This window comes from Malus sylvestris, chromosome 3, assembly GCF_916048215.2.
Source record: "Malus sylvestris chromosome 3, drMalSylv7.2, whole genome shotgun sequence".
Taxonomy (NCBI): Eukaryota; Viridiplantae; Streptophyta; class Magnoliopsida; order Rosales; family Rosaceae; genus Malus; species Malus sylvestris.
The window spans coordinates 5211779-5333674 of NC_062262.1; the positions used below are offsets into that span (position 1 = coordinate 5211779).

The window sequence follows — 121896 nt, forward strand, 5'->3', positions numbered from 1 at the left end:
TAAACCAAGATCATCTCACCATTATCGGAGCAGTAACCAATGAGTGAAACCAAATGGCGGTGGCGGAGTTGGGAAAGCAGCTCGATTTCCATCTTGAACTCACAGGCCCCCTGTGATGATTCTGGTCTCAGCCGTTTGATAGCGACATGAGTGACACCACCATCAATGCGCCCTTTGTACACATTGCCAAACCCGCCAACACCAATAATGAAAGTATCGTTTAAGTTTTGGGTGGCGGCTTTAATCTCAGCTAGTGGAAAGTAACGACACAGATAAGGCGGTAAAGGTGATCGCAGGGTCTCTGTTGACTTTGTCTTCCCATGGTTGGAGTCGAAGGACTTGACTTTTCCTCGTGGCCGGAAAATCTCTAGGAAGGGAGAGAAAACAAGTATGCTAAAAACTACACCAAAGACTAGATACACAGTTCCTTGCAGTGGCGATTCTGGGGAAGCACTGGATACGGTGACAGCTAGCTTCATGCCTGCCTGGCAGTGATTGCTAAAATTGCAGATGTAGTAGTGGTCGCCTGCGGAGGTGAGTGTGATGTTTGTTGGGCCAGTTGTGAGGGATGAGCCAATTCGTTCTTCTTCGTTGCATGAGTGGAATGATGCCTTCGTTACTTGGACAACGTTGTGTACACCGGTGATGAAGTTGAAAACTAGCATGGAGAGTTATTTGAATTTTGTGAGTACAAAAAATATAAGGTTATTTAGTTATAAACCCAACATCCTATCATCAGGATATTAGACTACATGCGTCTACAAGAAATATAATGCGTAAATAGAGCACAAATACTTTTATTTAATAATTGGTATCACTGCACAAAAGAGTTAATGACAAAAAATCACAATATGATATATATCATGTTCATGAATTTTAAATTATAATACGAGTGAACGACCTGTTTATAACATGAGTGGAAAATCTTACCGAGTGTATCACCAACCGTGAAGTTGTTTGTAGCAGCCCAATTTACATATTCTTGTGCCCCAGATACTGGAATAGTCCAACCCATGTTATCTCCCACCACATGCACTTTCTGTGTTGCCACACTTTGCACAAACATTACCACAAAAACCCCAAAAATAACAACCATATTGCTCTTCATTTCTCTCTGTAGATGATCAGTCTGTCTTATGATGCATGACTTTATCTCCCAATTTACCAAATCGTATTGTTTATACGTCAATATATGGCAAGGATGCATGAATTGGAACGAGGCTTTCCTCAAAAGTCAAGAGTGGAAAAGAGTGATGAAAGACTTGATGGGAGTCTTGAACACGGTAGCCTTAGAGAAATTTTTAGTTGTGATGGGAACACAAGTGGTACATCACATATTTTAATAAAAGCGGTAGGAAATTTTATTTTTTAAGTTAGTAACTTTTTAGCACACATATCCTACCATTTGCATAGTGACAAGTGGTGTATCATCCCATGTACCATGTACCAGTCACACTGAAAAATATCTTGTAGCCTTGACCTGCATCTAGGACTGTTTGCTTATATATTGGGCGATTGGTTATCTTAACTTTGTTGAAGAAAATTTTCAATGTTCTCGGAATACCGGGTAGTATATCACATGTCATTATACAAGTGAAAGAACACGTATAAAATCACACGTGGTATACTATCTCGTATTTCGGGCATATTGAATAATTTCTCAACTTTGTGTGCTTGCAATTTACATTCCCATGCCAATGGACGAGAGCCAGAGTGGAAAGTTTTGAACCTTCTTAAGTTAATTCTGAATCTCGTTTTTAATAAGATTATTTAACGCAAAAATCTGAAGCACTTGATGATATATTTTTAATGTAGATGAGTCCTACTAATATATGTGGTATTCACCTATATATTAGAAGTATAAGAGCAAATATGTTAATTTTTTATGTCTAAATAACATCGCTTTTATGTTAGATATGAAAATAAAAATTCTTTAAGAACTTTATAATACTGAATTAGTTTTTGGAAATATGTTAGTCACTTTTCATGTTTTAGTCAAACGTATATTGATTAAATTTGAAAATTCCACGATTTTGACACCTTTGAAAATTCTAAGATTTTAAAGCTCTCAGTCTACCCTTATGGGTATTTTACAGATATATATAATATTAGTAGAGTTATATCGTTATTGGGTTTGGCAATTAGTTGTAAGGGAAAACGAAAGCTGATGAGAATCGATCCACAAAAAAATACACATGTATGATTGTTTTTCATCATTTTGGTAAAATGACAACTGCAAAATAATTAAATTCCCACAATTAATTAGCAATTCTTTTGGTTGCACAAAAAAAAAAAAAAAAAAAAAGCATGACAACATTCTTCAAAGATCCAACAAGAACAAAAAGTGTTCGGTTTAATCTTCTTCGTGTATTGTTGAGATTATGATACGTATTAGATCATCTCCAGTAAAAACTTTAAATAAGGACAACCACTATAATAAATAGGTACAAAGCGATACAAGGACAAAACGAATATCTAATAGATTGAAAAGTAAATCTCTAAAAAATAGAGACTTATCGGATCCAGAATATATGTACCCATGTATAAATAAAGACTTATCGGACAACAATGGGTGGAAAATATGGCTCATCACCTTGAATGCTGCTGGAAGGCTACTTGCCTGACACGACTACTGCTGGACTGGCCACACAATCCCAACAAAATGACATTTTTTTTTTCTTTTCTCCGCGGATTCTAGGACGATGGGGTGATGGTATTTTATTATTTATATCTTACTTTTAACGGATTCTAGACTAGGATGATGGTAGATTTTTTGTTTTTTATTTTCTTTCAAAAGATTCTATGAATATGATAATGATGATGGTCTTTAATTATATATTTTGGGATATGCTATTTACATATCTTATTTTACTTTTCACACATTCTTTGATAATTTCTGTCCATTGATCTTCTTTAATCCATCCAATCCAACAGTCACAAATTAAAAAGATGTGTAAAAAGTAAAATATGGTGTATGGATATCACAGCCTTATATTTTTTTATCCTTTTCAACAAATTCAAGGAAGATGGTGATGATCTTTTAATATATTTCTTGTGAAGAAAAAAATTGGTATCAAAATTTGACGGCCTTCAATAGTATATAGTCATTTTAGTTACATTTGTGAAAATTGGTATCCAAATTTGAATTTTTTTTTTTTTTTGCTGAAATGTTCACAAAAATATTTACACTTAATCAAATTCTCACATAAAATCAAAGTACGTGACAGATGAACAAACAAATATCAAATGAATATAAGTTTATTAACCGAAAATAAAGAATGACGGCTAAATCACATAAGACTAAATTGTGATTGACTTATTATTCTATAAAGCTACAAAGTATCATATATACCAATATTTTCCAACAATATACACATATACATAAATCCTACCATTTTCAGAATATTGCTCGCGTTTTGTAAAATGTTGCTCATCATCTTCCATTTGTTTGGTTGATCTCAGAGAAGATTGTCACAGATATATATTGTTTGGATTCATTCGTAGCACAACTTTGCTCGGTACTACTGGTTTGTCACCGTTGTCGTTGATAAAGGCAACCTCATTGTCACCCTTACTTCCAATGCTTTTATGATGAAGCTGCAGTGCAAACTCAAGCTCCCTCACAACATCATTCATCAACAGTCGTTCGATTCCTTTATCATGTAAGCAACTTATAGCAATCTCAACGAACTTGTTCAAGCACTTGACTTCAATCTTGCCCTTCACATTTGGGTCAAAGATTTGGTCAAGTGTCATGTCTCCATGATAACTCTTGGCCCACTCAGCGAGGCTGATTTGCCTAGTCTCAACCGTCTGCAGCAGAGCTGGCCTCGCACACAATACCTCCCACAAAACCACTCCAAATATCACACTTCTCAGTCAGCTGTTGACGTCGGAAGTATTCTGGGTGTAGATACTCGAAACTACCTTTCATCACCGTGCTAATGTGCATTTTGGACGTGTTGGTTGTACCCATTTTTGACAACTCGAAATCCGAAACCTTGGCCACCATTTTCTCATCCAATAAAATGTTTAAGCTCTTAACATCACGGTGAATAATGGAGCCCTTGGCACCACTGTGAAGGTAGTGTAACCCTTGCGTTGCGCCAATACAAATTTGGAGTCGTTGTTCCCAAGGAAGATGTTTAAGGTTACTAGTGTGATACATATGGTCATCGAGAGTGCCATATGACATGTAATCATAAACCAAGATCACACGTCATTATACAAGTTGAGGGACACGTATATAATCACATGTGATATACTATCTCTTATTCCAGACACACCAAATAATTTCTCAACTTTGTGTGCTTGCAATTTACATTCCCATGCCAATGGACGGGAGCTTGAGTGGAAAGTTTTGAACCTTCTAAAGTTAATTTTGAATCTCGTTTTTAGTAACATTATTTAACAAAAAAATCTGACATACTTGATGATATATTTTTAATGTAGATGAGTCCTATTAATATATGTGATATTCACCTGTATATTAGAAGTATAAGAACAAATATGTTAATTTTCTATGTCTAAATAACATCACTCTTATGTTAGATATGAAAATAAAAATTCTTTAAGAACTTTATAATACTGAATTAGTTTTTGGAAATATGCTAGTCACTTGTCATGTTTTAGTCCAACGTATATTGATCAAATTTGAAAATTCCACGATTTTGACACCTTTGAAAATTCTACGATTTTGAAGCTCTCAGTCTACTCTTATGGGTATTTTACAGATATATATATATATATATATATATATATATATATATATATATATATATATAGAGCTATATCGTTATTGGTTGGACAATTAGTTGTTAGGAAAATCAAAAGCCGGTGAGAATCGAATCCACAAAAGGATACATATGCATTGATTGTTTTTTATCCCTATGGTAAAAGGTTGCAAAAAAAGAAAAAAGAAAAAAAAACAGGGAAAACGCATGACAATATTCTTTAAAGATCAATCAAGACCAAAAAGTGTTCGGTTTAATCTTCTTTGTGTATTGTTGAGATTATAATATGTAGTAGAGCATCTTTAGTGAAGTCTGTAAATAAGATCACTCACCACAATAAATAGATATAAAATAAATATAGGGATCAAAGGAATCTCTAATGAATCGAAAAATGAGTTCCTAAAGTATAAGAATTTATCGAATATGTATGTACTCATATATACATATTGCATAGGGACACAATGAGTGAAAAATGTCGCCCATCACCTTGAATGCTGCTGTGTTGCTGGAAGGTTACTTGCTTGAGAGCAACTTCACCTCTAAAAAAATGTGACAGCGTCCAGCCCATTTAATCCACTCAGTTAATAGTGATAAACCCCAATAAACAGTAATAGGCAAAATGCATATCCACCCCTACAAAATGCGCTAGTACCTAACCCATTTAAAATATTATTAAATTTTTTATAAAATAATAAATAAAAAAATTGTTTTAATTTAAGATATGATTTTTAACCAATTTCGTCACGCCATATGTCATTATTATAATAAAATTACATAAACTTATCAAATAAGCTTAAAAAACACACTAAATAAAATTACATAAACTCATCAAATAAACTTAAAAAAACACACTAAATAAACTAAGAACTTTATTGTTCCACCACAAGATCCTTTTAATTATCTTGACCTTGTTGCAATCCCATTAGTGCTCAATCAAGTCACTTTGACAGGAACAATGCCAATATGGCTCTTGCAATGAAGTGTACCGCTCGGCGATCAATTGATTGTAACGTCCATCATGTTCCAATGACTCGTGTTACACGGGATCTTCGGTGCCGTCATGAGCACAATAGATACGTGTGTAGACATCGAAATTTCGTAAATAAATGTTGACCGGTAAATCAAAGTGTCAACGCTCATGTATTACATAAATTTTACACGTAGCGTGTGACTCAACGAAAATTGAAATGAGTTGGAAAAGTCATCAAATAGGACACGTGTCAACACCTGGCAGAAACGACTTATTTCATCTGGGATATTATATTCAAAATTAGGCCTTGGAAAATTCTATAAATACAAGCCTATTTCATTCATTTTAAGGGAACCAAAATCATTAAGCAAGCTCTGAAGCTCTGAAACTCCGAAGCTCTCAAGCATCCAGGTTCCCGAAGAATCAAGAAAGCTCTCTTAGTTCTTCGTTCATCCTAAGATCAAGCCCCAACGGCCCTTTGGATCAACAATCATCCACCAATTCAAGATCAAGCCCCGACGGCCCCTTGAAGAAAGTGTTCTTCGTTCTTCGTTCATCGTTCTTCCAAGATCAAGCCCCGACGGCCCTTGGATCAACAATCATCCACCTTCAAGCCCAAGCCTCGACGGCCCCTTGAAGAAAGCGTTCATCGTTCATCAACTGTTCATCCTCAAGGATCAAGCCCCAACGGCCCCTTTGGATCGACAACATCATCGAATCCGCTCATCCGCTGTTCATCAAGCCCAAGCCTCGACGGCCCTTGAAGAAAACACCATCGTTCATCATCTGTTCATCCAAGATCAAGCCCCAACGGCCCCTTGGATCAACAACGTCGACAAATCCATACATCCAACCGTTCTTCAAGATTAAGCCCAAAAGCACTTGAAGATCTGTTCATCACCGTTTCTTCAAGATCAAGCCCAAAAGCCCTTGAAGATCCGCTCAAATCCACCTTCAAAGATCAAGCCCACGGCCCTTTGAAGAAACTTCCAACTGTTCATCCAAGATTAAGCCTCGACGGCCCTTGGATCAACGAAACACTCACCAATCAACACCTTACGGAGATCGAATCAGAGGATCAAATTAGAGAGAGATTGTAACCCAAAATCATCAAAACACAAATATTTTGTTTGTGCACGTTGTTCTTGTCTCTTTCGTTTCGGGAATTTTCCGTGTTCACAAATTGGCACGCCCAGTGGGACCATCTCTGCCTCTCATCTCTTTCTCCGTTCAAGAAATTCAAGCGCACTTCCAAAATTAATGGCATCAAGGAAGGCTCAAACTGTTCCCGCAACCGACGTAAAGAACAAAAGCGTCCTCGTCGCAACTGGTGTCACTTTAGGCATCACGACTCGAAGCATGGCAAGAGCTACTTCTGCCGCCTCTTTCACCTCTGCATCAACTATGCCAAGGGAACAAAAGCACCCAAGGCACGAGCCTTTGATCACCTTAGCCTCGCTAAGGGCACCAAGGGGGGAAAGCCCAAGGAAATACTCCGAATCCATGCTCTCCGATGCCGATTCAAGCGACGGTTCAGCCATGCAAGTCATGACCATTGGAGCAACTTCAATCGATGAGCAGCTGGCTCAAATGAATGAAGCAATCGCAAGGCTAACCCGAACTGTGGAAGAAAAAGACTTGCAAATCGCTGCACTCGTCAGCCGACTGGAGCCACAGGACGACGAGAACCCTAACCCAGAAGATGAGCCTCAGGTGGAGAAAAACGATGCGAAGCCCGAGCCAGATCAAGCAGCGGCACTAATGGGATCTCTTTCTATCCAGCAGCTGCAAGAGATGATCACCAACACCATCAAGGCACAGTACGAAGGGAGCTTAAATACCTCCGAGTTGTACTCAAAGCCGTATTCAAAGAAGATCGACGCCTTAAGGATGCCGAGGGGCTATCAACCGCCGAAGTTTATGCAATTTGACGGAAAGGGAAACCCGAAGCAACATGTCGCACATTTCGTGGAAACCTGCAACAATGCAGGGACGGAGGGAGATTACCTCGCCAAGCAGTTTGTGCGCTCGTTAAAAGGAAACGCCTTTGAGTGGTACACGGACCTGGAGCCCGAGTCCATCAACAGCTGGGAGCAGTTAGAGCGAGAATTCCTCAACCGCTTCTATAGCACCCGCCGCACTGTGAGCATGCTAGAGCTAACGAGCACAAAGCAGTGGAAGGACGAGCCAGTCATTGACTACATCAACAGATGGCGCACTCTAAGCCTCGACTGCAAAGATAGGCTCTCGGAGACCTCTTCAATTGAGATGTGCATCCAGGGCATGCAATGGGGTTTGCAATACATTCTTCAAGGCATCAAACCACGGACCTTCGAAGAGCTAGCCACTCGCGCCCATGACATGGAGCTAAGCATCGCCCATCATGGGAAGAAGGAACCGATCGCCAACTACAAGAACGACAAAGTTCTTGAGACAAAGGTGGAGAAGGCTACGTGGAAATCCACAAAGGAAGCAATGACAGTCAACAAAGCTCCCGTCAAAATCCCTACACGAGGCAAGGCGATTCAAACCAAAGATTTTCGTGATCAAGAGATGCGTAGACGTACTTTGAAGGAGCTTGAGGAGAAGATTTATCCATTCCCCGACTCTGATGTAGTTGCCATGCTGGATGACTTGTTGGACAAGAAGGTGATCAGTTTGCCTGAGTGCAGACGGCCGGAAGAGATGAATCATACCGACAACCCAAGATACTGTAAATTCCACCGCTTCATCAGTCATCCAACGGAAAAGTGCTTCGTACTGAAAGATCTCATCTTGAAGCTAGCACAGCAAGGGGAAATCGAGCTTGACCTCGAAGACACGGTTGCGGCACACACTACTACTATCGTGTTTGAATCACTCGATCCTGTGCATATCCGAAGCATGCATGACCATTCCTGTCAATGTTCAAGTCACATGACACCTCCTACACAACCATCACCAGGGGCAAGCAACCAAGATGCATCTACTGGTGATAAGAAAGGGTGGACATCGGTGACCTACAAAATGAGGAAGCCAAGACCACAAGTCACAAGGCCAAAAGAGGAGCCTAAACCCACCCCTCGAACTTCAGTCTTCGAAAGGCTGAATTATTCAAAACCTAGAATTGCAGCACTTGATCGCATCAGTGGTCGAGACCAAACTTTCGTCTTCAAAAGGCTTGAGACGCCAACACCGCAAAGATCAGTCTTTGAAAGGTTATCAAAACCCAAGAAACAAAGAGGCACAGCTAGATCTCTTCCGCAACGGTCGGCTTTGGACAGATTTGAAGAAACTAAGAAGCCTTCTAGAAACAGGAAGACAACGCCAAAGGGAGAGAAGCTCGACAGTCTAGCAGGAAAAGACGATGTTCAAAGCTTGATTCCTTCAAGGATGAAACGTCAAGCAACTTTAGAAGTCGACACAAAAGGACCACTGAAGGTAAGGAGGCGCACCATCATCTACACCGGCCAATCTTCACGGCAACAAACCCAAGAGGACCACACTGAAGAGAAGGCTCAAGAAGACAAAGAAGAAGAAATCCTGGAAAAAGACGTCACTTCCGGCTCTGTCAACTCAAAATTTTCACCTCAATTGCTGGGGGCATGCTCCAAAAACATGCCAGTCAAGCCGAGTGAAGTTGAAGGATGGACTTATGTCACGCCGAAGAAATTGCACAAGAAGCATATGTCTTCTCCACAAGCTCACCAATGGGAAAGGGGGCAAAACAGCTCATGTTCACCTCTAGAACAATGTGAAAGTGTTGGAGATAATGAAACTTTGACACGAAGATCATCCATCCCCATCACGATGCGTGACATCTTCCCAGAAGACTTCTTCAACTACTCAGTCAAGGCTCCTTGCTACGAAGATTGCGAGGAACAACTCTCTCAGATCGCTTGACGAACCAAAGCTCCTTGTCCGCACGAGCCTAAACTGTAGGACACGAAGCTCCTCGCCTGCACGAGCCTAAACTGCATGGCACAACGCTCCTGGTCTGCACGAGCTGAAACTGCAAACAAAAAAAAAAAATGTATTTGAACTACGTCATGACTTGATCCCTCCTCAATCGAGGGTACGTAGGCAACTTGAAACTTCAAAACTTCAAGTACAGTCACATCATCAATAAAAACACAAACACTTTGAAGAATAAAGAGCAAATCCAAAATACGGATACTTTATTTCTTTAAAGGAATGAGATGGCAGGCGGCATGGTCGGTGTGCACGGCGACGGCACCTCCGAGGAAAGTTGCAACAAAAGGCACTACACAGCATAAACTCGCTGCAGTCTTTTGCATAACCCCACACGGTAAAAGTGACGTACTGGAACGAGCTCCAAGCAGCAACAACAGTGCATTCTGGCCACCATGCTTCAAACGACGAAGAAACTTCAATGACCGCCGTCAAACGACTAGCCGGTCATGAAGCTCGACGTTTTACATTCTGCCTCAAGCTCCAAGCGGCAAGGGCAAGTAGCAAGGCCGTCAACACCAGCTTCGTCACTCTGGCCACCATGCTTCAAATGACGAAGAAACTTCAATAACCGCCGTCAAACGACTAGCCAGTCATGAAGCTCGACGCTTTACATTCTGCCTCAAGCTCCAAGGGGCAAGGGCAAGTAGCAAGGCCGTCAACACCAGCTTCGTCACTCTGGCCACCATGCTTCAAATGACGAAGAAACTTCAATAACCGCCGTCAAACGACTAGCCGGTCATGAAGCTCGACGCTTTACATTCTGCCTCAAGCTCCAAGCGGCAAGGGCAAGTAGCAAGGCCGTCAACACCAGCTTCGTCACTCTGGCCACCATGCTTCAAATGACGAAGAAACTTCAATAACCGCCGTCAAACGACTAGCCGATCATGAAGCTTGCCACCTTACATTCTGCCTCGAGCGCTACATAGCAAATCCCTGCTGAAGTCTCTTGCACAACCCCACACGGTAAAAGTGACGCGCTGAAAGGCATATATATATATATATGTATATATGTGTGTGTTATGTTAGATAAGTAAATACATATGTTAGAATGTGTTATGTTAAATAAGTAAATACATATGTCATAATGTGTACTATTTAAAAAAAAATGAATGAAACAGTTTCTTCAACAAAAAAAAATAAAAAAATATATAATAAATAAATAAATATATATATATATATAAGTTCCATTCTCAGCCCACAGCGCGTGGATCCAAGCCCGTGCAGCCCAGGCCCTTATCGAAGCCCAAAGAGATCCTGCACCATACCTCTGCTGCCCCAATCCACCACAACAATGTTTTTTTGGGCCAACAATGGTTTAGATATCGCCGTCAGGCTCTTGAAGCCCATCAAGCACGGGTCTCTTCCTCCCTTCCGCCTGCAACAGCAAGGACCATGCCCAAATCTCCATGGTTTCTCCCAGAGAGAGCACGACATCCCCACGCTTCATCTGAAAAAAACTCTCCTCTCTCTCTTGCGATTGGTATTATTTCAAACATGGAGGACCACACCTCAAAGAACAAGAAGCGGGTCCGAGACAACTCGGACGACTCGGCCGAGGTGAAGCGGCTCAGGGAAGACCTTCTGGGTTTTTCTCGACGACTCGGACGCCGATCCCACGACTCAGGACCTCGACTCCGTCATGAGAGCTTCGAGGAAGAGATAGCTGCCGCAACAAATTCTTGTCAGTCGTCGCCACGTCCGGCATCGGATACGGAGCAAGAGTCGGAGACCGATCCAGCTTCGGTGCTGGTGGTTGACCTGACGTCAGAGTCCGGCGAGTCAAATCCTGACCTTGGATACCTGCTAGAAGCTTCGGACGACGAGCTGGGCCTGCCTCCGTCGGAGAACTTCAGCGACGAGGCGGCGAAGCGCAGGAATCCCTTGCAGCAGCTTTTGTGCACGGAGCAAACCAAACAAACTCCTCACCCGACGCCTCAATCTCGACATCTCTGCTCTCCGCGAGCTCGACCGACTCGTCCGCACACCCACACCCCACACGCGAACCGGGTCCAATGGAATGAGTCTGTTTCGATCTGCACCTGGCCTGGAGTCATCTGCAATGGCGAACACGACTGCAATAATCTCTCCGCGAAGTCTGTTGTCTCACCAACCCACTTCCTACTTGGTGCCATCATTCCTTCTTGAGTTATCACAATCCCACAAAAAAAAAAAAAAAAAACAAAAAAACAAAAAAAATGGGAGCAGCAACGAGGGTTTGGATGAGCACTGTGGTGATGGTGATGGCGGTGCTGTCGTTTGGACTTGGGGACTGCCCGGCGCCGGTTCCTGCGGTGGACTGCTCGAGCCTGATCTTGAACATGGCGGACTGCTTGTCATTTGTGTCGAATGGGAACACGGACACGAAGCTGGCAGAGACTTGCTGCAGTGGCCTCAAGACTGTGCTCAAAGCCGACGCTTCCTGCCTCTGTGAGACCTTCAAAAGCAGTGCTCAACTCGGCGTCGTCTTGAACATCACCAAGGGCACCGCCCTCCCCGCCGCTAAAGTCAACCATTAGTGAACATGCTACGGTAGTGCAGTGAAGATCACCGAAATTTATACAAAAAAAAAAAAAAAAAAGGAGAATGGAATCTTACGGTGCTGGCACCACGTTTAAAAAGGAGAATGGCATGAGCACCATTCTGAAAAGAGAAAAAAGTGGTGGATCAGCTACACGTGAAAAAAAAGAAGAAAGAAGGAATTAAAAATAAAAAATAAAAAAAAGGGGTTTCATGGTGCGTCTGGCACCATGTGCAGAAAAAGAAAGAAAAAAAAAAATATATATATATATATATATATTTATTTAAAAAAAAAAATTAAAAAAAAAATTTTTAAAAAAAATAAAAAAAAAAAAAGAGAAAAGAAAAGAAAAGAAAATGAAGTTATGATAATGCGGTGTGTATGTACATAATATATGTATGTATATAGCAACAAAAAAAAAAATGCATCGAGAGAAATAAAGTCCATTTTATTATTATTTTTTTTTTTTCTGGAAATTTTACACAAATTTGCATTATGCATACCTTAAAAAAAAAAATAAATAAATAAAAATAAAAATCAAATCAAATTTAAAAGAGGGGATATTCAAGGACGATCAGGTGGCACCTCACAACTCGGCAGAGCTCCAAGAAGAGAAGGCGTCGGAGGTTGGCTGTTTGAAGCCTCAGCAGTCGGTACAGCCCCAGAAGACGAAGGTAAATGCTGCTGGAACAAACCCACAAACCTCCGATGATCAAGTAAAATCTGACCATCAGATTCCTGCATCTGGTCAATTTTCCTCTTCATGTTTGTGGCATAGTTGTGTGCAAGCTTGTGCAACTGTTTATTCTCCTGCTTGAGCCCTCTAATCTCCTGTTTGAGACTCATCACTTCAGCCGCCAATGATTCAACTTGACGGGTTCGAGCAAATAGGCGTTGGGCCATATTAGACACAGAACCTGCACACTGCACACTGAGAGCCAGAGAATCCTTAACAGCCAACTCATCAGACCGTTTGGAAAGTAGTCTGTTATCTCTGGGAGTGACAAGGTTCCGGGCCACCACCGCAGCGGTCATATCATTTTTCATCACCGAATCCCCAACGGTAAGAGGACCAGTAGGGGATATGAAGGATGGGCGCCATATGTTGTCTGGAGAAGGCGGGACTGACTCTTCATCAAGATTCAAGTCAAAACGACGGTCGGAGGGTCCAGACATTTTCAAAGTGTTGAAGGAAGAAGAGATCGGACAAATCAAGATCTTAGAAGTACAAGAGGGGAGTTTTCACAAGCGAAGTGTGCTTTGAAACGAACTGCGTGCCTCTATAAAATCAACACTCGACGGCATTTCAGAGATCGAAGAGGTGAGCTCAGAGTTCGAAAATGCCGATTCAAAAATCGAAGAGGCAAGCTCAGAAATCGGAGAAGCATCTTGCTTTTCCAGACGCGTTAGCACCCGTCACATGCAAACTCAGATTTGCGGAAATCACGGGCAATTTGTTAAAGCGCCAATCCCAGATATCGAAGAGGCGCTAGTCTTTTTCAGCCTCGTCAGCACCCGTCACGCGCAAACTCAGCTTTGCGGAAATCACGGGTAATTTGTCGAAGCGCCGATCCCAGATATCGAAGAGGCGCCAGTCTTTTTCAGCCGCGTCATCACCTGTCATATGCACATTCAACTTTGCGCAAATCACGGGCAATTTGTCAAAGATTTTCAGTGAAGGAGAAAGCACGTGAAGTTTACTGTTCAATCACGCGTTAGTTGCCGACACGAGTGAAAGAATAATACCTCTACAGGTATTAAGGGACCTCCTATAACTGTCCACCTTCACCTTCCATAGCAAGGCAGACATACAGAGCCTTTCTTCATCTCCAAAAATGCTTTCCCAACGAAACCTCTCGAGTCATTCAGTGTTCCTTATTCCTTGGGGTACCTCTGCAAGCCAATGACTCCAAAGCAAAAGTATCTCATATCACCAGGGTAGAAAGCAAGAGTATCTCATATCATGCGTTCTCCCTGTCCTTTCCTTTGTCATTGTTCTTACCTACAAAGACAAGGATAAAGAAAACAATATGTCGGAACTTCCACTCAAACTCGGGTAAGGAACCGACTGCTTGGAACCCTTCCCTGATTGCCTACCTAGCACTGCTCTCGAGTACTCGTTTCCCACTGCTGCTGTACTTCCAAAGAAGTTGCCCCATCTGCCTGGAGAACAGATAATGCAAGTGAAAATGATACCTTGCAGCATGTGGAGACAAGGTGCAGAAGGAACAAGCAGAGAAGAATGCAGTCTGCACAGTCAACTCAGGAGAAGGAGTCCGAGCTGAAGAACTCGAGAAGCTGCCATATCTGCCTGAAGAAACAAGCAGAGAAGAATGCAGCATGCTCAGTCAACTCGGCGGAAAGAGTCTGAGATGAAGAACTCGAGAAGATGCCACATCTGCCTGAGGAACAGATAAAGGAAATGAAGATGATACCTTGAAGCATGTGGAGACAAGTGCAACCAAGCACGTGCCGATTCATCCGCTACTTCTTCAAAAGCAAGAGTATCTCATATCATCAAAGTTGCAATCACTCTGACGGTGAATTCGTTTTGACCCTCAAATTCTTGGGTCGACTTACTAGGCGTTGTAGGCTGCACGTGCCGATTCACCACCCTTGAATCAAATCCTTAAAGATCAAGTCACCAACTGGAAGAAAAGCCCATCAATCTTGAAGATCATACCGTTGACCAAACTGCTCAGGTGTGAATTAGAAAGATTGAACAGAGCAACAAGTCGTCACCTTCACCTAGTGCCTGCTTGTCATGTGTTCAAGTCAACCTTCAAGGATCAAGCCCTAACGGCCCTTGAAGAAGTTTCCAACCAAATTCAAGATCAAGCCTCGACGGCCCTTGAGGAAATCACAAGTCCGATTCAAGATTAAGTGTCTACCACCCTTGAATCAAAACCTAGTTCAAGAATAAGCTGTGGAAAATCAACAATTGGAGGAATCCAGAAAATCTTCCAACCCAGTTCAAGATCAAAGCTGTGGAAAGTCAACAAGCGCAACAAAATACGTACCGATTCATCCATTACCAGAGCCAAAGATCATCTACCACATGAAGCTCCTTGTGGCCCAATTTCAACCTTCAAGATCAAGCCTCGACGGCCCTTGAAGAAATTTCAAACAAAAGTTCAAGAACAAGCCTCAACGGCCCTTGAAGAAATCTCAAGCCCAATTCAAGATCAAGCCTCAACGGCCCTTGAAACAATCTCCAGCCCAATTCAAGATCAAGCCTCGATGGCCCTTGGATCGACATCTACAGTAAGGGACTTCAAAAACGCATCTCCTACACGTGACAAGCACATGTATACGACGTGCCTTGAAGTGGGGGCATTTGTAGACATCGAAATTTCGTAAATAAATGTTGACCGGTAAATCAAAGTGTCAACGCTCATGTATTACATAAATTTTACACGTAGCGTGTGACTCAACGAAAATTGAAATGAGTTGGAAAAGTCATCAAATAGGACACGTGTCAACACCTGGCAGAAACGACTTATTTCATCTGGGATATTATATTCAAAATTAGGCCTTGGAAAATTCTATAAATACAAGCCTATTTCATTCATTTTAAGGGAACCAAAATCATTAAGCAAGCTCTGAAGCTCTGAAACTCCGAAGCTCTCAAGCATCCAGGTTCCCGAAGAATCAAGAAAGCTCTCTTAGTTCTTCGTTCATCCTAAGATCAAGCCCCAACGGCCCTTTGGATCAACAATCATCCACCAATTCAAGATCAAGCCCCGACGGCCCCTTGAAGAAAGTGTTCTTCGTTCTTCGTTCATCGTTCTTCCAAGATCAAGCCCCGACGGCCCTTGGATCAACAATCATCCACCTTCAAGCCCAAGCCTCGACGGCCCCTTGAAGAAAGCGTTCATCGTTCATCAACTGTTCATCCTCAAGGATCAAGCCCCAACGGCCCCTTTGGATCGACAACATCATCGAATCCGCTCATCCGCTGTTCATCAAGCCCAAGCCTCGACGGCCCTTGAAGAAAACACCATCGTTCATCATCTGTTCATCCAAGATCAAGCCCCAACGGCCCCTTGGATCAACAACGTCGACAAATCCATACATCCAACCGTTCTTCAAGATTAAGCCCAAAAGCACTTGAAGATCTGTTCATCACCGTTTCTTCAAGATCAAGCCCAAAAGCCCTTGAAGATCCGCTCAAATCCACCTTCAAAGATCAAGCCCACGGCCCTTTGAAGAAACTTCCAACTGTTCATCCAAGATTAAGCCTCGACGGCCCTTGGATCAACGAAACACTCACCAATCAACACCTTACGGAGATCGAATCAGAGGATCAAATTAGAGAGAGATTGTAACCCAAAATCATCAAAACACAAATATTTTGTTTGTGCACGTTGTTCTTGTCTCTTTCGTTTCGGGAATTTTCCGTGTTCACAACGTGTTATTGAGTTATTCATTGTGTCCGGCTCGTATTCGTCGACGGCATCATAATCATACTCATCTTCCACAATCATGTTATGGAGAATGATACACGTCATCATGATGGATCGAAGTGCCTCGACATCAAACATTCTAGCAGTTGACTTGATAATCGCCCAACGAGCTTGCAGGATACCAAAACAACGTTCCATATCCTTCCTACACCCCTCTTGACATTTTGCAAAGTGTTTTTCTTTTTTACTTTGTGGATGTGGGACTCTTTTGACAAACATTGTCCACCTTAGGTAAATGTCGTCTGCAAGGTAGTACAGTTGTTTACGTATGGCCATTGACTGAATATGTGACTTTGGATGCTTTTCCTTGCAGCAATTCGTCGAACACTAGAGATTGGGCAAAGACATTTATGTTATTCTAAGCTCCTAGAACACCAAAAAATGCATGCTAATTCGAGAGGAAGATGTACTGAAGACTGCCTTTCGCACTAGGTATGGACACTTTGAATTCCGTGTCATGCCTTTTGGATTGACGAATGCACTTGCAGCGTTCATGGATTTGGTGAACAAAGTCTTTAGATCGTATCTAGATCGGTTTGTGATTGTGTTCATCGATGATATTATGATCTATTCTAAGAGTTTTGACAAACACAAGAAACATTTAAGGTTGGTGTTAGAAAGGCTAAGAAGTCAGCAGCTGTATGCTAAGTTCAGCAAGTGTCAATTCTGGCTAAACCAGATCAGCTTTCTCGGACATGTAGTATCTGCTGAGGGAATTAGTGTGGATCCTCATAAGGTGTAAGCAATAACTACATGGGAGCAACCGAAGAATGTTACAGAGGTGAGGAGTTTTCTAGGTTTGGCTGGCTACATAGTGACATATAATGTACCACCCTGTATTCCTATCACACTGAAAAATTTCTCGTTGTTTTGATCGGATTTCAATGGTTTACCCGCAACGCAAGTTATAGTTTCCCACTATACCTCTCCAAGTCTCCCCATATATTTTTTTCTTTTGGCCCTTTTGGTATAAGATTTGGCTTACTAAGTCTATGCTTCTTCGCTTAGGCATCATTTCATACAAGTAATTAGATTAGAATGAATAAGATATTATTTTTAAGGTATTTTGACAGCATAAATGAAAATTTGTGAACAACTTAGATAGTGATTACTCAAAAAAATGATTTAGGCCAGCAAACTATGAAAGATTTAGGACATATATGATAAAGTTGCTTAGTACTTACCCTTAAACGGTCCAGCCGGATTACTGGTACATGAGAAATATAAACTCAGTTTTTGCCTCATTTTTACACAAACTTAGTTTAGCTCGGACCGTTTTTAAAATTAGGATGCGTTTGTTGCACCGGACTATCTCGGACTGGATAAGCTTCAGGGACTAAGCTGGATTAGCTTAGAATAGACTAAGCTGGACTGATTTAGTGAGGTGTTTGGTGCAGTGTTGGACTAAGAAGTAGGACTGCAATATTATATTATTTTATATTAATTTAATATATATTAATTAAATTTTTATTATATATTAATTTTTATTTTTCTTTTTCTAGAACCTTCATTTTTTTACGACACCTCTCCATCCCCACTTTCCTTTTTCCCCATTTTTGTCCCTCCGCCTCTCCCTCATGTTTCCCTTTTCTCCCCATTTTTGACCCACCTATTTTTTATGTACCAATGTCTCCCTCTCCTCCCTTTTCTCTCTCTCTCTCTCTCCCCTCTTATTACTATCTATGTGGTTTATAGTTAGTGTGTAGTGCAGGGGATTTAAGATATATAGATTAGTGGGTTGCCGCCATTCTTGGCCTCTACTTTGCTTCCATCCTTCCAACATTCGCACACCATACTTGCTACTAGACAAGAAAACTCTCTCTCTCTCTCTCTCTCTCTCTCTCTCTCTCTCTCTCTCATCCCCTCTCTGTATTTTCTGGGAAAATCAAAGTTGGTCAAGAAAAATCCCTCAGTCACTGCACCCATGCTAAAGTTTTCAATCTTGCTGTCGGCGGAAGAATCTGGGTCACCATGAGACTCGTTTTTGCCGTTGTTCGGGTCGACCCAGATGGCAAAAAAACCCCATATCACCGACACAGAAGCCAAAATGGCGCTAGGTTTATAGGACGATGGATATTGGCGACAACCTTTTCTGGTTTGGTCAGCGAAGAAGGGAGGGTTAATGCTGCTCATGCGGGTTCGCGCGATGCTGCTTGCAGAAGAGGGAGACGAGACTAGCAATCCCGTTGTTGTTGGGGGGTCTCACTAAGACCTCTTAGTGAAGCCTTTAGTGTATGCGAGTCCGAGCTAGTCTCATTAAGACTAGTCCTGCGTGATAACAAACACCGGATTGGACTAATAGTTAGTCCAGTCCAGTCTAGTGATAGCTAGTGAGGGTAAACAAACGTCCCCTTAAAGTAAGAATCATATGGTTTACATCAAGTTGGGTAGTACAGTCCGAATGTGATTTTAAAATAACTGAGAACACTTTTGGATGTGATTTTAAAATACTTGAGAACACTTTTGATGAAAATGTTGTTGGAATAAATTCTTAGTAAAAATGCAAGTAAATCTTAGAAACGCACTTAAAGTGCTTTCTGAAAGAAGCACATAACTGGTGCTTCTTGCAAAAAACACTTAAAGTGAACCCAAAAATATTTTCTCTAAAAACACTTTTAGACATTTTAAAAGTGCATCCAAACAAACCTTTATTGTATGTAATATCGTTTGTTTGAAAAGAAAAAAAAATTAAGATTTTAAAATAGATTAGTATAGATCAGTGTATGCGAATGTGATTTTAAAATAACTGAGAACACTTTTGGATGTGATTTTAAAATACTTGAGAACACTTTTGATGAAAATGTTGTTGGAATAAATTCTTAGTAAAAATGCAAGTAAATCTTAGAAACGCACTTAAAGTGCTTTCTGAAAGAAGCACATAACTGGTGCTTCTTGCAAAAAACACTTAAAGTGAACCCAAAAATATTTTCTCTAAAAACACTTTTAGACATTTTAAAAGTGCATCCAAACAAACCTTTATTGTATGTAATATCGTTTGTTTGAAAAGAAAAAAAAATTAAGATTTTAAAATAGATTAGTATAGATCAGTGTAATAAGAAACAAAAGAATTCCGTTGCCGGGACTTGAACCCGGGTCTTTCGGGTGAGAGCCGAATATCCTGACCAACTAGACTACAACGGAGTTGTTGGCTTTGCCCTACACAATTGTTTATAGAGAGAAATGATAGATTTCATTCTCCTATAACATTACAATTATGGGATCCCATCCCCATTTCTGTCTGGGGTCCACATGGCTACAATTCAATAAATTCTATTACCTTTCAATTCAATATGATCCAATCTCAATCATTGATAGAATTGTTAATTAACCTAACCAAACTCACAATCATTGATTTTAGTCAAATGGTTGAAACTCATGCTCTTTTAACTGCACAAACCTTTATACAACTACACTTGGGAAAGCAACAACCAAGGTTTGGAGTATGAGCATCCAATACCGCAGGTGTATGTGTCCATTGCGTCTATCTTGGGTACTTTAGGTTCAGCCTGTCGTGACCCAAAAACCACCGGTTTTTCTTGGTGGAGTGATCGGGAACACTTGACCTATCAATTTATCCAGTAAAGTTTCTATTTAAAGTGTTCACTTTTTTAATCTTCTATGTAAATTTTTGTATTCAAGTATGACATGATACATAGAGTAGAGAGAGGCATCAGAACCAAGCAATACATTTGGAAAACCATATTTACAGATGTATAAATTGTCCGAGGAACCCTTCCCTCAGTTGTTACCAAAGACAACATTTCACCAATCAAAATGCAGTGTACAAAATTGTACCAAATGGGTTCGGGTTCTATGACAATATACATATATGTATTGGTATATATAAGTCCTTCCAAATTTATACAAAACCGGTATAATATGATGAACATAATATGCTTAGTCAAACAGTTCCCAATCCTGAGTTATTTTGGTAGAAGATGGCAATGGGGTTGGGGCATGCAGGCTTCCAACCCCCAACTCAAACCTCTCCCATTTTGTAGTGACCGAGACCGCGTTGATACTCTTCTTGCTGAATGGATTAGGGTTTCTCGCCTTCAGATTGTCGAGTGTGTCAACAAAGCTCTGCACACGACGAACCTGTATGCAAGAACATAACTATTGTCACTCTCCATTGACACAAAATATTCATGCAGGCACTTCTATGGAACATATGGGCGAGCAACTGTTTAACGAAAGTGATGTAAAAAGCATCATTTGGAACAGAAGATGTTGCACAGCTATGAGTTGAAATTTCTCTATGTTGGGGTCCTAGGATTCCTTGCTATGACACAATCCAAAATATGCACACGTGAAATTCGTTGGCGGTCCTTCCAAGAGCAAAAGAATCCCCAACCCATCTTTTTGTTCAAATGGAAAAATCTGAACCCCACATTTAGGATCCAAGAAATGTCTTCGACTCGCGCACTCTCAGTGACAAGCATCATTTGTCGTAAGTAATGACTCAAGTAGCAACGCTATTGATCAGGATAATGTGGCTTAGGTTCCCTATAAGCATGGAAAACCTTATGAACCATGACACTAGTTATAAAGTTTCGAAAAGAAGCATCACCAACCTCGACCCGCCTCTGCACTTTTGCTTCTCCATCGGCTACAATCGAATCCAATTTAAATAACTCCACCATGAGTAACTCCGTTAAGGCCACAATCTCCTTATCTGAAACGGTGGTGCCACTTAGCAGAGTTGTCTCCAAATCAACAACCTAACAAATGATTAACAGCGCAATTAGCTTATAGAACGCTGCACGAAAAAGGACTTAATCAAACAGAATATACACAAACCTTTTGAGAGAGCTTGTCAACCTGTGCTCTAACTTTGGCAACCTGCTCGTAGGCTTTCAATATGCCTTGATTTTTCTTCATCTCCTCAAGCTTCTTCTCTTTGCTAGCTGGGTCCTCTAGTAATACAATCTTCGACATATCTTTCACGCCAGCAATGTGCAGACATTCATTATCTTCCTTCTCTTTCCCTCTGAACAACAATCTTTGCTCCTTTGGCTCCAAGCCAGTGTCATGGGCAAGAACTCTTTTCAGATCACCTTGCATTTAACCGCGATTACGAATAAGTTCCAAAACAGTTACAGAATGTAGAATGATGAACAAAAAGATTCACATTCTATCCCTCCACATAAATTCCAAATGCCAAGTCCAACACACCAAAAGGATGAAGCAAAAAGACTACTCTTGAACAGTAAGAAATTTTTGTCAGAATATATGTTACTGAAGAAAGAAGCAAAAGTGAATCAAGACAAACAAAACCCAAGAATCAAACTTTAAGAATCCACTGCATATATTGAAGCATTAAAACAAATACAATTTCACAAATTATTACCTAAATCATTTATCAACTCTAAATTCACCCTTGCATTGTCCATTTTAAATTTAAAAAAAAAATTTTTTTTACAGATTTTAATAATAAAATAAACAAAATTTTCTTGGATGGCATTGGCAATCACCAATTTTTCCAAAAAATATATAATGAAGAACCCAAATTGTAAATTGGCAATGCTACCCAAAATTCTCATCAGAAAAATTATGAGGAAAACAAGAAGAACCCAGAAAGTAAATTAAATCAGATTAATGAGAAGATTTACCAAAAGTGGATTGAGCATGGACAATGAGATCATGGTAATAAGAACCATGAGAAACCTTGATCTTGATCATAATCCCAGAATTGGCATCCCCAGTGTCTCTCTTTTGAACAAGCATTCCACCAGGCCTCAGCTCCCAATCTATCTTCCTATTTAACCCATCATTCCCCACACCAACTCTTGATCTTTTTTTCATTCTATTTGTCTGAGAGGATCATAAAATTATGGAAAAAATGGAGAAGGTGGAATGGTTGAGAGAGAGAGAGAGAGAGGTGAGTGTGTGATGTCTTGGAGGGTTGAGTAAGCAAAGAAAATGCACTTGAAGACAGGGACCTCTCCAACTAAAAAGTTGGTATGCAGATTGCAGAAGGAGAGTACCACTTTACACTTGCACTCGTGCGACTCTGTTTAGCTTTCCTGGACATTAAGTGGGCTTAGTATGGGCTTTTTGTTAAAATTTGGACTTGGGCTTGAAGTTCATGGATTTTAGAAGTGTTTGTCACCAACGCACTTTGATTGGTGTCCACTTTGTTCAATGTGTAGACATGGATTTTTGTGTCTTCTTAAGTAGGCATGGGCTCCCTACCCAAACAACTAACTTGGGTTCTTATCATTTTGTTTAGCTTATTCGAAACCATCAGCCACTAATGAGTCCAACACAATAAAAAGTCTTAGGTGAGGCTGCTCTATCCGACAACTCATAGAAGGTGGGATCGAGTGCGGCCCAACTGTATGGCTTCCTTTTGCGTTTTTTAGAGAATTGTCGGATAGGGTAGCCTCACCCAAGATACGCTTCTTAATAGTGGTTTATGATTATAAATAAAGCGTGTCAAATTTATTCTAATTACTATATTTTTATCTTTGAATTGAATAAATTAAAATCACTACTATTAATTTAATATGTAAGACAAAAAAAGGAAATTTTGGACACATTTCGGTGAGTTTTTTATTTTTATTATTGTTTCTTTCTTGTCAAATTGTTATTATTATTATTGCTGGTGGAAATGTCATAGAAAAAAAAGCATCTTTGTCACCGATGGGCCACCCGGTCAGGACAAGTAGGAAATTGGCCCAAATTGAGATAGCAGCTCGCGGACAGTGGTGGAACAATCATTTCAAAAGAATGTACAGTTGGCCCATCAAAGGACCCACACCACAATCCTATGACTCAACTTTGATTGCTGAACTCAAGTGATCAAACTTTGAATATTACTGGGAATTCGGATATTCCTTTTTTCTTTTCGTTTTTTTTTTAATGGAATTAGCTGGTGATTTCGATACGGCAGTTCACCATTTAGGGTCTGAGAAGATTCACAGAGACATTTCAGCCTCCTGGCCACCTTTGTTGATTCACCAATGCCAAAAATTGAACACATGACAGACCGTATAGAATACGAACCTATATATTTTCTTTCATTTAAGGAGAACTTTAGTGCACGTGAGAAACTTTTTTTTAGTGACATATACGTCAACAAAATGCTACATTCGCAAGAAAAATTTGTTGAAATTTCGATAATTGGGTTGTGAGAAAATTTAGAATTAATAACTTGTACATATAATGGATGAAAATTTCAAATTAGAGGCTTCTATTTGTATTGAATGGGATGAAAAAAATAATCCGCAATTTGATGAAGCAATTGACAAAATTGAGAGAGATCCTTGCCGGATCTTCTTTGTCAGGGGGAATCTCCAATCACATCCGTTCATCGTACATCGTGCAGTCAATTTTTGTCAGGTACTGTTTATATTCAATTTTAAATAAAAAAAATTTACAATGATTTCTAACCGCACGATATACGATGAGCAGATATAATTGGAGGATCTCCAAGATCCTCACAAATAAGATCTGGCAAGGATCCTCTTGGGACAAAACTAATGGTTGATGGGACAATTACATAAATTGAAAGGTTATCGGGCTCAAAATCAAATTGAAAATTTATAAAGAAGAGTGGAACAAGGCCTAACTTAAGAGGCATTGCTAAATATTTTTATTTTGTTGCCACTTAAAACTACAGTATAATGATATTCCTCTTCACTTGTAAGTGAGAGGTCTAAAGTTGAATTCTCGCTAAAAACGAATTTAAACCACATTATTGCTAGCCCATTATAAAGTTTAACTAGATCTTCAATTTTCCCCATTTTCAAGTTATAACCTAATTAGCCTTGTATCTGAGGTATCGTTTGATATGCAGACGGGACAGGACGGGACGAGATAAGATGGGATGAGACGGGACGGGACAAGATGGGATGGAACAGAGAGGAAGCAAAGATGCCCTCGGATGGAAACAAGGAGGAAGAAGAAGGAGACGGAGAGATTATAATTTTGTGTTCCAGGAGGGTGAGGTGGAACGAAAATTCACCCAAAATTCGTCCCGTGGAACATCACGTTCCACCCGTTTTAGGCGCACCAAACGTGAGACGAAACGCCTCGTCCCGTTCCGTTCCGTCCCGTCCCACGTACCAAACGGTACCTGAGGGAACCATAACAAGTTCTATTCTGTTATTGAACTTGAATCCTTAAGGTTTGTCCAGCTGCTGTGTTTTCGTTTTGAGGCATGACAATATCTTTCCTCTACGTAAATAAAAAACTAATTGATACATTATTCGACGGAATTGCAAGTGTATGTTGTTCTTGTCAAAATTTTGACAGCTTTATAATTCTCTATACGGATACAAGAATCCGACTCCAATTCCGAATTATACTGCAATGCGACATCTGCACTTGAGCTTAGCAATCAATTTGTGCTCACTAGAAGAAATATCATCTCTATTATCTATATGCTAGCTTGCTCTTTATGTTGTCTCCCCTTATAGTTAATTTCAAGGTTCTTTAAGCTGAGGAATAAGGACCACAAAACCACAAACCAAATGCATCAAGGGATGGATATCACATAACTCTCAGTGCTCTTGTACTATGAACACCCACAGTGACACATTATTTTATATGACTAAAAAGAGATCATATATTTACCACTAAAGGTTTGTTTGGTGAATTAGACAAAATAGATAATTTTCATATAATCAGCCAAAAAGAGGGCAAAAACAAAGGTTTTTTAGCCAAAATAACCTCTAAGATTAGCATAACTTCTTACTTTGGTTTTTGAGATTTAAAAACGATAAAAGTGGCTCTTGAGATTATCCACCGTTAATTATTTTGGTTCGTCCGTGAAAATTTTCCTTAAATTGAGGGGGGTTTTTTTCAGATCAATCCCTCCACTTGAATTGGTGGTTTTTTCAATTTAACAAAAATTTGTCACATAAGGACCAAAAGGATTGACGGTGGATAATCTTAGAGACCACTTCTATCGATTTTAAATCTCAAAGACTAAAATGAAAAGTTATGACAATCTCAAGGAACATTTTAGCTGTAAACTCAAAAAAAAAAAAAAAATAGTCTTCATTGTGATTTTTTTTACGAAAAGTTTTTAATTAGCATTAGTAATATTGTCACGTGATGTCATAAGTTTGCTCATAATATAATTAGATGAGAAGACAAGTTCATATCAAAATATAATATTTTTTGGATTATTATATTATGAATGAATCGGATGACACTACGAGTTGGTGTAACGTTATTACAGTCACACATCAAGAGTCTCTTTCGTTTTGTGTGGTCATCAAAGGTAGGGATTGCGTACTAACTTGATGTTGTAATTACGTAGGTCGTCATGTTGCCTAATGAGTCATGTACCAATCCTATTAACACATCAAGCTTCACCATCCTATTTTTTTTCTGCCAAAAACATCGATCCCACCTAAGAATTCTCATTCTGTATGTGCACCAACTGTGGACACGTCCAATGAACATGCAAACAATTGGCCATCGGTTATCTGTCACACTATTATGTATCCACGTTTCAATATCTTGATTAGAGTTAGGAACTTGGCCCTCGAGCAACGAATTGTATAATTATGGCATCTAGGGTTTTGGATGTGGAGATATGGATAATGATAAGTAAGGGGGCTATCAACCCTTTTAGAACATACTAAGAAGTAAATGCTACAACATCCTTAATCTTTAAAGGAAGATATAGATTATAATGTTGTTCTCAACATTTTTTTTCCCAAACACTCCTCGTATGGAATAAGTTCTACATGTATATGCTATAATATATTAGGGACAATTTAGTTGCGTTCACTGACAGTTTTAGAGAATTGAACTTTAAAAAAAGTTGGGTTCAAAAGTATTTTTCTTGATAAATAATATTAGTCTGATCCAAAGAGTTTTAGAGAATCACATTTCTTTTAGCTAGCACGAGAATGATTTAAGTTGATGTACAACTAACGTATCAATTAAATAGATCATAAGACACTAGTACAAAAACATACTTGCGTAACGGCAACTTGCGCAACGGAGCAAATTGCGTCTCGCAAAGTATGTTTACACAACGGTGACAACAAAACGTCACACAAAACCCTTTTGTGCAACGTAACTTTGCGCGACGAAGACAGACGTCGCATAAAACAGCTTCGCCCGACGAATGCACACCTTCATCGCGCAATGTTGGGGAAGGCGCAGGTTCGTGAGACGGGTGCCTCCTCTTCTAGATCGGCCACAAGACAGGTCAACGCCCTGACAGAGGAAATTGAAACCCTAAAAGGTCAGTTTGCGACCCAGGGTGAGCAGATGAGTATGATTGTACGAGCCTTATAGATGTCCGGCCTCCAAATCGCGATGCCAGCCCCTGATCTTGCTCCACCTTCGACCTCCTAGCCATTTCGCCCAGCCGATACCCAGTAGCCTGATGTATCAAACCTATAAGACTACTTGTTGTAGTTTTTTCTTTTATGTTCGTGTCACAGCCCGTCCCGGGAATTATATATCGGGAGCGTGAAATGACTATTTTACCCTCGACGTTACTTAGGTATGTGTGTATTACGTTTTGGAAAGTGTATGGTCCCTAAGCTTTTGGAAAATTGTTTAAGCTAGAAATATATTGAAAATTGATTTTGTTATGTGTGGTTAGGGATTTAGGAAAGGTTTTGGATGGTGTGGATTAGTTTGGACCACACAGGATCTCTCTCCTTCCCCCGCGTCTTCTCTGTCTCTCTCCCTCACGATCTCTCACACTCCCTCACACCCAAATACGTACGGCACACCCAAACCCTCAAAAAACTCGACGGATCGAGGCAACCAAGGTATGCATCTTCATCCTTTTGACGTTCTAAGTTCATTGGTACTAGTTTTAGGAAGCGAAACCCTCGAAATCACGTAGAACCCGAACCTCCATTTTTTAGTTACTGTTCATGCACACGTAAAATGTCATGTTTCAGGGAATTCTAAGCTTGTAGTGAGCTTAGTGAAGTCCTAAGGAGGCTCGGAGTACTTCGTTTGAAGGATTTGGACGTCAGGATCACGTGGTTCCATTTTGGCTGAAATTCTTGGGAATTTTCCGGTGAGATTTCTTGATTTTTTTAGAGCCTTAAACTAGTCTATCGTGATTCTACATGTTTGGGGCTTCAAATTGATATAAAATACGAAGAAAATGGGTGAAAAACGAAGGAGAACGAAGAGTTTTAAAACTCGCCGGAAAACGGCCGCCGGAAAAATCAGTCCGGCGACCCAAGGAAGAAGGAGGTGCGCGTGGGGGGCGCGTGGGGGCGCGTGAGACCTCCTAAAATTTTTCTAAAAATTTCTCGACGCTCGTGACGTCGAGTAGGTCGATGTGGTATATTCATATACCCAAATTGAGCATCGTATGAGAAGTTATTTCGAAATATTGGTGATGTGTTTAAAATTAACGTTTTTATAGTTGTTTCGCATATAGGTGAGACGTATCCCGAGGACGAGCGCATCCAGGGACGCCACGGGGGTTACGACCCGTCGACTTATCAGTGAGTGGGCAGTTTTGATTTCGTATTTACCTATATACATTTATTTTCCCAGAAAATACGTTTTTATGAAAGTTATGAAATTAATTGCCATGCATGAAATTATTGAGATATCTAGCTTGAGTATTGATGCTTATATATGTGAAATGACGCGGTGGACGCTCAGGTGAGTTTATTTATTTTTCAGCCGAGTTATTTATATTGAATTGCTTTGAAAGCTCATGACCTGCACCTAGGTGTTAGTGCTTATATTGTTATTCACCACACCGCACGCTCGCCTTGGATCCAAGTAGGTGGATGTCGTACAGACCATGTGAGGGTTCCGACATGCCAGTCGTACAGACCATTAGAGGGGTTCCGACTGGTGGGTGACCTTAGATATGCGCGCTGATGATTGATGTGAGAAGCACTAGAGCGTATTTATACACCTGTCATCGTACAGACTACCTTATGTAGTTCCGAGTGACGTGCAGAGTTAGACCGTACAGGTCATCGAGGTGACTCCGGTTGGATGGGATGTTGAGCTTTAGAATCAGCCGTACAGGACCATTGTAGGGTCTCCGGTTGACTTATTATTCACCTGATTGATATTGATACATTCTGATTATATTTTGGGCATGGCATATCATTTCTGAGATATTATGATGATGAATATGTATTGAGTTATGAGGTTGCGTATATATAAATGTTTATATACTATTTTCTGGGAAAGTATACAGGTTTTTACGGCGAGGGGATAAAATTGTTTTAATGAACTGTTTTGGAAGACTATTTGAGTTTACTGACCCACTCATTTTGTTTTGCGCCCCTCCAGGTTCTAGTTTAGCGGTTGGTGGCTCTCGAGGTCTTATTCCGGCTTTCTGACAGACTTTCGACATGTAGGACTCACCTGAGGGTGATGTATTTTTGTTTAGTCCTACTTGACTGCAGTTAACCTATGCTCTGAACTTATGTGTTTACTTTATAACTCGTCTGGTTATGTTCGTAGGTTGATATGTTTGAGTTTGGTTTGAATTTCTGCTGATTTATGTTGTTGTTCTGCTTCCGTGTCGCGCCTATGGTTACGTCACACCCACGTGACGGCCAGCACACCTGGATCCTCCGGATCGGGGTGTGTCAGTTCGGACATTTTGTATATACATTTTCATATATTTTATAATTAAATACCTTTTCTTGGTTTATTAATTATTATTTATAATTTAATTACAATATTTATAAAAAAAAATTAAATAAAAAATATTTTTTCCAAAAAATAAAATGATAAAACAAAGGTTTATGCGACAACGCAAGTTATTTCCATCGTGCAAAGACACTTTGCACGATGTAGGTTCTGTCGTCGCGCAAAAGCTTTTTGCATGACGAAAGCACCTTCATCATGCAAACCCTGCTTTCACTGCATTTGCGCGATGGTTGGCGCGCAATGCAGGTTTCGTTGGGTTAATTTTCAGGCAACGTTTTTTTACTTTGCATGACGAAGGTACCTACATCGCGCAAACTGTTTTGTGTACTAGTGAGAGAATCACATTTGAGAATTGAACTTTAAAAAAAGTTGGGTTCAAAAGTATTTTCTTGAAAATTAATATTAATCTGATCCAAACAGTTTTAGAGAATCACATTTCTTTTAGCACGAGAATGATTTAAGCTGATGTACAATTAATGTATCAATTAAATATATCATAGAAGAATCACAATTTTTTTTTCCAATACATGGGGTGAATCTTCAACACTTTACTAGAGAAGATTAGTCTTGTGGATCTAATTTGATATGAATATCAATAGAAAAGTAAGTTTCGCTCGCAATTTTATTTTGCTACACTCTTCTATTTAATTCTAATATTTGAATTGAATAAATGTAAGTAAAAACAAGAGACAACAGAATTAGAGCCGTGTATAATCATTTCTATCTATACTTTTGTAGAAAATCTTAGTATGAGATATAAAGTGTCGGGCAATATTAGGAGACCAACTATTTAGATCAAATTGTGTAAACCTTATGACGTGGTTATTGATGATTGGATTACTACTTAAATGTTAATTAACGTGCTTATTTCTTATTAGTAACACAATACATGATTTACAATTTGGTTTAAAAATTGGACTACCTAACATTACTCTAAAGTGTCAATTAGCAAACTACTGAAATAATTGATCTCCATGCCTATCTCATTTACAACATGATCCATACTGAAGAAGAATCAAGGAACCCACGCTCCCCAATCACAAATTCCCCTCCCTACACACTGTGAAGTTTGGAGAAGACCCATTATCTTTCCCCAGACCCCCACAAGAAAAAGTGGATCCTTCCCTACTCATTGGGCATATTAGAGCACTTCCACCGTGTGCTCCAGCCCGAGGGACAGGCGTAGGAACAGGGTCAAAGAGCCCGAGTGATGAAGCTCAGTGTGCGCTGGCGAGCGAGCCCAAGCAAGCCCGAGGGAGAGGCCTGGCACGAGTCGTCAGCCGAGAGCCCAAAGGGAATGTGACGTGGACATCGTTAGGACAACGACAACCACGTTTTATATATTTTTTGCGTCAAACGCCCGTGGGCGCGCGTCATCCGACATAATTTTAGGCTTGGGGCCCGCGGCGTACTCGGAAATGTTACTGTTAGGGAGGCCACGTGGCTTCCCCATGTTCGTTGGATTTCAACGGTTACAATTTCTGGACCGTTGGATTTCCAACGGTAAACAAAATTAAAAAAACCTTATTTAATATCAGCTGTTAGATCTGAGATCAACGGTCCACGTTATTTGCCTTTATAAATTAAATAAAAATAAACAGTTTAAAAATCAGAAATATTACCGTTGTGTCACGTGGCATAATCTAGAGTGTTGGAATTCAAATTTTTTTTAAATCCAATGGTAGAGATTAATTAGGTGAATAAAAAATTAAATAAAATCTGAAAAAAAAAATTGATTTTACTTTTCTATAAATACCTTCTCATTATCTTCTACCTTACACCACACTTTCATATTTTCTCAACTACTGTCAACCACATTCCTATCTTTCTCTCAAAGTTTCAATCCAATTTTTTTTCCAACAAAATGACTACTGATGCAGGTACGAATTGGATGCTTATTGAAGATGTTGCGTTGTGCACAAAGTAAGAATCTTGGTTGCAAACAACAATCATGATTTTGTTAAACAAATGTCGTTCTTTTCTAAAACGACGTCTAAAGTACGTATTAGAGAATGCACTATTACAGACAAAATAATCATCCAAGAGTTCCATACCTCGTTGTTGTCTGCTGCTCTCACGGTTTCCAAAATGGTTGGGCCTGCAGATCTAACCCACAGCTTGGATGACTCGACGGGAATGTGAGTATTTGCCTATTCTTGCTTCGTCATCTCTCCTTCTACGCTCCTCATCCTCTTCCCTCTCATTTTGGGCCACCTGAAGATTGAATATTCCTTCTAATTGGGCCACCTGAAGATTGAATATTTCTTCTGATTGGTTAAACAATTATTCCTCTTGCTGATCGATTTCCCAAATCATCCTTGAAGAAGAAGACATTGTAAGAAGGAAGCAGAAACTATGAATAATGATAGAGATCTTCAGAAAATTGGTGTGAGATTTCTGAGGATGGATGGTGGATTATATGGAGGATTCAGAAAGGATTAGGTTGTAAATAATGCCACGTGGCATGCCGTCATTCGTTAAAAATTTGATCGAAATCTATTATCAAAGATTGTAAACAGATTGTGACACGTGGCGCGACGTGATTGGTTAAAAATCTTATTGGAAATCTATCATCAACGATTCTGAAAAGGTAACGATACGTGGCACGACGGTATTGGATAAAAATCTTATCAAAATCCATCACCAATAATTGTCTTTTCGGATAATGACACGTGGCACAACAAGAACGATTAAAAATCTTATCCGAAATTACAAATTAAATTATTTTGTATTATTTTATAAATTAAAAAAATACTAATATTTTATTGCCTATTGTCAGAACTATTCAGTGTAGGGATGGAGATGCAAAAGACAGTTATTATTCATTAAGAGCAGTTACTATTCACTGGATAGATTAAATAGTGAATAGCCTGGGGGGCTTTCCAATGATGGAAGTGCTCTTAGGAATGCTTTTAGCTAGCTGCAAAGCATCCAATTATATTGAGAAAAAAAAAGCATATGTAGAGGGACAACATAATGCATGGAAAGAAAAAACACAAAGCACAGAGAGATTTGCAGACTTCAATTGGAAGATGCACTTTGTTGTGGAGTGTTGAATCATTAGAGAAGGGACCCTCAGTTTTCATGTAAAACATGTAATGGCAAGATCACAACCCCTTTGGTGGTAGTGGGTTGGGGCAAAGAGTGATTTTCTGGTGGGGTGGGAAAGCATAGCCCTTACACACACGTGTACACATTGCTGTTGGTGAACGTGTCTTTTCTAGTTAAATTAATGGAAGGTTTAATGATTAAGGAAGAAAGGTTAATTAGTAAGTTGGGATGGAACTAAGTACATGATTAAAGGGCCACAAAATAATGGAAAAAAGAAGCAGGAAAGAGCACAATAGCAATGGTTAGGGCATATTGTGCCATTTTTTATTTTGTTTTTTGTGTGAATGTAAGTGCTTGGTGCAATATTATGAAGTGATTGTGCTATTTTCTATTAGGGTTTCTGTTCTACATATTTTTAATGATTACTTTGTCATTATATTAGGGTTTCTGTTGATGAGATTGTAAAAAGGATTCTGCTTAATGGCCTCATACACATCCCAATTTGTTGCAAATCTCACAAGGCACACCATCTTCAGCGTGCAATTAAGAGAGAAGTATAATACATATACTTTTTTTTAGACAATCATCTATGTCGTGAGATAATTGAATTTGATCCACAGTTCTTAATTGTGCTTTTCTTAATCAGTTTCCACCGCATTCTTAATTTCCTAGCTTTCTTTCATCAAAGAAATTTAGTTTCATCTCTCATTTTGTCTTGTAATCTCTTTAATTTCCACTCACTTAAGGCGCATTAGGCAAGTATTATCATTAATATTTGCTTCATTAGCAGAGAGCTCAGCATGACTTAAGTGGGGTTTCACTTCACTTCCGAATCTAAGTGTTTTAAAAATGGAGGTTGTCAGCCACACAACGCCACAAGCACACATACAACAAAAACCATAGTTAAAATAGTCCAAAAATGAGAAAAAGTTAGTGTGGTTGGAAGGGGATTGCATTTCCTCCTTTCCAAACTGATAATTAATTAAAATAATCCTTGAACAACTTAAATTAATCATCTGATGATATACCATGCAAACCAACAATTTTATACAAGCGTACACGTAGCCCCGCCGACACAAATTCAATTAATTAATTAGGTGATATTTCATCTTCAATTATTTAATTATATAATCCACATTATCTATAGTATATCCATAAATATTGGCCCCTGCCGACTGTACGGTGCATCGATGAGGTTGGTGACATAGTGGTGTAACTATTACCTGTATGATATTAGGCAAGAGTGGTACTCAATTTTATACCCAATAAGCCAATACTTTGGCAAATTCAATAGGTTAATCTGTCGGGGACGGCCAACGACATAATACTCTTATTTCTTAGGCGTGCAAAAGTGGGTGAGCCTGAGGTTATCAGAACGTTGATAGGTTTAATTAGTAAGTATAAAGATGTTTAATTCGGAACCTTATCAGATTGTGTTAAATATATATTAGAAGTGGGACATATCAATATCTTTTACGTAAAAATTTCCCTCCAAATACGATAATTCTAGAGAAATCAAGTTTTGCTTACCAACTTATGTGATAATTTTTTATAATTCGTTAACAGAATAACTTTCAAAGTAGCACATGCGTGCAACCATATATCACTTTCTCATTGATTGGTATTTTCTTTTGAAAGAGGAAAATTGGAACTTGAAACTTGTTCCGTTATTTTAATTCAAAGCTAAAGACAAAAAAACACAATCTATTTGTTTGTTTAACACCCTTTTGTCTGGTATATAATATTATTCTTGTATCCGGCCTAGGTTGATGTTGAGGATAGAGAACATTTCCAAGTGCCCCCAGCTCCATATAAATACCTCCATGATTATCATTACGGAAAATTATTCAGGCCAAACAAGATTGATAAAATAGCCTGCATTTTTTGTGCCTGAAGGTACATATATCTGGCTTTGGCCACTCTTTAGTATAGAATTATAAACCTACAAACCTCCCCTTTGTTTCGCTTCCAAGATTACTGATCATCGTACATATCTTGGACGACAAGGTTAAATTCCGGCATGGGATTTCAGGAGGCTATAATTCGAAGCTATGACGGGCTGGCGGATAGAGGAAGAGTGGAAGATCTCGAACGAAGATGTGAAGTAGGGCCATCCGAACGTGTGTTTCTCTTCACCGATACGATGGGTGACCCCATATGTAGGATCAGAAGCAGTCCGATGCACAAGATGCTGGTACGTTACAACAATACTATTCATTCTTTATTTTTCGATAATATTCTTCTTTAGTTTCCAATCAATTATACATCTTATCGATTGATCTGTTTCATATAGGTGGCTGAGTTGGACAACCAGTTGGTTGGGGTCATCCAGGGCTCTATAAAGGTGGTCACAGTTCATCACAACAAGCCACCACCTAATGATCAGGCCAAAGTTGGCTACATCTTAGGCCTCAGGGTTTCACCGCTGTATAGAAGAAAAGGAATTGGGTCAAACCTTGTGAGCAAATTAGAAGAATGGTTCATAGACAATGATGCTGATTATGCATACATGGCTACGGAGAAAGATAACCTTGCGTCAGTCAGACTTTTCATGACAAAGTTTGGCTACATCAGGTTCCGGACGCCGGCGATTCTGGTGAACCCGGTTCGTTACAGGCCCCGCCACGTGTCTTCCAACGTTGAGATTGCAAAGTTGAAGGTTGAAGAAGCTGAATATCTCTACAGAAAGTGTATGGAAAATACTGAGTTTTTTCCTCATGATATAGAAAAAGTGCTTGGGAATAAGCTGAGTTTGGGGACTTGGGTGGCTTACCCTAGAGGAGAGTTGAGAGATTTTGGGGTAAATGGTCATTTACCTGAAAGTTGGGCTATGCTTAGTGTTTGGAATAGTGGGGAGCTTTTTAACCTGAGGCTAGGGAATGCACCCTTATCTTGCTTAATGTATGCAAAAAGTTGGAAATGGATGGCTAGGGTTTTTCCTTGCTTTAAATTACTGCCTTCCATGCCTGATTTTTTTATCCCTTTTGGATTTTACTTCATGTATGGGTTGCACCATGAAGGACCATTGTCAGGGAAATTGGTGAGGGCTCTCTGCCAGTTTGTGCACAACATGGCTGCTACCACTTCCGAGAATTGCAAGGTTATAGTGACAGAAGTTGGAGGCTGTGATCCAGTGAGACATCACATCCCACATTGGAAATTGCTCTCATGTTTTGAAGATTTGTGGTGCATAAAGGCCTTGAAAAGTGAAGATAGAAGAACTAATAGTGTCCATGAATTCACAAGAACCCACCCAACAAAATCTCTCTTTGTAGATCCAAGAGAGGTATGAGACAACGGAACTTCTGCCATGCATGCAAAATTTGAGCTTTGTCTGAACTGCTAATTATGTTGATCTAACGGTTCAAACAGTGTTCGTATGGCAGACGTTCTCCATTCACGCAAAATCTCCTGAGTCATGATGAACTGAACTTCTTTGGCCCTTTTGCAGCATAGGCTGCTTTGTTGCAGAAAAAAAAAATTGAAAAATGTTGAGAGAAGCCAAACTTAACCCCACCTCATAATGTTTTCTTTGATATAAGTCTTACCCTTCATTCCATGTCCACTGTGTTTGGAGCTTTTCTCTTGTTCCTTTCACGTCGTGACACAAAATCTCGATAGATTTCCCCTCCCTTTACTTAATTAGGTGCCACCATCGGTGTCCTTTGTGTGTTCGTGATTTTGATTTTGCGTTTTCATGATTCAAACTTATCAATTAGGCCAAGGTGGTCCAAATTTTTGTACCCATCTCCTTCTGAGGTAAAGATTTTAGCTGGACCCTCCAATGTTTCTGTACTGTCACATTCTTGGGTAGACAGCATAACGTGCCATTGTATAACCCCATTTAAATTGAAAGCTATACATATAACATGCTTTGTAGTACTAATACACGTGATATGATGACCAATATACATTAAACAAAGTACAATAATACAAGACCTGAGTTAGGATAGTCATCGAAGTAGTGGAGGACTCCCAACCGTAGATGCATATATATAATTGAGATTCATAACACAACGCCGATTAAAAGTCGATCACTCGTGGACGATTATCTCGAGCATTATTTATTAACTATAATGCAATGCAACGTCTGAAATGTAGATCCACATAAATACTTGAAATTTAGGCTCGTTTTCCATATTGTTTGGGTATTATATAGGTCACTAGCTAGCCAAATGTGAGGAGCTACAAAATTCACATCCCTCTCATATCGTACGTGGAAAAGACCAAAGTAGGGTTAAGGTTATAAGTCATTAGTCATGGTCAGGACAAGGATTAGATAAAACATGAGTTAGTTAAGCGTCTTATGCGTACTTCTATCTCCTGCCAAACAAGGAATTAATTGAAGCCTCTTTGTCTTTTTTGCGTGGTGGTGGTCATTAGTAGCTGCAATTAAATAAATTAGGGTTTCAACTAATAAGGAGGCATGCATGTGCACTAGCACTAATGATGGTGGTTACTTAAGATATGAGGATAATGTATGGTGACAGTAGGGTTTAACTGTGATCGAGAGGCTCATTGTCCCCGTTCATGAATTTCTCATGGACTAGAAAGAAAATGAGAGAGTATAAAAGCTGTCCGGTTGGCATGGAAAAGTAAACCAGGGAGAGCCAGCTCAACTATAATGTTTAGTGGAATTCAATTTTCTCACTGTTTGCAATTGAAACTGTTGAATGAACAAAAATTTTAGACTGTTGGATGGTTTTAAGATAACATTCAGTTATCGTTAACAAATAATATTGTGATTTTGAATCACGATAATTATTTATTGAGTATATTGAAATTTTCTTGATATTTTTTTGTGCAAGATAAATGGGATGCAAATCATATCCCTTATATGGTATCAAAACAATGCATGCGTTGATCCAATTAAAAGTCGTGAGCTGCAAGAAGTTCAAATATGCATGTACTTGTGCATTATCTAAACCCAATATTAAATAAACAACATGTAGCACTCTTAGCTTTAGATTCTTCACTCAATGATGAGATAAAAATGGGTTAGTAATTAGCACGTAGAAGAAAGGTTGAAATTGTGTTGACGGTTTTAGCTATGAAACCCAAGAAAGCTCAAATATAGGCTTGTCTTATCTTTGAAAATTCCTTAGGTGAATGGCCGAAGGATATTGCACGCAAAGTGATCGGTCACACCAAGTCATTTTAGCAGAGTTTGAGTCTACAGGATGATGTTCCATAAAGTTAGAATTGCAATTGGACTCTTGGACTTTGTCAGATTCCAGGCCGCGCCAAGCAAATATATTCTCTACGCGAAACCCTATCAAACTTTGAGAAAAGTACTAATTGCTTCACCTATCCTTCTGTTAGCACATATATATTCATTTTGGTTAAACATCACTAAGTTGACAAACCGGCGCCATATTCAGTTTGGTTAAATATCATTGTTGTTGTAGAAACGGTCAGTCTAGGAGTACCTTCAGTTTGGTTAAACAAAACTTCTTCTAGTTCGGTTGGTTATCTATCCAAATCTAAATCAGCGAAGAGTCTTCGATTCATTCATCGAAGGAGGTCACTTCATCAGCTTTCCCAGTGAAATGAGGTGTTCTATGATTAGTTTATTCACAAGTGCATTTCTGAATTTGGCATTCAAATGACCAAACCACTTTCACCATAAAGACACTCATTTCTTTTCAGTATTTTTATCCCTACAGACTGATGCCGATTTGGTGCACCTACATTTTCACAAATATAGTTGAAGTTGCCGAATCTGGTGCAAAAATTGAACATCGTAACAAAAGGCATAACCTTGTCTGTAAGTCCGATGCAATTTAGAACTCAATGCCGAGAGTGTTCCTTCTGAGGTCAAAATCACTACTTAACGGAACCATCTGGTTAAAAATTCCCAAGTTCCTAAGGCCATCTCTAACTGAAGGGTCCAAAGGACCAGAGGGCTGAAAATAGCCCTAAAATCGTCTCCAACCGAGGGCTAGGCCAGAGGGCTCGGGAATCTGGGAGGGCCCCACGGAATTTCAAAGGGCCAAAGGGCCAAAGGGCTGGCTGCTTTCGGCCAGCCAGCCAGCCCCGGACTGTCTATTTTTTTTTTATAGTTTTCCCATTGCTGTCGGTTATAACCGACAGCATTAAAGAAGGATTTTTAATACTGTCGGTTATAACCGACAGTAATAGTTATTCAAAGGTAAATTTTTTTTAATTACTATTAGTGTCGGTTATAACCGACACCAATAGTTTGAAATTTTTTGAATATAACGGCTAGTAGCCGTTGTATTAACATTTTTTTTATATGAATTTAAACTTCTTTTTTTCCCTTTTTTTCCTTTTCATATGAATCAAATTTTGTTTCATATTTTTTTTCACTTGTATTTTACAAAATTTGTTTCATATTTTTTTAATTCCATTTTTTCCTATAACTTCTATTTCACAAAATTTGTTTTATATTTTTTTTCAATTCTATTTTTTTCCTATAACTTCCTAGGCCATTTATACAACATTAAATTAAATTAAGTAACATGAAACAACATTAAACAATATGAAACAACATTAAATAACATTAACCAACATACAAATTATACAACATAAAAAAATATTTAACAACATGAAACTTAAACAATATTTAACAACATGAAACTTAAACAACATTTAACAACATGAAACTTATACAACATACAAAATCATGTTGACGTCACTTAGCCGTTGGATTTGAATTTAAATTGTAGTTTTTAAATAATAAATTATGTTTGGCCCTATGGCCCTCGGTTGGAGACGGTTTTTTGTGACAGGGCTAAAACGAGCCATCTGGCCCTTTGGCCCTCGGTTGGAGACGAAGGCAAATATGGCCATGTACTGTTCATTAAAATATTAATATCTTGGGAAATCTTGGAGGGCCAGAGGGCTAAAACGAGCCATCTGGCCAGCCCTCGATTAGAGATGGCCTAATATGTCAAGAGAGACTTTTTTTACAATATGCAGAGAAATCCCAATATTCTCTATCTCCAGTTTTCAACCTTTTTCTTCTGAATCTAGCTCTGTAGTCAATGAGAACAAAAGGATTGAGCAAACGTTTTATTCACTGTAGTTGAGAAAAACAGCCTCTTGGACCACGTTGAATCGTGACTCATGAATTTGAACATAAAGCCAATTTATGATCTGAATTGCTTAAGATAAGTACAAAACTTTGTTCATACGAGCAATGCATCTACTGTTCTTTGAAAGGCTTGCCACTGCCTTGGAAGGAAATTTCTGAGGACTATATGATCGATGACCAAAACACGTTTAATTGGACCGAAGATTAATCATTCCGCCGCCCTGAAGTCAGCTGTACTGCGGTCGATGTTAATGAATGAGGATCCTCTTTGTGAGGATCTTGGGGATCCTTAAATCGTGTCCGTTTATCGTACATCGTGCAATCAGAAATCATTTTAAATACTTTTATTTTAAATTAAATATAAATAGTACCTGACGAAAACTGACCGCATAATATACGATGAACGACCACGATTTGAGGATCCTCGTGGGATGTTAATAGGTGTTGAGTTTATGGTGTAACTGAGCTGCCATGTCGCTACCATGTAAATCATTTCTTGCAAGATTCACATAGAAGACAAAGGTTTTAACATCTAGACTTTGAAAGTTTGGTCACCATGTACGTTTGGAAGAAGTAACTTTCATTTCGTAGACTGTTAAATGAGATAAACATAAGGATTTCACTAATTAAACCAATGTTCCAAAAATTGCTTAGATGGCGGGGAGGGGTCTGGGCGAGGGGTCTGGCGATTTTTTTATTTTAATTAAATTTATAATGTAACATATAAAGAAGTACATATTTATACTTACAAATCACAATAAAATAACAATTGATGCAAATCCATTAAGTAACATTGATAAAAATAAAAATAAAAAAATTAGAGGATAAAAGTCCACTATTAACAGCTAACAACTTTCATTTTCAAATTTAGGGCTTGTTTAAGGTTGCTTAAAATTTTTAAAAACCAGCTTTTAGAAAAAGTTGAATAATTAATTTCGTTTGGTAAATGAAAGAAAAGTGTTTTTTTTTTAAATAAAATCATGGGTAAAAAACCTCATAAAAGTAAAAGCAAGTGAGACCAAGCTTCTCAAAAGTGCATTTTTTTTTAGAGAGTAGGATTCTCTTCGTTGCTATTTTCATTCCCTTCTCTCATATTTTGTTTTTTGTCTTTTTGTCTCTATAAAAAAAATTATATATGTTTATGCCATACTTAGGGCCTCCGTATTTAGATCTCGTATAAATACTCGGGGGACTCAAATGTAATTATATAAAAAATGAAGCGGCAAATATATAATAAGTGATGAGCCCTTATTCTATATAAGGACCCCTCACTCTCCTCATTAAGGGAGGCCAATCCTTAAGCCTCCTCATCCCCTCAAACCTCTCAGAGTGAGAAGAGCTCTCTCACCCTCAGAAGCTCTCTCTCTCCCTCTTCAACATCTCAGAGAAATACAATATCAGTGTGGACGTAGCTCAAACGTTGGGGTGAACCACGATACATCTTGTGTTATTTACATTTCTTGCAGATTCACAGTCGGATTTACGTTGTTCCAAGACCTCCGGTTTTGTGCATCAACAATATAAGATGTTAATGTGGCTTAATCGTAACAGTTCAAGTAGGAGAGGAGGGAATGAGAGGGAGATTAGAAGGGGAGAAGTACCCATTAATGAAATTTTCTAAATTTGTGGAAATTTAGGGTTGATGTGAGTTTATGAATACTCGTTGACAGGTTGTGTTTAGGGTTTATATTGTTGACTGGGTTGAGTTGAAGTTATATTTTTCACTTGGTTGAGTTGTGTTGATGAAAACTTGTTGAAATTTCTAAATGAACTAAATTTTTCTAAATTCATGAAGCTTTGTTTAGGATTTGTGTAGGTTTATGAATACTTATTGACATAATGTGTTCAGTGTTTATATTTTTAAATTGAGTTTGAGTTGGAGTAATATTATTGACTTGGGTTTATCAGTTGCGTTGATGAAAACTTGCTGAAATTTATGAATGCTTATACTGTTATGTGTTAACTTTTGGTTTTAACTCATCTTCTGTATTTGGTAGCACAAATTCAGCTTTGTCTTCACCAATTTCATCTTGTGCATCTACATCCTCTGTTTATTCTATATTTTTGTCTAATCCCCCATTGAAATCCAAATCAATAACTTGTTACTTCAAAGTTACACAAATATAACTCAAGTTCGCATGTGGTCTAATATCTTAGTGGATAAAGTGTTGAGTTCCTATCCATGTATCCTGGATTCGAAACTCCCCACTTTCCAAATTATTGTAATAGTTTCAAATTTCACAACTCAAAACTTTGAACTCAATCTCAAAAGGGGAAAAGAAAGAGTAAAGGTTGCAGCTAAAACACGAAGCACTGTAGCACCATGAACCATCGGCTCCGCAACTGGACATCGGTCACGACAACTAAAACGACAAGAGTTTCGACTTTTAAAATTTCTAAAATCAAACCGGATTACTCGTGCATTATACGGGTCTTTAGAACTCGATTCTGCCAATAACCTCGGCATCTTTGTCAACTAAGATAGTTCGTTCGCATATTTCGTCCACATGAGAGAAATACTAACTGACCCAGCATTGGAAAGGCCAGGATTTGATCCAAATTTTTACCAGACCAGTCTCAAAGGTCTTTGACAGAGAACCTGCTACATAGTCCAGACAACTGAGTTGTTGGGCCTTTGAGAGGGAAATCCTCCTCAGCTGGAATTGCTGGGCATTTGACTACTACTTGCTGGACTCCTGCAATGTACCCTCTTGTTTCTTCAAGCCTAAAACACAACGAAAATTTTCAAACAATTCTCTTTCACAAATAATAATATTATATCTTTCAATTTCGTCAAGTCAAATGCAAGAAAAAGTGCACTCAAGCTCAAGTAGCATAGGATGATGGTTTTTTCCATCATATTTTGAAGTATTGGATACTCCAGCTTTTATAATTGTTAGATATTTGGTCAAAAATACAAAATCAAGAACATCTAAAAAGTTAAGAGTAGGCCTATACTTCGGAGAGCCATAGAATTTTTATATGATGAATAAATTGATATAAGATAAATACAATAACTTAAAGTTTAAAAGTACATAGGTCCCTCTTTTTTCCATATGACAACACGCCCCTTTACTTGTGCCGAATTTACAAGCCTAGAACATGTACAAAACAAACCGTGTGACATGAAGCACATGTGGTCATTCGGCTCCACACATAGAACAACCTGTCATGATACCATAAAAAAAGTTTGAGTTTCCACCACAAAACTAATTGACAATATGAGAAGTAACCCAATTACTTATAAGAACGTACAAAATCCCTTATTTCTTTGGTAAGAGATTCATGCTCTCCACAAAAATACACTTAAAAAGGTTCAATGACCCATTACCTACCTCAACTATTGAGCCTAGATAGTTAAAATTATAAACCGTATGATTGAACTTAGTGGTAGACACTTACAAATCCGTAACACAATAAAAAAAATAGATCTTTACTTTAAATCGTCCACTATTTGAACAAAGAAATTAAAGTGATTTAGGAAGTGCGATGGTTTATCAATTTTCATAGCTGAGGTATCATCAGCTGACTGGCTTGCATTTCTGAAAGCAATATTAGAACCCCACCACTTTAAATTGTTGTATTATTTTTGGTTGGGAAGGTGTCTTCAGTCAACAAATTAATGGAATTCATATAGGGCCATCTTGTTTAAAATGATGCATCTCTTTCGGGAAGAAAAAGGTTTCCAAATTAAAATTTTGAACTGAAAATAAAAGTTACTAATTTAGATGTATTCGCTGTGAAATTTGTGTTAGTTACATTGGGTTAGATAGACGTTAATGACGTAATACCATCATGAGCAAGTTATTCACATGTAAACATAAGCAGTGACAGATTTAGGGGTCTTATCCTATGGGTTCCAGGACCTAAAGAAGTTGGGAATTTAATTGGTATAAGGTCGCCAGAGGATTCTATATCCATTCAGTATGAGACTTTAGAATGCTCACAAATTGTTCAATAAAATGCCTCTTACACAGAATTCAGCAGGCCTTGACAAGTGATGCACAACAGACCTTGGGACAACACTCAGCCACACTCCTTGGGACAAGGTTTGGCAGCAAGAGTAGGATTCTCTCCTCTCTCTTTTTCCCTCTCCTTCCCTCCCCTTCTATTTGAACGGTCACGGTTAAGCCACGTCAACATCTTATATTAATTTATTATAGAAAGAGAAAGACAAAATAGAGAATATGAGAGGATGGAATGGAAGGGGATGAAAAAAGGAAGAAAAAGAATCCTAATCCTTGGCATCACGCCTTGGCAAGTGATGCTCGACATCACGCCTTGAAAGCTATCGATAGAACTAGAAAGATAACGATATGCTCACTAAGTGCTCGACTAAATGCATCAAAGGAAATATTAAAAACAAATTAGGCAATGAAATTAAAAATCTTGAATATGTCACTTACACAAGGCACGGATGGCCGTGTTAAGAATACTGTACTAGTTTCATCACAGAACCACAATTTTTGAAACAACGTGCCCTAAATTCGATACGAAAATCTTGCACAAAGTGCTTAGAAGATCTTAGACCTCTCCAACAACTGCCAATTTGTTTGCGTTGATTTACCTTCTAACAGTCTAAAAGCAACCGTATAGTTCATAACTTAATGTACAGATTTTCGAAGCAAAGTTAACATTTTACTCCCATTGCAATTCACCATCGATCGATCCATACAAGAACAAAAGTAGCCAACTTTTTCTTCTTCTTCATTGTTCAGAAAAAAACTTTTTCTTCTTTTTTTCTCTTTAGTATACAAAAGCAATTAACTTCCTTCCTTAAAAAAATTTGGAAGTGGAAACACACACATATCACACTTTGACGGAATTGGATTCACTCTGAACCTTAGTGTTCGGAGTTTAAGAAGCAACAAATCCGGATCATCCAAATTAAATCCAACGGTGTTCCACTAACTCATTCGGCTAGCCACTTCATAGAATTCAACAACTCCAATTTCGTTTCGAGATAAATCGAAAGGTCCAAATTTTTTTGATCCAAAGCTCCGGACGGATCCCGATTCCACACTTGACAACAATGGAAAATCACGGATATCCACCGCAGCATGCCACCATCCTCCTTGTCAAATGACTACGAGACCGTACAGTCGCTGGGCAGCACAACCCGGACCCACACAATTCAATCCCACAAGCATCTCTCTCCCCTTCTCTCTCCCCTTCGCTCTCTCTCTCTCTCCATCTTCCCAGCAAGACAAAAAGTCCACAAACTATATCGGCCTCAGAGTCAGTTGAACTTTTGGGTTTTTGGGGTGGAGGAGGGCAGAGTAAAAAACTGCACCGCACAGTCAGTTCAATTTTGCGAATCGGATTATATCGGAAAATGGCGTCTTGCGTATCGGACACGGCTCGGTCCCTCTCCTGCCGAGACGGACGCGCCGCCGCGCACCTCAAGCTAATCTCAATCGCCGTCATCTTCGTCACCAGCGTCGTCGGCATATCGTCCCCCGTCCTCCTCTCCCGCTACTTCCAAGGCAAGCCCGCGTACGACAAAGCCACGCTCGTCATCAAGTGCTTCGCCGCTGGCGTCATCCTCTCCACGTCCCTCGTCCACGTCCTCCCCGACGCCTTCCTCGCCCTCTCCGACTGCCGTGTGTCATCCCACCACCCCTGGAAGGACTACCCCTTCTCGGGGCTCGTCACCATGATCGGCGCTTTAATCGCCCTCCTCGTCGACCTCACCGCCACCTCCCACATGGAGTCCCACTCCGCCGTCGGTGGCCACGGTCACGGCGGATACGAGGTGGTGCCTGTGGGGGCGCGGGAGGAATTGGTGGGGAAGAATAGCAATCTGAAGGGTAAGAATAGCAAACTGGCGATGGATGTGGAGGTGGCGGTGGCGGTGGGTGTGGAGAGTAATAGTGGTGGGGGTAGTGAGGAAATGTTGATCCGGATGAAGCAGCGGCTGGTTTCGCAGGTGTTGGAAATCGGGATTATTTTCCACTCGGTGATAATTGGGGTGACGATGGGGATGTCGCAGAACCAGTGCACCATCCGGCCGTTGGTCGCTGCGCTGTCGTTTCATCAGATTTTCGAAGGGATGGGACTCGGAGGATGCATTGCTCAGGTAAATTTAATTAATTTAAATATCTTAATAATTTGATTTTTTACTTATTTAGTTGATGCAATTGACCCTATCCTTTCTAATCAGAAAAATAAAATGAATTTAGGAGATAAATATTGACGACTTAGATTTTGTTGTTTATTACATTTTTCTTGTTTGCGGGCCCAATGATTTACATCCTTTGACTTATTCACCGATGACTGACTTCTACTACTCTGGGCTGTTATTGTCTAAAAATTCTAGCATACTTCGGTACGATTAAATTTAGTTTAGAAGTGCTTTTAAAATAATTAAAAATATTTTTTTGTAAAATTTATTTGAATTTTAGAAGTATATTAAGTAGTTTTTAAAAGAAGCATTAGATATATGATTCTTACATAAAGCAATTAAAGTAATTTTTCAGGATCTATTTAGATTTTTATTACGAAATTGATTTTTAAAACATTTTCACAAAAAGCTTAGTCATCTCAAAAATACTTCTAAACGAGCATAAAATTGAAATTGTTTTAAAAGTGATTTAAATACTGAAACAAGAATAAAGACATAGATCATAACGTATATGTATTTTTATTTTATTGACACAGGACACAACCATGAAGGTATATATGTACCGTAAAAGTCTTTCTCGTAAAGTAAAGATCGTAGAGTAGTTTAAAATAGAATACTATTATCTATATGTTGTGACAAATAATGAAAGTGCTTTTGCGTGCACCTAGCTTCTAACATACATGAGTTGGGAAAATTGCAGGCAGGATTTAAGTTTGGGACAACAGCCTACATGTGCTTCATGTTTGCAGTGACAACTCCAATGGGGATAGTATTGGGGATGATCTTATTCTCTGTGACAGGTTATGACGATAGTAACCCTAATGCCCTAATCTTGGAGGGTTTGTTAGGCTCCTTCTCCTCGGGCATACTTATCTACATGGCTCTGGTCGATCTCATTGCTCTCGATTTCTTCCACAACAAGATGATGAGCTCTAACTCATGGCTGCGGAAAACGTCGTTCATCGCTCTTGTTCTTGGCTCTACCTCTATGTCCATCCTTGCCCTTTGGGCATAGAATTTGCCCTAGTAGCACACTGTTGTAATCACATCTCCATTTGGATCTTTGTAAGAAGAAGTAGAGGAACGAAATCGAAAATGTTAACATCAATTGGGCGATTGGGTTCTACCTCTATGAGTTATATAAGATGGGTTCCAAAAATTAACAATATATGTTGTTCTCGCATCAAATTGAAAAGAAAAAAAAAAGGTAACTTTTATTTATCAACGAAAATGAGTATTTGAATTTGGATTTATTAGCTTCAAATACATTTTGTTTTTCTTCTAATTAAACGGAAAACGTTTTTGAACAAAATGAAGATTGGATAGCAGTATCACTACCAAAAATAGATTAGACTAACATGATGCGAAAGAAGTTACTTAATTATTTAGTTTACAATGAGACTTGTAGCTCAGTGAATTAAATCATTTATCTTTACGTTGAGCTTGATTTTTCGCTTCTACTTTCGCTTGGACAAAAGAAATAAGAAATAGCCAACAAACGTTGGCCCACGTTCTTTATCTTTACTTTACCATATATCTAGTTTCTGCCTTCTATGTCATATCTAACTACTCATACTAAATGAAAAGTACGTGGAATGCAACTAAATGAAAAGTACATGGAATGCAACTAAATGAAAAGTACATGGCCTCTTCGACATTATAGATAAAGGAATTTTGAAAAACACATGACAATTGGTCCCGTAGCTCAGTTGGTTAGAGCGTTGGTCTTATGAGCCGAAGGTCGCGGGTTCGAGCCCCGCCGGGACCAATCTTGCTTAATTATTTTGGTTTATTTTTTTAACTTTTTGGACCCTCCACATTTCTGAATTAAACTGAGCTCAAAAAGTGCACTTCTGAAGTTCTAACTAACATTGAACTTGGCCCAACTACCAAATTAAATACATTTATGTTAGAAGGCTTTTTATTTTCCTACAAACTCCAAATCCTCAACCGTGAGGCCAGGATGTTGGGGGAGGGGGCGAGATTTAAAAGATAAATGTGAAATTCTGTTCGAATTTTAATATTCAAATTTTCATATTTCGTATTTTCGAGAAATTATTATTATTTTCGATAATCTTATAATTTTAGTTGACTAGTTACAAAGTTCGATTGTTCGTCAGTAGTCATTAAAATTCGTAGACCTTTCGTGGTCACTCTTAATATTTTCCGATGGAGCTTGATCCCACAAACTCGTAAGCGAAAACCATTCGCGAAATAGAGTTATAATGAAGGAGATAAGGTCATCTCCAACCGAAGGGCTTAGAGGGCCGAAAATAGCCCGAAACCGTCTCCAACCGAGGGCTAGGCCAGAGGGCTCTGGAATCTGGGAGGGCCCCACGGGATCGGAGAGGGCTAGAGGGCTAGAGGGCTGAAGGGCTGGCTGCAAGCAGCCAACCAGCCCGGGGTTGGCCAGAAACCACATAATCTTGTCGGTTAAATATAATAAATGTATTCTTGTTGGTTCTAACCGACACGATTTCTTATTCAAAATTTTGAATCCAACGTCTAGCTGGCGCCAGTTACCGTTGGTTTCAATTTTATTTTTTTTAGGTTTTTGGGGCCTTTTTTTTTAATTCTCAAAAATTCTATTTTTTTTTCCTATAAATACCTAAACCATTCATTCACCATTCCTCACAAAATTTTCACCATTCCTACACCATTTCAATTCTCATATTTTCCTTCCTCTTTCAAAAATATATCCTTCAATTTTTTCAATAATTTTCAAATGGCCTCGTCTGCAATGAAAGGTAGGGCTTGGACCCGAAAAGAAGATGAAGCTCTTTGCAAGGCTTATAGATGGGTGTCAAAAGATAGTGTGAGGGAGAATTGTCAAACAAATCACGGTGTTTGGACTCGTGTGTCCAAAAAATACTTAGAGTTCTATGAAGGCACCACTCTAGTGAATATTCGAAATCACAAGAGTTGTTCTTCAAGATGGAAGAAACATCTTCAACCAAGTTTGAACAAATGGCATCAATCATTGTTAGCAGCCGCAAGTAGACATGAAAGCAGCGCTAATTACTATAACGAAGTAAGTGTTTTCACAATTTATTTTAAATATTTAATTATATTGCATTTAATTTCATAAATTAATTTCCTTTAATTTTTTTCTAGGTACGCCAAGCGGAGGAATTGTATATGGAGAGCAGCTCGAAACCCTTTCGGTTTCACAGTTGTTGGGAAATTTGTAAAGGGTGGGTGTTATTTGAAGATCCACCACAAAGAACTCCTACGCCAGTGTTCGGAACTACATCCTCAACTGTAGATATGAATGAAGATGGATCTCCAACCATTCAACAAACAAGCGTAGAAAATTTGTCTTCGGGTGAAGGTTCCATACCTAGGGCTATTGGACAAAACAAGGCGCGAAGGTTGAAGGGAAAGGGCAAGGCAAATAATGATTACGCTGCTCAACATGAAGTGGCGGCCTCATTGCGATTATTGGCGGATCAAAATGCCCTTGAGGCGGAAGAAAGAAAATGTAGGCATGAAGAACGGGCCAAACAAATACAAGAAGAGATGGATGATAAGAATATGGAAATGAACACATCGAATTACACTCCAATGAGTAATGCCTATTTTGATAGAAAAAAAAGAAATTATGAGCCGACAACAGTTGTTGACCTCTGACTATACTCCTACGATGGTGGATGATGAAGAAGATGATGTTGATTATAGATATTAAATTTAAGTTACTGTAGTTTTTAAATTTAAGTTAATGTTGTTTTCAAATTTAATTTGTAGTTTTTAAATTTAATTTGTCATTTTTAAATTGTAGTTGTAGTTTTTAAATATAAGTTGTTGTTTTTAAATTTAAGTTGTTGTAGTTTTTAAATTTAAATAATAAATTATGTTTGGCCCTATGACCCTCGGTTGGAGACGGTTTTTTGTGACAGGACTAAAACGAGCCCTCGGTTGGAGACGGAGGCAAATATGGCCATGTACTGTTCATTAAAATATTAATATCTGGGAGAATCTTGGAGGGCCAGAGGGCTCAAACGAGCTCTCTGACCAGCCATCGGTTGGAGATGGCCTAAGCGAGCAAAGACAAGAGCAAATTGGTCTTTTGGACCTTCTGTATATAGTATCTCCAGCAAAGCTAGAGGAGCCTTAACATTCCTGGAAAGTCCAACCTGCGAGGCCGACCCGACGACCCGGTTCCCTGCGTCTCGACTAGGTTTTCTGCAAATTTTTCATGTGCATTTTTCGGCGGATCCGATCTCGGCCACCACCCTCAGTCGACTCAACTCGTCTTAATCTTATGAACAAGAACCACTCAACCCTTCCGTGCATGTCTATAGTGGCGGATTCCTCACTTTTCATGAGGATTCCGATGACCGGAGGTGCGGTTGCACCTCCTTGCAATGTTGTGGCTTTGCCATTACAAATCCTCTTTCTCATTTTTGGCTAAAGTAATAATCGATTCACAACGAAGCTCAAAGCAGGAAATAGTATCATGTATCACAAAAGCGATCAATTTTTTGTGCCTAAATAACATTATTCAATGCATAAAAAGAAAAACAAAAAGAGCTTGAAGTGAAAGCACACAAAAGTTGCCAATATATCCACTCATCTACGACTCACGTAACACATAAGTAGGACATGCAAGTAGTTCAATATTGAGAAGTTGCACTAACACAAATGCTCACAACTACCTAACGCCCGAACTGACAGCCCATATTTATAATTAAACTAGCCTATATCGCCAGAACTGGATACCTGACATTCTATTTCATGCAAGTTTTTCTTATGTTTGGCAATTATTTTTAGATAACTGATAAAAGTGCTTCCATCAAAAGTGCTTGTGACCATATTCTGCTACAAAAGTACTCTCGAACATGCTTGAAGAGTAGCCAAACACACGGCCCTCGCCGTCAGAACCCACACCAATACCACCATTTAAACCCAAGAGAACCCACCAAAGGCTCGTCAAAACCTCCTTTACAACTTTAATGGCATCCGAAAACTCACAACTCTTTGAGCGGCATTTCAGTGATCTCAACTCCTCTGACTTTCACACCTACAGCCAAGGCCACTTACTAGTCCTCTTCTTTTCTCTGATCTTCATCATCGCCACCCTATTCTTCTATGCTCATTGGGCTTGCATCAAAGGTCGTCTCTCAACAGCCACCGCTAGTGCTACAAATATTGCATCTTTGCCACAAGTGCATCAGTCGCTAGGGCTCGATGCTGCTGCCATTGATAGCTTGCCGGTTATCTTGCATCGATCGGTGGTAATAGCTAACCCTAGTACTGTTCTTGATGTTGAAGCCATTGGTATCGAGTTTTGCATTTGTCTTGGAGTTTTTGAAGGAGAAGAGAAGGTTAAGGTGTTGCCAAAGTGCCAACATACATATCATTCTGAGTATGTGGATAAGTGGCTGACCGTTCAGTCAAGCTGCCCGCTTTGTAGATTATCCCTCCGAGTCATCAACTCTCTTTGGTTAATATGACCTCCTTATCGAATTTTATCTCATAAATTTTCACTTATAAAAAGGATGATCTTAAGCCAACAAGACTCATTTCTCCCCCTCCTCTCATACAAACCGTAGCACAAATCCCTACCCCATACTAGAAGTGCATAAGGCGTGTAGAAAAGGGAAAGATCGTTTCTAGTTCGTCGTTCAACATTCTTTTAATTAACTCCAGTAAAGTTGTGAAGATGTCGTCTGGCATTCCCGCTAAACACTTGATCTGATACAGCCTTACAACTGCTTCTAATTTCTTAAACTCCTTACACCCTGGCCACAAATCTTGATCTGCCTCTTCAAGCAACCTAAAAAAAGTCTCCGCCTCTTCTGGACGCCCTTCCCTAATAGACGGTTCAGTAGACGGCCCAACACCTTCTTCTGTTAATGGTTGGACAAATACATCATTAAGAAAGTCATGCATACCAATCACCTCATCTCCTGTTTCTTCTTCTCCAATTGCCACATTTTGCTCTCCAATGTTTTGCTCGCCATGATGTCGCCAGCAAGCATTTTTATAATCTTTATCCATATCATACAATATGAGATGTTCAATAATAGTGTTCCTAACAAAAGTATATCGATTACAACATCTTTTGCAAGGACATCTAAACTTATCAGGACCAACACCATTTGCAACTGCTTGATCCAAAAACAAATTAATTCCAGCTGTATACGCTTCAAAATTTCGAGGTATCGTCAACCAACTCTTGTCCATGTTTTACCAATTTACGAGGGTAAAATATTACGCTGACACTAAGATGCCTACAATCTTGCAATCCCTATCATGTAGGCATAACTATTAGAATTTTCAATTTCTATCTTTCAACCCTCGAACTCTATCACGATCACGATTGCAATCTTTTAATTTTCAACACCTATTGTAGTAAAAACAAATTAAAATAACAACAAAAAGTTATCAAAATTATGCTCATCTAATCCATTCTAGTAAATAACAACCAAAAGTTAACAAAATAACAATAAATTAAAATAACAATTATAGTGCAAAAGTTATATTTAATATTGTTAATTTAACATAAATGCTTATTTAAATTATTCATTCCATTTTCTCATAACAATTCAAATTGTAAAAAAAATTAATTTAACATAATATATTCTTATATTACTAAAAATGATAAGTTTATGTTATATTAATATTGTTAATTTAACATACATGCTTATAAATATTATTCATTTCATTTTCTCATAACCATTCAAATTGCAAAAAAAAAATTTAATTTAACATAATATATTTTTACATTACTAAATATTATAAGTTTATGTTATATTTAATATTGTTAATTTAACATAAATGCTTATAAATATTATTCATTCCATTTTCTCATAACAATTCAAATTGCAAAAAAAAATTAATTTAATATAATATATTCTTATATAACTAAATATTATAATTTTATGTTATATTTAAGATTGTTAATTTAACATAAATGCTTATAATTATTATTCATTCCATTTTCTCATAACAATTCAAATTATTCTCATCTAATCCATTCTAGTAAATAACAACAAAAAATTATCAAAATAACAACAAATTAAAGTAACAATTAAAGTGCGAACAAAATTAATTTAACATAATATATTCTTACATTACTCAATATTATAAGTTTATGTTATATTTAATATTGTTAATTTAACATAAATGCATATAAATAATATTCATTCCATTTTCTCATAACAATTCAAATTATTCTCATCTAATCCATTCTAGTAAATAACAACAAAAAATTATCAAAATAACAACAAATTAAAATAACAATTAGAGTGAAAAAAAAATTAATTTAACATAATATATTCTTAAATTACTCAATATTATAAGTTTAAGTTATATTTAATGTTGTTAATTTAACATAAATGCTTATAGATAATATTCATTCTATTTTCTCATAACAATTCAAGTGACAAAATTAATTATTTCGCCTAAATATGAAGTAATTTAACAAAAATAATAGAAATTTATCTAACTACTTAAATTACAATTTTTAAATAAATAAACTTGTGTATTATACAATTTAAAAATTAAAGAATTTAGTGATAGAAACCTGAATTATAGAAGAATTCCGTCGTCGATCAATTCTTTATATACTCAACCAGCTCAAATAAATTCCCTACAACAATAAATTGTATCAAAATATTAAACATAAGAGGAGAAAATAAAAATACTACAAGCAAGAAAAATTTACCTTTGTGAAGAATGAACTTGGAAGAACTCGGAATGTGAAGAATGAACTTGGAAGAACTCGGAAGGTGAGAGAGAGAAGGTTTGTGAACCGTGAGAATGAGATAAATGCAAGAGGAAAAGATGAACACGGGTGAGTGAATATAAAGACGATCAATCTGTCGCTTACAACCGACACTGGGTTTCAAAATATTTAAAAAAATAAAATATATGTCGCTCAGAACCGACGTAGGATTTAAAATATATAAAAAAAATCAATTAGTGTCGCTTCTATATGCGACACGCATACTTAATGTCGCTTAAAAGCGACACTGTTTTATTAAAAGCGACGCCAGTATTTAAAATTATTAAAACGTGTGTCGGTTATAAGCGACATTAAGTATGCGTGTCGCATATAGAAGCGACGCAGACTTTCTAAATCCGACGTCATATTCAGTGGGTGTCGCAACTCTCTTGTGCGCCACTATATGATATTAAACCGACGCAACAATTGACACTATAGGGTCCTTTTGTAGTAGTGTTCGAAGAGAATGATGAAAGTAATTTTCTTTGAGTATCTCTTCAAAATCTGAAAATGAGCCGAAATAGAGGTTCACTTGCCCAAGGACCAATTTGGTTACTAAACAAAGGCCATACTTCTGAGAATCCAAGGCCTTACCATGCCTCTCGGTTCTTGTCTATTCAGATTTTCCAAGATGTGATCTTATCACCCATCTTTACGCTTTACAGTATGTATAAATCTTATTCAAATAGTTCTCTTCGTAATTTAGATAAACTTAGTACTAATTGTCTTATAGTTTATAAGGAAAGGAAAAAAGCTTAATTGAGTATGTAGTCTTTGTCAGAAAGGAGTCTCTGATTATATATGAAGTTATAAACAAATCCGTTGGCAGTAATAAAGTAAAGTGAGAACTTTTTAGGTCCATTTGGTCAACCACCAACAATATTTATATTGTCCTAACTTAACCACCTTATTGTTCTGAGCCGGAAAAAAAGTAGTTTACTGTAATTGATGGCTAAACTTGGGGTCTTGGTTTTTCTATCCGTCTTGTGCGGATTTAGAGATGAAGACCACTACTATTGTAGTCTAACAACCAAGTGTTTAGTTCGACTCACTTAATTTATTATCATCCTTTCATAAAATTTAAAAAACGTTTCATTGGTTTAGTTATTAATTTAGTGATATCTCTTTTTTTCAACATTAAAAAAGGTAGAATAAAAAACATGATTGATCCAAAAAACAAGGACAATGTACAAAAATTAATGCAGCTGGACCCGAAATCCAGGCAAAGATATGTATTAAATGTAAGAGCATAGAGCATACAGTGAGCCACCATCACAATTTCACAAGAGTTTGTTCTTGACTATTCTTCCTTCACACATATATGCGAAAACAATGGTCCAAAACATTGACCAGAAATCATGGACGAACGACTTGACAGCACCCCTCTTGTCTTCGTCACGCACAGGGCCTCTCCAGTCTCCAGTCAAGGACATGAGTCCCTCTACATTGCCCGTCTACTATCGGTAATGCCTACAAACTAGTTCCATATCTTAGGGCTCCAATCCGAATTTTGTTTAATTTGGATTACAGGTTTGAAACATGGTACTTTTTTTGTGTGTTAGGAAGTATCCAGTACTTCGGTTGTTTTAACTTTAAAAACAAAAAAAAATTAAAATAGGTTAAAACACTTGGATACTCAATACTCCGAATCACCCAAAAATGTCTATTGAAACACTGTAAGTTTAATTTGACTTTGTTCAAACTCACAACTCGATGACTCTAGTTTAACATCATCTCTTTCTTTTTAAAAAGTTTAACATCATCTCATGATTCCAATGTTTAGATTATTTTTATTACGATGAAGAGAATTGAACTCTGAACCTATTCTAATTCTAACTTATTTTCTTAATTAACGTAGTTGTGATTTAATATAAACCCATTAACTTACCAATAACTGCCTTTTGGCTAACCTAGCCTCTTTCGTCCCATGAACAAGCTTAAGGTCAGCTAGAATATTCACTTGTTGTTCGTCGACAAGTCTTTTGGCTTGATCTTAGGCCTTGACTCACTCTTTGTGGTGGAGCAGAGAAGTATGTGGGTTTTGGGGGATTGGAATCTCACCAATATTTGCGTTACTTAAGCTGACATCTTTTACTAAGTTCACCGCTACTCGCTGATGCTTACCTCTAGGTGGAACACTCTCCTCCCAATACATTTTAACATCCTACTGCTTTAGCAAATCTTTCAAAATACTCTAAATCTTTGAGTACAGTGTAGGCTGTAATACCATTGATTGTGTAGAAGCTGATGTGAGTTCTATTGCGTATTTTTGTGTACCCAAACACCAAAAGTATTCGGGCTAACAGAAATAACTCATAGTCTGGACGCCTGTCTTGAAGTTTTTCCCCTAGTTCAACCGCTAACGGCATCAAACTAGTACCAAGTTTTACCACGTTACTCTCTTTATTTTTTTGTGTGCTAATTGATGAGTCCTTACAAATACAATGTGGATTAAAAAACATGAGACTAATCTAAGCTTAAAGTTTTCCAATGGTCTCCTTTTCACTGCAGAATTGTGCCCGAAAACTGCAAATTGGCATCCTTGTTTTGTTACCCCACTCAACTACACACTATTTGTATATGTCACATCCAAAACCTTTGATCCATGCCTTTTCATATCAAAACCGACCCAAATTTTTTAGCAAAAGTCGCATCAGAAAAATAATAACAACCAGAGAGGTATGAACAACTCACGTCAACAAAAGGCATTTCTGATACGCACCAAAAATACAACACTAAAGATTCGATGTATTACTTGCAAGAAATCTATACAAATTTGGTTTACAACCAAAACCCAGAACCCCAGTTCTCTCTAATCTCTGATTCTCGATGAGAACTTTCACGCGACGGGAATGACATTGTAACATTATCAAAAGCCAATCATGCACTGTCACGTAAAAAAGTTAAAACACAAGACAGTTTCTCAGGCATCTGTTTGATCACTCCCATTTGTAGTTGGGAAAACCTTGCCACTTTCCGGCCTATTTCTGCTCAGCATTCTCTTCAATGAATACCCCACCATTAATGGCGATGATGACGAGGAAGACGAAGACGATGAAGGTGTCGATTCGGTTTCAGTACCCATCGCTCCAACATGAACAATATCACAATTTGAAACATACCCAGAATCCAAAACATCAATCACAACCGATTCCTCTTCACCGGCAACCCGTTCCGCCGTCGTATCAACCGCTATCGGACCTCGGCAAATTGGGCAGTTCGTGTGAGAACCCAGCCACATATCGATACACTCGACATGGAAACAGTGACCACATTTCGGCAAACTCCTTCCCATGTCGTTGTCCTCGAACAGGCTCAAACAAATTACACACTCCATCTCCAAAACCCTATTTTTGTAATTTTCCTCCTCCACCATCTCCTCCAGCTCCTCTGCTTTGTACACGAATAGAGGAATGGCGGAGATGGTTTTCGAGTCTAGGCCTTTGGATGAAGCAGAGCTCGAAAGATTGCTAATGGTGGCCGAGTTTGCGTCCAATGAGAAGGTGTGGAAGTTCTGGAAGCGGTTCGGGCCGAGGACATGAGATACGGTGACGGAGCTGCCCCGGCGGCGGTGGTGGGCTTGAGCTAAGAACCACTTGGCGTAGATGTGGAGGACGAGGACGAAGAGAATGACGAGAAGAAGAGAGACCACGGCGGCTAGCATGACATTGCCGTTGTATGAAAAGATGGCGTCGACGAGTTGTTTGAGGGGGTTGGTGGTGGAGTTATTGGGACTGACCATGATTTTGGATTGGAGATTATGCCGAGAGGGTGCAAGTATCCGAAGGGACTGATGGATGAGAAGGGAAAACTAAAAAGGTAGATATAGTGGGTCATATGATTGAGTCAGTGAAGAAATGACTGAAAGTACTACTAATTACCCACAAAATATCAATGGAGGAGGAGTAATGTTATACTTACTAGATTTTTATTGTCAAAGATATGTCATGTCAAATACAATTATGTGCGTATTATGAATGAGTGTCAGTTGTTGATGCATGTAAGTGAACGTTATAAGAATCAATATAAAACGGTTATTAACGTGTAAGAATATTAGTTGCTACCCCAACTTTTCGATTTATTAAAATTTGGGCTCACTATTAACTATGTCTGTAGTCAACAGATAAGATGCTAATATAAGTCTTGTGCATTATTGTGTTAGCAAATTTTTGACAAGTAACGCTATACTCGCTAAATTTTATGTGTTGATGTTTGGTTTAGTAATGTTATAGTTGATGCAAATAAGTCTCACAATGTATCAACGACTGACAATCGCTCACGAACACATGTGAATGATATCATAAACAGCACAATCTAAGCTCGTTGTGAAATCACTATCAGTTACTTCCAAATGAGCAAGTTTAAGCGAATAAATTTAACAAGGCTAATAATGAAACAAAACTTATAAAATACACCCAAATGACTTGATTTTGGTTGTCCTTTTGTTTCTATATTTCCGTGAAGACGAGTGAGAATGAGTTGACGTGAAGACGAAGAAAAAGGGGCCTCCCTTGTTTTAATGGGATTAAAAATGGTGGGTTTGGGGACACTCGGTTGCCCTACTCCTACATTTGCGTGTAATGGTTGGCAAAAGTCTCAGAGTTTTCAAGTAGATTAATGCCTAATATGAAATTGTGGTTTTAAGTCAAAGGAAGATCCATATTCCCTGTATCCAAGGCCAAGGGAAATGGGAAAGGAAACGGACTAAGAGATTTTTCAGTACGCTCGAAACACGGACATATACTTTATATATCATTATACAAGTAAAGAACACTTAAAATAAATTTTTGTTCACTTAAACAATGATATATGATATACGTATTTGTGTTCTGAAGACATCGAAAAATCACTCAATAAGAAGCGGGACTCGATGCACGGTAGACTCGTGAAGGCGACGGCAGCGGAGGTGGGAGAGAGGATTGGTGGTGGGTTATTGGATTCATGTGCTATTTCTTTAATGGAGGTGGTGGAATCCCGAGACCCTTGAGATTTATCGAATCAATCAACCACATTTCTTTAATTTGTTTCATTTGATTTTGTGGTTTCATGTTTTATTCTTCCTACAATAATTGCACTAAAGAGGACTGCTTTGTGAGAGTCTTTTACTCTCGTGCTGTGCATGCAGGCTGTTTTCAATAGTTAATGTATGTGAAATTTACGATTAATAAGTGTTTACGGTTGTTAATGTATGTTGTATGCAGACATTGTTCATGGTTACTATATGCAGGCGGTTTTATTATTGCAGTACTGTCATTAGAACGCTTTAACATCACATACGTTAACTTACAAAAATTTGAGTTTTTACTCTATCAAAATGTTGTCTTGCTATGTCAACATAAGATGCTTAATTATGTTGTTTGATCAAGTTGACTGTTACTTGAATTTCGTACATGGTTACATTGGATCGACAATTTAACAAATATATATTAGGAAAATAACATTACTATTATAATTTATATCACGTTTATTTACTTGTTTATATTAACAATAAGTTATTGTAACTATTATGATTCATGATTTTTTTGCGTTTATTAACACATGCAAGATAAAGAAGTATGTGGACAACATGTTACATCCCACATTGCCCAAGGGATGTAGATCATGTAAGCCTTATACGTATATTCTCATCTCACCTAGCACGAGGTTTTTTAGGAGCTAACTGGCTTCGGATTTCATCTTAACTCCGAAGTTAAGCGAGTTCGCACAAGAGCAATCCCATGATGGGTGACCCATTGAGAAGTTTTCGTGTGAGTTCCCAGAAACAAAACTGTGAGGACGTGGTCGGAGCCCAAAGCGGACAATATCGTGCTACGGTGGAGACGAGTCCGGGATGTGGTGGGGCCCAGGCCGAGATGTGACAATTTGGTATCAGAGCCAATCCCTAGCCGAATGTGTGCTACGGTGGAGTCGAGTCCGGGATGTGGTGGGGCCCAGGCCGAGATGTGACAATTTGGTATCAGAGCCAATCCCTAGCCGAATGCGTGCCGACGAGGACGTCGGGCCCCTAAGGGGGGGGTGAATTGTTACATCCAACATCGCCCAGGGATGTGGATCATGTAAGCCTTATATGTATATTCTCATCTCTACCTAGCATGAGGCATTTTGGAAGCTCACTGACTTCAGGTTCCATCGGAACTCCGAAGTTAAACGAGTTCGCGCGAGAGCAATCCCATGATGGGTGATCCATTGGAAAGTTCTCATGTGAGTTCCCAGAAACAAAACCGTGAGGGCGTGGTCGGGACCCAAAGCGGACAATATCGTGTTACGGCGGAGTTGAGGTCGGGATGTGGTAGGAGGCCTGGGCCGAGATGTGACACAACACACAACGATCCATAATATAATTAATACCTGATAATAAAAAAAATATGACATGTTTATTTACAATAATATGTTTACTAACATATATGAAATACAAAAAAATACGAATTCTACATTGAGTTTTATAATCTAATACTTAAAAAAATCAGGAATCAAATTAACTCGTTACACGTTCCTTATTTTCCCTTCTAATCCATGAATTTCTCCATTTCAAGGTTATTAAATATAACTTTTGACTTGTAACTCAATTTCCCTTCAAAGTATGTTATTAAGTTGATAACTTTCATGTTCCCAGCAAATGTGCCATTAACAGATTCAACATCCAAACTCAACACAGATTCCCTCCTTTTCTTCTTCTTTCATATTTCCTGGAAACCTAACGAAAAGAATTTTACTGGGAAGGATAATCTCTGCCCGGTAATTTTTTCTTGGGGTGTTTTTGTTCATGGCAGAAGACCGAGGAGGACTGAAGAGCAGGGACCCAATTGTGGGAAGAATCTTTCTCAGGGGTCAATTCACAATTCAGGGTTCCCATGTGACACCAACCAGAGCTTCTGTTCGCTTCCAGCGGGTACTGGTGGATCTTTAATACCTTCTTCTTCCTTTTCTTGCTGCATATGTTTTAGCTAACATCATCCTCTCCGGATCTTTTTGGTGAGGATCCTGAAGATTCGTTAATCATGTTTATTTATCGTATATTATACGATCAGTTTTTGTCAAGTACTGTTTGTTTTTAATTTTAAATAAAAATATTCAAAATAATTTCTGATTGTACGATGTACGATGAACAGACAAGATTGACAGATTCCTGGATCCTCACAAAGAGGATCCGGATTCAAGTTTTAGGGCTGGCTGGTTAATTTTACGGTTTTACCCTTCAGATGTAGGTGTAGGCTGTGGATGGTGACCCCTTTTGAGTCTTTGACCCATACACGCACACTTGGCCTTGTTTCATCATCGTATTGTTCGCATAGAGCAGGACCCCCCACATTGCAAAATTCTGGGAGCCAAATAAGCTGCCTGAAAGGTCAAGATCTTTCCAGGAATCAAGACAGACGGCGATTGCAGAACCAATGAACTTTTTGCTACTGGACTAGTGAGCCTAGAGTAAAGAAAATAAAGGGCAACTGCACCAAATAGCACTTCTACTATACATGTTTGCACTACATAAATGAGACTTTTTTGGTTTTTTGTTTTTGTTATTTCTTTAACAAACGGTATTATTTAGACTAACGCAGAGGGGGTGGGCTTAACTCACAATGGACTAAATAATATAGTTCAAATTTGCCTTTGACGATAATCAAACATAAGACATCCTACTTACAAGTAAAAAGAAATACCATTAGACCGTAGCATTAAATGATTACTTAAATGAGACTTTAATCACTTTAAATTTTCTTAACCGTTAATTTTTAGTAAAAAATACCATAAGTAAGATTAATAAACCCACAATATCTCCGGATACCATAGATTTGTGCACTTATTTTTAACGAAAGGATGGTAACAAATTAGGCGAACCGAAATACACATAAAGCTTAATCGTTGGATTACAATAGTAACTTTACTCTCTAAACCTACACAAGACGGTTAGAAAGAAACAAGACCCTGAGACCTAAGACTCAGAGATTACCCATTATCTCTACAAAGTAAGCTACTTCCTTCCCGCCTAGAGCTATTAGAAAAAGCTAACTCTCCGATAAAATGAGCCACACACCCCCACACCCCCACCCACCCCCTACAAAGTAAGCTACTTCCTTCCCACCTGGAGCTATTAGAAAAAGATAACTCTCCGATAAATTGGGCCCCCTCCCCCCCCCCCACAAACTAAGGCTCAGAGATCACCCATCAACTACAAAGTAAGCTACTTCCTTCCCGTCTAGAGCTATTAGAAAAAGCTAACTCACCGATAAAATGCGCACTTCCTGTCTCAGTTACTGATTGTTGTTGCAAAAAAACTATATGAACTATAAGTGAAACTTCGCTTAAACTGCACAGATTTTTTGGGTACTTCGCTAAATAGTTGTGATACTTATTATTGTAGATAGATACAGTTGAGACATTTCTGCTAATACTTCGTTGTGTTCACGAATGGAGACTTGGCAAAAATAATTTAACGGTAACAGAAACATTCCGGAACCTTTTAAGTTACCAAGAAAAGCTTCGGGTAGCAAATGTTCAATCCATGAGCTTGTATCTTTTCTCCTGTACGCCTGTAACTCCCATTTGAATCTCTATGATGGTGTGAAGTGGCATCTGAAATCGAAAAAAATGGCTGTCAGAATGAGCTTCATGAGATCGGTTCAAGCAAGCCGCTAAAGTTATGAACCAGGAAAGACCTACTTCTGGGGCTCATATGGTGTATCAGATAACTCATAAAATTCAAGGTACGTCGAGGGTAAAGGTGATTGATTTTTATTTCGAGAGGATTAGAAAGGGATTAAACATAAAGTAATTAATCCAAGCATAACTTGAGCATAAAAGGGTAAAGGGTATTCGGCCTTTTCTTTTCAAGCCGATTTTAACCATGAGTAAGGGTTGGTTTGATATTGCTGTGCTTTGAAAAAAAACTGTTTCTGCTCTGATATGAGAATAAGCTCATTTTTGCTGCTTCACGTTTTCGGCTTTTTTTTCACCCAAAACTGTGAAAATAAGTTGTTTTTAAGTGTTTACCAAACACCTTTTTGAGCTCAGCGTTTTTTTATACTCACTTTTTATAAAAGCATCTCAGTACCAAACCAGTACTAGTAACCCGGGATATGGAACTTGCAAAAATCCATCATAGATTCTTTTGAGATTTGGGCTGGTTTGGAATTGCTGAAATTATTTTAGAAACAACTTTTTTAAAAAGCTAGGGCTAAAATTATGTTTGGTAAATGCAAAATTTTTTATTTTTTTTTCTCAAAATCATGGGTTAAAAACAGCAGAAAGCAGCTTTTGAAAACATCACTTTTTTTCACAGCACATCAACCCCAAACGAATGTTCAGGGAAGCAGGCACTTGAATACAAGAAATGCACGAAACAGAATCAATTAGTAATTTTTATCAATTACCTCAATGTGTGGAACCTCTTTCAGAGGCCTATCAGCAAAGTAAGCATATAATGCTCTCAAAACAGCCTACAAAAATAAAGCAATAAACAAGCATTTCGTTATTATGACCACAACAACAAAAGAAGAAATGGAAGAACGCGATGATTAAGCATATATTGATGCGACGTGTATCACCTACCTGGTGAGATATAACCACAACAGGTGCACGTTGTCGTTCGAGTTCAATGATTACTGGCTCTAGCCTGCATTTGCGGTGGAAGTTAAATTCTACTGAACATGTTGGCTTACAAGAACTCATCGTATATTGCAACTGTAAACTACAAACCTTTGGATAACATCTAAATAAGATTCTCCACGAGGATACCGATACCTCAGTTTGTCTTTATTACGTGCTCTGCAGTCAAACATATATTAGCAAACAACAAAGACTTCTAACTTATTAGAGAATACTGTAACATGATCATACTCGTTCGGCATGTTTTTCTGTATCTCTTCATACGTCATTCCATCGCAGGCTCCAGCATTTATCTCATCCAGTGCACGCCATTGTATCTAGCAAAATTGTAAAGAACCATAAACCAAGCATGCTTAATAATGTTTAAATTTCTGGGACTGTCAGTTATATTAAATGTATAACTTGAGAGGCTAAAGAAGTTTATGACATTCTAAAAGATGCACACTAACCTTGGGAAATCCTACAATGGGACTCGCTGTCAAAATTGTTCGCTGCAGCGTGCTAGTCCAAATCTGAACACATGAAGAAAAGTAATATTATTCATTATACACACGTAATATAACATTCAGTGAAGGGACAGTGAAAGAAAAATTCGAAAACAAGCAAACAAAAAATTGAAATGCTAAACTTTCAAATAACAAAAATTAAGGATGACGTCAGGGACATGGCTGCACCCCTTACAAACGCAAGATACCATGACGAAAAGAACCCAGACATTATCTTATGTTGGACTAGTAAGATAATTAGGACACATAACATATTTGTTTTGCATTTAAATCCTGGTTGCATTCCACTTTTGTTCATCTATTCAACAATGAAAACCCTATCCATGAAAAATGCAACACTCAATCCTCAATTATGTTGGTACAATTCAGAAGTATTTTCTTTCTAGATTCTTAAAACAATAGTTAGCAACTGTATTCAAAAGCATATTATATAGCTTTCCAATGTTTAACAGCTGATATTATATATCCTCAAGTTTACATTTAGCTTTATCCGTCACACCATCCATGGTCAAAGCATATGATTTTAGTAAGAGATAGATGTAGACTTTTTTCCAGATCAACAGAGATATATGCAGACTACATGAGGAATAAGGATCAACCCACAGCAAGCATTTACTTCATATGGAAAGCTACAAAATTAAAACTGAATATTAGATATTGCTGAAGCTTACAGAAGCAGCACGTTCTGATTTCAGTCGCTTTTCAACAAAGTTAGCAAGTTTCTTTGCATAAATTTCTCCTGTATCACTGTTGAAACAAGTGGAATATCATTTGGTAAGGAACAACCCAGCACTACCATCAAAAATCAAAATTAATGTGGAATTTTAAAAGCTTTATGAAGAAGGTTGAAAAAATCTTAAGGAACAGGTCTTATAATGATGCAAAACCAAATTGTATAATAGACTGAAAGAAACCATGGTGGGAGCAATGCCATCATATGTTAGCAAATAGAAACATGAATAGCTGCATACTTACGAGTTATAAAACAAGATTAATAGAATTGAGGATCAGATAAGTTTGAGCGGTTACTATACAAAATGCATATTTTAACATGAGCAAACCAGTATTATTATATCAAGATAATCAACTGCAAAGGCAAACCTCAAGGGATTGTCTCCTCCAATTCTGCCTCTAACATTATCCATACTCTCTCCATGCCTAGTAAGTAATATTGGGCGGGGCGTGAGGTGTGTATTCACCTACAACAGTGTACCAGAAATATATGAATACCTTACCAAAGTATGAAGAGACAAAGTGACAAAGGAGCACAAACAGGCAGTGGGGGTGGGGAGGCGTTTTGGGGCTTGGGGATAATCAACTAATCTCAGTTCTTTATATGGACATTCTACTGTAAGATTTTGGTATGGTATTCACAAGTGCAATTTGAAAGAGAAATCTTTTACTAAGACAATCTAAAAGGGGAACCTTTTACTAAGCTATATTCTTCAAGGAATAACATACCAGAAAGAAAACAATTCGTCCAGGAAGATAGCCACTGATGTTGTTCACCTGCACCAAAAAGAAAGCTTCTGAGTGGATATGAATCAAAAGTCAAATCTACACACGCATAAAAATCTAGGCCAAGGATGTTAAAGGGAGGAAGAATTTAGTGGCATTAAATTGAATTTACATATATGTAGGAGGTTCAACAATAACACGCTTAATAATTTCAGAAGATGTAGAAAGATCGAAATCCATTAGTTATATCTACCTCTGGAACAAACAAAACACATGATGTCCTAAGTGATGTTTCTGATATAGTTACTGCAGTTCACTACTCTCCAAAGAAAATGATACAAAAATGATTTGACCTTACTTGTATTTGGCCTCCATGCCCACTGACCATATCAATCATTTTGATGTACGACCCTTCCTCTACTGGCTCATAAACCTAGCAGTGGCAGCATAAAAGTAAATCTAAATATGATTAACAAGAATAGTTAAAGACCAAACTTCACCAAACAATTAATAGTACATGTCTTAGGGGAGTACTTTTTCATAATAAGCCAGTCGACTTTTGAAGTCCTGTAATCCAGCCTCAAAATCTGTCCTGCAGAGGGACAACAGTTAATGTACCACATAATCAATCAAGATATGGAACTAATGGTCCAGGTCTAAACATACTGTTCTGCATAATCGGGACTTTGCTGAATTTTAAGACGTATATTTCTTTCTATAATGCGTTCATCGTTGCATAACGTTTCCAGAAAAATAATCTGCAAAGAAATACATAAACATGAATAGACAAAACAAGTACGATAAAGGCTTAAGACCAAGTTTTTACAATGTCTGTTGGGAACTGTCACTCCGTTCAATACTCAAAGTACCTTGCACTTTCCTTCAGCCAACTTCATGAGCATATTTCTCCGTTTCCTTGAACTGTTTGTGGCATCAAATATTCCTACCTATAATCCAGTTGGATATGTTAAAAAGAAAGGATCAATCAGAAGCCACTAGAGATCAAAATCACTCACGTAGAAGGACTTACCTGGCCACCTTCTTGCATCCAAGAAACCATGTCATCAAATGCCAGGGCTGCTACCTACTAGCACGTGATATATTAAAACTATGTACAAAGAAAAAGGTCAATATTGTGTTAACTTAGCCATTTGCCTCATGAAATCCAATTTACTATAAATAGTACTACTCTCAAGCACAAATATTCTGCAGAGTTATAAGCACCTATAGACTGTCATACACTAATGCCTGACTGACATAAGCTAAAAGTGCTCACCCTCAAAGTGTTTTCACTTCATTAGGTTTGTTTTCTCTTTCATGTTTCTTATAAGACCTCATCTCTTTCACTTGAGAAACATCCGTTCAAGATGCGTCTTTTCTAAACAGGAGAATACCTCATCTATTTCACTTCAGAAACATCCTTTCAAGATGGGTCTTTTCTAAACTGGAGAATCTATCATGATTTATCTAGTAAAAAAGAAAGTAAATCCAAGGACATTCACCTCATTACGTGCCTCCATGCCTTCAGGGTTGTCAGGTCGGAAAAAATCAGCAGTCTGCATAAATAAAATATGGTGAAATTTTGTAGGGCACCAAGAACTATTAGATTAGAATACCTAAACAGTGTTTAAATTTATATCCATAGTCCATACCCACATCTTCACTATTGTAGAACCATGTCAATTTTCTGTTGACACAGGAATACCACATGACATGTTTGCTTAAGTTTAAACTAAGATTCTAGTGATGAAAAAGTTAGGCAGAGAGACGAATGGATTGCATTTTGTAGGATCACTCATCAGTCAACAGATAACCAGTTAACCACTAAGGACTTCTAAAAACTCTGCCAATTAATCAACCAAACTTCAACTTCCTATAATTTTACCTGATTAGCTCCATGCTTAAGACGGCGGTACTGCAACAAAAAATACAAAAAAGGTCATGTTGGAGTCCACTTTCATATATTTCAAACATTGAATAGAACAAACAATTGTCAATTATAAAAATAGCTAGTAACCTTTCCAATATTGAAGTGCTTGGTATCATGACCCAACCAGCGGAGATACCTTGTAAGCTTAGCTGCTGTAAAAGTTTTTCCACGAGCAGGCAAACCAACCTGAAGTACGTAAAACTTGTTAGAACTGTCTGCTCTAAAATATACTCATGAACAAATTATGAATCAACCAAAATGAAACCTTCCACGTTTCAAGCTACTAAGTAATACGTTTAAATTTTACAACTAAAGAAAAAACAAACTAATAAACAACACTAAAACTATATTTATAAAGTTCTAAGCTGTGTGGCCAACCACTCATGCAAGACAATACCAGGACAATTGCCAAATGTTTATCTTCCTTTGGTCCAAGCATTTGATCAGCTACGGCTGCAGCCGCAACCGCTCCAGCAGCTTCTGGCATCGAATTCTGATAAAAAGCATAGAAAGATTGAGTTTCAGAACAACACCCACTCCAGGTAGAGATGAGTTAAATTTTGATAATCTTCAAGGCCAGATGCTCGTCCCTACAGACCTTTTTTTCTGTATCAAATCTGGACTCGGAGAAAGTACTAGTACTAGAAGATTTAACTAGCCTAGGAGATCCAACACCCCTATCCACAAAGAGACCCCTGTGACTATCTTGCTTTTGGAAAGGTGAAAACGTTCCCACTGACTTTGATTCAACCATCCCAGAGGGAGAATAGAGCTTGGATGAATCTGGGATATCAACCTCCATCTCCTGCATAAACTTTGAATTAGAGGTATGCTATATGTAATACGGTACAATGGATTAAAATTCTCCACAGTCAAATATTGTCCCAGAATATGCTTAGAGCTTCTTACTGTAGAAGTTAACATTCAGATGTAATTCGGCACCAAAGTTGTTCTGATCAAAGTTGCAACAAAACAATGCGAAAGTAAGAATAGAGAGAGAGAGAGAGAGTAGTTTATATATTTATTAACCTTTGTAGTTGCATGTCGATCGGATAAAACACCACTATCCTTGAAGGTATATGAAGCACTGGTAGAGCCATCTGCTTTGGTAAAAATTCCAGAAAGATTTAATGACCTTGGAGTCTCTGTCATGTTAGCTGCATACATATGACCTGAATTGGCAGAAGTTGAAGGAGCTGGAACAACGTAATGTTCAAGGTCAAGCTCCAAACTAGCTGAAGAGCCATTCTGCATATAAAACAACCCCACTTTGAGCCAACCAACGAATATGGTCAAAAGCTTCTTAAACAGGTTGAAACAATCTAACCACCTCACTTTGATTTGTGCCAACCAGGACCTCAATTACAACCGATAAAATGTCAATAAAATGAATGAGCAATAAAGAGATGCAAATCTTCGGACTTGAAAAGTACCTCAGCACCTATCTCTGGCACTGTATCTAAACTGACATCAGGAATTCCGCGAACAGCAGAAGGCCTAAGGTTATCCTGATAAGCTCTCCAACTGGCTGCAAGATCAAACGGCGATACTCTATCCGCCTTAATGAACACCCGGTACTCGAGAACCTCATCACTGTTAAGCCTAAATATGGCCAGCCTTTGATCCCCTTGCAAGGCCCCTCCAATGAGTTGGCGGTTTGGACCCTCCTCCACAACACAAGGTGCAGGTGCGTTGTTGTTCCTTGGCTTCAAAAGAAACTTGAAGTCCAAAGTTTCTAGTTCCCGCACGAAAAACACAATCATATCCAATCAAAAATCGAAAACCAAGATCTTTGGACTCCACAGTGGCAACAGAATTGAACTAGGCAAATACTAGTACAGCAATTCAAAGCTTATAATTACAATTCGTGGTAATGAAATTCGAAAATTGAAAGCGGAATGATAAATTACCGTGATTCGGAGGAACAACAAAGCTCAATTCCCACATGGAAGTCGATTCCCGCTCCATTGAAAGCTAGTAATCATTCATACAACCAATTCAATCAATCAGCAATCAGAAAACAAAAAAGGGATTAACCAACCGAAAGAAAGTGAACTAATTGGATTGATTTTGTAGAAAGATTACAGCTTTGGAAGCATCCCAAGAGCCGACGAGCGGGACGGAGCCGAAGATGTGAGGAAGAAGCTCGCTTTTCTTGAGCTTGTAATTGTTCTCCATCTTCAACGACACGTACAGCTGTCCTCCTCCCTGGTCCAAATGCTCCTCCTCCTCCGGCTCCTCGCCGCCGTGGGAGCCGTCAGCCGTCCTCTTGGACGCACCAGTCCCCATTCTCCGCTCAGAAATGGCGTTGAGCTTGTTTGGTGGTGCGAGTTTTGGGGACTGGATAGAATGGGAGTGGACGGAGAACGAGTGGGATTGGAAAATTTTGGATTGGATTGAATTTATATCTTACCGGCCTGGCTTTGGATTGGAATAGCTTTCTGGTTAGACGATGGGGCCCACTGCCATGGCTAACTGCATAGCTTTCTAGATATACTCGCTTCTTCTGCTTGACACGTGTTTAGCTATTTAAAAACATTTTTAAATTTTAAAAGCACATCTAAACAAGTTCTATATTAGTTCTGATTAACAATCTAATATAAATAGGGTAAAGCTAGAAAGAGTATACAATTTACAAACTAAATGATATATTACCAATAGAAATTAGCACATTCATCGACTCTTAAGTAATAATCCAATTATCGATTTTATATCATTTAGTTTACAACATTTTATTTACAATTTAGTCTCCCTAACATTACCCACAAAAATATCTTGATAGCTTTTTAACTACAATTGTCCCTAAAATTGACCTAAGTCATCACCTTGGTTCCTGATATTTGAAATCGATAAAATGAATCTTGAGTTTGTCCATCATTAATCATTTGAGTATTTTATGAAAAATCTCAATTAAATAAAAAGAAAATGACAATGATACCTCAATTTTTTGTCAAATCATTTAAGCCCATTTTTATTAAATTGAGAGGATTTTTGTCATTTTGATCATTATTTAAAATTAATTTTTCATGGAAAATTGATTATGGACAAACTCAGAGACCACTTCTATTAATTTCAAATCTCAATGACCAAAGTGAGTAGTTTTCTTTTCTCAAACATTGGAAAATGTAGAAGGATCATTTTTAGGTTTGAATTTCAATTTTTACAAATAATAGAATAATTTACATTAAATTCATCTAAATTACAGAAAAGAAATTCGAAGACAAAATCTCAAGTGCAAGAGCTACGTTTGGATTTCCTCCGATGTAATCGGAATAATAATTACGGGCCGAAGCCCAAGCAACAACAAAGATCTATTTATTTAGAAGATGGCCCAATAATGCCCTATAATTCTCACCTAGCTCGAGCCCATGTCCGTCCGATTACATCCAACGGCCCAAAATATAGCTAGGGTTTTGCTCATAAACGCTAGCACCTCGCTCCCTCACTCCCACAACGCATCTCCCATTTCTCATCCGCCGGTTCTCATCGGAGGACCTCCAACAAATATCGCAAGGTTTTCCAGTCTCGCTTCGCCGCCATGAGAGCCAAGGTAACAACTCCTAGCTGTTTACATTTCTGCATCCTCAATTTTTAGCTTTTCCGAAAAGTGCTTCTGATAAGAGATGAGCTCCCAAACAATGCCTTAGTTTCCGATCCTTGAATTATGAAGCTGAGATCATTTGTGCCGTGTGATTGCAGTGGAAGAAGAAGAGGATGAGGAGGTTGAAGAGGAAGCGCCGAAAGATGAGGCAGAGATCCAAGTGAGGGCAGCAGCTGAGTGTAGCTGTTCGCATCGGGGTCCTCGTGTCCTTTTGGATTTTGTCAGACTTAGCGGTTTGTTTAGAATTAATGTGAAACCTTTGGCGTTCTTATCTGTTTATCTTTGCTGCACTTCTTAATATTTAAATGGAATTTGACTGCTTTTTATGATTGCTTTGGGTTGATGAAATTGTGGTTTTACTTGTTGTTTGAGTTGTTTATGTTTTGCATTGTGGTTTATCTGAGTAGAATGTTAAATTTTGGGGTTGAATTTCAAATTGTTTAGTTAAATTTGGGAACCAAGAAAACCCATTTGAATTTGGGGATAAAGTTGAGGGTTTCTCAAATTTGGCAGAGAGGTTGAGGAGTTTTCAAAATTTGGGAGGTTTAATGGAAAGATTGAAGGGTTGGGTTTTTTTTTTTATTCTCAAAGATGGGGAAGTTTTAGGGAAGGGTTAGGGTTGGGTGAAGGCAATCATTGATCCTTCCTACATTCTTCTCCAAACTTAAATTTGCGTGAAAAAAATATCATCCAACCCTAACTCTTCTCATTTTTAAGAAATACAGATTTATATAAGGTTGTTGTGCATGGCAGCATTCATTCAGGTTTGTTTAGGAGGATTGTTGATTATCCCAATTATGTTTTGAGGAAATGTTTGGTGACCATGGAATGTGTGGTCATCCACCATTAGATTTGACCATTGGTGGAGATTAAATGAATGAGTTTTTAAATCTCAACTCTTGGTATACAAATCTAAAGGTTGTGACCATGAATCCTTCATCAGTGACCATCTTATATTTGCATCTTGAAGAACTGGCATGCTTGCCTGTGGTTGTATGCAGAAACTCTTGTGTTTGGTTGGTGTACAGCATAACTAGTCCAACCATGCTCATTAACGTCGGAGACATCTGTGGGACGTGCATATGGTGTAGAGGCAGAAATTCTAACGTTTTACACCAGACTAGCTCAACCCTGTGGTTCAGACAAGAAAAACCACTTTATCCCACCTCCTTGATTTTTCTCGTTCACATCTACCCCATTTTTGGTCCCACCCTCTTTTGTTCGAAAATCTGACTTGGCCAGAGAGAGTTCGATAATCGGACCAGGCCAAAGAATGTGGGTGGCATCAAAGAGTGGAGTAGGTGTTAGCCTGGCAATCAGGGGGATGGGGTAGGGTGGTTTTTTGGTCTGGGACGTAGGGTTTTGGTTTCTACACTAAAATTTCTATCTTTTGAGTCCCAAATATGGAGTGTTGCTTTTTATGTGTGGTCGGATAAGTGGCGTGGTCCACTAGCTTAATCTAGTATTTTCTTAGGATTTGGAGACTGATACTTCGAATTTTGAGTAAACATAGTGGATTTTGATTTAATGAAGAGGGTTGACGATGATCCACATTGTGTTTATATTTAGTGGAGAATTATTGGCCTATGGGTGTTATGTAGAAGGATTCATGATAAATATTGGCCATTCACGAACTCCCTGCATTAGGGTTCCACAAATTGGAGCGTATGACTTCAAATACAGGGAGTCCTGTTCTTGCGAGTCATTGGAATGATTAGATTCACCTGTTGGATCCCAGAACTCTTAGTCTCAAGAGAATTGGTATAATCTTGCTGGAGAGGAATTTGATACAGATCTAGGCGGTGTATCACATGCCTTGTTCCTTCTCTTCCACATTCTACATGTAATGAATGAGCAGTTCTACACTTTCATGTCTTCCTTTTCATCAAACGATGCTAGACGCACCACCTCTTTTCTCATTTTTTATTTCAGCTATCTTACTTGATGCAGATTCAATGTGGTTCCGAAATCTGACTTGCATCATGTGAGAGAGTTGTGATAATAGTTGGTAAAAGAGTTGGTGTGTTTAGTATTATTCATTCTGATTATCTGTAGTCATGTTGAATTAAGTAGCATCAATCAGAACTTGTTTACCCACTGGTTTCATTATGCATCAATGTGATCAAGGACTCTGGTGGTTCGACGGAAGACGCCCTCCACTTCCGGCGTCCTCTAAATCGGAGAATTTCCCTGAGTGAATACCTCTCGAATCCATGTTCAAATTAAACCAATCTAGGAGTTTACCAGTATAACATTTTCAAACACATTTTATGTTGGCCATTTTACAAACACATTTTTTGCTACTACTAATCTGCTTACACCCCATCGATCAATTTCCGGGTTCAAGTCACTTGAACCCGGAAACGCGAATTGAACAAGTCTATATAGAGCGAGCTAAATCGTGCCATTTCGTTTACTATTTGTGCGTATCTTCTTTAGTTCCTCAAACGCGAGAACCGTCTCCGAATCAAAACCACCTGCAAACTGAATTTTGTGTGTGAGTACCTGGTTCAACAAGTTAACAAGTAGGGCTAGAAATTTGGAACTGCGTTTGTGAAGAGCGCTTCACTACCTGGTGCACCCGGAAAGCGAAACGGACTCCTTGAAGCAGGAGACTTTCTTCTCTATGACATTCGCCAGACTCCACATCTCTAATAATCCTCTTCATGTATTCCTTGGCTAGCCTTAGTGAGCTCAGTTTCATCTGCAAGTGGTCATGTGTACAAGATATGCAGTTATTATCAATCCATGGTTTTTGTGGAAATGAAGATGTTTTCAAATGAATGTGTGTGAATCCATCCCCTTGCTTCAAATCCACTCCTTAACTGTTGTCGTTAGCACTTTGAAACAGTCGTGCAATGCAAAAAAACTATTTTAGAGTGCTAATAACATTTGTCGCGATCTACGATGCATAGTTCGTAGACCAGTGAGAAATGTTGTCAATTCATGTTATCAGTATTCTGACTTTCTAGCTTCCACATTAATATTAATCAGTTGAAAATTGTAACTCGATGTGGATTGCTTAGCTAGAAGGTAGATATTTAGTCACTTAAAGCTCTAATTATTCTGAATTTAGTACCATGTTAATGGAAGTCAACAGTAAACATATAATTCACTCTGATATAAATTATTGAGAAATGCTAGGAACTCTTTTAAAGTGAAGTTTTTCATGGACTCTCTGTCACCTCATAATTTAAAGTTAATTTTTGTACCAATATTATAAAACATTGTATCAAAACATGAGGTGGCAGAAAATTCAGGAAGAGTCCCACTTATAACCTGTTAATATTTCTCTAAATTAGGGTAAATTACATAGTAGCTCCTCAGGTTTGAGGGTAAATTACAACCCCATACAACAACTTTAAAACATTTCACTTTCATACATCCAGTACCATTTTATTTCAAAATAACACCTCCGTTAGATTTTCCATCCATTAGTCTGTTAAATGCTAATGTGGCTACCATATGTACTGATGTGGTTGTCACGTGGAAAAAAAATATTTTTTATACATTAAAAATATTATAATATTAACCCAATTAAAAAAAAAACTAGAAAATCCCGAAACCCAGATCCCTTCCTTCCCCCCCCCCCCCACCCTTCTGCAACTCCCAAAATCCTCTCTTCTCCCCGCAACCCCCAAACCCATATCCCCCATCTTCATCTTCTTCCCTACAACCCAGAAATGATAACCTCCCACCCCACCCCACCTGCGTCCCTCACCCCAAAACCAGAAACCCAGAACACCCATGCCCCCCTAACCCACGACCCTCCCTGTGCACCCCCTAACCCGCGATCCTCCCTCCCTCCGCACCCACCCTCTTTCCTTCTCTACACACCATCCAAACCCAGATCCCCTTTCTTCCCCCTCTTCTCTCTGCAATCGCTTCCCACTATCCCTCACCCACCCCCCCCCCCCAAACAACCTTACCCCCCTAAGCGACCCACATACCTACAACAACAAAAAGAAGAAGAAGAAGAGGGAAGAAGAAGAAAAAAAAGAAAACCCACATGGCCCTGCTGCGACCCGCGACCCATGACCCACGACCCACCTCCCTTCCTCCCGCTCCGCCGCAACCTGCGACCCACTTCCCTTCCCCCTTCCCCGCGCAACCTTCCGGTGACCTTCTCGCGAACTGGGCTTTTTTTTTCTTTTTTTTTCTCCCTCTTCTTCTTCTTCTTCTTCTTCTTCTTGCAGGTTTTGGGGGGGACGAACTGGGGATTTTTTTTTTCCTCCCTCCTCTTCTTCTTCTTCTTCTTCTTGCAAGTTTTTGGGTTCTAGGTTAGGGATAGGGATGTGGGTCGCTTGGGGGAAGGTCGCTGGGGGGTGGGTGAGGGATGGTGGGAAGGGATTGCAGAGAGGAGAGGGGGAAGAAAGGGGATCTAGGTTAGGGTTTTTATGTTTTTTTTTTTTTAATTGGGTTAATATTATAATATTTTTAATGTATAAAAAATATTTTTTTCCACATGGCAGCCACATCAGCACAAATGTGGTACGTCAGCATTTAACAGACTAATGGATAGAAAATCTAACAGATGTGTTATTTTGAAATAAAATGGTACTGGATGTATAAAAATGAAATGTTTTAAAGTTGTTGTATGGAGTTGTAATAGACCTCAAACCTGAGAGGTTACTATGTAATTTACCTTCTAAATTATTATTTGAATGATTGCCAAATTAAAGCTATTGGTAAGCCATAGTAATCAGAGGCCGCAGGGGACCTTAAGCCATAATGGTAAACAGTAAAACAGTAATTAATTTGGTAATCGCTCTCTACATACCTGACCCATCAGCCCTGTGTCCAGCATCCACTCGCATGGGATCTGAAAATCCCTGTATCTCTTGCTGGCACTCTCCCTTGTTCTTTCTGTGCTGCTCACACTTCTTTCCAACCTGCAAAACCGGATTTGTGACGTTAAACGAGGCGTTATTCTAAATTACTGCTCCGGTCAACTGACCTAACCCGAATCCGTAGTTTCCGATATCAATGGAATAGTAATAAGCTATTGTACTCCATGCTTGCCTGTCTTGTAATGCTTCCATTCTTCTCAGAGCAAGGATTGATGGCTCCTTCATGTTGTCCTCAAACGATGAGGCTTCGTTTTTCAGATTCCTCAGGTCTCTGTAGCTGAAAGCGGCTTCTCGCAGCGTGTCTGCTTTTCGTTCCGGCCACTGCGGGAAGTGCTTCAGCACTGCTCTCTCATCGACTAAAGAAGATAGCTGCCGATCCAGCCAGTTCACAAATGCTTCCACATCTGCAATGTTTGTAAATTTTGCAGACTCGACCTCACTGATCAAAAAGTTTACGAACTCTCCTTGCGTTTCGACCTCCGACTTTATCTGTCCATGAATGTAGAAAATAGCATCAGAAAAATTTCTGTCTGTATGAGTTATGGAATAAGAAGAATAGGGTTTGCTATAGGGAAGTGATTCCCGCAAACACGTTTTCTACTTGTGCGGAAATCATTTGCAATATTAACTTACAGCTAAAACATAAGATGAACGGTTTTCGATTTCTCCTATCATGTTCTTAGTAAGTGCAAAAACATGAACTCCTGCAGGGTTGGCCTTGTTCTCCATGTGTGCATCTTTCCTTGTAAGTGAACGGTACAGCTCAATTACTTCCGGGACACGTCGCACTCCTCTTGACCCGATTGATGATTTTGAGGGCGGAGGAGGAGGCGGCGGTGCTGGGGCTGACGGCCCTTTATTTTCCTTTACCTCCTTGAACAAAGTAGGAGGAGGAGGAGGCCTTGGCGTTGGCGTTGGTAGTGGTGCATTGGTTGGTAACAATCTTGCTGCCGTTCTTTCCTTTGTGGCTTCTGACTCTGTGAAGTCTACTTTCGGATTCGGTTTCTCTGTCGCTGGAGTCTGCTCCAATGTGCTTTGAAACTTCTTCCAGAGCACAGATTTCCTCTCATTGTTGTGTGCTTTGAGGGAAGTTATTTGAGCTTTGAGACGACCAACTTCTTGCCTCAACTCATGGTTTTCTTTCTCCAACGAGCCGTTCTTTTCTAGAGAGGCTTCGAGTTCTTTCGTGAGAAAGACGACGATCTCGGAGCTTTCAGCTTCTTCTGGCATCCTCCTTGTCCGCTCTTCTTTCAGTGGAAGAAGATGGGAAGGGGTGGCAGATGAGTTGCTGGGTCGTTCCTTTTTATGTTATGTGGTATTACTTTTGACGTAAGGTTTGGTGGGTTCACGTAAACCTGACGACTGATGCTCTAGACTCTAGTGACTAGTTTATTAGGGCAACAATTGTTCATTAACATTAGTTTTGTTTTTCTTTTCTTTTTTCATACAAGCGATATTCGGCACATAACCTCGAATGCAAAGTAATTTTTATTTTCATTCTTTTTTTTTTATATATATAATCGATATAAGAGTGAGGAGAATCGAATGCATAGCCTCGAGTAACTGCTCTTAAGACTTGGATACCATAGTGCCCGATAAGTAATATGGAGCCCGATAGGTAATATGGTTAGGGCTCCTATCAATTACAAATGAGTGTTATGATTGTTTTTCTTTTATTCTCTCTCCTCTTAGTTTCTGCTTATCACAAGTGGAAGAGACGTCATTAAAACAATGTATTGGATGTGTGAGATATTTTGTCTTAAGTTTTACATGAAAATGTCATTTCCATCATATTTTACCTGTAGATTTGTGAAGCTTCGGCCTGAATAGCGAATGGTACATGATTGATTGCCAACTAACAACTTAATGCTCATTAACCAACTTCTTGGACAAGTGTTTGTTGTCCAGGTAGCCTCAGGCTGGGATGTTGAAATCATTAGGTAAATCTTAACTAGCATATATATATAGGTCGGTTGACATGCCAATTGATATAATAATCCTTCGAGAGATTATTACAAAATTGAATGCCAATTGTCTATTCTTTGCTTGTGAAGCAAACCGAAAGCCAAAAAAAAAAAAAAAAAAAGGAAGGAGAAGTGAGAGCAACAGAGAAGGATATATGCTGACAGTCGAAAATTAAAGAAAAAGTAAAAGCCTTGATATTTACAGCCTACCAGATTCAGATCTTCCCCTATTTCTTGCTTTATTTTTCATGTCCTTCCTGAAAAAAAAAAAGTAAAAATAAAATGGGGTGGGGGTGTCATATTTCTGTTTAAGGGTCACATTTATCTGGAAATTCTCGTGGCATGACAAATCTTGCAGGATAGTTGCGGTATATGAGTGGTGACTGGCTGTATCATTTCCATTGAGAGGCTACTTACATCATGCAATTATCTGGCAATACATTCGTCACATGAAAACACCTCGCATTTATATTCTAGTAATATAATAATATTTATTTGGATATCATGGTTTATGACAAGACGATAATTTAAATTATTCTAATTTATAATACAAAGAACGAACATATTGTTCTAACCAACTAGCATAATTCACGTCTAATTTAGGTAGCAAATTTTGTTCATTGCCACAACTGTATTATCATGGTGATGAACAGTAAATCACTAAGGCTGAACAGAAAGGTAGCTCAAAATGTTCACCTAGAGACTTGAGGTGTAATTACTTGGCATGGGCATAATCTTTAAATATTTTAAAAGGGTTTATAATATATTCTTCTTCTCACTGATCTTAGCGCATGTCCTTCAAATACAACTTTAATTTCTAGGGGACCCCATACCCTATATTGCCCTTGATCAAAGTACCCTACAGGTAAGGGAACCTTAATAGAGAGAGAGAGAGAGGGGGGGGGGGGGGGGGGGGCGTAGATAAACGACTTGTTCAAGGCTCAAATCCGAACAAGTGTATTGATTTGGAGAAGGACTTTACGTGGCGTTCTTTTTCAATAACACAATGATAGGTGTAAGTTTCTATCTACATGATATTATATTGTATTGTTAGTACAAGCAATATGATGACGATGAATTCGTGCCATGTAAAATGCTTTTAAGGCCATCTCTAACTGAGGGCTGGCCAGATGACTCATTTTAACCCTCTGGCTCTCCAAGATTCCCCAAGATATTAATATTTTAATAAACAGTACAGGGCCATATTTACCTCCATCTCCAACCGAGGGTCAAAGGGCCAGAGGGCTCGTTTTAGCCCTGTCACAAAAAACCGTCTCCAACCGAGGACCAAAATAATTTATTATTTAAAAACTACAATTTATGTTGTATAATTTGTATGTTGGTTAATGTTATTTAATGTTGTTTCATATTGTTTAATGTTGTTTCATGTTACTTAATTTAATTTAATGTTGTATAAATGGCCTAGGAAGTTATAGGAAAAAAATAGAATTGAAAAAAAATATGAAACAAATTTTGTGAAATAGTAGGAAAAAAAATGGAATTTAAAAAAATATGATACAAATTTTGTAAAATAGAAGTTATATGAAAAAAAAAATATGAATCAAATTTTGTAAAATAGAAGTTATAGGAAAAAAATAGAATTTAAAAAATAATTGAAACAAATTTTGTGAAATAGAAGTTATAGGAAAAAAATGGAATTTAAAAAAAATATGAAACAAATTTTGTAAAATAGAAGTTATAGGAAAAAAAATAGAATTTTAAAAAAAATTGAAACAAATTTTGTAAAATAGAATTGAAAAAAAAATATGAAACAAAATTTGATTCATATGAAAAGGAAAAAAAAGGGAAAAAAAGAAGTTTAAATTCATATAAAAAAAAGTTAATACAATGGCTACTAGCCGTTATATTAAAAAAATTTCAAACTATTAGTGTCGGTTATATTAAAAAAATTTCAAACTATTAGTGTCGGTTATAACCGACAGAAATTGGGAAAACTATAAAAAAAAAATAGCCAACCCGAGGCCGGCTGGCTGGCTGAAAGCAGCCAGCCCTTTGGCCCTTTGGCCCTTTGAAATTCCGTGGGGCCCTCCCAGATTCTCGAGCCCTGTGGCCTAGCCCTCGGTTGAAGACGATTTTAGGGTTATTTTCAGCCATGTGGCCCTCTGGACTCTTCGGTTAGAGATGGCCTAAGCATTATTGGTCAAAGATGGTAGAGGATATTGAGAAACTAGGTAGCAGTCAGTAGGTGGAGAATTTATTTGGCGGACATACATGCCCCAAATTAAGGGAAACAGAAAAATCAAATTTGACTCCCCTACTTAAACAGTTCTAGCAATAGCTTGTACAGAGTCATAACTCAGTCTTCCCTCAATGAGGAGATCCTTGCATGCAACTAGGGGAGAAAAACTTAGGGTTACAAACTTATCGACATGAGTATGTATGATGACTATGTAACTAAAGTATTGATACTATCAATAATATGAACGATATGTCGATAGTCAATAACGTGTAAATACACTTGTTGAAATTGACCGAGCGAATAATCACCTAATTAGGAAGTCTAACCTCAAGTTTTCTTCATCATCTTATAGCACTCATACATGATCCACTAGTGCGACTCGCATATACTCAATGACACCCAAATCTTTTACCCTGCTACGACTGCCCACATAAAATAAACAAAAATAAGAACAGACCAATCATACAGGCTGTTTTTTAGGCATATTAGTAATATCCAGGTGGGTTAGTGGATTGGTATGTTAATTGGGTTGACCACATTACAACAAGCTTTTGGTGTCACGAAAGCAACACATTTTAAGGTGTACAACAACCTCGCAGCTTAAATCTAGCTATGTATCCTGCAATTTATAAACATATTTAACACTACTAAAAAACTCGGCACTGTGTACAGACTTGGAATTGTGCCCTACATATGTTTAACACACCAATATTTGTGTTTGATAATAATATGGAACTTAATTTTTTCCCCTTTGGTCCATGGCAATTGATCTCGTTTATTAAAAAGGGTGACCCCAAGCCAATGCAGTCTTACCCTTACTTTGCAAAGATGTTGTTTCCACGACTCAAACCCATGACTTTTCTGTTACAAAAGAGCAATCTTTCCATTGTGCCGAGACTCGCCCTCTAATTGAGCTCGTTTATTAAATAAAGGTTCCAAAACACAGGAAATGATTTGAGTGAAGCAGAAATAATTCCAAGTAAATGAGAAAATCCAGAAATTTTGATATTCCTTCACGAGTAGAAACTAATCTAGAAATACAATTCTAGGATATAATTTTGCCCTTATTCTAATTTAAATAAAATAATTCAATCTACTAAAGTACTAAGATCTTATTCTAATTTGGATTTTTTGAGATCATTCTAAAGCATGGCTTTTTTATTGAGGATTTGGCAGGCGGCTATTGGCAGAAGAGACCCTTGATCCCCATTCAAGCAGCTCTTTGCTTGTGTCATCCTTGTGAACAATCACTTCAATGAAGCACAAGCAGTCTTTCTTCTCCCCAGTTGCTGTTGCAATCGCTTCCGTTAGCTCCTCCTCGGTACGAACCTGAGACCGAAAAAGAAAGGAAAAAACACATACATTAGGTCATAATTTACTTCTCCAACTCAACATAGTCTAACAAAGCAAGTCCCATGCTATTCGCGATCTCAGTTTGTCATCCACTCCTAATCTGAGAGTGAGAATAGCAGCTGCCTTATTCACCCTTGCTTTTATATCGATCACAAACCTTTGTTGTCCAGCATTTTCCTTCGCCGTTATGGATTGCATCCACCAAACCGGTGTAGTTCCAGTTCTTGATCACATTGTAAGGCCCATCATGGATTTCAACTTCTATGGTGTATCCTCCATTGTTTATGAGGAAGATGATGCTCTTTTGATCGCATCGGATCATCGTTGACACATCTTGTGCAGTCACCTGCCATCCAGGAAAATTTTTACATATTGAGACGAATCAACCACTTTTCTCTAAAATATCAAGTTTAATCAACGCCGGTTGAAGCATTTGAACCTGGAAGCTCCCATCACCGATGCAAGCAATGACGCGCTTCTTTGGAACAGACTGTGCATAGCCAAGAGTTGCACCAACAGACCACCCGATTGAGCCATACTGCATCTGGAACTCATACCTACAACACCAACTTTTTCTCTCTAATGAGACAGAAAATAAAAATCCTCATATCACATAGATAGGGTTTTTGTTGCATGCTCACCCACATCCTTCCGGCAGTTTCAGTTTCAGGCAGTTGAACCAAGAATCACCGGTCTCAGCAATAACCGCGGTGTCAGCTGAAAGCATTTTCTGAATGTGCTGGAACAGAATGTTCACTCTCAGAGGCTCATTAGGCTGACATTTGGGAGGCTGGCCATTTGGGACGAAGATTCTAGCGTAGTTTTCGTAAGCGCTTGTGTTTTTGGTGACCCTCTTCGCAAGTGCCTGAAGAAAGTCCTTCATTAGGACACACCCAAAAGAAGGGCCATTGCCAACCACCACGCTATCGGGCTTCACAATGATTGCCTTCTCCTTTTTGAGAAGGAGAGAGTAGCCAACCGAGCTGTAGTCATTGAAGGTTGGACCGGCGAACACGTATGCATCAGCAGACTCCACAATCTCACCGCAGTAGGCGGTGCCGACTGCTCCCCAGTATATCCCGATGTAGCGAGGATGTGTTTCGGGGAAATCCCCTTTGGCTGATGGCATCACAGAAACAGCATAGCCACTGGCATCTGCAAATTCAACAAAGGCTTCATGAGCCTTTGCCGCTCGGAGCTTGGGTCCTCCAACCACAACTGGCTTCACTGCCTTGTTCAAGAAGGCAGCTGCCGCCTCCACAGCGGCTTCTAGCCCCATCTTGTTGGTCATTCTGTACCATGAAATAATCAAATTGTCATAAAACTACATCTCAAGGTAAAGAAAGAGAAAAAATTTATGTTGCCAGCCAGACTGTCAATCAAACATGTTAATTGACAGTCTACGGCATAACATGTTTGATATACGGCAACCGAACTCATAAAAACCACGAAGATCAATAAACAAATAAATTACCTAGGTGAGATGCAAAATTTAATTGGCTCTCTGCTAAAAGTTGGATGTGGAATGGCAGGCAAGTTGCAGCTGATGCTAATGTATACAGGCCTGCTTTCTTTGAGAGCAGTAGAAATGGCTGTGTCAATCTGTTCATGTGCATCGTCCAAGTTGTTCACCACAGCCTGCCACAGCAAATAACATAAACAAGAATTAATACATAATAACATTAGACAAATAACCCAAGTCCAAATTTTTCCCAAAAAATAAAATAACACAACAATATTATATTATAATAAATCCAATTCCTAAATAGATCAAAGCACAAATATATTATAGGCTTAGCCAAAAAATGGTCTGTGAAATTGTCATAACTCTTTATTTGCTCCATGAGATTTAAATCAATAGAACTTGTTTTGAGTTTGTCCACCATCAATTATTTTGGTCATTCCATGAAAATTTTTCGTTAAATAAGGAAAAAAATCATCCCCATGAAAAATCAACTTCGTAGATTCAAGAAATAAATATGCAAGCCAAATATAGATGTGGGTTGGATCAGTTGGTCGAGGCAATATATGCCCTCTGCTCACACTGAAAAGTTTGAATGTCTTCCTCATAAATTAGAGTAGTTTAAAATATCACATCCTTCAAAACGAATAAGGGCAAATCAAACAGTTGGGGGCTTACTTGATAGCAAGTGACAGTCTGGAAGCATCTGAGTTCTTGGCTGAAATCCGGCAAGCCAATGGTGTGGTGAAGAATTCTGTTGGTGCCATAATCATTTGTGTTAGGCCCTCCAACAACACAAATAACAGGAAGGTTCTCACTGTAAGCTCCAGCAATGGCATTGAGAACACTAAGCCCACCCACGGTAAACGTGACAACGCACGCCCCCACGCCACGGGCCCGGGCGTACCCATCAGCGGCGTACCCGGCATTGAGCTCATTGCAGCAGCCGATGTTGGTGAGCCCCGGTTCAGCAATGAGATGGTCTAGTAGGGTTAGGTTAAAATCCCCGGGGACAGAGAACACGTCCCCCACCCCGATCTCCACCAGGCGGCGTGCTAAGTGGCGGCCGAGAGTGGAGTCAGCAGAGGCGATGGCGGAGGGAGGGTGGGAGGAGTCGTAGATGGTGGTAGCACTGTTTTGGGGAGGGCAACCGACGCAGTTGTTGGCAGGTTTTAACGAGTCTAGGGAGCCAATGCTGGTGGCCATGGCGGAAAAAGGAGAGCTCGAAAGCGGGGTTTGGGATTCAGGTTCTGTGTTTTGTTGATCGAACAAAAATGGGAGAAAGGATTGGATCTTTGTGGCTGTTGGGAGGAGGAAGAAGAGTAAGAAGGATTTATATACAGATTTGTTTTGGAGGTGAAATAAGTTGGTGGGTTTCTTGGGGAAGGGGGAAGAGACTCATTTGGGGTTATGTATGGTAATTCAGTGAGTGCTAAACTAAAGGAGAAAAAAATAATTTGTGATTTTAAAGATTAATATGATTTTTGGTATGGTAGAAAGAAATAATTTGTATATGTATCGATACTTAACATGTAACGTAATAAGACTGTTAAATTGAATCGTATATATTTGTTTTTTCTAGACCGTTATAAATTAATTGGAATTGACAGTAAATATTTTGGTAATATACCTTGGTACCCAAGCCATTTCCTTTTTATTCTTTTGGATTAATCCCCAAGTCATTTCCTAAACGTCCATAAATACACGGAACATCCTTTAATTCCCTAATCTTTGCAATATCTGAAAATTTATTGCCATTAGAAGAAAAAAAATTAAAAAAGAAAGGATATGCAGTTACAATTAAGAATTTAAGAGCTATGAAAAGTGCTTAAATTCGTACGGACTGTGACAAAAATTGCAACCTTTTCTCATGAGACTACCGAAACTTTAACTTCGAAGGATATGAGCCTATGCCTACTAGTTTTGCACTTACCATTCACATTTGAAATTTCATATTCCTTTTACCATATGAAATGCACTTGTGAAACTGCAACAAGCAAGGGATTTGGAAACTGCACTTATGAAATTGAAGTGGAAGCATTATTAGAGCATCTCCAAAAAATTAGACGATTTCTTGAAACAAATTTGTACTTTGATAGTTGATGTGGCCATTTGCCTAGTAAAAATATGTACCCTTCCAAAAGATAAGCTAAAATAGATGAAGTATTTATTATTTTATTGTATATCTACATGACGTGACATCAAATCTTCTTCTTTCTTCTTCTTCTTCTTTTTTTTTTTTTTTTTTTTGGTTTATCAATTAGTATTTTGTTTTGCGTGTAACATGAATTATTTAAATTGTAACTTAATCAATCTTAAGACTCATCTAAAAATGGTCTCACAAGTTCTCAGGATCTTAGGAGAGCTCTACAGGAAAGTGAGCAAGTTTGCTCCCCACCATTCACCATGAACCCCCCCCCCCCCCCCCGGTGCAAACATCTTGATTATCCGGCATAACCAAAATGATAAAACGACATGTTGCGAGATGTCTTGTATATGTTGTCGTTCAGTGATTAGTTTTAAATTAGATTGGATAACTCAAAAGATTCAATGTGTTTAAACGCAAATAATTGTCAACTTTAAAATCTTGTCCAAATTGAAGGTAGAAGATGAATTTAACCTGAACGAGACTTATCAAACTCCTACTAATCCACCAAACAATTAGACTGGAAAAGTTTTCATCATAATCAATAGTCTTACATCTTTTACCTTTAACTTGAACAAAATTGTGGAGTTGGCAAAGCAAGTGATTTTCGCACTCCTTTACTCAAGTGCAAAAGAAGCTAAATTCATACAAGTTCCCGTGTACCAACAATATTTCATAACGAACAATACTTGATTACTCAAAAGATGAGTAGGAACTCCTACTCAAAATTGTTCGCTATCAATTTATAGAACTTCATGTCTATAATCAAAACCGCATAAAAATCAATAGTTACTAAGGTTGTTTAGTCATTATTGGTAAATACATTACGCACCGTCTATGTATTTGTTACAATAAATTGTCTAAACAACCTTACTTTTAATTTATTTTTTGCAGAGATGATCTTTACGATGTGATTCATAGTATGGACAATTCTAATCATGAGCACAAAGCTCTATGATTAAAACACTAAGAATTTTGAGTAAGAGTTGATACTCATCTTTGAGTAACCAAGTATTGCTCTTTCATAACAAAAGGTAACTCTTAAGCACTCATAAAGCAGTAATGGATTTGATATGTTTATAACGTGCAAATTGTTTCATGAATAGATAAGGCATGTTTCGGTATCAAATAGGATGGGGAAATTCTTTCATAACAAAGGTACCAAAACAGACTGACTGACACAATGTGAATCCAATAGAGCCTCACACATATTTGCCCATAAATAAAACTCAAAGAACCTAAAACCAAATCAAGAAATTATATCCAAACAAACGGTCCTCGGTTTATATCAATTTTCACTGACCTGTAACTTACTACCACGTAATCAAATAGGATGGGGGAAACTCTGTGACAACAAAACCGTACTGAGAGAATAACACACAACCCTTCATCCTTCAAACATGACCCGAAAGTCCCCGACTTTTGACGACAACGACGACATCAAAGGGGCCAAACCAGACCCAGTGCAAAATACCATCAACCTTCACTCTTAATCATCTTTCTTCTTCCCCTTGACATCAGGTGCCGTTTCTTCTGCTTTCTCCTCAGCAGGTGCTTCTGCTTCTTTTAGTGTATCACTCTTGGTTGCAGCAGGTGCCTCTGCCTCAGACTTCTCCCCAACACTCAATTTATCGAGAAGCCCAGCAGCTTCAGTAGCTTCCTTGCTTTCTTCTTCTGGGCTCTGGGATTCAGCAACTTCTTGAAACTTCTCCATGAACAATTTGTTATCTGATACAGCAGACAAACAACCAAACATCAACAAGCAAATTTCATGATGATGCTCGGGATCTTGTACCAAGATATGCTATAAACACATTTAGCACTTGCAGGCAACATTAATGCCAAGAAGACAAAAGTAAAAATTCTTGGAGAAGTTCCAACAAGCAAGTAGAGATTGGAAAAAGGTCCAAATTTACACTCTATGTGCAAAGGGGTATACATTCTTAGTACACGATGTCTCTATAGGTTTTAATCTTAGTTAAGTGTACCATTCCTTTTTCTTTCAAAAGAAAAGGCAGAACAGATTCGAATATGTTGATTTCAGTGACGTGGCCATAGCTTTAAAAAGAAAAATTAAGGATAAAAATCAACTTCACAAACATGATTAACCCAATCAGAAAATTACTCACCTAAGAGAAACAAAAACAAATCCACACAAAACAAAGAGTTATACATTAAATTTTTAACCTCCAATAAAAGAACAAGACATGTTGTAACCAAGGTATAAAATATCGATGATATCGGAAATATCGATAGTCCAAAAATACGGAAATACCGATGAAAATATCAGGATATTATCGATATCGATAAAAATTGAATAAAACCACGTAAATTGTAAGAAAAACTTGGAAAATTTTATTGAAACTTTGAAGAATGTTTATTTAGTCAATTATCTATTAGTTTATCAAAAAAATTAGAAGGAAATGCATTACATGATGGATTTAACTGATTTAAGTTGATTATACATTGAGCTGGCAAACACTGTGAGTATAAAATATGTAGTAATTAATGACAGAAAGATTAAACACACCATAATCATTTATATATAATGATTTACTACAATATTTTACACTTTATACATTGCATGGTAAGATACATGAGTGATTTAGAATCTTGATGAAACCACCATTACTTTTTATCTTGTCAAAAGTTGTAAAAGTTGTAAAAGTTGTCAAGAGTCAAAGACAGAGAGTCAGAGACACGGTTTTGAATTATTTGGAGGCTGTTTTTTTCTCACACGCCACCACACACACACACAGAGTCAGAGACTCTCACACGCCACCACACATGCACACAGAGATCGAGAGCCCACATGCACACAGAGACCTCAGTCTCTCGATCCTTCTCTCTTCTCCCTTCTCCCTTCTCCCACACACACACACAGATCTCTCGATCCTTCTCTCTTCTCCCTTCTCCCACACACATGACCTCCACCACCTGTGGACCGTTCCTCCTCCCCTTCTCACCTCCCGACGGCGACGAGCACCATCAGCCTAAACTTTAGGCTGTATGAGGCGGAGGATCCATCAAACCCGAGCGGGTTTTGGGATCCGGAGAGAGGATTGTAGAGAGAGGCGCAGATCTTGGCAGCTGCGACGACGGAGAGAGAGAGCGATATTATCGATTCACGATAATCAAGTGGAACACACTGAAAATATCGCTGTTGCAAAAAAACGATATTATCAACGATATTTCGCCAATAATATCGATATTTTAGACGTTGGTTGTAACATATACACATGTCCACCTAGTACATCTTTTCAAAGTTAAAATGCCAATGCTTTACTGTTGGTCATAGAATAGTTACTTATTGGAGAGCATCACACTCTAGAAACAGCTAATAGATAAAATAAACAACGCAATGTACATCATCAAATAACTCATAACACAAAGACACACATATATGGTTGCTTCTATTCACACCCGTCATCACAAACAAGTTTAACTCACAATTTTAATGTCACTTGCATCCCTCTTCAAAACCACTATCAAATGTTCAACTGACACCATTAATAAAAATGAGTTTTAACAAAACACTCTCGGTACTGTTCACTTTTAACAAAAAAACCACATTTATACATTTCCCTGGTACTATTCACTATACCTTTAAAAAGGACATTTCATTAAAAGGGAAGTTTTTTTTTTACTTTTCGTTAGTTTTTCCTTTAATAAAAACCGTATACTTATTAAACTCAGACAAAGGCATAGAAAGAAAAGTTATTAAATTTGGGTACTTCATGAGTTCGAAACGTCAAATATACTAGCACAGAAACAAACTTAGGTTGCATATGAAAGCATGGAACAGACTCAGATATATATGGGCCCTTTTTGCAAAGGGATCCCCATTTTTTCAAAAAATGAGGATTAGGTGTGGGGCCCACTCCACATCGAATTTCAACGATCCAAACTGTCTATTATGTAAATCTCGATTCATAGATCATCCTTGCAAAAAATCAATTTAATCCGAAACCATTTGTCTATTTAATTATCAAGATCAAATTTCATTGTTTCTTATATAACAAAGTATTCACTCATTTCTTTGAACCCAATTAGATGTCTTAAACATTTCCAATTTGGCTAATATTTTGCAAGGATGATCTATGAGGTACAACTTAAAAAATAGACGGTTCGGATTGTTAAATTCGATGTGGTGTGGACCCCACAACTAATCCCCATTTTTATAAAAAAAAATTGGGATCCCTCTCCTTAAAGCTTCCTCTATATATATATATATATATATATATAGAGACACACATAAAAGTAACAGTATCAGCAAGCAAGCTCAATTAAAAGTTATTTACGAAAAGACAAGTTGATTCAAACAAACTATACTCACTTTCAATGGAAGCGAATCTAATGCAGAAAAGCTCCTCCTTCAATTCCCCATCGGCAAAATCAGTTGCGTGCCAAACACAAGACTTCTCATTCCCGGCGTGCTCCTGGACTGTCATCTTCGGTAGAACTGCAATTAACAATATCACAGAGCACAAGCAAAAAAAATTCAAAACCCTAAACCCACAAATCATAACAAATCATAAAAATTGTACGTTCTTAAAGGTACACATGGACTGTGGGAGACTAACCGAGATGATTGGCGCAGATCTTTAGGGTTTTGGACTGGCGCATGACAAGGCGGACCTTGCCCGTCTTTTTGTGCTTGAGAAACTTGACAGTGCCAGCACCTCGCTCTTTCCACTGGTTACCGTCTTTATCAAATCGGTAAAGCTTCGCCTTCCTAATTACACAAACACAGCAAAGAGATTAATAAGGATTTAACAGTGTTGAGTACACTAATCGAACCAAACCGAATCCAATCAATCAAACCCTAGCTATGATCTTGCAGATCGGTGTAAAAAGCAAAAAACCCTAGAATCGGACGAGAAATGAATCGGGGGAGAGATGCTTACAGATCGAGGATGGCGTCTTCCTCTTCTTCGCCGGTGGTAACGGCGACCTCCTCGAGCCGGACAATCGGAGCGACCTGAGCTCCGGTGTCCTCGTCGTCGCCGGCGAGTGGGGCCTCCTCGTCTTCTCTGTGCTCGGGATCGGCGGCACTCGACATCTTGTAGAGAAAGAAAGTAGGAAGTAGGAGTGGTAGAAGATTGTAGAGAGATAAAGAGAGAAATATCAGATAGGAGCGTGTAGAGAGAGAATTCGGAACGGGATGAAGGTTGAGGGTTGTTGGGTTTTTATACCAGGAGAGCTAGCAGTAACACGCTCATAGACGGCTATTCAAAATAACGACAAAAAGGCCCAAATCACTAAGCCCAAAACTCTTTGAGTCACACGATAAGCTAATTATAATTAGAGATTGGACTCTCATAATCGAAACATCAAACTTCTCAAGTTTAATGTGAACTCAAGGTTCGTTTGGGAGTGTTTTTAGAATAGCTGAAAGCGCTTTTCGTGAAAATGTTTTTGGAACCATCATCAGTAAAATGCAAGTGAATCCTAGAAAATCACTTTGAGTGTTTTTGAAATCCAAAAACATATCCATGGTCTTTGAGGCAAGACCTAAAAGACAGATTTTTTGGATCATTGAAATATATTACAAAGCCCCACAAAAACGTGTACAAAAATTATTTAAAAAAACTAGTACCACGAATCCGTCCCTATATATCTATATACTAAATACTTTTTCTTGTGCCCTTCAGATTTAAGGGGGCCCGGGGGTTGGGGGGACAATCTTCAAGAGCAATGGAAAGAAATGTCTAACTCACCAAGTGGGAAGTGTTAGTACAAAAATTTGAGCAATGAAAAGTTTCTTGACACTAACAAGAACAAGTTCAACAAAATTTCCTATACAGGTAGTAAGAGTGTTGCCACAACCATAGCCATGAACTAAGTGCAAGCACGGTTGCCATCCTACATCTCTCGAACAGCCAAGCAAAAAAGAATTTGATACTGTAAATTAAAAAGAATTTCTATAAACGTCACCATAAACCCGCAGAAAACAAAGATGTTGTACCGGCTCAACCCTTCATTGAAAACGAATTGCCTGCAGCCTGACAGAAGAGTTGCGGACATACTAGTTTCAACCAGTAGGAGTTGTTAGAGCGCTCGTAAAACCTCAATCCGTGTCAAAATTTAGTAAGAGGGGCCCATTTGCGGCATTCCAAATGGTGGCATTGGCGGCATCCCCATCCCTCCCATTGGCGGCATTGGTGGTGGAGCATAACCTCCCATTCCCGGTGGTGCAGGCAAGGCAGGCAGCAACTGAGCATACATATTCTGCAGATCCAAAAAACAATCGTCTTTCAAAATTTCTTGAAGACACAAAATTTAAAAGAAAGGCTCTCAATGACACAAGGATAAAGCAAAACAGAAATACCTGCTGGGCAACCAATTCCTTCTCCTCTTTCTCTTTGGCTTTCACCTCGTTTTGAGCTTCGATTTTGTCTTTAATAAGTTCATCAACCTTTCCTGTGTACTCTCGAATAAACTAGAGAGAGAAGGTTGGGTAAGTGAGGAACAATTAAAGGTAACTAATGGACAAAGACAACACCAATAAAAGCATTACCTGCAGAAGGTATGGTAAGGCAAAATCAATTATATTGTTCATCCACGCAAGCTCGAGGGCAACATCTGGCCGGATCATATCATAACAAACAAATAGGCATGCAGCAAAACACTCTTTCTTCCCCTGCATATACATTACAGAAGAATATGATTACAAAACCACATAAAAAATAATACTTTACAAAGAGAAAGGGAAATAAGCATGGACTGAACCGCCTTCTTTAGTTCATGAGGTGGAAAGAGGGAAAGAAATAAATGTGTATGTTTGAGCAGATAAATCCTTGCTTTATTTGGTATACATGAGCGCTCCTTAACTAGTGCATAGAAAGAACACAGACCTGCTCAATGAAATAGATAAGCAGTTCCTCCGAAAGTTCATGATCACCAGACTGCGAGCATGTCTCCATGCAATCTTTGTAATGATTGTCTTTCTTTGACAAGGCAATGGATTGCTTCCATCTACCTGCTTTCTTGTAAATGTATGCAGCAACACGTCTCATCTCCAAAAGCTCATGTTTCTCAAGCTGCTCATTTGCATCAATAACAAATAATAAGTACAAGCCTCAATCAAAGACTTCCCATGTATGAGAAACTTCAACCTCACCTTTTGAGCAAGACCGATCTGATCAAAGCTGTCGTGTAAATCTATTGATTCACGAAGCCTGTCATAGTCTTCCTCCTCTATGTATATTTCATTTAGAGCTTCATTTACAGCAGTTACATTGTTGCTCTGAACTGCAACCATGTATGGCTTTATGAGACAGATGTGACCAGCCTGAAACTCAAAGGGATTGAAAATGTAAGCACAAAAGAACTCTTTCCAAACCCTGCCAGAAGATAAATTTGGCAGCAGAGACCAGTATAAATAACATCGTGAGAGAGAAGCAAACCTTTCTCATTATATCCACCACTCTGGTGTGGTCGACACGAAGTGCAATCACATTAAGAACATCATTAATAACATCAGGATGTTCTTCTAAGTAGAAGTGCACAGCCCTATAGTAGAGTTCGACACTTGCAACTTTGACAATAACATCCTTGAATTGCATGTGGTCCCATGCTTCTGGGGAGTGGTTCATTATGGTAGTTGCAGCATTATCAAACTCATCATATTGGATATATAAGTATGTTAATTCGTTCCAGTGCTGCTGTTCATCACAAGCTCGTATAAGCTTGGGAATGTTCAGACGGGTAGAGAACAGTTTAATGTGTTCCATAAGCTTCTCAGGACGGTATCTTGCATAGAGAACTCCTAATTCCGTAAAGATGCCCATATGTGCACGCTCCAACCCTAGCCCACTCTCCATGAGACTAATGAGCTCATTAAAGCATCCCCTGTTCTGGTAATACTCACAGACCTCTTCCAAATCATCCACCTATAAATAAAACATGCACGAGTAAGGAATAACCAAAAGTATAATTGACCAACCAATTAATTGTGTCCTATGGTGCTTACAATCTGCAGTGCTTACAACTTAACAAAAACTTAATCCAAGAATACACCTCCCATTTTAGGAAACATCTTAATAAACAAAGCATCAGATATAACTTCGGGAAGACATGCAAAATTAACATAAATGGTAAAGGCTACCTGAATGATGATGTTGAGTCCACAAATCTGAGCTAAGCGGAATTCCTCAGCATCAACGCATGCAAAGCAAACGAACTTCCACGTTTTTGAGCTGTTAGCTTTCCGAGCTGCATCAACGGCACCTTGAAACTGATTTAGCTTCACAAGAGTGCATGCTAGTTTACCCCAGTTAGAAATGAATGCAAATATGATCTTGGCTGCTTCGTATAGGGCCTCATCAAACAAGCGATCCCCAACATTTTGGAGATTGGCAACATTTGGCATAAGAATGAATTCTTCAATATCACCAAGCCGATCAATCTTAGCATACGCATAAATAAGTTCACTGTCGACCTTCGGCTCCTTGGTCTTCTGCCTAACCATCAGAAGGTACCTTACCAAGTCATGATATACATCTGCATCCTCAGAAGCACGTATGACATCCAAAAAGTGGGTGGCATCATCTGCACGGATGAATGATTCGATGGCATCACTCACTAATCCCTCTCGCAATTGGGCCTTGGCCACCTGGCTCCAAACAGCATCTTCTTCAACCCGGAATGCAAACTCTACAGCTCGGTCAATGCTCTGAATGTTATCCAACAGGACATTCACAGCATCAACATTCAAATTGAACTTCTTGAAGATTGCAAATGCTTCTTCATACAATTGAGCTTCTACAGCCATTACTCCAACTGCGGGTCCATCAAAGTTGTCTAATCTATTGATATAGTCCATGACTCTGGATGGATCAGCTTTGATGGCAGTCAGAATTAACAGATTCTGCAGATTGAAGTTCCCACTAAAAGCAGAATTTTGCAGCACTATCTTTTCAAGAAGCTCAATCAACTCGTGTGGAAGGTCCGCAGTCATAAATGCTTTAACAGTTGCTGAAACTTGCTCAGGACTCTTGCTTTCAGGCAAGGCAGTAGATACAACTTGATCGATTAGTTGCCTTTTATATTCATTTTCAGGATCAAGGACCTTAGCCCAGAGGTCATCATCCATTCTTTCCACGACATATCTGACATACATATATCAAGTAAATAGCATAAGAGAGCTACATACAATCATGATCCAATAACATCTAACTGCCAAACAGAAACACACAAACCTGGCCTGGAGTTTGAACAAGGAATTTTTATTTGTAACATTAATGAGCTCATCATCACATTGCCCTCTACGGTATGCAACAACAGCAAGGGTAGGATCCCTTTTCTCACAATATTTACCCACAACGCGAGAATCATAGTATGGGTTAGTTGTGAGAAAATGCTCAGGATTGTTGCCGCTATCTATGATGATTTTACCCAGAGCATTGTGGACATGTACGTCTTGGCTTCCCTCACTCACAAGATGCTCCAAAAATTGAGTGAGCAAGCGAAGACGATTCCTGCAAATAGAAATCACAGAAACGATAAGCAACTAATGTGAGTGATGAAGGGAAAACGGGGTCATAAAGAGATCACTACACCTCTTTTCACATTCCTCGACAAGGGGCTCAACCGGTAGAAGAGAACGAACTGATAGAATAAGACCCTTAATGAAATCTTCAGGACATTCATCATCCAGTAGCTGCCCTACAACTAAAGGAGCATTTCCTGGATTGACCTATCAAGCCAAATAAGATCTATAACGGTCGATGCTCAATTTGAATAATAACATTGACAAAGCAAAAGAAATATAACAGGAAACCTGCAATTGGAAAGAAAGAAAAACGTTGATATAAAGCCTCCAAGTACAAATACCTTTTGGACATAACCTTCAATGTAACGAAGCATATTGTTCGTATACAGATAATGGGTGAGATCTGGAACAAAGCCAAAACGATCACAGACATTAATTAGAGGACGTGCGTCTGGAAGCTTTGCTTCCATTAAAAAGTTCTTAGCCTTTTCAGGGTCATAAAAATTTGATTCCCGTGTCACACGCTCCACCTCCTTAATCTGTCCAGTTTTTGCAGCTGCTTCAATGTACTTGAAATGAATATCAGGATCCTCGCTGTTCAGAAATGATGAATAAATGAAAGGGACAAAGGAAAAAGAATGCCACAAAACTTGCGGAGCAAATGAATGTCATCTGTAAATTTCTCTTCCACCTAAAGAAACTGATACCTGGAGCTCAAATATGCGCCTAGGAAGAAGTACAGCCCCTCATAGGACTTGAACTGCTCAAACAATTTTATACACTTATCTACACCCAGTTGCTCGCAATACTCTTTGGCGGTCTGTACAAAAATGATCAGGTAAGCCTCAACTTTATAAACGATGAAAGAGCAATAACTGGTAAAAATTATGTGTATATATATATATATATATTAAAAAAATAAAAAATAATAAAAAAAGCACTTTACCTGTACAATAATCTGGAGATTGCCCCTAAGATTGACCAGCAGAAGATCTTTCATGCACTCAAGAGCCCATTCTACAGAGAGAGTTCCAAAGAACTCGACAAGAGCCTAAAATACACATTGTAGTTAGATATATACTACTCCACATATGATCAAGTTATAAGGACATTTAAGTGCCAACCTGAGGGTCAATTGCATGTGTGTTCACGATGACACGTTTGATATCAGGCAATTCAGTGTAGTGCTGCACATTAAACATACTATTAGTCAGGAAACAAATTATCATTTTTAAATGAAATTTATCAGAATCCAAGAAGTACTATACCTGTAGGGCACGCAAATACAAACCAGCTTTTTCACAAAGTTGACCAATGCGTGGGCGATCATAATAGCTGAACATACCATTGGCCAATATAGCATCCGCAACATTTGGAAAAGTCACAAGATTGATTTCCAAAACCTAAACGAAACATAATATGGAGCAGATAGGTGAAGATACCAACTCTAGTTGTACTTTTAGCTTTGTTTTTGAAAAAAAAAAAAAAAAAAAAGGACAAGGAAGGGGAAAAGAAACCAAAGTTTAGAGAAAGGGTTATGAACCTTTGTCTGAAGGAATCCATGCTCAGGTAGATTCGGCTTCAGCACATCCAACAAAAAGGCTGTTGCTTCACGGATCAAGTTCCTCTGAACAATAAGAGAAAATACACAGATAAGAAGTCCCAAAACTCATACTGTTCAGAAAAACAACAAAATGAAGAACATATTCCAACCAAAAATTGTTGACACAACATAAAAGCATATATTCAATTCAAACCTGAAGGAACAGATCGGTGATGGTATTGTAGTCAATGGGGCAACCTCCCTCCATTTGAGACATCATTAGAGCAAAATTAACAGCCCCCTGCCATCAAGATGGTTGAAGTTTTTTCAATGTCAGACAATTTAGCTCAACTTGTAAGAAGAGCAAAGTACATAGTTACAAAACCGTTGTAAAGAGAAAAGTGCCTCAAACTTTCAAGATAAATGCATGTACCTGGGGATCTGCCCGCAAAATTGTTTGGAGAAGGAACAAATAATCAGGTGTATATCCAACCTGTGACAATTTAAAAATCATAATAAGATAAAAATCCAGTAAGAGCCATGGTCCATGTTATTTATAATGATAATACCAAAACTGACACAATAATAGTTTTCAGCAAAGATAATATTGCTGTTCAAAATGAGAGAATTTGAACAATTGTATCTCATTAAGATTCTAGTTCAAAGAAAAATAAAGTTGTGTTACCTGCTTTGAGTATATCAAAATCTTGTCAAATTCCCTTCTCTCAGCAAATGCTGCAACAACTTTGGGCGTTGCTCGAGCTTTGATGTATATTTTCAAAGCGAGGTCATTATCCACTGTCTGCATTGTATATATGTTTCATAATATTAGTATGACAGTATAACTCGGAAGAAAATCAAGCGGCAGCAGACTCAACAACGACATTGTTGAGTAAAAGTTGAAGAGCTGTCTAACATGATTCTCTCCTTTCTCTTTTTAGGTTAGCTAAGATCTGTTTCAGACCTTCACAAGATCTCCAAGCTCTTCACTACATTCTAGCTTGTCCTCTGCTAGCCAATTCTCCAAAAGATTCTTTTTGTTCTGATTTACAACTAAACGTGACAGTTCTAATGATTCATAAGCATTGAGTTTTCCCTTAGTTAAAAGAGTTCCAAAATACTGCAATAGAGGTGGGGTTTGCCCAGCTTGCACAGGAACACTCTGCAAAGAATAAATAATGTGTGTAAATTAGATCCTGATACAAAGATTACATACTATATAGTCTTGTAAAGGAAGCACAATGTATCCAAAGGTAATCTAAAGGTGACACTGAGAAGCACAAAACTATAAAGAATATATATGTATATAAAGTTTATAAACTGACACATGAATAAAATATCAGAATGCTATACCTGAAATTTAGCAACAGTATCAGGAGTACGGAGTATTCCCATTGGAGATTCCGCGGCAAGCTCTGCAGCCTCCTTATACTTTGTCTGAGAAAACAACTCTTGGAACCGCTGGACAACCTGAGCACGACAACCATATATTGTAGTTTCAAGATGTCACAAAGTACAAACAGAAAACAATTGTGTATTCATATTTTGTGAACACCCACAAAGACTTAAATTACTGAAATGCACCATAGAACTTCCCAGAAAAAGGTTGTTTTCAGAGTGAATATAAGAATGATCCAGTTTCTACATATCACTACATACTCAGCATAAGGGGGAAAGACAAGCACCCAAAAAAACACCCACACTATCGTTATATACTGATTTCCTTCTTCAACACCACAAGAAGTATTGACAACAACTAAGATAAACGTGCCAATTTGAGAAATTTATGACAAAAACCAACTGCAATCGTTACCAGGTCCTCAGCACCAGGAAGGTTTCCTCTTTTCGCAAGACTCACTGCAAGCCCCAAATTGTTTAACTGCAAAATCCCCAAACAATAAATTAAAGACCCAACACTTTCTTTTCTCCAATAGTCAAAAGCACAAAATGATTCAAAAGCATACCTGACCACTAACAAATGGTACAATTGTTTGTTCATTTATAGTGGCAAGTAAGACCTGGCCTCTCCTATTGATTGCATAAAAACCCCCAACAGTTGAAGCTTCAGCTGTCAAAAATATAGGATCTGGACTGATTCGATTTCTATAAACTGCAGTTGCTGTCTCTAGGTCATATACAAATAAAAGTCCAAGCTTTGTGACAACATATATCAACCCATACTTTTCCGATATCTGAAATCAAGAAGAGAAAAAAAAAGAATGTAGTTTGATTGATAGGTAAAATATATGGGATAAATCAAAGTAATAACAGCCAAAAGTAAGACCTGCATTGATACTGGAAAGTCATCAGCAAAATCAGGAGGAAAGAATAAATCTGCTTGCTTCTTAGTATATGATGGTTTTCCTGATGACAATTCACAGTAAATTAGTTCCAGAAATTAATCCTAAATCAGAGTAAAGCATGTCACAGATGCATAAGACTACAAAAGGATTATGACACAGAATATATAGAAAAGCTAGCCAACAATAAATGTTAGATCTGTGTGATGTGCAGTAATATATTCTCATATATTTTAAAAGGAATCCGGTGAAGAAGCAGTGTACCGGGCTGGGCACCAAGCTCAATTACATGCATCTTTGATGTAACCTGTCCAGCATTGGAGGACTTTGAGGCAAAACAAATAAGAATTGAAGGATGCTCATTCCCTGGAACCTGCATGTAACAGAAAAGTTAGTAAGGATTAAATATAGCACAGTAGTAAACTGCATATCTTTAAGCCAAGAGAAACTGAGAAAGAAGTATGGCACCGCACTTTAAATGTGGCAAACGATGCAGCATGTGCTTCAAGAGCCTGACTACGTTTCTGTTCCACAGAAAAAAGCTGCATGTTTCCTTTGACAAGTTGTGGCCTCTGCAATCATTTTGGCAGAAGAAATATGTTAAACTGTTAAAGATGTCATTAAATCTGGTAAACCGTAATTAGCTCCAGTCGTTAAATTATAATTAATGAAATAAAAGTAAATAAATAAAATGACAAAAATCTTCTTTTCAATAAAATAATTACATACTCCCAAGTATTAGTAAAATAAAAAGGATAAAATGCTGAATTATAATGAGTGCAACTAGAACATCTTATCTAATCCCGGCTCCCATGAATTGAAAACAGCACAACATTTTGACCACTCTTCTAAATCTTTTTAGCAACTCCGCCGTGTAAGTTTATCTTACATTGCCGGTCCCAAGCCCGGATAAAGGAGGAGGGGGAGGGCGTCAGGTAGTCGACAGCCGGCACTCCATGATCACGTCGAATCCTTATGAAAATGAATCCAGAACGAAATCGCGCTAAAGCTAGGGCGTCACCCGTAAGTGGCGCGTTGTGTGGCCCGAGCACAGTGATAAGTGAGCAAGGGTCGCTGTATCTCCATCGGCACCCGGATGCAGTGTTAAATGAGCAAGGGGGCTATAGAAACTTCTTTTCGAACGACTCCACTCAAAGTTGTTTGGGAGCATATGCTCCTATCAACTTTACACGGGACACACAAAAGAAGTACTTTGATCCTATTAGACGGGGAAGGGTGAAGAAGCTAGGATAGAAGGGTAGAGTTCAAGAGAGCAAAATGCGTTTAGGAACGTGGAATATAGGAACCTTGACGGGAAAATCTATGGAAGTAGTAGAAGTTATGGTGAGGAGAAGGATAAATATTATGTGCCTACAAGAAACTAAGTGGGTTGGGCGTAAGGCAAAGGATCTAGAAAACTCAGGGTTTAAACTATGGTATTCGGGCACAAATAGAACGAGAAACGGTGTTGGCATCATCATGGACAAGACCTTGACACAAGATGTTGTAGATGTCAAGAGGGTAGGAGATAGAATCATGGCAATCAAGATTGTAATAGGACAAGAACTTATCAATGTGATTAGTGCGTACGCACCTCAAGTAGGGTTGGATACGAGTTCGAAGGAGAATTTTTGGGAAGACCTTGGAGACTTGGTGCAAGGAATTGCTCAGACGGAGAAGTTATTTATAGGAGGAGATTTAAATGGACACGTGGGCAGGGAGACAGGCAACTATGGAGGTTTTCATGGTGGCCATGGTTTTGGGGAGAGAAACGAGGATGGGGAAGCTATCTTGGATTTTGCAATGGCATATGATCTCTTCTTAGCCAACACCTTCTTTAAGAAGCGGGAAGAACATGTGATCACCTACAAGAGTGGGTCGTCAAAAACACAAATAGATTTTCTTCTAATGAGGAAAAGGGATCGTATAACTTGTAAGGATTGCAAAGTTATACCAGGAGAGAGCGTGGCTAATCAACATCGCTTGTTGGTGATGGATGTACATATCAAAAGAGTGAGAAAAAAGAACAAGACTTGGAAGTGCCCAAGGACTAGATGGTGGAATCTAAAAGAAGAAAAACAAGCCATTTTCAAAGAGAAAATAACCACCCAGTGTGTGTGGGATAGAGAGGGGGAAGCTAACCAAATGTGGGATTCCATGGCTAGTTGTATCCGAAAAGTAGCAAAAGAGGTGTTAGGAGAGTCCAAGGGCTTTGCCCCACACCAAAAGGAATCTTGGTGGTGGAATGAGGAGGTACAAACAAAGGTGAAGGCTAAGAAGGAATGTTGTAAAGCCTTATACAAGGATAGGACCGATGAAAATGGTGAAAGGTATAGAAAAGCGAAGCAAGAGGCGAAGAAAGCTGTGAGAGAAGCTAAGTTAGCGGCTTATGACGATATGTATAAACGACTAGATACCAAAGAAGGAGAGTTGGATATCTATAAACTAGCTAGAGCAAGGGAAAAGAAGACAAGGGACCTAAATCAAGTGAGGTGCATCAAGGATGAGGATGGAAAGGTTCTTGCTACAGAGAACGCGGTTAAAGACAGATGGAAAGGTTATTTTCATAATCTTTTCAATGAAGGACATAAAAGGAGTGCTTCTTTAGGGGAGTTGAGTAACTCAGAAGAGTGTAGAAACTACTCTTTTTATCGTAGAATCCGGAAGGAAGAAGTGGTTGTAGCTTTGAAGAAGATGAAGCATAGAAAAGCAGTAGGCCCAGACGATATACCAATCGAAGTGTGGAAAGTTTTGGGAGAGACGGGTATAACATGGCTCACTGACCTTTTCAATAGGATTTTGAAAACGAAGAAGATGCCAAATGAGTGGCGAACGAGCACTTTGGTGCCTATCTACAAGAATAAGGGCGATGTACAAAATTGCATGAACTATAGAGGTATTAAGCTAATGAGTCATACAATGAAGCTCTGGGAGAGAGTCATTGAGCATAGATTGAGGCAAGAGACACGGGTTTCGGACAACCAATTCGGGTTCATGCCAGGGCGCTCAACCATGGAGGCAATCTATCTCTTACGAAGATTGATGGAAAGATATAGAGATGGGAAAAAGGATTTACACATGGTCTTTATAGATTTGGAAAAAGCATATGATAGGGTCCCAAGAGACATTCTTTGGAGGATTTTAGAGAAGAAAGGAGTACGAGTAACATATATCCAAGCTATACAGGATATGTATGAAGGAGCAAAGACTGCCGTAAGAACTCATGAAGGACAAACCGAAAGCTTTCCCATAACTGTAGGATTACATCAAGGCTCATCCTTAAGTCCTTACCTTTTTGCGTTGGTAATGGATGAGTTAACAGGACATATTCAAGATGATATTCCTTGGTGTATGCTTTTCGCAGACGATATAGTGTTGATAGATGAAACTCAAGAAGGGGTAAATGCAAAGCTTAACCTTTGGAGAGAAGTGTTGGAATCTAAAGGTCTTCGCCTAAGCCGATCAAAGACAGAATATATGGAGTGCAAGTTCAGTGCAAATGGAGGCCAAAACGAGTTAGGGGTGAGGATCGGAGATCAAGAAATACCAAAGAGCGACCGTTTTCGTTACCTAGGATCTATCTTGCAAAAGAACGGAGAATTAGATGGAGATCTCAACCATAGAATACAAGCTGGATGGATGAAGTGGAAGAGTGCATCCGGCGTGTTGTGTGACCGCCGTATGCCACTGAAGCTCAAGGGAAAATTTTATAGGACGGCAATAAGGCCGGCGATGCTGTATGGCACAAAATGTTGGGCGGTGAAGCATCAACACGTACACAAAATGGGTGTAGCGGAGATGAGGATGCTTCGTTGGATGTGTGGGCACACGAGAAAGGATAAGATTAGGAATGAGGATATCCGGGGTAAAGTAGGAGTAGCCGAAATTGAAGGAAAGATGAGAGAAAATCGGTTACGGTGGTTTGGACATGTGCAAAGAAGGCCTACTGACGCTCCGATTAGAAGATGCGACTATGGGACAGAGGTTCAGGGTCGAAGGGGTAGAGGAAGACCCAGGAAAACTTTGAGAGAGACCCTAAGAAAAGACTTAGAGTACTTGGATCTAACGGAGGACATGACACAGGACAGAACACAATGGCGTTCTAAGATTCATATAGCCGATCCCACTCAGTGACTTGGATTTTCCAAGTCTCCAACCGAGAAGTTGTCCTCGCTCGGGAAATTAAGGGAACACTACCTCAACCTACATGCTCCACTCACAAAGCTTCAACATACAAGCTTCAACAAAAGAAAATTCAAAGAACTTAGCGAAGAAGGCTTTGGTGATTTAACACAATACGTTGAAATGAAGGGAAGCTTATTTATTGATATCCCCGATAAATTACAAATATGTACATATACTTGAGTCAAAATAAACAAACAAGAGGGAGCCTTCACAAAGGTTGCTTAGGAGAAGTCTCGGCAGTCGGTAGAGCCCCAGAAAGAGAAGGCACCAGAGGGGGATCATTCGGAGCCTCAGTACTGGACAGAACCCTAGAAGGAGGAGGCATCAGAGGTTGATCATTTGGAGCTTCATTACGCGGTACAGCCCCAGAAGACGAAGGCAATAAATGCCTTTGGAACAAACCCACAAATCTCTGATGATCAAGTAAAACCTGACCATCAGATTCCTTCATCTGGTCAAGCTTCCTCTTCATGTTTGTAGCATAGTCATGTGCGAGCCGGTGCAACTGTTTATTCTCATGCTTGAGCCCTCTAATCTCCTGCTTGAGACTCATCACTTCAGCCGCCAATGATTCAACTTGGCGGGTTCGAGCAAATAGGCGTTGGGCCATATTAGACACAGAACCTGCACACTGAACACTAAGAGCCAGAGAATCCTTAACAGCCAACTCATCAGACCGTTTGGAAAGTAGTCTGTTATCTTTGGGAGTGAGAAGGTTCCTGGCCACTACCGCAGCGGTCATATCATTCTTCATCACGGAATCCCCAACGGTAAGAGGACCAGTAGGGGAGACGAAGGATGGGCGCCATATGTTGTCTGGAGAAGGCGGGGCTGCCTCTTCAACAAGGTTCAAGTCAAAACGACGGTCGGAGGGGCCAGACATTTTCAAAGGTGTAGAAAAGAGAAGAGGTCGGACAAATCAAGATCTTAGAAGTGCAAGAATGGAGCTTCTACTGGTGGATATTCAAGTGTGCTTTGGAACTTAATGTCAGCCTCTATAAAAATCTGCACTCGACGAAGCTTCAGAAATCGAAGAGGCGTTTGCTTTCTCAAAAGCTGGGCTGCTCAGAGACCACGAGGGTCGATCTCAGAAATCGAAGAGGCGTTTGCTTTCTCAAAAGCTGGGCTGCTCAAAGACCACGAAGGCCGATCTCAGAAATCGAAGAGGTTTGCTTTCTCAAAAGCTGGGCTGCTCAGAGACCACGAGGGCCGATCTCAGAAATCGAAGAGGTTTGCTTTCTCAAAAGCTGGGCTGCTCAGAGACCACGAGGGCCGATCTCAGAAATCGAAGAGGTTTGCTTTCTCAAAAGTTGGGCTGCTCAGAGACCACGAGGGTCGATCTCAGAAATCGAAGAGGCACCTACTTTTCCAGCCTTGTCAGCACCTGTCACACGCACACTCAGCTTTGCGGAAATTATGGGCATTCTGTCGAAGATTTCTGGCGAAGTAGAAAGCACATGAATCGTACTGTTCAATCACCCACTTCCCACACGCAACAGTAGCTCATGGGTACCACATATAACTTTGCCAAAGTCCTCTGACAAAGTTGAGACTACTTTTCCAGCCTTGTCAGCACCTGTCACACGCACACTCAGCTTTGCGGAAATTATGGGCATTCTGTCGAAGATTTCTGGCGAAGTAGAAAGCACATGAATCGTACTGTTCAATCACCCACTTCCCACACGCAACAGTAGCTCATGGGTACCACATATAACTTTGCCAAAGTTCTCTGACAAAGTCGAGACACGTGAAGCTTGCAACTCTCACTACATCGCTCTGACCAAGAAGGGTAAAAGAATAGCAAAGAAACAACACTAACAAAGTTTAGACACATAAATTTTGACGGCCTAGCTACCATATTATTACCCACAAGGGTAAAGGAACAGTACCACTGCTGGATAATTGGAAAGTCCCGGTGTGTCAACCTCTGTGCTTCATGGCAAGGTAGACTAGCAAACATGCCCAACCTTTACTCACATTCGAGAAAACACTCCCAACAAGATTGCTTGCCCCAAAATCGAAGAGGCATCGCCCTCCGAATCTCGAGAGCCAGACTCCCAACATGATTACTTTCTCAAAAATCGAAGAGAGGGTAAAGGAACAGTACCACTGCTGGATAATTTGAAAGTCCCTGTGTGTCATCCTTTGTGCTTCATGGCAAGGTAGACTAGCAAACATGCCCAACCTTTACTCACATTCGAGAAAACACCCCCAACAAGATTGCTTGCTCCAAAATCGAAGAGGCACCGCCCTCCGAATCTCGAGAGCCAGACTCCTAACATGATTACTTTCTCAAAAATCGAAGAGAGGGTAAAGGAACAGTACCACTGCTGGATAATTGGAAAGTCCCTGTGTGTCAACCTCTGTGCTTCGTGGCAAGGTAGACTAGCAAACATGCCCAACCTTTACTCATATTCGAGAAAACACTCCCAACTCCCAACATGATTACTTTCTCAAAAATCGAAGACACCGCTCTCCGAATCTCGAGAGCCAGACCCCCAGCATGATTGCTTTCTCAAAAATCGAAGAGGCATCGTTCTCCGAATCTCGAGAGCCAGATCCCCGACAGGATTGCTTGTTCGAAAACCGAAGAGGCACCACTTTCCCAACTTCAAGAGCCGGATCTCCTTGGATAAAGCTTGTCTGTAATCTTCACACGCAACATCAGCTTTCCAGATACCACAGACCACTTTTTCAAAGTGCTCTGACAGAGTTAAAACTTGTGAAGTTGGCAGCTCCCACTACCGTGCTATGACCAAGCAGGGTAAAGGAATAGCATTATTACTTGATGTTAGGGAGACTCCTATATATGTCGACCTCCATTCCCAACGGACAGGCAGACCTACAAAAATGCTCAACCCTTCCTCTTATCTGAGAGGGCACTCCCAACGAAGCCTTTCGAAATATTCAGCTTTCTTTCCCCCCGATAATACCTCTGTAAACAAGCTATACTAGAGCAAGAATATCTCATATCATCAGGGTTAAAAGCAAGAGTATCCCATATCATGCTTTTTCCCTGTCTTTTCCTTTGGCCTTGTTCTTACCTGCAAGACAAGGAGAAAGAGAGCAATCAGTCAGCACTTGGAATCAAGCTTCCAACCAGGAACTGACTGCCTGGAACCCCTTACCCTGGCATTGCTCTCGAGTACTCATCTTCAACATCTTATGCTTCCAAGGAAGATACCGCATCTGCCTGAGGAACAGATAGGGCAAGTGAAAAGGATACAAGGAAGCATGTGGAGACAAGCGTAACAGCACACGTGCCGATACATCCACTACTCTGTCAAAAGCAAAAGTATCCCATATCAGCAGGGTGGAACGTACTCTAGATTTGATGGACTTGTTTTGACCCTCAAATTCTTCAGTCGGCCTTATACTTTGGAGGAAACCAGAAAACCCTCCAGCCCGGTTCAAGAATAAGCCTGTGGAAAGTTACTTCTTCAAAAGCAAAAGTATCCCATATCATCTCTTCTCATTTTTCTTCTCTTTATCCTTCATGCTGCCTGCAAGATAGGGAGAATGTGAACAATCAGCCGGAGCTCTGATTGCTTACCTTGTCTGTTACCTCTTTCAGCAGATCCCCTAGCTCGGCGACTTGGGGGACTCCTACTACATGGTTTGTATCGCGCTTGACCAAGCCTGAAACTACAAGTAAGCTTCAAGTGACATTGATACATTACCTTGTGCATCTCCACCAGTTACAGATACCACCCCTGGATGGAGGAAGAGTACTTCCAGAGAAGATTCCACATCTACCTATGAGACAGATAAGGAAAGTCAAGCCGATACCACACTCCGGGACTTAGAAGTTTCGTGGTTACGAGATCATTCTCCCACAATATTTCCTAATGTCATTTGTACTAAATCATTCACTTGTACTCCCTAAAGGAGAGCTTGAACCTATGTACTTGTGTAAACCCTTCACAATTAATGAGAACTCCTCTATTCCGTGGACGTAGCCAATCTGGGTGAATCACGTACATCTTGTGTTTGCTTTCCTATCTCTATCCATTTATATACTTATCCACACTAATGACCGGAGCAATCTAGCGAAGATCACAAAAAGTGACCGTTTTCGCTACCTAGGATCTATCTTGCAAGAGAACGGAGAATTAGATGGAGATCTCAACCATAGAATACAAGTTGGATGGATGAAGTGTAAGAGTGTATCCGGCGTGTTGTGTGATCGTCGTAGGCCACTGAAGCTCAAGGGAAAATTTTATAGGACGGCAATAAGGCCAACGATGTTGTATGGCACAGAATGTTGGGCGGTGAAGCATCAACACGTACACAAAATGGGTGTAGCGGAGATGAGGATGCTTCGTGGGATGTATGGGCACACGAGAAAGGATAAGATTGGGAATGAGGATATCCAAGGTAAAGTAGGAGTAGCCAAAATTGAAGGAAATATGAAAGAAAATCGGTTCCGGTGGTTTGGACATGTGCAAAGAAGGCCTACTGACGCTCCGGTTCGAAAATGTGACTACGGGACAGAAGTTCAGGGCCGAAGGGGTAGAGGAAGACCTAGGAAAACTTTGGAAGAGACCCTAAGAAAAGACTTGATTACTTGGATCTAACGGAGGACATGACACAAAACCGAGCGCAATGGCGTTCTAGGATTCATATAGCCGACCCCACTTAGTGGGAAAAGGCTTTGTTGTTGTTGTTGTTCTAAATCTTTTTAGCAACTTCACAAGTAAGTAAACATTAAAAAGAAAATAGCAATAATGGGTAATGTCCAAACATATTAACCATCTAATGAAAAAATTATTTTCATACAGTTATGTACAATTATAGAGGCGCCAGTTCACACACTTCAGATTTTGAGAATTCATCGACAGGATTACAGAGACAAAAGCAGTACAAAGGCAAAAAAGGGAAACAAGATAATCACTCACCTCTGCTGAACCAGGAGCAATTCCAATTAAGACCAACCACTTTTCCGAAGGATCACAACGGTAGTTGATTATTTGATTGTTTGCCAAATTAGCTGTCCGCTCAAAGACCTTTGTAGGCTCGGAATCACCTAAAAGTCAAATATATATAAAACATGTGCAAAAAATATAAGAATAAAAAGCTCTGTGGAGAGATGAGATAATGCGAAGAAAACAAAATAAAAGAAACCAGATTCAAGGATATGTAAAGACGACTTACCTTCAATTAACCAATGATATACTGAGGTCTGAGTGACTAGACCTAGCATCTTTGGAGTGATCCACTTCCAAAAGACAACCTACAAAGAACAAAACAATGAGCAAACAGAAACATTAGGATTAAAACCAGTTAGTAAATCAAATCTATAAGAAAAGATTTTAAACGTTCACAAGATCACATTCAACGTTGTGAATGCCAAAAAAGGGCAAGATCATCACCTGCTCAGGCATTTGATGTGATTTCATCTTTGCTTTCATTTCAATGTTAAAGATTTGTAAATGGTCCTGAGCAGTTCCTTGGACTTGAGCTACACATTAAATTCAGCCATCGATCAGCGAGGCAATCACCACAACAAATAATTAAGAAAATAAATTAAACAACTCAACACAAACAGTGTCAGTTTGAATTCCACAGAAATAAATTTCAAATAATCCTTCATATATGCAGTAACCAATCATTTCTGACGATCAACAAATGGTGCATGTGAATAATAGCAATGACACAGTTGCGATATACCTTCACAGTGGTAACTCAAGCTGAAAATGCATTACTGCACATTGGAATTGCATCAATACATTGATTTCAAGTATTCAAATTTTACCTTTTAGAGCAAGAATTCTGGAATTGGGATTCATCAAAGCCGAGTCGGCGGTAATGGGTCGACGCAACGGCTGCATGGGCATGTTCATATCGATGATAACGACGCTATTCTGCGGTGATGTCTCCCTAACACAAATGTACTTATCCGATTCCATAGTCACATGCGTAAACGTAATGAATTGGGGATTGATCCCAATACTAGGCAGCTGAAAAACCACACAAAATACAAATCAACAATCACATTATTGCACTCGATCACTCAAACACAATGCCAAAAATCCAACAAAACAAAATACAGAAAATTGCACAAATAATACATAATTCGCAAATGGGTCACTGGGAAACAGAGTGAAAATGCAGTTTCCTAAAGGATCTGGATCGATCCGATGAAGCATTGGATCAAATGAGGAAACCCCAGAAACGGTTCGATGAAATAAGGATCGAGATGAAGGTGGCATTACCGTGAGGGCCTCTTTCATGGTCATGGGGGCGTTACCGGCGGCCATGGTGCCTGGGTCGGGGCTTCGATAAGAGGACCCGATAAGCGGAGAAGAATGTGGCACAGCAGAAGCTTCTGTTTGTGGATTTGCAGAGGGGAGAGAGAGAGAGAGAGAGAGAGAGAGAGAGAGAGAGAGTCTGTGTGGATCTTGTAGTATGGGAATGTATACAGAAGAGGAGGAGCTATAGTATGCGTTTCTTCACGCGCAAAATTTGTGAATCGATTGCTGAGTGGGGTTGTACGTTGTGAACGTGATGGGTTAGTCGAATGCACTTGTCAACGTACAAGGATTGCACGTAAGTCGAAGCATTTTGATGAAAAAGCAGAAATATTTCTAATTTTAGAAGTCACCATGCGTTTTTTATGAATTTGGATCCTCCCGGGACACAACTAATAAGAAATTTGAACCGTTCAATAGAGAGAATGAGATATTCGGGTCCTTAGTTGTGTGAGGTGACCAGCATAATGAGTTCATGAAAACCGTTGAATTTAATTTGAGTGATACAGATTTTATGTTTCATGAGCTCCAGACAGTGAGATTCGGATAAAATCTATACATAATACGTAGAATAATGTGTACTTATCATATTGTGTAACAATTTTATCTCATTGTATGTTTGTTTTATGCATAATAGTTTAGAAATCTTAAACACTTTGTAGCTAAGAAACCCCACAAAAGGTTTTTTTTTTCTTTTTTTTTTTTTTTTTTTTTTTTTTTTTTTGTGTTCCTTGAGTAATTTTGTCAAACCATACAAAGTTGTAAGGGATATTACTGTTTTAATTACTAACAAAGCGAGAGAAGATAGTTTAAACTCGAGACGTAATAGATTGAAAGTGATATCTTATTTATTATTAAATTGAGATATTTTGAAAAATAAAAAATTATAACCATAAAGTAAAAACAATAATGTAAGTTAGACTAGTTGATCTAAGTAGCCAGTTCACTTTTTTAACTCGAATTAGAGTAGCGTTTCCCAAAGAGTAGTTTAAAATGTTGCAAATTTGTTCTTTTTTTTAAAAAAAAAAGAAAAATATTAATGGGGAGTTGGGCTTATTTTACATGCCGATTGGTTTATTGTATGGGCTTGCCTAGTAAAATAACTTGACCGATATGTGGGCACCCTTAGGCCATCTCCAACCGAAGGATCCAGAGGGCCAGAGGGCCGAAAATAGCTCTAAAATCGTCTCCAACCGAGGGCTAGGCCAGAGGGCTCGGGAATCTGGGAGGGCCCCACGGGATCGGAGAGGGCTGGAGGGCTGGAGGGCTGGCTGCTTTCGGCCAGCCAGCCAGCCCCGGGCTGGCTATTTTTTTTTTTAATGTTTCTTATTTCTGTCGGTTATAACCGACAGAAATAATATAATATATATTATTTCTGTCGGTTACAACCGACAGAAATAACATTTTGAATTCAAACTTCCAACGCCTAGCGCCACTAGCCGTTGTAAATCCTTTTTTTTTTTTTTATGAATTTAAACCTTTTTTTTTTTATGAATTTAAACCTTTTTTTTTTCTTTTTTTTTCTATAACTTCCTATAACTTCTATTTTACAAAATTTGTTTCAATTTTTTTTTAATTCTATTTTTTTCCTATAACTTATATTTTACAAAATTTGGTTCATATTTTTTTCATATAACTTCTATTTTACAAAATTTGTTTCATATTTTTTTTTTTAAATTCCATTTTTTCCTATAACTTCTATTTCACAAAATTTGTTTCATATTTTTTTTTAAATTCTAATTTTTTCCTATAACTTCCTAAGCCATTATACAACATTAAATTAAATTAAGTAACATGAAACAACATTAAACAATATGAAACAACATTAAATAACATTAACCGACATAAAAATTATACAACACTAACCAACATGATTTTTAAATAATATTAAGTTGTAGTTTTTAAATAATAAATTATGTTTGGCCCTATGGCCCTTTGGCCCTCGGTTGGAGACGGTTTTTTTTTACAGGGCTAAAACGAGCCCTCTGGCCCTCTGGCCCTCGGTTGGAGACGGAGGCAAATATGGCCCTGTACTGTTTATTAAAATATTAATATCTTGGAGAATCTTGGAGGGCCAGAGGGCTAAAACGAGCCCTCTGGCCAGCCATCGGTTGGAGATGGCCTTATTAGTTTAAGCTCGGGGTGGCCTTCTACTATCTCATTGGGCTAGTTGTTCTTTTCCTACTTTTCTATCATCAACTACGTTTAACGACACTTTACTGCATTGACAGAAAGCGATAATGTCTATATATTTTAGTGCAAGTTTGATCCCAATTAATCCTCCTCCCCTCCTTAACATTCAACACTTTAACCCACTAACGTAATCGCTTCTTAAAAAAAAAAGAAAACTATATTTCATTTTTATTTTAAAAGAAACAAACATAATTGTCACAGCAGTCCACCATAGAGATCAAAACTTGGAACTAATTTTAAGCTTTATATCCATTGCGTCGCGAGCATTTGGATGACAGTTTTTAAGGGCATCTCAGATTTTCAAAAAACAGAACCCAGCTCTTACATGAAGAATTTTTGAGTTTAAAGGTCAACTGACCCACCTTGCCCCAAGGTGGATTCCCCCGGCATATATCAACGCTAAATTAAGGACAAAAGAAAGTGTCAAGATCGTTTCCATTAGATTGTAGTGTTTGTTTGTTGGTGAATTATCAAATGCAATTATACTCAATTTGGTGCATTAGTTTAGTGTTTGTTGGTGAATTATCAAATGCAATTATACTCAATTTGGTGCATTAGTTTAGTGTTTGGTGAAGAGTCAAGAAACATTCATGAGAAACTTTTTCATGACCAATTAAACGATCAACCTCAATAACCCACCAAATATCTCAGATGTCAACAAACAGTTATAGTCCCTATCGAATTGTTTACGAAACCACGTGGTTTGTGTTGCAAATTGCAGTGCATAATCTTCTCATTTCCCCACTTGTTTCTTCTTCGCCAGGCCTACTTCCATCCATAATTTCGATATTTTAGCAAATCTCTCGTCCCTATCAACATTTGATAGTATAACCCCGCTCCAATTTGCAACAACTTGCAAACTCAACTCGTCCCAATTGCACTCGCACTAGTCCACAAGAAATAAATTATGATGAAATATGACATTTTTTCAGATCACAACGAACTAGTTACGAACGTACATTGATATCTCTTATTTACCAGTAAAAATGATCCATTTAACGTAATACTTTATATTTCTGATTTATTTAATAAAGTGCGTCAAACTTTTGATTCGTTTAACGTATTAAGTTTAACAACGATTAAACTTTGTTCAATCATCACATTCACATGCATATCTCCATGCCAAGATAATGAAACATAAACAATATAACAAATAAATAGAATTCGTAATTTATTCAAGAATATCCCAATAAAATATAAAAATAATAATAATACTTTGCTTCCGCACAAATTACACAAGCTTTGACGTGACCTTTTTCCAACTCCTAACCTTTCCACCGCCAAATGTTCCCTTTTCGAACCGCTGGCGCCAACCGCGCACCACCCACTGTAGTTAACACCTCTCTCCACTGAACCACCGCCACTTAGGTTGTCTAATTCCAATTCTACCCCTCCACAATTACAATATTCCTCACTCGTCCCTTCTTCCTCACAAGAGTTCGCGCCACCTGAATATTCCCTCACCACCGTCCATCCGTCCGATTCCCAATTCGCCCCTGCCTCCGTCGCCAATTTACCAATCCGGTTCCTGGCAGAAACCTCGCACTCCTCCTCGTCCTCGCCATCGACGTCGTCGGTTTGATCACCGAACTCGGAGTTAACCCAGTCGAGCACGGACCGTGGCGACGAATAGGCGACTGCATTAAGCGACGCGGAAGCCACAAATGGGTGCTGCAGCAGCTGATCGCAGCTCCACCGCTCCTTCGGGTCCCTACTCAGACACTTGCCTAGAAAATCGCGGCCCGTTTCCGACAACTGGGTCGGGAACCGGGGCAATTCACCCGACAACCCGATCCGAGCCAGCGTCTCCATCCCGCGATCCTCCCACGCGGGCTTTCCGGTCACCATCTCGATAATCGTGCAGCCCAACGACCATACGTCGGACTCCGGCCCCTGATATTCCCCGTTAATGACCTCCGGCGCCATCCAAAGCGGACTTCCTCGCGGCGTGATTCTATTCGTCCACGTGTCATCCGACAAGACAATCGCCGAGCCGAAATCGGCGAGCTTGGCTTGGTTAATCGCGGGGCCCACCAGGACATTCCTCCCCTTGACGTCGCAGTGAACAATGCCCTTGGAGTGAACGTGCTTCAGCGCCGAAACGACGCACCAAACGCGCGACCGCAGCGTCGTTTCGTCCACGTCGGCGTCCACGGATGTGCCACCTGGCAAGTACTCCAAGTGGAGATTACGAAACGACGTCGCAGATTCGCACGAAACGTCGTCGCGGAGGTAACTCACGACGTGCGGCGAGGAGAGCGACCGGAGAATTCGAATTTCGTTCTCCAGCGCCTCCAGCTGGCCGGGAAGACACGCGGCTTGATCGACCGACTTGACGGCGAAGACACGACCGTCCGATTTGCTGACCCCGATGCTGACGGTGCCGAACGACCCTCTTCCTATGCATTTTCCTCGTACCCAAGAAACCGTGTCGTGAGAATGTTGAGTGTTTGAGTTCATTTTTCCCATGTCGGAATTTTTATTGCGTGTTTTCTTTTGTGTTTTCGATTTGAGTCCAACCGGATATTTATATGTGCGGGAGATCCTAACGAAAGTTCGTATATACCTTTTTTATTTTTTATTTTTTATTTTTTAATTTGTCGGAAAAGATAAAAGGAGAATTTTTTTGTGAGGGTGACATGGAAATTGCAAATGGATAAACAGGGGAAAGGCGCGTGTGTGATGACGTCAGCGAGGCATCTTTGCCCCTTGGTTTGTGTTTACGTAGGGAATGGATAGTGGGGGTGGGGGTGGGGGTGGATACTTGGTTTGGGAGGTTTATCCTTATCCAAGTAACCGAATTTGTGTTTCGATCTTGGACCGTCGATTTGGCACCTCTTCACTTGCCCAAGTGTTTATGGTCCAATTGTATAGGTCGTATGTGAATGTCTCGAAGCTAATTCATGTGGTGAAACTTGATCATGAAGTTTTGTCGGTTACCAATCATATTTAATTAATATTATAATTTTTGTTTGACTTTCGTTTAAAAGCTGCATGTAAGGTTTACAGGCACGAGTAATATAAGTAGCTGAAATGATATATTTTATCATGTTCAAATCTTGGAGCGAAATTTTGTTAAAATTTTAATTTTGGTTAAAATCGTACGTAACATATGCAAACATGAGCAACATAAGTAGATGAAATGATATATTTTATAATCCATCGGAACATTATGTTCAATTGTGGAGCTTAACCTTTCAAAAATTTCATTTTGAATTAGTGATCGATCTGTTTAGAAAAATTGATGTTAAGCGTTTTAACGTTCTTGTATAGTTGCAAATTATTGCTTGGCAACGTAAGGAAGTGTATCATTCTTAAGACATCCATTTGACCAAAAGATGACGTGTGCTATGACACCAATATTCAAATTCGACATGTGGTTGTCATGGGTTACCAGTTACCGCGCCATCCGCCAACTTATTTTTGTTTTTGTGAAGGAAAAAGAAAATAGAAAAATAGAGTGCAGGATGATGGGGTGGTAGTAGAAGGCATTGTGGTTAGGTGGGCAACAAGATCTGGACCCTTTGATTCGTTGACTTAAACTATATTCTCACGGTCTTACTGTTGCTACTCCATTGGATATTAAATATATAACTACTAATACTTTATTTTTGGTGAGTCTCCATGAATACTGTTGCGGACATACCATAGCCAATATTTTAAAAGGTTCGTCTCAGGGCGCGCCTAGGCGTTATGTGAGGCTGGCTTTGAAGGTTGCCGTCTTTGTTTTGAGGGAGTGGACGGAAGGTGACGGAAAGCGTTGCTGGAGCCGCCTAGACACGCCTCAGGGGATTTTTTTTATTTTTTATTTTTACTCCCAAACCCAAAATTTGGATAAGGTTTTAACTGCTTTATATCTCTTCCTTGTACTATCATCTCTCTCTCTAGAGCTTTTAGTTAGTGGGCCCGCTTTTGGTGACGTGGTGGGAAAGGGTAGGTCCACGTTGGCGGGATAACTTTGGACGGCGCCAAGGAAGGGAGATGCTTGTAGGTGGCTTTGTTTTTTGGCAAGTGAGAAAAGAAGGTGAGTGAGGAGTCTGGCGACGACGTGTCGCTGTTGCAGTCCATGTAAAATAAAATATTTTGGATTAAAATAATGTGAAATTGGTTGTGGTGAGTGATAAATTGGCATCAAAACCAGCTATATCCATATCAAATCGTATCTTGTGAAAAGGCTGAGGGGAAGGGAACCCATAACATGAAATATCAAACACATTTTGTCGCTTCTGGTACTTTCACATGTTTTCTCTTCCTAACTTGTTGGCAAAAGCAGTTTGGGACTACAATATCTATTGAAAATTGAAGAAAAATGGCTTGTTGACATTAAAGTTTGTATCGAACGAGACTAAGATTGCAGCAATCAGTTTCGCTTCTTTATGTGTAAGTAGGATCAACCCATCATAACAAGGTTACTTTTCTCTTTTCAAAGAGTTTTATTCGTTGAAGGTTTGCAGTTCAATTGATTAACAACATTTTTCTTATGTAAATAAGTTAGATCATCTCTTTTTCTTTCATTATCGGTTTTCAGATTTATTCGCGCGCGATTCAAATTTTGCAACACGTGTTTTGTTTTAACCGACACATCGTCATTCATCCTCGGCATGGAAAATATTGTTAGTTAACGATGATTTATATCTTTGACTGTACGCAAGATTCTCTATTCCGCTGTATATGAAAGGAGAGCATGAGGACCAAAATAGTAGGCAAGAATAAAGAACTTAGCAATTGACAGGTATAGCGAAGCTTCAAAAAACAAGTAATGGAACAACGAAGAAGTCTGCGTACGGAGTTGGGTGTTAACTTTTCTTTGGGAATTTAGATTAACTTAATGATGAAGAGATGCAGCAAGGAGCAAGAAGTTTCGAGAGCCATCTTTTTTTGTGTCACATGTGATATGTCAAAAGCTAATATCATTAAGTTAATGGAGGCAGATTTTCTACCTTACCACTTCCCGTGCCCTCTTATACTTTTTTGTTTGTGTGGTCACGGTTAAGTCACGTTAATATTTTATATTACTATTCTTTTTTGTCTTGTTACATTTATAAAAAAATAATATAAAATATTAACGTAACTTAACTGTGACTACCCAAAATAAAAGGGTGCAAAAGAGCATGGGGAAGTAGGAGGACAGAGCGTCTAAGTTAATCTCCTCTTACATTTAGGTTGATGGGTTCTCGGCCACGTGTTCAAGACCAAAGTTTGGTTCAATGTAAAAGTTGGTACAAGCTTTTAAGCAAAGCAGAAGGAGGTGTCCCTAATTGTACGGACAATTAAAAGTGGGCAAAATTGGATTAAAAGGGCTAATGTGCATGGTATCTACTTAATTGTCACATAAAAACAGTTTGTCATCTGGATTAGCAAACTAAGTAGGTAAAATTAAATTGTTAATTTTTATTTGTAACATCTACTTTCAAGGTTTTATCATTTAGTTTTGACGTGATACTAGAGAGATTAAAATTTTAAATCAATTTTTATAGACTACATGATGTAGCGGTTGATAGTTAGATTTCTTCTATAGATGATTAAAAAAGGAGCCAAAACATCAACCGTCATTTCATGTAATTTACAAAAGATTATCTAAAGATTTTGTCTTCTTAGAATTTTATCATCTTCATCCACATGGAATATTGTACTAATAAAAAGATGTGAAGCCCAATCTGACTATTCATGGAATTGTAGATAACATTTGTCTACTTTAAGAGAGTAAACAAAATTTACAAACTCAATTAGTTATACCACTAGAGTTAATTTTTGTCTGTGAAATAGATTTGCATACTCAACTGCCTATACCACTACAGATGTTGTAAAAAGGCAAAGACAAAAACTAAAAGAGAGGGTAAGAATGTAAAGGTGAGTAGATAAACTTCAATTTTTGGGAGATACCTTAAGGGGAAAGATAAACATGCATGAGCCAATAACATTGTCCTTTTCGCTTAATGATGTATATGCCTATGTGTAAAATTTCTCAAAAGTGTCCAACCAAAACCATGTATGCACCTCCTTGTGCATTGAATTGGAATATTAACCTATGGTTTTCGTTTATATAAATGTTTTTTGCTTAGTTATTAATTAAAGGGCATTCTCTAATAAAAAGATGTGAAGCCCGATCTAACTATTCATGGAACTATAGATAACATTTGTCAATTTTGAGAGAGTAGACAAAATTTGCAAACTCAATTGGCTATACCACTAGAGTTAATTTTTGTCTGCAAAATAGATTTGCCTACTGAACTGCCTATAATGCTTTAAAAGGCAAGGCAAACACCAAAAGATTGGGTAAGAACGTAAAGGTAAGTAGATGAACTTCAATTTTTGGGAGATACCTTAAGGGGAAGGGAGTTTTAACGAAAAGCCCGCGGTACTATTCACTTTAACAAAAAACCACGTTTTACACTAAAAAGTCAAACCTGGTACCATTCACTTCACCCTTTATTTTGTCCTTATCGTTAAAACTCAAATTTTTCAAGACATTTTCATTAGTTTTCCTTAAGGGGAAAGATAAACATGCATGAGTCAATAACATTGTCCTTTTCGCTTAATGATGTATATGCCTATGTGTAAAATTTCTCAAAAGTGTCCAACCAAAACCATGTATGCACCTCCTTGTACATTGAATTGGAATATTAACCTATGGTTTTCATTTATATAAATGTTTTAAACGAAACCCTTTATTTGCTTAGTTATTAATTAAAGGGCATTCTCTAAAAAATAAAATCAAATTGACGATCGTTAGTAATTCATGTAATGAAAAAACAACAAATTTGATAATAATTAAGATTAGCATGATAGACCGTACATTGAATACCAAACAATTTTCGATTTGATTTATTGTTTTTTTTTTCCACATATGATCTGCATTGATACCTAGCAAAGAAGGAATAATTTTGATTGTGGCATGTGTACGGTAAAAATTCGTTAATTATGACATGGTACACAAAGAGATACACCTCAGAAGTGCACCTAAGTAATGTTTCAAAAGAAAAAAAAATAGGGGGGAACTGTAAGATAATAAGCGTTTTCTACACCCTCGTTATCCTTCAGTAGTGTGGCTCCATCATTGTAGAATTATAGAACGTATTTAATAAAATTAAGGCTAAATAACCAAAATGATCCCTGAGATTTGTATAATTCATCACTTTGGTCCCTAACATTTCAAATTGATAAAAGTGGTCCCTGAGATTGTCCACCATCCATCATTTTGATCCTTCCGTTAAAAACTCCGTTAAGTGTCCCGGAGCTCTTGGCCGGAAGTTTGGGTAATTTTCAAAGCTTCGTAACTCAATCGTTTCTTAACCAAATTCAACCCATAATATATCAAAATAAAGATAGGAAAGTGTAGAATAAGATTATTCCTATTTGGAAGCCCAATGGATGCTAGAGATGGCCGGAAAATAGCCTCAAAGTTGACTGGTCCGAGAGAAAACTGAAAAACTCGTCGGAAACTGGGTAAACTTTAAACGTTCATAACTTCTTCAATACTCAACGAAATCAAGTGATTCAAAAACAAAAATCAAGTGATTCTCAATGAGACGAAGAGAATGGTACATTTTTAGATGGCTAAATCACCGTGGCTTGGCCGGAAAACGGCTCAAAAGTGGCTAACTTAAGATTAAGACAGCCACTTTTGAGCCGTTCTTTGGCAAAATCACGGCGAGTTAGCTGTCAAAAAAGATACCATTCTCTTTGTCTCGTTGAGAATCACTTGATTTTCATTTTTGAATCACTTGATTTCGTTGAGTATTGAAGAAGTTATGAAAGCTTAAAGTTTACCCAGTTTCCAACGAGTTTTTCAGTTTTCCCTCAGACCAGTCAATTTTGAGGCTATTTTCCGGCCATATCCGGCGTCCATTGGGCTTCCAAATAGGTATAATCTCATTTTACATTTTCCTATCTTCATTTTGATATATTATGGGTCGAATTTGATTAAGAAACGATTGAGTTACGAAGCTTTGAAAATTGTCCAAATTTTCGGCCAAGAGCTCCGGGACACTTAACGGAGTTTTTAACGGAATGACCAAAATGATGGATGGTGGACAATCTCAGGGACCACTTTTATCGATTTGAAATGTTAGGGACCAAAGTGATGAGTTATGCAAATCTCAATGACCATTTTGGCTATTTAGCCTAAAATTAATTGTCAAAAAGCTAAAAAACTCCAATTACCTTTGAAACCATAGTTTGTTAAACTTAAGTATTCTACAACTCAAACACATTTTTTTTCTTATAACTACACGACATTTCAATTTTACAACTTTTCGAACAAAAAAAAGTCAATAATTTTGAATGCTCATATCTCTCTTGTATGGGATGAATCTTATTGAGTGAAACCTACTCCGGTAGAACGGTATCTAAGTGTTAGTTTTCCCTCGCTATTACTCAAACAAAAATGAAATGTATGCTTGTGTATTCGCCCATAGGTCAAAATCTCGGTCGCAAAAGAAATTCATTTTCTTTATGTAACCACTATGAGAATCATGAATTCCAAGCGGATCATTTATGAGGAAGATGATAGACTTCAAGAGAATGATTCAGAGTTAGATAAGTTTAGTATAGAAGGTGCCCCTTTCGTTCCACCTAGAGGAAAGCATCCTCGTCAGCAGCCGAGACCCTTGTAGGTAGACCTGGCATTTTGGACCCAACCCGTTAACCCGACATGACCCGACCCGACCCGTTAATATTAATATTTGGGTGGATGCTTAACCGGTCGGGTCATTAACAGGTGCATGTTAACAACCCGTTAAATAACAGGTCACTTTGGGTCAACCCGTTAGCACCCGTTAATTAAGGATATTTTAGTAATTTCAGTAAAGTCTAAACAACAAAAAATAAACTCTATGAAAAATAATAATAATAATAATTGTTAATGGGTGAAATGGGTGACCTATTAGATTAATGGGTTGGGTTCAGGTGATCCGTTAGCTTAACGGATCGGGTTCGGATGACCCGTTAGCTTAACGGGTCGGATTCAACTTGACATAAACCCAATAAACCCGACCCGTGTATAGGTCTACTCGTAGGTATTATTTAGAATTTTAAACTTTATTGTTTAAGATTATACAGTCTAGCTATTGTAGCTGGAAATGTTACATATTAATTATAGCCTATGATTAATTATATAATTGTAATCAGAAAACGTGGGTTTGTTTTTTAAATTGTTGATTGAGTGGTTTATAAGTTCATATACTAGGTTTGGTTTAAGTTTGTTCAGACGGTTCGAACCTATGTCGTAGAAGATGAAGACAAAAGAACAAAAGTTGATCGGAGGGCCGACAATCCAACATGCATGAACCCAAAAACGATTCCATCTTTTGCGGCTGACAAACAATCCTCAACTCTTCCTCTTCTTTGGTCATTTGATAATGTCGTCTTTACATTTGTGTGGACTGAACTTGCCACCCTCCACAACTAAATAGAGACCGAGTGCTGCTAGAGTTGTGTCACAACATTCCTCAAAGATTCAAATAAACGTTTTAAAGACACAAACTAAATATTATAGGCTTAATTATACTAATGCCCCCTTAACTATATCTCGTGTCTCATTTTATTATTCGAAATTCAAATAAACTCAGTTTGTGTGGTTTGCATGACAAGACATTATGTTAACTATAAAACTTTTTCATTAGAATTGATGATGTGACACATACACGAAGGGTATTTTCTTCATTACCACAACATAGATAGTATGAACCAATGAATGATCCCCACGTAGATCAAAAAACCAGAGTAAGTCAGTTTCAGACTTTTAGTTGACAAGGTGAGAGACGGATTATAGTTCAAATATCATCGAAATATAACTAAGCCTTAATTATGTGAGATTATGTGAGTGGTGAGTACTTAGAGTTCATGCATTAGTTTCCTTTCTAGATCTGAAGCAAGTACATGACATGATTTGACTGCACAAGAGCCATATACAACTCATGTAATTAGGCGTTGTTGGTGGAATTTGATTGATAAATTAGACATGATGTTTGGTACAACAATATAACATGGTGATTAGTACCAGTGACAGTAGTACTGAAAAGTCCAAAGGCAGCCAACATGGGATTTTTCTAGGAGAGGGTACACCATAAATGATTGAGAACATGCGATGTGGGTGGACTCAAAGCCATTTGGTCGGATTCATGTGCTGTTGTTATCACAGAGATCCACTCCAGAGTCCTAGTGTCCGGAGTCCAAAAATTTGACAATCCAAATTACTTAAATTGAATTCGACGATCCTTATTAACTCATTATGTTGGTCCACCTCATACAAACCAAATGCTCCGATCTCTTTTTCACACAAACCAAAGGTCTGGATTTCATGATTCTTAGGCTCCAGACATTAAAGTTCGGGGAGGATCAAGATTCCTATTTTTTAGGTCAGTTTTAGGGCAAAGGGGTCCTATTGACAACGGATCATGTTTGTTTGTGTGTTCCTCGTGTTATCTCATTGGTTTCCTTGGTTGTTAGTTATCTGATTAAGATAATTAGGCAAAGATATTATGCAGCATACAGGCGGTCACTCACAACACGCAGCGAGGAGAGAGACCGGAGAATTCAAATTTTGTTCTCCAGCGCCCCCAGCTGGCCGGGAAGACATGCGGCTTGATCGACTGACTTGACGGCAAAGACATGACAGCCCAATTGTTGACCCCGATGCTGACGGTGCCGAGCGACCCTCTTCCTATGCATCTTCCTCGTGTTGGAAATTTAAATAGTTTGAGTAGACATTTCATTGTCCCACATTGGCCATTCCCAAAAGTTTTTATCATTTTATAAGGTTTTGTCCTTTATAGAAAGTGATTGGAGTAATAGGCTTAGAGACTAAAATTGGGCTCATCCTTGGGGCTGGGCTTTGGGGTGCATTAATTAATTGGTAATTAATATATAATTAATTATAAATAATATATAATTAATTATCAAAAGATGGGCTCTAATAATTAAATTATTTAATTAATTATTTTTCGGATTTAATTAATTATTTTTTAAAATTCGAATTTGAAGTCTGAGAGTTCTTTCTGAACACAGAGCAAAGCACCCCTTGAAGAGAAGTCTCCCAACAGTCACACCCCATTCTCATACATGTTGCAAACAGACATCCATCTGCTATATATACATCCATCTGCATGGCATTTAGGAGACAGAAAATAATCAACTTCATCTTCTACATTCCTAAACCTTCTTACTGAGAGAACCACACTAAATTCGCCAGAAGTTAAATTTTCCGGTGCTGGAATTTTAACTTGATCGTTGAATCCTGATGAAGCAGACGTCCGTAGAACTACAAGCACAGAGTAGGGACGAAATTTCTGTTTCAAGGACATTGCGGTACGCAAGCCTCGATCTTCAAGTTGTTTGTTTTTATAATTCGTATTCTAGTTTATATTCTGTTAATTCCTATTGCATTTATTATTTATTAGCATATATAAATTATCACAGATTGTTGACATACATCCAACACTTCGTACCCAAGAAACCGTGTCGTGAGAATGTTGAGAGTTTGAGTTCATTTTTCCCATGTCGGAATTTCTTTGCTGTTTTCTTTTGTGTTTTCGATTTGGGTCCAACCGGGTATTTATAAGTGCGGGAGATCCAAACGAAAGTTCGTATATACCTTTTTTATTTTTTAGTTTGTGGGAAAAGATAAAAGGAG

General features: G+C 38.8%; 13 protein-coding genes, 3 long non-coding RNA genes, 2 other non-coding genes and 1 pseudogene across 21 annotated transcripts in view; 8 read left to right on the forward strand and 11 right to left on the reverse strand.

Moving 5' to 3' along the window:
- The window catches only part of LOC126615525 (receptor-like protein kinase FERONIA), a 2559-nt gene extending 1386 nt beyond the window's left edge, over nt 1-1173 (reverse strand). For both annotated transcript variants that reach the window (XM_050283348.1, XM_050283347.1), the window contains exons 1-2: nt 931-1173; nt 1-658 (exon numbers count right to left, since the gene is read on the reverse strand). The exon at nt 1-658 is cut by the window's left edge. In XM_050283348.1, coding sequence (XP_050139305.1) covers nt 1-658; nt 931-1108 — 836 coding nt within the window. In that variant the 5' untranslated portion in view covers nt 1109-1173. The remainder of the gene's footprint in view (nt 659-930) is intronic.
- A 9914-nt stretch (nt 1174-11087) lies between these two features.
- LOC126615531 (uncharacterized) lies at nt 11088-11802 on the forward strand (annotated as a pseudogene).
- A 50-nt stretch (nt 11803-11852) lies between these two features.
- LOC126615535 (non-specific lipid transfer protein GPI-anchored 31-like) lies at nt 11853-12255 on the forward strand. Its single transcript, XM_050283359.1, has one exon. The coding sequence runs from the start codon at nt 11853-11855 to the stop codon at nt 12171-12173; it is 321 nt and encodes a 106-aa protein (XP_050139316.1). The 3' UTR covers nt 12174-12255.
- Nucleotides 12256-19709: 7454 nt separating this feature from the next.
- TRNAE-CUC (transfer RNA glutamic acid (anticodon CUC)) lies at nt 19710-19782 on the reverse strand. Its single transcript has one exon. It is a non-coding gene; the product is annotated as a tRNA-Glu (tRNA).
- A 525-nt stretch (nt 19783-20307) lies between these two features.
- LOC126614212 (BAG family molecular chaperone regulator 4-like) lies at nt 20308-22600 on the reverse strand. The gene is made up of 4 exons (XM_050281800.1): nt 22254-22600; nt 21442-21698; nt 21216-21362; nt 20308-20739 (listed from the first exon to the last, which is right to left on the reverse strand). Exons 1-4 carry the CDS (start codon nt 22444-22446, stop codon nt 20539-20541), a joined length of 798 nt encoding a protein of 265 aa, XP_050137757.1. The 5' UTR covers nt 22447-22600; the 3' UTR covers nt 20308-20538.
- A 4444-nt stretch (nt 22601-27044) lies between these two features.
- Nucleotides 27045-29106, forward strand: LOC126616168 (uncharacterized). Of its 2 annotated transcripts, XR_007621045.1 has the most exons (5): nt 27045-27115; nt 27218-27389; nt 27525-27646; nt 28019-28085; nt 28897-29106. It is a non-coding gene; the product is annotated as an uncharacterized LOC126616168 (long non-coding RNA). The 2 variants fall into 2 exon arrangements; XR_007621044.1 differs by lacking the exons at nt 27045-27115; nt 27218-27389; nt 27525-27646 and having other exon boundaries at nt 27928-28085.
- A 2068-nt stretch (nt 29107-31174) lies between these two features.
- On the reverse strand, nt 31175-31626 carry LOC126614430 (uncharacterized). The gene is made up of 2 exons (XR_007620387.1): nt 31510-31626; nt 31175-31476 (listed from the first exon to the last, which is right to left on the reverse strand). It is a non-coding gene; the product is annotated as an uncharacterized LOC126614430 (long non-coding RNA).
- A 2437-nt stretch (nt 31627-34063) lies between these two features.
- On the forward strand, nt 34064-36199 carry LOC126614314 (probable N-acetyltransferase HLS1). The gene is made up of 2 exons (XM_050281903.1): nt 34064-34507; nt 34607-36199. Exons 1-2 carry the CDS (start codon nt 34334-34336, stop codon nt 35603-35605), a joined length of 1173 nt encoding a protein of 390 aa, XP_050137860.1. The 5' UTR covers nt 34064-34333; the 3' UTR covers nt 35606-36199.
- An 8050-nt stretch (nt 36200-44249) lies between these two features.
- Nucleotides 44250-46662, forward strand: LOC126616378 (zinc transporter 6, chloroplastic-like). Its single transcript, XM_050284433.1, has 2 exons — nt 44250-45449; nt 46195-46662. Exons 1-2 carry the CDS (start codon nt 44706-44708, stop codon nt 46507-46509), a joined length of 1059 nt encoding a protein of 352 aa, XP_050140390.1. The 5' UTR covers nt 44250-44705; the 3' UTR covers nt 46510-46662.
- Nucleotides 46663-47188: 526 nt separating this feature from the next.
- TRNAI-UAU (transfer RNA isoleucine (anticodon UAU)) lies at nt 47189-47262 on the forward strand. The gene has a single exon. It is a non-coding gene; the product is annotated as a tRNA-Ile (tRNA).
- A 3184-nt stretch (nt 47263-50446) lies between these two features.
- On the forward strand, nt 50447-50947 carry LOC126615477 (RING-H2 finger protein ATL66-like). The gene has a single exon (XM_050283296.1). It carries the CDS (start codon nt 50447-50449, stop codon nt 50945-50947), a length of 501 nt encoding a protein of 166 aa, XP_050139253.1.
- Nucleotides 50948-55918: 4971 nt separating this feature from the next.
- LOC126616035 (RING-H2 finger protein ATL63-like) lies at nt 55919-57104 on the reverse strand. The gene has a single exon (XM_050283980.1). The coding sequence runs from the start codon at nt 56963-56965 to the stop codon at nt 56147-56149; it is 819 nt and encodes a 272-aa protein (XP_050139937.1). The 5' UTR covers nt 56966-57104; the 3' UTR covers nt 55919-56146.
- A 3945-nt stretch (nt 57105-61049) lies between these two features.
- On the reverse strand, nt 61050-69118 carry LOC126615852 (6-phosphofructo-2-kinase/fructose-2,6-bisphosphatase-like). The gene is made up of 23 exons (XM_050283771.1): nt 68806-69118; nt 68631-68694; nt 68154-68455; nt 67750-67968; nt 67319-67525; nt 67118-67213; nt 66808-66906; nt 66676-66705; nt 66293-66346; nt 65821-65874; nt 65660-65737; nt 65457-65548; nt 65325-65382; nt 65149-65223; nt 64794-64841; nt 64434-64531; nt 64004-64079; nt 63276-63338; nt 63058-63143; nt 62917-62985; nt 62770-62833; nt 62592-62657; nt 61050-61794 (listed from the first exon to the last, which is right to left on the reverse strand). The coding sequence occupies exons 1-23, from the start codon at nt 69007-69009 to the stop codon at nt 61717-61719; spliced, it is 2280 nt and encodes a 759-aa protein (XP_050139728.1). The 5' UTR covers nt 69010-69118; the 3' UTR covers nt 61050-61716.
- Nucleotides 69119-69953: 835 nt separating this feature from the next.
- On the forward strand, nt 69954-70650 carry LOC126616793 (uncharacterized). Its single transcript, XR_007621255.1, has 2 exons — nt 69954-70270; nt 70420-70650. It is a non-coding gene; the product is annotated as an uncharacterized LOC126616793 (long non-coding RNA).
- Nucleotides 70651-72512: 1862 nt separating this feature from the next.
- LOC126616792 (protein CHUP1, chloroplastic-like) lies at nt 72513-76542 on the reverse strand. Of its 2 annotated transcripts, none has more exons than XM_050284912.1 (5): nt 75805-76542; nt 75344-75660; nt 75102-75213; nt 72894-73025; nt 72513-72798 (listed from the first exon to the last, which is right to left on the reverse strand). In XM_050284912.1, exons 1-5 carry the CDS (start codon nt 76399-76401, stop codon nt 72757-72759), a joined length of 1200 nt encoding a protein of 399 aa, XP_050140869.1. In that variant the 5' UTR covers nt 76402-76542; the 3' UTR covers nt 72513-72756. The 2 variants fall into 2 exon arrangements, with proteins under 2 accessions (XP_050140869.1, XP_050140867.1); XM_050284910.1 differs by having other exon boundaries at nt 72513-72805; nt 75805-76536.
- A 3673-nt stretch (nt 76543-80215) lies between these two features.
- On the reverse strand, nt 80216-83683 carry LOC126616162 (pyruvate decarboxylase 2-like). The gene is made up of 6 exons (XM_050284176.1): nt 82829-83683; nt 82163-82326; nt 81330-81980; nt 81128-81245; nt 80846-81034; nt 80216-80664 (listed from the first exon to the last, which is right to left on the reverse strand). The coding sequence occupies exons 1-6, from the start codon at nt 83354-83356 to the stop codon at nt 80494-80496; spliced, it is 1821 nt and encodes a 606-aa protein (XP_050140133.1). The 5' UTR covers nt 83357-83683; the 3' UTR covers nt 80216-80493.
- Nucleotides 83684-85412: 1729 nt separating this feature from the next.
- LOC126614752 (ran-binding protein 1 homolog b-like) lies at nt 85413-89666 on the reverse strand. The gene is made up of 4 exons (XM_050282406.1): nt 89204-89666; nt 88880-89031; nt 88633-88758; nt 85413-86024 (listed from the first exon to the last, which is right to left on the reverse strand). The coding sequence occupies exons 1-4, from the start codon at nt 89356-89358 to the stop codon at nt 85786-85788; spliced, it is 672 nt and encodes a 223-aa protein (XP_050138363.1). The 5' UTR covers nt 89359-89666; the 3' UTR covers nt 85413-85785.
- A 323-nt stretch (nt 89667-89989) lies between these two features.
- LOC126614750 (clathrin heavy chain 2-like) lies at nt 89990-108340 on the reverse strand. The gene is made up of 30 exons (XM_050282403.1): nt 108036-108340; nt 107576-107780; nt 107193-107281; nt 106975-107053; nt 106719-106846; nt 98109-98207; nt 97900-98008; nt 97620-97699; nt 97300-97527; nt 97149-97214; nt 96689-96805; nt 96300-96497; nt 96021-96137; nt 95769-95828; nt 95550-95636; nt 95336-95419; nt 95061-95195; nt 94917-94979; nt 94739-94843; nt 94500-94612; nt 94134-94386; nt 93860-93996; nt 93500-93778; nt 92407-93409; nt 91706-92191; nt 91420-91590; nt 91154-91339; nt 90817-90939; nt 90628-90738; nt 89990-90527 (listed from the first exon to the last, which is right to left on the reverse strand). The coding sequence occupies exons 1-30, from the start codon at nt 108078-108080 to the stop codon at nt 90384-90386; spliced, it is 5100 nt and encodes a 1699-aa protein (XP_050138360.1). The 5' UTR covers nt 108081-108340; the 3' UTR covers nt 89990-90383.
- A 2911-nt stretch (nt 108341-111251) lies between these two features.
- Nucleotides 111252-112772, reverse strand: LOC126614751 (mitogen-activated protein kinase kinase kinase 18-like). Its single transcript, XM_050282405.1, has one exon. The coding sequence runs from the start codon at nt 112731-112733 to the stop codon at nt 111303-111305; it is 1431 nt and encodes a 476-aa protein (XP_050138362.1). The 5' UTR covers nt 112734-112772; the 3' UTR covers nt 111252-111302.
- Between the last annotated feature and the right edge of the window lie 9124 nt (nt 112773-121896).

Excerpts from the sequence above, each read along its gene's own strand:
- LOC126616162 (XM_050284176.1), bottom strand. The coding sequence starts at position 83,356 with ATGGCCACCAGCATTGGCTCCCTAGACTCGTTAAAACCTGCCAACAAC. Across the intron at positions 81,035-81,127 it reads TCGGTGATGGGAGCTTCCAG|GTGACTGCACAAGATGTGTC; the intron begins GTTCAAATGCTT and ends CCTGGATGGCAG. Across the intron at positions 80,665-80,845 it reads GAAAATGCTGGACAACAAAG|GTTCGTACCGAGGAGGAGCT; the intron begins GTTTGTGATCGA and ends TTTCGGTCTCAG.
- LOC126614750 (XM_050282403.1), bottom strand. The coding sequence starts at position 108,080 with ATGGCCGCCGGTAACGCCCCCATGACCATGAAAGAGGCCCTCACG. Across the intron at positions 97,215-97,299 it reads TACCATTTGTTAGTGGTCAG|TTAAACAATTTGGGGCTTGC; the intron begins GTATGCTTTTGA and ends GGGATTTTGCAG. Across the intron at positions 90,940-91,153 it reads TTATCTATTTCATTGAGCAG|GGGAAGAAAGAGTGTTTTGC; the intron begins GTCTGTGTTCTT and ends ATGTATATGCAG.
- LOC126615477 (XM_050283296.1), top strand. The coding sequence starts at position 50,447 with ATGGCATCCGAAAACTCACAACTCTTTGAGCGGCATTTCAGTGATCTC.
- LOC126615535 (XM_050283359.1), top strand. The coding sequence starts at position 11,853 with ATGGGAGCAGCAACGAGGGTTTGGATGAGCACTGTGGTGATGGTGATG.
- LOC126615852 (XM_050283771.1), bottom strand. The coding sequence starts at position 69,009 with ATGGGGACTGGTGCGTCCAAGAGGACGGCTGACGGCTCCCACGGCGGC. Across the intron at positions 67,214-67,318 it reads GATTTGATACAGAAAAAAAG|AATTCGATGCCAGAAGCTGC; the intron begins GTCTGTAGGGAC and ends GCTTTTTATCAG. Across the intron at positions 62,986-63,057 it reads CAGAAAAACATGCCGAACGA|AGCACGTAATAAAGACAAAC; the intron begins GTATGATCATGT and ends GTTTGACTGCAG.
- LOC126614751 (XM_050282405.1), bottom strand. The coding sequence starts at position 112,733 with ATGGGAAAAATGAACTCAAACACTCAACATTCTCACGACACGGTTTCT.
- LOC126614212 (XM_050281800.1), bottom strand. The coding sequence starts at position 22,446 with ATGAAAAAAAGATCAAGAGTTGGTGTGGGGAATGATGGGTTAAATAGG. Across the intron at positions 21,699-22,253 it reads CCATGCTCAATCCACTTTTG|GTGATCTGAAAAGAGTTCTT; the intron begins GTAAATCTTCTC and ends GTTAAATGCAAG. Across the intron at positions 21,363-21,441 it reads TTGACAAGCTCTCTCAAAAG|GTTGTTGATTTGGAGACAAC; the intron begins GTTTGTGTATAT and ends ATCATTTGTTAG.
- LOC126614752 (XM_050282406.1), bottom strand. The coding sequence starts at position 89,358 with ATGTCGAGTGCCGCCGATCCCGAGCACAGAGAAGACGAGGAGGCCCCA. Across the intron at positions 89,032-89,203 it reads GAAGACGCCATCCTCGATCT|GAAGGCGAAGCTTTACCGAT; the intron begins GTAAGCATCTCT and ends TTGTGTAATTAG. Across the intron at positions 88,759-88,879 it reads GATCTGCGCCAATCATCTCG|TTCTACCGAAGATGACAGTC; the intron begins GTTAGTCTCCCA and ends TGTTAATTGCAG.
- LOC126614314 (XM_050281903.1), top strand. The coding sequence starts at position 34,334 with ATGGGATTTCAGGAGGCTATAATTCGAAGCTATGACGGGCTGGCGGAT. Across the intron at positions 34,508-34,606 it reads GTCCGATGCACAAGATGCTG|GTGGCTGAGTTGGACAACCA; the intron begins GTACGTTACAAC and ends TGTTTCATATAG.
- LOC126616035 (XM_050283980.1), bottom strand. The coding sequence starts at position 56,965 with ATGGTCAGTCCCAATAACTCCACCACCAACCCCCTCAAACAACTCGTC.
- LOC126616792 (XM_050284910.1), bottom strand. The coding sequence starts at position 76,401 with ATGCCAGAAGAAGCTGAAAGCTCCGAGATCGTCGTCTTTCTCACGAAA. Across the intron at positions 75,661-75,804 it reads GTTCATCTTATGTTTTAGCT|ATAAAGTCGGAGGTCGAAAC; the intron begins GTAAGTTAATAT and ends ATTCATGGACAG. Across the intron at positions 75,214-75,343 it reads ATGGAAGCATTACAAGACAG|GTTGGAAAGAAGTGTGAGCA; the intron begins GCAAGCATGGAG and ends CCGGTTTTGCAG.
- LOC126616378 (XM_050284433.1), top strand. The coding sequence starts at position 44,706 with ATGGCGTCTTGCGTATCGGACACGGCTCGGTCCCTCTCCTGCCGAGAC. Across the intron at positions 45,450-46,194 it reads TCGGAGGATGCATTGCTCAG|GCAGGATTTAAGTTTGGGAC; the intron begins GTAAATTTAATT and ends GGAAAATTGCAG.